Source organism: Cyanistes caeruleus, chromosome 4, assembly GCF_971803275.1.
Source record: "Cyanistes caeruleus chromosome 4, bCyaCae1.hap1.1, whole genome shotgun sequence".
Taxonomy (NCBI): Eukaryota; Metazoa; Chordata; class Aves; order Passeriformes; family Paridae; genus Cyanistes; species Cyanistes caeruleus.
The window spans coordinates 55538765-55682943 of NC_141704.1; the positions used below are offsets into that span (position 1 = coordinate 55538765).

A 144179-nucleotide genomic window follows, 5' to 3' on the forward strand; every position below is an offset into this window, starting at 1 on the left:
CCCCAAACATCCCCGCACACACCGCCCCCAAACATCCCCGCACACACCGCCCATCCCGCACACACCGCCCCCAAACATCCCCGCACACACCGCCCATCCCGCACACACCGCCCCCAAACATCCCCGCACACACCGCCCATCCCGCACACACCGCCCCCAAACATCCCCGCACACACAGTCCCCAAACATCCCCGCACACACAGTCCCCAAACATCCCCGCACACACCGCCCCAAACATCCCCGCACACACCGCCCATCCCGCACACACCGCCCATCCCGCACACACCGCCCCCAAACATCCCCGCACACACCGCCCATCCCGCACACACCGCCCCCAAACATCCCCGCACACACAGCCCCCCAGACATCCCCGCAAACACAGCCCCGAAACACAGCACAGCCCCGCAACATCACCGGGAACACGGCCGCGAGACATCGCCGCAGCGCAGCCCCGCAACACGTGGCCGCCACCCCCGGTGACCCGCCGGGACACGCTGTCCCCCGCCACGGGCGCGCCCCGTCCCCGCCGCTTGTGGCCACCGCTTGTGGCCGCCGCTCCGCACCGAGCCCCGCGGCTGGAGCGTCACGGCGCCCCAGAGGAAAAGGGAAAGTGGGGGTTTTTTTCCGCTCCGGGTTAATTTTAAAGTTCGTTTTCTAAAGCGCCTTAAAAGTCATCAGTGGCTTATGTAATTTTTCCTGCAGCGTCACAATGAGTGAATTAAATAGTCGCGTCATCGCAACCTTTGGGTTCACGCTCTTTTGTGCAAGTTTGGAAGGGCTGCCTCGCGAGGCGGCTGGCAGGTTGTGTTGAAATAGATTTCCTTTGAAAACTGTGTCAGACGGATTAGCATGTGATACACAAGGTAAGACCTAAGGAGTTATGACTTAGCACCATTACAGCCTGTGACTGCAGTAAAGCTGTGAGCTACTCCTTCCCGGGCTGGCGCTCAAACTGAGTCCAAATATGGATTCCTTTCTTCTGAATTACTTAAAACCTTAAAAGTTTCCCACTGAATCAACTGCAGCTCAGGCACCACACAAAGGTGTTGTTGCATACTCTAAACCACTGAAATAATGCCAACGAATATTTCTGTGACAATTTTTTCTTTTTCCTGACAGTGACCTTTACATTCTAATCCTGATTTAGGCACAGAATTAACAATTTACCAAGAACTTTTGCTGAAATGATCCTTTTGCTTCCATCAACAGCACTAGCTAAGCTCTGGGAAATTTCAGAGAGCTACTCTACCTTAGTCCGAGGATCTTACATTGTCTCTACCTGCTTGTAAATCCATGGTAATTCTACTGAATCTCCTTCTTCAGTGCAGCCGAACAAGTTTGGGCACAAAACACAGGAGAATGCCTCCCAAGGAACCCTCCAGGTTATCATTTGAGTTTTGGGGGTTCCTTTTAAATGATCTTAGAGAGCTGCCTTTGGTACCAGGGCTTCCTTCCAGACACAGCTGAACCAAATCACATTCAACTTGTGAGCCACAGGTGTACCAAACGCTGAATAATTTCTCAAAATGTTTCTAAAATTTTACTGCTTTTAACTGGTCTAGGGACCTCTATCAGCACTTTTGGCAACTTCTGTTTAGATATTATGTGTCTGATTTCATCTGCCTCTTTTTTTTTTGATTAGAGGGAGTGGTTGTCCTGGATTTTCTCCCATTATCTCCCCATTTCTTTATTCCAGCACACTTCTCAAGGCCCCTTGGTGACATTCCTTTCAGTCCAGCACCACCTAGTATAGCGTTTAAATCCCTAAGTGACAATGAAATGACATTTCCAAGGAGAATTCCCTTAGCTACCAAGCAGAACCCAACAGAACAAAATGGATCTCTTGGCGCCACTCAAATGCTGCCCTCACCACCATACTGAACGTTCACAGAACATCTCAGGATAGGCTTTGATTGCAAACAATCCAGGCTCAGGACAATTTCTCTGGTATTTATTTCACAGCTTTGTGCCTTTCCACTCCAAATCTCACGAGGACAGGTGTTGCTGTAACCTGGGGAGGATTTGAGTTTCCAAATTTGGTGCTGCTCCAGCCTGCAAACAGCTCAGTCGTTCCTGTCCTCTCAGAGGAAAAAAACAAAACAAACTTTCTATGCACAGAATTCCAAATGGCAACACAGAAATTAAAAACACAGTCAAACCTTCAACCTTCATTTCTGAAACATCTCTGGTTCCCTTGAAGTGTTCACTGACGACATGTCAAGGCTATGCTGTAACTTGACAGCGGCTTGAGTTTTCATTTTTGGCTGATAGCCAGCTTGCAAATAAATAAATAAAAGGCACTCAAATACCTAGTGAGCTTTCATCAAGGTTCCTCTAGCCCCTTGCCCTTGAGCAAGCCATGTGTGCTCTCCACAGCATCAGCCTTGCCTGACCTCACTGTTTGGAAAGAGGACGGTGAAAAATAGCCTCCAGCTTGGGACAAACCTGGGGAGTTTAATTTGGAAAATGCAGATATCTGAAAAATTGCATGTATCTTTACACTACAGGTAAAGTCTCATTTCACAGGGTTCTGTTTTAAAAAATTAAGCATCCTCCTTTCCTCTCGGAGCTTGGTATAAAGGAGGAATATGGAATTTCACGGAGATCCCAGGTGACTTGGAATATGAGCTTTGGACCAGAGGACTTATCCTCATCCATATCAGTTCTAAAAAAACATTTACTTTAAGAATGTGTGTGGAAAACTAATTGGGCTGTTGCTGGGTTCCAGTTAAACTGGTACCTTCCCTGCCTGGACACTTAATTCTTTTATCTGGGAAGCTAAATAACCTCAGTGGTGTAATAATGAAATGAACCATGAGGCCTTTTTTAAGCATAAAACATACATGAATCATCAATGCTGAGGTAGAGGTGCTAACATAGAGGAAAAGTAGGGCATTTGCCAGCCAAGACATCTGATCCTATTGTGTTATTTTTCAATATTAATGAATAAGTAAACACAAATAGGCTACTTGTTTTTAGGTGAAGAGCAGCTGTCAAGACAAAACCCAGGCAGCAGTTCCTGCTTTGAGACTTCACTGTAAAATGCTTTTCTTGTAACTTGAGTAATTTGAAAATTGACTTCCTTGGCTTAATGCTTGGACGAAAGATTTTGAAAAAAATTACCAGGAGTTCTTCAAGGGGAAACAAAAAAAAAGTGTTGATTGACAAAGAACTGTAAATAAGGTTTTGCCAAGGAGTACAATTTCAGAGCGAGATGCCATCAACAAATCAGCTCTTTAGCTTCTGCTTGCACCAGTTGCCCGTGTAAGTGGCAGCATGTTAACTTTTTGAAGGTGGAAATGCTCTGAAAACTGGTAGTTATGAGCAAGCAGGTTAATAAAGATATGGGATTTTCACCATTTTATGTTTTAGGCCAAATAACAGATGGCTACAAAAAAATGACAGCAAAGTTTGATGATAATCCAAATTGATATTATTATATTCATGCTTCCAGAATGAAGTACTCAAGCTATGAGGCTCAGAGAGACAGGATCCTGAACTGGTTTACTCCTAGGAACAAGGCAGATCATTTATAGCCCAGCCTAAGAAATCCATTAGGTCTTAACAGAGAATAATAATCTTCCTGAAGGTTTTTTAATTGACATTTCAAATTCCTTAAGAGGAAGATAATTCTCTTAAATTCTTAAGGATCCCTCAAATTGTATAGCAAAATGACCATTTTCTGTTGCTGGTTAAACACCTTTAATGCAGCTTCTCAAGTGCTGCTGGTTTCTTTGCAGCACTATTGCTTTCATACCTATTAAAGCCAGTAAGACTATTCTGTGGGGATTTATAGTAAGGCGATTTGAAGACGCCATTAAGGAGATCAGCCCTCCCTGCCTGCCAGGCTGTTTCCTGTCAATAAAGTTATCCCTCCTCATCCTGTCATTTGGGGCAGTTCTGAAAATGGAGACTCGTTTTGGAAACCCAAAAGACATTTCTCCTCTGAACTGAGACCCCCACCTTTCCCAACAGCGTGGGGAGCAGTTCCAGATTTCATACTGATGATTTCAGAGTAATATTTAGGGAAGAGGAAGTTGATAACACCTTTGGAGAGTGTTGTGTAGGCTTGGTCTCAGGTGGGATCACTTAGGGGACAGAATTTGCTCTTTGAAGTTTCTTACTGAACCTAAGACTCCTGAGCAGGTACATCCATCTGCTCAATCCCATTTTCTGCATGGCCCTGAACACAGAAACAGGCTCAGCTGGCTGAGAGAAAATGAAAAGCAAGGCTAGGTAGATGGGAGAGCATGCATGGTGTCTTGGAAGCAATGCTTCAGTGAGACAGGCTTTTTATCTTGGCCTCTTTCTCAACAGGAATCGAGAAGGTAAATAGGAATGCTTGGAAATGGAAACACCTAGGGAAGCAAATTGGTTTTTGTCTAAAATGTCTGAGGCCTGAAATCCTCTGCTGGGAGCAGCCAGCATGGGGGCAACAGGACCTGCCAGGAAGGGTTTTCATACAGGTGTACTCTCCTAAATAAAAATGAGAAACTTGAGGCAGTTTTTTTCCAGGTTAAAGCATCACCCATTCTTTCTTCAGAAAGGTTTGTTCTCAGTGACGCTACTTAATCTACAGTACCAGCAGGCAGAATGAAAGCAATTCGAGGAGGTGACAGAATTTCAGATTTCAGACTTTGACTGCAGAAAGGCAAAGAAATGATGGAAAAAATATGTCTCTGTGTGCATTTTTCACTCAGCCAAAGCAAGGCAGAGGATGGTGATAGGAGGCTCAGGTACAAGTGACAAGTCTCACAAGAAGATAAAGTATTGCTGACCTTCTTGCCAAGCTGTCGAAGGCAGACACAGTAATTGCAAGTCTTCTGGTGAGGAAGAAGAGCTGTGGGCAGACTTGGCTAACCAAGGAAAGGAGGCAGCTGGAGGAGTTGGTCCTTGCAGGAAATCTGCAGAATCTGCAGTCTGGGTCACAAGCTTTGATCAAGCAGCCAAGAACCAAGTGGAAATCTACCGCCAAAATCTGGAGGGAGGAGGTGGAGGCAAAAATTTTTGCAAGGGTAGGAGGGAATGGAGTTGACTAACGAAGCCACCACATTACAGAGATAACTTCAGATAGCTTAATTGGATTGAATCAGTTAATTGGACTGCAACAAATCAACCAAATTTGACACTCAACATCCTCTGAAAAACAAGCCAAGGGCAAGTGGAGGAAAAGGGCAGGCAGGGAGAATGCAGCACAAATGGGAGGAGACAGCAGGATACATCCCCCTTCCTCAGGGCAGAGGCATCCCATTCTGAAAGTTAAAAGAAGATAAGAAAAGGTAAATAGGTTTCCAGGAGGAAGTATTCACAAAGCTACGGAGATAAGAGGAGGGCAGAAGCAGGATGGGCAAGCTTTGAGAAAATTTGAGCAAAAATTGATCACAGGGATCCCCAAAAGCAAGTCAGGTCCCATAACGGATGTTTGTAGTCAGGAGTGAACTCTACAGGGTGATGAAAGGGAAATAAACCCAAACCAGGACACACACATGACCTCAGTGACGTCCCTCAGGTCTGACAGCCTGTTCATATTGCAAATTACAGCATGCAGTGAAGTCAAGGGAGCCAGATGTTGCCTCCAGGGCAGAGGTGGCAGAGCCTGAGCCACAGAGGCTGTGTGCAGCATGACCCCTGTGCTCCACAGGCACAGAGTGATCTGACAGGCGTCTCAGGGCCAGCGGGAAAGTTCCTCTGTCTTCACTGTCCCCGTGATGCTGAGAGCACCAAGGACACGAGGACCAGCGCCATGTGCCTGCAGGAAAGAAGGGATGCAAGAGGGTACTGCCCTGAAGGGACAGAGAGAGCATTTTGCAACTTATTTCCATCCCCAGGAAAAATGTAAGAGGCCTCTCAGAAAGGAGAGGGTGGGTTTTGAATCAGGAGAGTTGAGGACTTCTATACTTCATACCTTTTACCTCGCAGGGAAGTTTCTTTGGTTAAAGCCACAGCTGGAATTTTCTGTCTCTTTCTCAGTCAGTAGGATGTGCCTATCTGTGAAGGTTATGGCTGATTAGGAGCTGTGGGAGAGGGAGCACTCCAGCTCGTTCTGAGCTCACCAGGGCATGCAGGGGGCTTGGGAAGCAGTGCCCTGAGGCACGTGAGGCTGGCTCCTTGAGCAATGGCATCCTCAGGACTGGCTGAATAAGAGCAGCCTGCAGGCATGACCAGGCTGTGAGGAGGAGCCCTGGGATCCTGTCTTGGGATAGCATTGTCCTCCAGGCATGGGCATTTTTTGAAAAAAACAGCTAAACAAAGTGATTGCTGTTTACAAAGTACCAAGCTGGCTGGTCAGAAACATTTAAAAAAACAGGCGTTTCTAAAACCACCTAGCAGTGTGGTTTCTGAGATGCTATTTTCAGCATGCTGTCAAAACAAATCTCTATCCATAGCTGAACTGACTGACTCTTCTTGTCAGGATGACTACCCTTAGCAGTAGTTGAACCAGTCCTAACTCAAGGTTTCAAAAGCAAGAGTAATATTTACTGGTTGATTTGCATTATCTGTAGGAGGAAAGTGGGAAAACTGGATAGCTCTGGAAGTGACCTCTTGTGCTGATCCTTCTTGGCCCTGCATATGTCAGGGCTCAGCACTCAGAGTGGGCTGAGGAATCACAAACATTCAATTCACACCGTGTAGTAAAAAAAAAAAGTTTGAACAGGGGTTAAATCCCTCCTGCTTGGAGTAACAGCTTCGTGGTGGGCAAATCATTTTGAAGTCCCAGGTAATTCCCTCTGTGCCATCTTGTACCAGCGGTAGTCCCAGACAGACCCCAGACTGCAGGTCTGGCCAGCGGGTGTTCCCTCTACTTCTGCACCCTCAAGCCGTACCAGAACAGAGAGAGCTGACAATTCAGCCACACAAATAAGGCAAGGAGGGACTCAGCTGCCACCCTCAGGAGCGAGGGTGTCGGTGCCCATCCAGCAGATGTGTGTGAGGTGGGAATGTCCAGACCTTTCCCACTTGTGCCTGTAAGTGTTCAAATGCTTCTCACTTACACACTCGGGCCAAACTTACCCTCATCCTGAGGTAAATTAGAATAAGTAACCATTCATAGAAGGTCTGCAAAACAGGAGGAGTTTTGTTTGTGTCATTCTTTAAGGCAGCAGCCCTTTAAAGCCTCTTTTATAAGCTATGGTAAATGGGTTCCCAGCATGCTCCTTACACAGAATCAGCATGTAAATACTGACTGGAGCACTGGAAACAACATTTTTAGGGAGTCCTGGGAAACCTGGGGGACAGATACCGATGGCTAGACTCAGAAGTCAACTTCAAATCAGTGTCCCCTATTTATCTATCCCTATACAGACTAGAATGTCAGGATGTGAACCTGGTGCAGACAGTGTGCCAGACCCAGCTTCTTGGGGACTGAGAGAAACAGGTCAGTGCCACGGTCCCCTTCCCTTCAAACCCTCTGCACAGGTGCCCCGTCCATAGCAACAGACCTCTGAGCTCTGGTAAGACTGTGTGGGTTTGCAGTCTCTGTGCTGTAACAGCTCTCTCCATGCCCACAGTCCCAGACTCCCCCTTAAGGCTGGGATGCTCCTGTGCTGGCTTCTACACCCATCCCACCTTCTGGGGGACAGCAGGGCTCAGTGATGCCTGCACAACTCTTTCCTCCCAAGTACTTTGGTGTGTCTTCATGCTGGCCAGCTTCTGCTCTGCAACAGCACCCTTCCCTGCTAGGTTTACATAATCCACCATCATCACTGCTTCCCACTCCACTGTTTGTAATGCTTTAAATGCACAGAGGAAGACTCAGACTCTTCTCCAACAGGTATGTGATCATGCTTCAGGCAAGTCATTCTCTAAATGATGCAGGACCATTTAGAGGCAGCAGTTATGATAGCAGTTATTAATTTTCCATTTACCAAGTCTGCAATGGTTGGTGGATCATTTGCCTGTGTGAAATTCACATGTAGCCCTTGCAAAAACACTGAGAGTAGCATCTTAACTACATTCCTAAGAGAAATTTAGGCTGAGTTGCTGGAGTGCTGTCTTGGTTTGAAATGACAGGTGTCTGCTAAGGAGGTCAATGGAAAATGTAAACCCCCCTCCCTTTGAATTATTATAATTTTGAAATTAAAGGGCTCTCAGGCAAAGATATGGGAGTAGGAATAACAGCTCTTTACTAGTATGTATTAAAAAAACCAAACACCAAAAACTACAACTTAATAGGAAAATTAAAATAAAATGCAGTTGTCCAAAAACCACTGACAGAGTCAGAGTACAGCCTGACACCCTGTTGGTCAGGGTGTTGATAACAGTCCCATTAAATGGTGGCTGCAGTCCTCCTGCAGTGACAGACATGGTTCTGTTGAAGCAGTGATCCTGTAGGAGGGTGTAGTTTTCCTCTGCAGCTCTGGTGGTGTAGATGGGTCCAGTCTCTCTGCTGGGAATCCAGTGGAGAAAGGCTGCCTGTGCTGTTCTGAGTCTCAGATTATATCCAGGTAGGAATGCTCGGCGCCTCCCCCAGGGTGGAGCATCTCCCAGTGGGATGATGTAATTTTATCAGTCATGCCCTGAGACTCCATGGCCCATGAACAGCAGATATCCCCCTGGAGGGAGGATGAGTGGTGGAAGAGACAAAGAACACTGCCACACCTGCTTTTAACAGCTGGTAATAGAACACATACTCCTGGTTACATCTTGCACTGCAGCCCAAGGCAAGTGCAATCTGCTGCCATCAATGGGGGAAGCTCTGCTAAGGAATTAATCTGATGAGGTGGGATGACAGCTGCTTTAGACTTGAGAACATCCAAAAACCTCTTGAAGAAGCATGACACGTTCCCTTAAGGGCTAGTTCTCTGCTGGCACTAAGGGCTTATAACACTCACCTGCTCTATGTATGGAGCTGGCACTTCCCTCTCCTAAAACAGGAAATGAGAATTAAAAATAGGAAATAGGAAATTAAATAGGAAACTAATTTCTTGGAGGTAGTCAATAACCTGTTGCTGGAAAACTCGTGTTTCTCTCAAGCAGGATCAATAATGCCCTAACTGCAGTCACAGGGAATTAGAAATAGTACTCAGCATTAACCAGTTGCACGGTACATGTAGCATAGAATGATCTTAAAACAAAGGACTGTCCAAAGTGGTCATCAAACCACAGCATCCATTCCACACAGTTGTCTCAAGAGAGACACGGGGCCACACATGGTTGTGTGAAGCAGAGTGGAGTCTTCTGTCCTGGGAAAATAAACTGCATCATTGTGGGTCCAGCTAAGTTAATCTAGTCTCTTACCAGAAAGCTGGGGCTGGCACAGAGACCATCCCTTGTTCTCAGGTTGTGAGGTGTCTCTGACCATCATGACCACATCTAGGGGGCTAAAGGCAGCAGGGATTAGCTTTTGGAAGGCAGAAGGAAGCAGTACCTGGATGTGTGGTCTGGTTCTAGTGCAGAGCCAGGCAAGCATACTCCAGTTATTCTCTGTTCAGGAATTGGAGACTGCTCTGACTGGATAAAAACCACCTGATCTAGATTGCATCAGATGAACTTTAGTAAGAAGGTCATAAAAAACTTGTCAGCTTTCATGTCTCATACTGTTCATCAACGGAGGATGCCCAGGGTGGGACAGAAAGTGAGAGTGGTAGAAAGAATAAATCAAATTGGTAACTCTTACCTGATAATTTCTTCAGACTGTGCAGTTTGTAGGCTCGAGAGCACCTTGCTCTGTATGGACCCACATTAGTTGTACAAATTCTGGGTACTAAACAAGGTTGGATTCTGACATAAAGCAACATCTTGGAACAAAGTTTTTCACTAGACATAGAGACAGAATCTTCTCCCAAAACTAAAACAAGAGAGGAACAACGATTTTTTTAATTTGACCAAAGCATGCAACGATGTTTTGCTTGCAAGATGGCAAACATTGACTCAGTGGGATATTTGTGCCTGTGGATCTGATTCTTTGGGACAAGTAACTTAAACTGAGATTATAGAATGAGATGAACTCCTAGACAATGCAAAGAAAATACGTTTCAAAACATCTGTTCTCATCTGGAACTTTTACAAACCATTTATGAATTGCTTCCAAAGCCTTTCCAACTGTACTATAACAGTGGTGGCAAGCACTTTTCCAAATATTTCAAGAAACAGGTATTTAGGATGGCTCATGCTGTCTGCTTCACAAGGCTAGAATATGCACTTGGCCTTAGGTGCTCTTGTAATCCTGGAGTTCTTCATTTAGTTATCTTTAGAGGTTTTATATATTCAGATTGGAGTGCTCAAAAGTTGGATCAAATTCTTTCAAGCTAGTCTGGCATTGCCACAAGTGGAGAATTAAATCAGGCCTGTTCCGTAGCATCTTTATCAGGTGCAAGGAACAAGCAAGGAGTTTCACTCACTCGCTTTTGCATCAAGGACTCATTCCAGTTCATTCTGTGGATGAAACATGCTTGGATTCTGATATAAATGTGAATATACAGGAGCTGTGTCCTAATGTTGAACTTGACTTTATTCCTGGCTTCATATTCATGGTTTTTTTTAATATTACATTCCCTTTATTTTACATTACAGCAGATCTTCTGTTGAACAAGCGTGCATTTAGCCAGAGATTCAAGAACACTCTCTTGTCTCATCAAAACTTTTTTCTCCTGCTTTGATGTGTTTTGTCTTCCTATTACCTTGCTATTTGTGCTAAGAACACAATGCCCTTGGATAAATCTTGTTTCACTGCATATTCCACACCCTGTGTATCTGTGCTAACTCCAGAGATGGGCAAAGCACAGTGCAAAGGTGTTCAGAGTGCTTTGGCCCCTGCCAGCTGTTTGCCCTCTGCATTTCATGCATTTTTAATTGTACACACTTCTGCTTGTCTCCACCTTAATACTTCCATGAAGAAAGCTCAGTATTCACTTGATTTGCAGCCATCCATTTCTTCACAAGCAAAGTCCTGTTTCATAACAGCCTTTCTGTAACTTGGGTGCTGGTTATACCACAGAACAATGTTTTAATACATGTCATTTACATTTTTCAGGGTAGCTAGAAGGGTTTTGGTTTTAATTAGCTGAGTCAGAGAGTCATGAGGTATTATACAGACACAAAGAGAGCTGCTACCATCATCTCCTTACCCCATGGCTCCTGTGCAAACATAGGGAAAAGTAGTACAGGTCCTTGCAGGCAGATATTTTTTGGAAAGAGGGGGAAGGGGAAATTGATTAAGATGTTACAGTGTGTATTGTGCCTGGAGTCCTCAGTAGTTTTTCCTTACCTGATTAATTGCCTAAGCCAGAGGTAGAAAGTCACTTCAACATTTGGGAGGAGCAAAGGGAGTGCCTCCTGCCATCCTCCCCCAAGCAGTGCTTTGCTGGGGGGAAGTCAGAGAGGTGCTTGCACGGAAACACCTCTGGCTGAGAACCACTTCAAATGAATTATGGACTCCCTCCTGCCCCCTCTTGCTGCTGCTTCCTTCTCCTTCCCTTCCTAACCCTTATCCTCCGTACAAAAGTCTCTCAGAATCCCCCTGCTTATGAAACATGGAAGGCCCACGGCACAGAGGGGCATCCCAGGAAGCTCTCTGAGGAGGACCTTGCTCAGTAGCTCAGCAAATGTCTCCAGGAACATGGCCAGCTTGGGTGATGAGCCAGCCAAGGCATGAGGCTTGCAGTGCTTGGGAGAATGCACTGGTAACCCTGCACCAACTTTTTCATGAAAACTTCCCAACAGTTTGGATGCTCACAGGAGCTGGCCCTATTGCAAACAGATTTAACTTCCAGTGTCAAAGGAAAACTTAATTTGGTTACAGGCCAAGTGCAAGTGCAAGACGGATGTGTGTATCCTGCTGAAAAATGCTTCAGATACCGAGAGCCTGGAGCGGCTGTGGAGGGGACAAAAGGGACATGCCTGTACTGCTGTCCTCTAGTGCCAGGTCCTGCTCTGCCATGGGGAACGAGGGCTCAGATTTGCCCCCACTTGCTGAGGGGGGTCTATCCAGAACATCTTGCACTTTGTGATAAGACAAACATGCTGCTCACAGCTCTACCCAGAGACAACACCGGCAGCCTTCACAGTCAGTGTCCTGCTCGTCACACCCTGTATGTGCCACTTCTCTCTCCAGGCTATCTTAACTGAAGAGATTAACAGGAGGCTGTACAATATCTTCCCTAGCACAAGCCTGGCCCTTCACAGAGATAACTATTTGTACCTAAAATGCTGAGATCATCCAGAAGCCAACCCTTATGTGGAAGAGTGGGACTGTCCTAATAAACATTGTGTGTTGAAAGCAGCACCAACAACAACTTTACTATTTTCCCAAAAGAGGGAATGCTTCTGTGCACAAACTAATAGGTTTTGCAGACTAGATTGTTCATGAATGCCTGTCTAAACTCACCAGTTTTAGGAACTTCCTCTGACTTCAGCAAGCCATGGTGGATCAACTTCTATTTGCACTTCCCAGGACATACATTTGAATTGAAGATCAGCTAGTTCATTCCTCACTTTTTAGCATTGTGCCAGTTAAACACAAATGACTAAGCCCAGAGCAGCTATCCTATTTCTCACTGAACACAGCTACCCACACTGCCCCTGTCTAGCACAAATTCCTGCTGACATCTGAAATTCTCTTCTAACAAAATCCATGCTGAGAATGAATGAAACAGCTTCTCTGGTCTGCAGGTTTTTCCTAGTTCTCCTGTGTTCCTGTTACCATGAATGGAAAGTTTTTCCTTTAGGAAAAAGCTCTAGGAACATGAAAGCTGGGCAGAGCCATAGCATGATGTTTCCACTTACATTCCCTGAATGCAGTTTTTCTTTAAGTCATTTTATGAGTTGGGGGAGAATATCCTGTGCACCACACCCACTTCTAGCCAGTTTCACACTATTTATACAGTGAGGAACCACAAACCATCTGTGAGAAGTTCAGATCCCAGACAAGCCAGTAGCCACACTGATTCTGAGCTGGAGGGTTCATATTGCATGGTCCAACTTAGAGCACATTCTGTTTATGGGGCTCATGGGGTAATGGCAGTTCAAAAGCTGCAGGTGTGCAAGCAGGTGAACTCAGGTGAGAGCACTGAGCAGAAGAAACAGGCTAAGGAGACCTCATGGAAGAGCTCACACTATCTCAAGTACAGAAGCACTTTGGGCTGACTTCCCACTTCACTTGAAATCAAAGCCATGCCTTAAAGAAAACCCAACCAAAGAACAGCACCACAGAGATGGTTCTCAGTTGTACTGAGTACTTCTGATTACTATTGGAAATCTCTTGCTAGCACTTCACAGTATGTACCATGCATTTTCTGATACGGGTGTGGTGGATCTGGTATGATCTATTTGGGCTTGCAGTGAGCAGGGACAGGCTGTGGGGCAGAGAGAGGATAAGATTCACTTGATGTTAATGAATGTCTGTACCTCCTAGAAGGGCTATGGACTCAAGATGAAAAGCCACAGAATGAAAGGTGCTTTTGCAAAATATCTGTTTTCTCTCCTTCCCTTTTGGGAATCACTGCCAACCTCACACAACAGCCAAGCAAGGATTTTTATGCATTTCTGCAGTGCTTAATCACCTTGCTAATAGTAACCATAATTCCTGTATTGTAGCTAAGTAAGAAGAGAGACTGTTGTTCTGTCTGGACAATTACAAAACTCTCCAACCACACACAGCTTGACTGACTTGCAAGCCCAGAACACCACAAATCAACAGGTTTCACCCATGCCTTTAAACTGGATTTAACCACAGATGAGACCTCAGGGCACTTCTGTCACAGCAGCACTGAAAAGCAGCTCTCAGTCACACACCCGTGGATGCTGGAAGGGTAATTGCTGACCCCAAAGCTGAACAATCTTCCTTGGTGAGGCAGAACTGGCTGCAGCAAATTCCCCCCACTCTGCACATCAGCTCTCTACCTGCAAGATGGGATACGACACAAGCAAATTGCTTAAAGCTCTTGGGGGAAGCCAGGGAGACTTAGAAATTGAAGGCACATTTTCTGGTCTCTATTGCATGCCTCTGTACAAAAAATAAGGAATTTGTCTTCATATCCTAATTATCAATATACTGTAAAAAAATAACCACCTACCAGCTCTATATTTTACTCTTGTGAACTGCTTATTTTTTTGATGTGTACATGTATCATCACCATGTATCACCAGGATGCCTTTGAAGGAACGAACTCTGTATGGGAGGACAGTGCTGGTGGGAATATTCATAAAGATTAATGCTTGCTTTGCCTCCAAGGGTAAGCTGCCTCTGTTGGTCTTCTTTAGGCCTAATTGAAAGCAGCCAAGTGAGGTTTCTCCCTGCAATGAAGGAGCCACTGGCTGCAGGGGCAGGTTAAGAGAAATGGCTTTCCTAGGCTAACACCAGCCTTTGTGGAAACTTCTTGTTGAAAGTGGGAGAATGCAAGGATTGCAGTGCACAAAACACAACATCTGGCTGCTATTGAATTTAATTCCATTTTAGTTTAGACTTGTATAAGCTGGCCATGGGAGCAGGGGCAAATCTGCCACTGAATGTCCTGTGTGAAGATGGCGACATCTCTTACAGGTTATTCTGTTACTCAGTGACTGGTGTGAACACCTGAGTCTGTCTTATGCAAACCACAACTATTTTACATTTATGGACCCCACTGAATCCATTACTGAATGGTAACAAGGCAGTCATTAGATCACCTAGCACTGAGCTCCTTTTCAGCACGAAAAATATGCTGCGAGTAAGGATCAGGGGGGTTGGCTGTGTTTCCTATGGCTTTTCCCTCCTTCCCCAAGACAAAGGTGGGCTTGGTTCAAGGTGAAAATAATTTGCCTGGTCACTTTCTGACAGAGGAAGTTCATTCAAAGGATCTCAGATGCCCTGTGAGGTTTGCAGGGAATACAGATGTGAAATGTCAAGCCTTCCTGCAGAACCACAGCTCCCCACTGACAAATCAGCTCTGCAGTGGCTTTGGCAGAGAGTTTACCATAACCAGCCACCAGATAGCAGACCCGTACAGGAATTTTCCCATTCACTTCACACCCTGTGCTGGGCTCAAAGCAGCTTATGATAGATGGCTGATGGAACAGCAGGAGAGAAATTAGGTTTCAGCAATGAAACGCTCCCTGACAGCACCGACAGCAGCCTCAGCCTCTGAGCTGATGGGGTGACAGCCCGGGAAGCAGTTTCACTCACCATTCCACTGAACACAATTTATTGTTTTTTTATTGAACAGGCTTACCTGAAATGCTGGAAAGGGACAAACTAGATTGATGAGCTATTTCAACTCCTACCCATGCCAGTTTTCTCAGACAGTTTTCTGCTATTCTTCCTTTGCAGAAAACACTGCAGTGCTCCCAGACTGCACCAACCACAGCACAGTGGAGAGGAAGTTGTTTGCCCTTGCTCATCTGGACAAGCTTAGTTCCGCCCTTCTTCAAGTACTGACTGCCTTTAGGATGTCAGACCTCACCATCTCTAATTTACACACATTTAGTAAGGAGGTGTAAAGGTACGGCCACTCCACCCACTGACATTTGACAATAAGCAGCTCTATGAATTTTATTCACATCTATAATGTTGATGAGCACCAGTATCCTCACCAGGATTCCCACATATATGGTCCCAAGCTCTGAGACTTTCAGTCCTGTCCTGAGATTCTCTGCCTTTTCAAAACAGTTAAAATGAATGAACAGACATGTCATTCACACGCACCATGCACACACACAAGCAGGGCTCTGCATTTCAAACTGTCAAAGTTTCCAAGAATTCTCCTATTCCTGCCAATTCCAGCATATCTGAAGCTGGGAGGGACATGGGGAAAATTTCTGAAAATCCAGTCCAACTTAGAAAAGAAGGCATTTCACTATCTTTTTTTTCTTTGCACCTTTTTTTTTTGCAGGAATCCATCTCTCTCTTGTCTATCAACCCTCCTTCTTCCACATGTTACCTGACAGACTGGAGAGCATGAGCTTCATTCCAGTGTTTTAACCCTGAGTTCAAATCTGAGAGCAACTCAAAGAGAGGAAAGAGACACTTTGCTACAAGTTAATCCCATCCTCCTTCTCCCCACTCCTCCAGGTACTAAGGGCAAAGCAATCCTGGTTGCCTAGCGAATGCCACCCTGGTAAGAGCTCAGCTTCACTGTGATCCCATTTCCTCCCTGTAATCAGCCACGTTTTCCACCCAAGCCTTGGAATAATGAGGTGCTCAGGCTCAGCACGGTCTCTGCCTCCCCTTTGTGTCAGGGGAGGCAGAAGATCTGGTTTTGGGAACAGTCCCTCACGCTTCCTTCTCCCCAGCTTTGCTCCAGCAACTTCCCAGTAGCAGAGCCACCACCAGCTGGATCATTCTGTTCAGTTTGTTCCCTCCAGGCTCAGATCAGCTCCTCACCTTCAGACCCGAATCGCTTGGCTCCTCTGCAAGGAGAAAGTGACACCAGCCATTATTCTCACAGTTTTATTTGTAAAGGACATAGCATGAAAAGCTGTATTTCAATGTACTTCAAAACCTGAAAAACCCATGTCGGTTTGTGGTGTGTATGTTAAAGTGCTTGATATAACAATACTTTTACTAATGTTGTCTTGAAAATAATCCAGTTCTTATTCCATTAGTAATAATGTAAAGACAAAATATACTTAATGGAGACATTTAGGGATCATTTTAAGCTATACAGGGCACATTTGTACATTTCAAGTGTAACACACAATATTTCCCCTCACGACGCGCACCTTCATTTGATTGAAAGAAGGAATTTTCTCAAATACGCTGCCGCGCAACTACCCTAAAAACCACATTTCTGAACAAGGATAGCTAATTACACAAACCAACTTGAAATAAACATGAGAAGATTCTTCACTAAACAGTACCATTTCATTTATTTCAGAGAATTATAAATACACATTTTGTACATAGTGAGGCATTTGATTCTCTGACTCCCTCAAGTCACCATGCTGGCTGTTAGTACAACTGGACTATGCAAAATCAGACATCTGCACATGGGCATTGGTTAGGAATTTTTTTGTTTTTTTTTAAAAAGCAGATACCAGAGAGCTTTGGTTTTTTCCCAAGATTCCCTTTCTCAACCAAAGAAGGTGCTTTAACACTGAAGTAAAAACTGTGTTAGCTTAGAAGATTCCTGATAGGTTTCTCACCATTCTAGTAGGTAGAATGATTTCTGTAAACCTCACAGAAAAAAAAAAAAACCCTCACAGTTTCCAATCAACAAAAGTAGTCCACTAAAAAAAAAATAAAAAATCATACATGGTAGAATAAAAATTCACAATGAAGAACTGTTTTCCCAAGGTTGTCAAATAACTACTCTAGGCATCCAAGGCATTCAGCTGTGCCCTTTTCAACGAATCTTGGGGTGGTTTATTGCCTACAAGGAAACATAATTTTTATTGTATTATTATTAATATGATGTGAAACCTGACAAAACCACACAAGTCAACACTTGCTGAAAAAGCTGAGGTGAAGTTAAGTGCTAAAGGTTTCTTAATGTAGTCTGAAATGGGGAAAGGCCCTGATTTGAATCTTAAAAATCATCAGGTTTTGACTTCTTTTAACTTAAGACAGACTTAATGTAGTTATTGCCTTTTTTCTCTGTGTGTGGTTTATTCATTTAAACGAATGACCTTTAGAGGTGCCTACATTTCTCCCTTATCCTGCTTGCACTTAACCCTTGTCATGTCAGATGAAAGCTCCAGTCACACGTAGCCTTTAGAGAAGTCTGCAGCAGTGTACTTTGGGAAGCATCCAGCACACAAATGCAGATGATGCTGTGAAGAAATCCAAGGACTAAAGAGGTGGTTATATATATAATGAAAGTCACTTAGACTGGGTTGGGCATGAAAAAACCCTGTATAGCAGTTATTAGACATGAAAGGCCTGAGTTGTCACAGAAATCAAAACATCCTAAGCAGTCATTACCAAATAATGCTGCCACATGGTTTCTGGTGCTAAATGTATAATTCATTGATAGAGTTAAGTACAGGGACTCATTTTCAATTGCTGCTGAAGGGTTGTCATGCATCATCTGCTGACTTTAGGCAGACATGCCTGGCCACACAAAAAATCCTAACACTCCAAATTTCACATTTCTGGAAATGTAAGAGAGATGTCACACAGCTGTGGGCTCTGGCTACAACTCGAGACACCATTCACAGCCTTTACATTAGTTACTCACACCCACAGCAGTGACATGGCATTGCTGCCTGCAGTACTTGGGATGAGTTCAGTCAGTTTAAGGAAGCGCAAGCTCAGGAGGAAAGAGCTGTTATTGAAAGCTGGAACCCTCATTAAAATGGAAGGGTCCTTGACAGTGTTATTTTATTTCTTTCTTAGAAACAAAATGACTTCTATAAGGTAAAGCTCTCCAATGAAACAAAGTTACACAAAAAGTTTTCTTCTGCTTGGGAGTCTGAGGTGAAACTTCCACACCGAAGTGAGCGCTGTTCTAAGAATCAGGCAGCAGAAGGACTACAGAAAAGTAGAATAGATTGACACACGGCAGATGAGCAAGCAAACCCTAATTTTCATCCTCTTTCTTTCTCCTTATCTCCCATCCCTCCTTCCACCATGTGCACACTATGCCGAGACCTGCCACTGTCCACCACTGCCAAGCCCCTGCTAACGCCACTGGAGAGCACAGTGCAAGACAACACTTACAGTACCAGTCAGGGGCATTTCCCAAGCCTCAGCTGACAGTGAGACATCCAAAGATGACACTGACCTAATGCCCAAGATTGTAGGGAATGAAGGAGTGAAAACAAAAACCTATACTTAAACTAACTTCCAAAAATTAAAACCAGGTGAAGCTGTGTCCTCAGACCCTTCCAACTCCCATCCACAAGGATGGGAAATACACTCTGTATCTGCTGCATGGTACTCACAAGGTGATTTTGATATAATCTCTTATTCAATTTGTATCATACAGTTGCTCCCAGTTCCTGATCAAGAGCTGTATCTCTATATATGCACTGTATCAGTAACACATTAACTGGAAAGAGTGTAGGGAAAGAAGCCTCAAAATACCGTGAGAGAATTTTTTCCCCCCCTTTTGCTTAATTCCTTTTATTTTTGTAGCCGGATAATTAAAGAAAACAAAAAGTCATCCAAGATCCTGTACTCCCCTAGGAACACTGATTCTGCAGAAAAAAGGAAGACTCATAACCTGTCAGCATTTCAAAGCCAGCTGATACAGTTCGGTAGCACAGCAATAGCAGTGTTTGTGGCTCTACAGCAATGGTTCTTCTCAAGTACAGCAAGAATTTGGTATAAACCAAATTCCTCATCATGGGGGAAAATAAAAAAAAAGGTCATCCACAACACAAGCTGGCTGAGGGTGAATCATGAGAACATCCAGACAGGCAGGGGACACACTGAGCGAGCCAAGCAAGCCCCTGTTCCCCATCTCGGGCTGCAGCAGCAAGGCTTCAACAGGCGTCTCATCCTCTCAGGCTCTGAGGCTGACAGCAGTCCCTCTCTCCAGTGATAAGCATTCCAACACTTGTTTCCCCTTCTGGAGATCAACAGGAGTGACACTAAAGACCTTACAGAAAAAAAAAAAGACGACTCACTCCTTCCAGGAACGGGAAGATGAGTCTTTGAACAAACAACAAACTAAGAGAGACCATGTACAGTAGGGTAAACCAGCATATGCTTACAGCATTTCCAAGAGTGACACGATCACAATGGCTACACATAAGGTATTTGCTGTATTAGTTTGCAATACCTGAAAAGGGCCCTGCTGAGTTTGCACCTTTATTTACACGTTGATTGGCTTCTTCCTCGCAAACAAGTAGCGGCATCCCTTCCCATCTTGGTCCTTCCCTCCCTCCCCCGAGTCCTTCCCCTGGGTTTAAGCTACTCATAGTCAGAACAAGAACATTCAGTCTAAGAAAAATTTCTTAGAGTAATATAATTTCTCAAAGAAGATAGCATATTTACACACACCTAACACATGAAAATACTCTATTTTTTTGTACTAAATTTCTGTTTCAAATAAACTACAATACTGCATCTTAGCTCTGTGCAGCTTTAGAGGGCAGTCCCCATCGGGCACAAACTGGGCTTCCCAATCCTGCTTCCACCAGCAGCTTGGTCTTACAGTGGTGCACTACCATGGCATTCAAGTCCTGACAGGTCTCCAATTGCGGTTTGCTTGTTTGGGAAAGGAGTAATGAAGTTCTCAGCAGAGCCATGCTAAACATCCACTCCTTTAATGAGTGATCCTTCTAGGATGATGTTGAAGTCTTGCAATGTCTGTAGGACTCGGATAAGGGAGTTGACAGTCATGCGGTCCCGAAGGAGAGCGTTCTCCTCGTACATCCTCGTGATGGGCGGGCACTCTGCCAGCAGCGGGATCCACTGGGACAGAAAGTGGTCCCTAAAAAGGGCAGGACAGGAATTGTTTTAGCACCAAGTACAACAGATCTCACACTGGAATTCCTCTCCAAGAACACAACCCAAAACAAGCAGCCCCTTTTGGGTGAGCGGTGGGTGTTGTTTGCATGAACAAGTTTGCTATATTATTGCAACCCTTGATTTGGTTAGTAAAATACTACCTACTGTAGGAATGAAAATTGAAAGGTATTACCAGAATTGGACATTTGTAAGAATTCAGGAATATTTTCAGATCAGGAATAGGGAAATTAAAACTTGAGGAAAATCTGACAAACTGTTTGCCAACTGGTTTTCCAAGTATCCAGACAGATAAGACAAAAATGGTACTTACTGCTAGACATACCAACTTCTACCCCCCAAAATGCAACCAAGTCCCACCCTCCTGCCCCTCCCCAAGTGCAGGACAGAAAGCACCCTATTAGGAAAGAAAGGTTCATCTAGAATAGTTCTGTCAAAATTCTAACAGGTATCCCATTTTCACAAGAAATTGAATGAGGATTTAGAAATTCACCAGCTCCTGAAAAGGAACTCTGCATTCCCAAAGTCAGTAATTCATCAAAAAATAGCATTGCAAGACAGATTTCAAACACATGACTGTCAAGCTAACAGTTACAAAAAAGCTCAAAATGTTTTTAGCAGTTTAGACACTAGCCATGTATTATTAGTGCCTCTTTGCTCCAATTTTTGACGTAGTACTAAAGCTGCCTAAAATAGGCACTGGATAATAGATAGGTGTGAGGTGTCTTAAAATGGAAAATTAAAAGTAAGGAAAATGGTGGAAAAACATTCTTCTTGTCTAATACCAGAGGACACACATAATGAAGAGCAGTTCAGTACCTTGTCCCCAGGCAAACCAGGATTTGGAATTTGCCATCCTTTCCAATGTTCCTTGGAGCTGTATTGATGGCATTGACATAATGACAGAAGGTTTTGCATGAAGATCTCTGAAGCAAAAGGGCCTCCTCATTGTCTCCAATCTGATCACTGGTTTCAAAATAAGCAACAGCTTTCTCTGTGGTAGGGAGAACATCAGAAGCCAGTGAGAAGAAGCACTTCACTGTGACACAGAATCACACAAGGGAATCCTTAAAAAAATAACCTGCTGAGAGAGCTATGAATTCCTGACTCTGAAGACCATAGGTAGGTGGTCACCTCCACCTTTGCCATGGCACAGCACTGGTCAGTCTGGCTGATGTCTAACACAGGTAACAGCAAGGAGCAGCACCAAAGCACCCATCAATGGTTTCACTGTGATACTATCACTGATTTTTCACTTTTTCTGGGTAAGCACTTACCCTCAGGCTGAGCATCTCTGCCTGCATGCCCGTTCTAAATTACCCCTACACAGGCCTACAGGTAAGGATCACCAGTGCAATAATTAGGAGAGCTCATAAACCAGGAATCCAAACCTTTCACTCCCTCCTCTTTCCCAGCTCTCCTCCTAACACTGCCCCTCTACCCCAGCCTCCAGCCTACCTTCTTTCTCTCAGAAAAGCAGCTGTTTGAACTAGGAACTCTCAAGTTTCTGCACAGACTCTCACTTTTTCTTACACAGAGTTTAGTATTTTTCATCTACCATCAGGTTTCTCATTGACTTTAAGCAACCTGGAGCAGGTGCTTGGCAGGAGAAATGGCACCCTAGCTGATGATAATCCAAGGTTTGTGTGTGAGGAGTCATTTTGCCCTAAACCTTCTCCTCCAAACCATATACCAGCTTACCTATGAAATCCCAGATGAAGACATTCTTATGAAAAATGCGAGCTGATTTGAATCCATGGTGGAAGACCTGCTCCAGTGCTGCAACCAGACCATTTTCTCCACACAACAGAATGGTAAGGCTCCCTCTCTGTGGAAAAGGGAGAGTAGGTAAGTACAACTCACCTTGTTTGAATGCCAGAAACTTCAGATCTAAAGGTAGTACATCTACTGGTAGTTCAGTGCCATTTCTGTTTATAAAAATGTGCAGACAAGTAATAAAAAGTAAGAATTACCTCTTTCTCTGGCTTGTGGAAGTGTTTCACAATATTGTTCACGGCTTCCCCGATTCCCTCCTGGATCTGCCCCGCATTAGGCTCTGTGAAATGGTGGAGAGCAGACTAGCTGAAGGTTAAATCTTTCCTTGCTTGACATTTCAGCACTCATGTCCTCTAATTTTACAGGAGCCAGACAGATGTGTGAACAGGATCTACACTGTCCCATCTCTGTGCTTTAGCAGAGAACGCCTCGTGTGACCCTCACAGCCCCGTGTCCTGTTGCAGCCAAGTGCAGTTACTCATAAAAGCTAATTTTAGGGATGTGAGGTTGATGTGCCCTAGGGTCCCTGCAGAGATAAGCTCTGCCAGAAGGCAGTTCACAGCAGCCACATCAAGCTCTGAGCTGCACTCTGAGAGGCCTGTCTTCCCACAGACAGCAAAGTGAGCTGGGAGGCTGAGCAGTATCAGCTACTGCAAATTCTGCCGCCTCCTCCTCCCTCATCTCATATCTCCACGCTCCAAAGAAAGATTATTATCTCTCAGCAGTCAAAAGGGGGCACTGAAAGAGGCAACATGTACATCACAGAGCAAACACCAAGCAGGGAAGGCAGGAAAAGCTCATCAGCTTGCAGATGACCCTGGGGAGAAAGGCAAAGACTTACTGGTGTTCCTCCCTGTGAGGGAAGTGATGCTCAGCCGCCGAGTCACAGTGGGGGATTTCTGCTGGGGCGGGGTGCGGCACTGCTTTCCCAGCTCTTCGTCAGACGTGGAGGACACCAGCTCTCCAATGAGGATCCGCTCCAGACTGCCATCATCGACGCCTTTTCCCAGCCACCGCCCACAGGGGAACCTGCAGCGCGCCCAGGACAAGCACAGGTCAGCCCCACAGACACTGCAGCCTCATCTCCAGGCTGGGGGACAGCTGGCACCCAATAAACTCTGCTAACAGGCAGGGAGTACTTTGCTCCCAGAAAATTCTCACAAAGCACAGCTCTGCAGGAGCAGCCCCTGCACCACAGCTCTTGGAGGGAAATATGCAAAGCTTGGGTCATGGACATATTTTATGGTCCACATCTTGTTTTCTGACGGGTTATTTTGCACTTGCAACCACAACCAATACGCAGCCTTTAACAGTGTTGCAATGATTAACAACCAAATCCCCACAGAATTTCCACCCAGCTGAGGCTGCAATATCTCCTCATTCTCAGACCTCACCCCACATTTTACTGCTGTACCTCTGGATCCCATACACAGCCCTAAAGAAATCCATGCACACGTCATTTTATCCCATGTTCTCCTACTTTCCCCTGTACACTGTGGCCAACTCTGAGATCTGGAGCTCATCTCTCTGGATTGCAGTTTTCCAAGTTCACATTTTTATAAAAATTGAGTCTGCTTAGCCATGTTTTGTAAAACCAATGATGAATTAGGACACCATTTTGACACAGAGGTATGTGCTTGATGTAAGATTAAGAAATCATCAAAACCTTTTCTTTTCTTAAATATTCCCCTGGGAGTGAAATTTCAGCTCTTGGGGTTTAAAAGAGTTAATTTGTGCACAATTTTACCACACTACTTTAAATCAAGAGATGATTAGACACAAACCTATGAATCACTTCAAAAGTATCCATTCTGTCTGTCCTGTCTCAGAAAAATGCAAAGAAAATCCTGCACTCAAATCTCATTTAATATTTATCAGATTATCTGACTTCAACCAGGGCTTCTGAAATGAGACAACCAGGGGCGGGGGAGACCAACCCAACCCTATCAGGGACCTAAATTAGCCCAAATCAGAGTTAGGGAGAAGGTGAATGCCTTCTTGCTTCCTCTAAATTCAACAAGAATTTCAGACAAGGAAAATTACAACTTGTTGCTTACTTGTACGTGTGTCCTGTTATTTCATTCCTGACCATGACACAATCAACCAGCCACTTGGCCAGTAGCCCTGAGTTGTCATGACCAATCTGAACGGTCGTCAGCTTCCCCAAGTTCTGGCACTGAAATGAGTAACAGTTTTTGCTTCATTTAAAAAAGAACAGACAACACACACCCCCACCACATGCATGCATATGGTCTCAAATATAGGCTTTTATTCAGTTTCTTAGCTTTCTTTAAATTATAGAACAAGTATTTTCGACCAAAGACACAGAGCGTATTCAAAAGCAGCATAATTATTTTAAGACAAGAGAGAAGAAATAAAACTGTTAGAAGCTTGAGGAGAGATTACATTCTTTGTTGGGAGCACTCTGAATATTTCTGAGAAGTATTAATTACACATTTCTGAGTAAGGTGATAAAAAGGTGTGCTTTTGCAGAAGAAACAGATCTTCAATACAAATAGCTTTTCAAAAATCCATTTGGCACATACTGACCTTCAGCTGACTCACTCCACACTACTAGATCCTTTATTATTTTAAAAGATTGATTTGCTTATTGTCAGGCCCAACAAAAATCACTAACATGAGACTCAGCATCACAAAGACACAGAAGAAGGAAAACAAAGCACTGTGAATTTCATTGCAATAAATAATTGTATCTGGGCTGGCAACAACATCTGTTAATGTCACTTAAACACTTCCCTTGAAAGACCTGGTTTTCACTGCTTCTGATGCTGCCAAACAAGCAGCTTGGGCTGACATTTTCTTTAAGTGGGTGGCTACCCCAAGCTGATATTTTAGGAAAGTTTCAGCCAAAGGAATAATCCAGAACAGCATCAATACAGTCCTTTGAAGCATCTAAATATGTCATTTTGCCTGTTAGAAGCCTGGAGATATTTTCTACAGAACAGTAATATCTGAATGAGATGTGGGCATTTATCTCAAAAATATCCTCTCTTTGTCAAAATCGACCTATATTCAGCAAGAGGCTTTTTTTCTGCTATTGTTGTTGAACATCAGTCTGCATATGCTCAGTGGATGCAACCTCAATTTCAGTAGCAGATTTTCCTACAAAATCACTCCTTAATGGATATGGTACAGCCCAGAGCTAGAGGAGCTTGATGGGGCTTTCCCTGCAATTCCCGCTACCAGCTGCTTTGGCATGGCACTGAGCCAACCTGTAATTGCTGGGTGGGAAAGCAGAGGGGAAAGCAAAGAGAAAACCCCAGCAGGCCTAGGGGAGACAGCCCAGTGGGGGTGGCAGCTCCCAGAGTGCCACAGACAGCACCTGAGGCTGTGATGTTGAAGAGCGATGACGGACAATGGGCTGAGAAGAAATCTGGGACTGGCCAGAGATCAAAAGGGACCTGGGTGGTGGTTAGTGGAAGGACAGAATGAAAGAAGGGAAAAGAAACTTGGAAGGGAGATGAGGGGTTGGAAATGAGCACTGAAAATTAGGCAAGGAGGTATGGAAGGGAATGAGATGTGGAAATAGATAGGCAAAGTGAGGAATTCTGGGCTGGACAGGAACAGCAGCAAGGCCTGTGGTTAAAAGTGGTGTGTGTTCACAGGAAACCTCCATCTTACACAAGAGGGCAGGCTATTTTCCTGTATATATTTGAACCTACAGTGATGTTAAAAATCAGGACAGAATCTGAAATGCTGTTAAAAAACCCTTAACAAATTAATACTTATCTGGGAGCATGTTTCAAATTGAAAGGAAAACGTGAAGAGCACGTACTCACCTCAAACGTCATTTCTAGGTGGTTTTTAGGAATCTGCATGACACCACTATCTCCCAGTTCTCCTGACACACATATCCACGGATTTGATGTGGTTATTGCATTGCTTAACTTTTTGATGGGAATTATCACTGACCTGTAAGGAATCACTGAGAACAGGCAGAGAGGGAAGTACGTTAGCCTTCATTTTTTTTCCCTCCTTACACCAAACACAATTTCTGGGCAAACCACGCCTTTCCCTTGAAGGCAAGCCCTGGTAGCCTGTCTGGGAAGCAGAGCAGGTCCGTGCCGCTGGCGGGCTGCAGGGCAGCGGTGCCGCACGGTGGAGCTGCAGCCCCGCGGCACAGCGGGGACAGCGCACCGGGAAGGCTCCGGAGCCGCCTGCGGGAGGATGGGGCAGCTCACGGGGAAAGGAGAGGCACAGTCATTGAGCAGCCTGCTTTGGAAGAGACCCTTAGAAGCCATCTAGTCCAACCCCCTGCAGTGAGCAGGGCCATCTTCAACCAGACCAGACCGCTCACAGCCCCTTCCAACCTGACCTTGAACATTCCCAGGGATGGGGCATCCACAGCTTCTTTGCGCAACCTATGGCAGGGTCTCGCTACCCAAAATGTAAAACAGTTCCTCCTTATATCTAACCTAAATTGACCCCCTTTTAGTTTAAAACCATCACCCCTTGTCCTACTGCAACAGGTAAACGATAAAACATTTGTACCCATGTTTTGTACAGGCCCCCTTCAAGTACTGTAAGGCTGCAACAGAAAGTGCTGGCATGGCTGCTAACACCACAGACTCTCAGGTCTGCTTTGTCCCTGTGGACAACCCCCTCTTTATTCTTATTCCTGTTCTTATTCTCTTACTCTTCTGCTTTTAAAACCACCCATACATGCTTAAGACAAGGACTGCCACCCACTCCAATTTGGATTTGAATCTGACACTGCAGCTCTAGCACTGTGAGACTTAGCTCTCTCCCCTTATGTTTCACAAGCTGCCTTTTTGACTGGGGAAGTTAAGCCAGCTTCTTTTACTTTTGTGTGCCAGCCAATCATACTGCACTCAAAAAAATACCCTCAAATCCAAGCACTTGTCCTACAGGAGAAAACTGTTAAGCTGGATGCCACACAGAAACAAGGTAATCAAGGATGAATAAATCTCTGCACTGTGCTAGTTCTGAGGGGATTTATTGCTTTAAGAGGAGAAAAAGTAAAATGAGTGCCTGTTTTGACAGCCACGTAAAAATTGCTTCACTTCACTCTGAACAGGCAGGAAAATTAAAAATAATGGCTGCCCAGGTGAATCCAAATAATTAGGTCATCTAATGGGATCTTGATTTTTCTGCATTGTCCAGTACTGGAGAGACAAAGATTCATTTCCAGATGTCAATCCAATCTCTGCTCTCCTCCTTACAAGAAAGATAATCTTTCTGGCATTTAAGAGACAAAAAGAGATTTAAAATACACAGAGGAGTACACATTTCATCTCAAATCTTCCATCTCCTCAGTCTGAGGAGAGCAGACTGCTAGGATGCACACTTAATGAAGGCCAGAAAGAAGCATTCGGAGGTAGAGGACTTGTCTGGGAGGGAAGGTGAAAGAACTATACAGAGAGCAGCACTCTGCTGATTACTCTGCTTTGTGCAATGCTCTTATCCAGAGCACTCCCACACAACCTTGGCTCTCCAGCTGGTTTCCCAGAGCAACACCCAGCACCCAGGAGCCCCCGCAGCAGCAACCAAGGCTTCCAGATAAGGGCTCAGCTACTCAGGCACCAGCAACATCATCTCTTACAAACTATGACAGCAACTAATTTTTAGTCAGGGGGAAAAGAATTGATTCTCCAACTCACTGATTGTAGTGAAGACGCTTGTGAAGCAGAAGTAATCCACAGCATTGAGTGAGAGCAGGTGATACAGAAACTGTTCCCGTTCTTCTTCACAGCGCAGGAAAGCGTAACGCTTGTAAAGTTTCCTGGGAGAAACAAGCACAGGGCATTTTTGTTGTTACTGTTGAAAAAGCACCATGTATCTTAAAAGGTGTTTGAATCTCAAAACACCAGAAGGAGAGTGGCTCTTAATGGGAGGTATGAGTCCCCAACCACAGAAGCAGCTAGAAACCCGTAGAGGGTATGTAAATGTACGTGTGTTTTACAGAGCACTCTTGGCTCCACGCTCCCACAGCAAGGCTACTGAATTCATCTCAGTTTGGGGTTTGCTGCAAAGCACAGGTGAAAACTAACACTATTCACGGCAGCAGATCTGAACCAACATACAGCAACCTCATTTCTTCGCCATACCTTCCCACCGTGGAATGGTCTCATCTAATAACATCATCTACCTTCTGCTCCCTACTGTGACAGAAAACTCAGCAGAATGCACCAAGCAGCAGCTGGGGCCCTCCCACCACTCTGTCCATTCAGAGATCTGTAGGGCTGCAGTGTGGCTTGGATCACTGCAGGGATCTGACCAAGGACTAGTGCCTCCTTCCTGAAATCTGTAACATGTTTTCCATGCAGATGAGCAGACTTCTGCCCTGCTGGGTGAGCAGCACCACCTCTCCCAGCTCCCCCCTGCCCTTCAATCACTTCTAGCTGGAAACCACAGTACCCAAAACAGGTGCCTGGCTGTACCCCAAGCAGCAGCACTTTGAGACACCACTTTCACAATGTGAAAGTGAAGGTTTGAAGAGAAGAGCTGGCTTACTTTGCAAGTGCCTGGTTGGAAAGCAGCTGCTTCAGGTGCTGAGACAAAAGCTTCTTCTCCAGAGAAAGTCTTATCCAAGCTCGGGCTCGCCCCACATCAGTCTTTATCTCACTCATGTTCTGAACGTGCCTGAAAGGTGTGGGGAAGAAAATAAATAGATGAATCAAAAATTCTGTATGCTTCAAATGGCAACATCCCGTCTGATGATGCAGCAGGTGAACTGGAAAATGTCTTCTGACATAATTTCTGGAGAGATCCCCAGCAGGGCCCCCAGAACCCTGCACTGTGGCAATGAGATCTCTGGCAGCCCTGGGCTGGCACGAGGCAGCTTTTCCTGGGCATGGCAGCCCATAGGAGCTGCTCTGTGGTTGCCTGGCCAAGGTGAGGAAGGGTGAACCTGCATTGCCCCAGGCAGATGTTCTCATGGACACTGCTAACACTTAAAAAGAGCAGGCACCTCGTGAGACCCAGTCATATCTCAGCTGCCACCTCAAGCTGCTGACCTGAACGGGTGTGTCTGGGAGGGCAGAGGACAAACACATGTTCTGAGAGTTTCTCCAAACCACAGTGGCCCTGAAGGTCCTAACAAACACCCTGAGGGCAGCAGCAATGGCACATCTGAGAAAAGGAGGACTTCTGAGGCAAAAACAGCAATGGGAAGCTGCAAGCAGAATTACATTTTTAGGGATATAAGAGGCCTTCCTGTAAGTGATAATTTGAACAGCCCTCCATATGTTTCATCTGTAGGAAAGCAGAAGTGTTCCACAGGGGCTTTCTTGTACGGCTTTGCTTTTCTTTCTTCTTTTTAAACTTCTCACATTTCAGTCTGGAGAATGCCAGAAATTCTAGTTTTAGAGCACAGGGAGTTTTAGAAGAGGAAGAGAACTGCCATGGCAGGACAAAGTTGCTTCCAAAAACTCTTGGAACTCTTAACCCACTTGGTTAAATAAAAACCAAGAAAAATGAATAACAGTTTTCAGCAGGGGAAAGAAAAGGCTGCAATTTCTTAATTTTCCTGCAGTCTGCATGTTAAGTACACAAGCAATTCATCCCTCCAAACCTCCATGGCAGGCTCCAAGTACCATCAGCTGAAATCTGAACTAATCCCAGTTGCAATTTACTGTCCAACTCCTGCAACTTCCTTGACAGCCCTCCACGCATTGCTGAGTGTTGGGGAATGTGGCAATATTTACTCCAAAGGAAATCCAACGAAGCCGTGCTGTGACTGATGCTTTCCACATTGACTGCTATAGTCTCACCGTCTCGTGCTTCCCCCATCTGTTACACCCAAGTGTGTGCTTTGTGTTATATTTAGTCCCTGCATTATTTGAGAGAACTACTCTCTTGTTTGTAGAGCCTCTAACGGAGCAGGCCCAGGACCTTGAGGGCAAATTTGCAAAAACAACTTGGAGCTGCCTAAAAATAGGGAGTTTTCTCTGCACAAATGAAGAGGATGCAGTGCCCAGCAGCACTGCTCTGTGCCAGGCTGACCTGCAAGGCTGCAGCCTTGCTCCTGGCACAGGAAAGCCCTTCCTGGCTTAGAGCATGGGAGCCAGCATTAAACCTTCCAGCAGAGAGCTGGACACGTGACCCGTAGTCCTTGAGAAACAGGATGCACGCTACAGTCAACTACATCATGTTGAGACACTCTCCTCAGACGTTTCAAGCCTTTTGAGATGGGAAGATCAAAGCACAGACTATCATCTCCCACCCCTTCCCCTGAGTGCTCAGCTTGAATTACATCTAATATGAAACCCTGAGCAGAATATGTTATTTCACTGTGAGAAGATTCAAGTACAGATGGACTCAACCTTATTCCATGCACGGTCTGTGCCTCTTCATTACCTGTGTCTGGTTCAGACTAGATTAACATTAATTGTGCATTTGGGAAAAATAAATATCTGCAAGCATGCAGCTTGCCAGAGATTTAAAAAAGATTCAGTAATCAGTCTTGGTGTCAGCAAAAGCAGAGTGTAACAGAACAGAGCATGCAGGAACCCAAATTTATTTCACTGTTAGTTGTGAGAGTCAGAATAGCTCTATTTTTATCTGTGACCTAAGTGTAAGCACCGTATGCTCACCACTGCACAGCAAATTCCTCTTGTCAGAGCACAGAACAGCCATTTCAATGCAACTCTCCTGGTTTGGACTTGCTTTTAATCCCATTAGTAATAAAGAAAAATCTATTTGCCCTGTCAGATGTAAGCCTGGGGTATGGTGAGACAAACCCTGTGCAAACAGCTGTGCTGACAGCAGAGGTTACAGCTGCTCAGCACCGCCGTGCCCCGGGGATGCTGTGCACTCTCCTGTGCCAGCAGAGTCAGGAAGGAGCCTATGGCTCACCCCAGGTAGGCAGCAGGTCTTTGTTCAGCCTTCCTTTTGAGCACAGCAGGTTAAGCATCACTGCTGTGGGCCCAGCTCACATCCTCTAGCGCAAGCTCCCCACAGGAGGGAGGCACAACATGGACATGAGAGCAAGTGCTGAGAGCGAGGAAGAGCTTGCCCAAAGGGGAAGGATCAGAAACTGGAATTCAGCTGGACCAAAGGCCTTGATGTTGTCTGGTTGGGTTGGATGTTCAGCAATGTCTGAAGGGTGAGGCCATGCTGGAAACAGGCTGTAGCTGGAAGAGGGGTGGGAGAGATGATGCAGATTTGTGCCAGGGAAAAGGCTGGAGGGAGTACCCCCAGGCTGGCTTGTGCCACTGAGATTCCATGCAGAGAACCAAAATAAACACCCTGAGCATCTTTCTGACCACATCTGTGATGCCTGGCTTTTATAGGGGGCAGAGGACACACCACAGTACCTGTAGCACACGGCACAATCAGAGCATGACTGTGACTCAGCCCTGCTTTTAAGTTGTTTACATAACTTTGCATGAGCCATCAGAAACAAGCCCTGCTTAAGGCAATGCTTAATCCTCCAGCCATTAGTTTAGTCAGCACCACAAGCCCTGCAATTTAACAATTACCCATCCTTCAACTTCAGCCTGGGTCTGTGTGTGCAAACAAATATTAGGCAGCATTCCTTCCAAGCAGGAGAAAGTATGCCTTGAGATTACAGATGACAAATTCAACTCACCATCTGCCCAGTCTTTTCTATGACCAGACATGTTCATGGACAATCACAAATACCCATGATATTACAAAAGGTAGTGTTCTGCTTCTGTGCTTTTTGTCTGAAGAGCAGTAAGAAAGACTTTTGTGATTCAAACGAGAGCTCAGATCCGTGCTGGGCTTTCATTACTCCAGTGGAAGCTCGTGGAAGACAGAACCCATGCACGCAGCAGTGAGCACACACAGCCTCCTGTCAGCAAAACCTCCCAGCACAGGAGTTTCCGCTCCAGATCCTCCTTCATCCTTCCCTCAGACTGACCCTCTTCATGCCTGTCAGTCTCCCAGGACTGAATTAAGGAGAGAGCTGCCACATCCCATGAGGGGGATGCTAAAATGGCAGACATGTGTTCAAAATGACCTCTTGGCACTACATCCCTAATTACACTGTATGTATTCTCTCTTTTACACGTTGTTTTAGCTGCACGTGGCATGTCATGCTCTTTGAAATCAGAACAAAAGACTCAAACTACAAAGCATCAAACGAAAAGGTTGCACACTGCAGGTGGGGAGCACAGTGATTTTTGTTCCCAGAAAAATCTGACTAATCTATCAACATACACAGTAAAAATCACATCACTGTAATCAGTGTTCTGTGAACTAACTACAATAAATCATATTTTTACCCTAAGGTTCTTTTGCCATATTTTTATAAGAAACAGTACTCACGTTGTCTTACACATTAAATTGCAAGCAATTGCTCTCAGCTCTTTACAGATGCGCATTATTGCATTACTCCTCTCTTTTCATGGCATGTTTATCCCACTGCAATCCTTAGCCCTGGCAAGACAAGTGTCAAAACAGTGGCCTGTCCTGGCAATGGCTTAATCAAGGAGATGCCCTGAAGAACTTCTGCCTGCTGCTGTCACACCAGCCTCCACCTCTTCTGGCTCTCTAATCCTCCTGGTTCCAAACAAACACTGTTTGAAAAGGTCTCCAGAGTCAGGCTGTGGTCTACTGCAGAGAACCTGCCCTAACTTCACATCCCAACTTTAAATCATCCAAATTCGGATTGAATCAGACAAAGGTCTGATTCAATTTCTAAACTTGTACATTTATTACTATCTGCCATGAATTCTGCTAGCTGAAAAGAAAGAATATTGCTCAGGCATTGTGAACATGTGTTTATGTCCCTTTGCTTTGTCTAACAACTGTACTTGCTGGGTCAGTAATTAAAAAATGAATGAATGAAAAGAAACAAACTGAAAATACCTAGGAATTTAACATATCTGCTGTTATATGTAGAAGCTGGCTTTATTACTGGAAGAAATCCCCTGGGAAAACAGAAATTACAGTAACACGCGTGGTTTTCACTGTTCACTAAAATAGATCAAGTGAATGCACAAAAATGTTTTTCAAAACAGAAAGGCAACATGTTGTAGATTTGAATGTGAGCTGAGAGTTTAAATCTCATTATCCTCTGTAGACCCAATCCAGTGAGGTCTAAGTGTTTACCTTATGCTACACAATTAAACCCACAATTAATGCTTTAGGAACAAAATTGCATACCTCATATCTTGTATCAGGGAAACCCTCAATGTAGGCAGAGTGATTCCTGTATCAGACTTTCGTCTTTCTGTTCCACCACCAACTAGAGTGGAGAAAATACACAGTTAACACTACAGTAATAGTCTGCAATGCATTTGTCTCTACATACAGCTGAAAACAATATTAAGCAGCTGGTAAATGCACTGTTTCTGTGCATTGTCATTAATTCTGTCCTGGAAATGTAGAAATAGACAAAATGAAAATTCTGAATATATTACCTATTCCTTCCTTAACCCAGCACTGAACTTGGGAGATCTAGCTTCCTTTTTTTATTTTGTATGTGAAATACCTTAACTTAAATCTGTATAGCAGTGAGTTTTATTAGCAAGAAGTTTCTATGGATAGCTCACAACCAAGAACAATTCAAATAAAATTAAGCTACAGTAACATATTCAATGCAAAGAATGCTGTGCATTTCTGTGCTCTGATCAAACCACTTTGTGGTGACACATTTTGCTCTCAGGAATTTGTGCCTGCCAGCCAGATTGTTCAGTGCATTACTCATTGAAGCTTATTAAAAAGTCCTTTCATGGGAGAGACTAGTTTGTCCATAAATGCCTCTTTGAGGACAGATCACACAAGTTCCCATCTGCAGGATCTGAACTGAAGAATCCTTGCAAGATGATCCACTGAAGTTCAGAAACTTACTACAATACCCCAGCCACTGGGCAGGGACACCTCAAGGTTATCAGAAAACCTCTCTTAAAGCACACAAGTAATTTAGTGATTGTAAGGGGCCAAGGCAAAGCATAAACTGAGCACATAGACGGCTGGACAGAGATTAATCACACAATTTCTGAACTGCACCACCCACCAGTATAAAGATTTACTGAACATGGAGTTACTTATACTGGGATTTGAGAGACAGATCGTGCTCACTAAAAGAAAAATGCCAGCTGTCTTATTCCCAGCTCCACACTTTCAGCTTCTTCAGAAATTATCTCTTGTGGAGACACTGCTTCTCATGCCTCACTCAATGATCACTAAAAGGGAATGAAGGTAGTGCACATACATCAAGTGATTTTCCAGACAAGGATGGAAACTATGTCCCTTTGCCTCCAATGATTTCAATCCATTTTGTCCAGACATCAAGACATCCCCACAATGATTATGAGAAGTCTCAAAATCTAAGTGTGGCATTAGCAAGCAAACACACTGAAAATCCTGCATGTGGTTTCATGTGGTTGCACTGTTCCTCCCATGGCTGAGTTCATTTGCTGTGATGGACTTCTCATGGAGTCACCTGCCAAGTACTCACCTGGAGACTCTGCACTGTGCTCTTGCTTCTCTTCTCTCTCCTGGTACTGAAGTAAATGGGACCACAGTGCAGATTTCCCCTGAAAATGGAACAGGTAGTAGGTTGCTTTAAATAAATCAGGCAAAAAATATAACCAATAATGGCCAATAAACTTGGCAGAATAATGGAATGGCATTTGAATGGGTAAAATGTTCAGTAATGAAAACCAATCCTTCTCTCTTGAGCCTCTCAGGGAGAGAACCATCCCATCGATCCAGCAGTCACACCACCCACTTTGTTTCTTTGTCCTCCCTCTGGGTTTCCTTTGTGAAGGTTGAAAGGGAATAAACCAAACATGTACTTGACAACATCACCAAAATTTCCAGTGGGGAAAACCCCAAAAAAATCCCCCCGCCACCCCAAAGAAAACCCAAACACCCAAAACTCCTCAAACCTTTGCAAAATATGAACCAGAGACACTGATCTCAAAGATACTTCCTGCTTTATCTTGGAGTTGTACCCATGAGTAGCAGCTTAAAAAGCAGAGATGACATACAGTATTTACCAACCTGCTTGACCTGCAGACCATGGCTCCAGATTCTTTCTAGAAGATCACAGAGACTGGCAATCAGTGTATTTTCCTCCAGACCTGTTATGTTGGCTTCTCCATGCCCCAGCTCAACTGCTTCATGGCCCATTTTCTCTACCAACATGCGTTTAGTCTATTAAAAGAAAAAATCCCAACAGTTTCTAAGAATATTATCCAACAAGGGACAGAATTTACAGATGGGTTTGCTTACACATGCTTAATCTAGAGACCATTGCTAAGAGAGAGAAACATCAAATCTATTTGCAGAGATTGTAAATAACAACAACAACAACAACAAAAAAAATTGCTTGATTACTTTGAATCACAGAATACCCTGAGTTGGAAGGGATCCATAAAGATCAAATCCAGCTCCTGTGACTGCACAGGACAGCCCCAAGAGTCACACCATGTGTCTGAGAGCATTGTTCAAACACTTCTGGAACTCTGGCAGACTTGGTGCTGTGACCACTTCCCTGGGGAGGTTATTCCAGCTGTCCTATTTCTATACCCTTTATCTGTTGTCCTATTTCTATGCTGGTGATTTATTACCAAGCAGAGTACAGAATATATCATCAGTCTTACTTAGCTTCTGTTTTAACTCTTGTTACAGCCAATGAAGTTTAGCACTTAGGTAAGGAAGAATACTACTAACTGCAACAGACACAAAGAAGCTGTATATCTGTGGCTATAAAAGCTTTTTTCTTACTAGGAATTGTTAAACTTCATCTGCTCTGCATAAACAACATGCACAAGCCACTCCTGCTGAATCTTCCCTTTTGACCATGGGTCTCCAGGCCATTCTGTTTAGGCTACATGTCAATATGAACAATTAAAGGAAATCCTCCAGAAGATGTCTGGTCATGCCGGTTCTCCTTCCTGTCTCTTCTACTTCTTCCATCAACTTCAACTGATCATAAACAGAAGAGCGAAAACACGTTCCCTTCTCTTCTAGCTGGGGAAAAACACTACAGGGATATCCACCCTGCAATAACCAGCTATTCCAACAGAACAATGCCATTCCAGCTGTCAACCAGAAGAACATCTGCAGGTGCTATTTGAGCTCTCTGCAATCCAGAGGAGAGCACAAAGGGAATGACCTACCTTCATGCGACATTCCTTCAGCAACCCTTCCACAAATTTCCAGTTGGTCTGTGCAATCACAGCTGGAGAGAGGTCTGACAGTTTGGGCTGCCTTAAATTTTTACCCAAACTTCTTGCCTCCTGCATGTATTTCTAAAAATAAAGAGAATGCTTTTAGATATTAAAGGTCAGAGTAACTCTCCTCATCCTAGGCAAGCAAGGTGGTAAATTAAGTTTGTGTTAATCTAGAAACACAATCTTGATTTGTCTGATGTTTAGGTGTCAAGCTGGAGAAGTGGCATGATCCCTTTTGACAAGAGAAAAAGCAAGATATTTTCCTGAGTGGTACAGAATCAGTCAGTGAATTGTGCTGTTAGTCACTAGCATGAAGTTAGGCACAACGAGTGCATAAAGTGTAATACCTCCCTCACTCAGCAATAAAGTCAAAATGCCAAGGAAAGTTTATTTCCACTGTTATTCCTCAGTTTAACAAAAAAAATCAGAATTGTCTAATTATATATTAACTATATAGGAATTAACTATACATGAATAGAAAAAAAACCCTTGAAAATAAATTTTAAGAAGCAGAAATACACTTAGTTAATGAGAAAGATTTCATCCAGTACTTTTCATCTAGATACTTTATGCAGGAAAAATGGGACTTGATCTTATTCTCAATTAACTTCTTGATTACAAGTGAAGCTCATTTTAAACTGAACTGACACTTGGGATCATTCATGTTCTTACAATGGTAATTGTTAAGTATGGACAAAAATCAGCATACTCTTTAAAAAAAGATCCAAGCTATAATTTAAGACTTTCAAACTTTCCTGCTCCACTGCCTTGTCTTTAGGAATAGGGTATTTTTTTGTTTTGGTCTGTTTCTTTGGGGTTTTTTTTTTTTTTTTTTTTTTTTTTTTGTTAAGCCAAAATCCACAAACCAACCAGCAAATGACCTCTAACCCCATCATCAGTGAGAGAGCTGCATGCTGAGCAAGGCTCAGAAGTTGGCAACAACTATCAAAATGTTGTTCAAACATTATTAGTGATTTTTATTCTTTAAAAGAATGAGAAGATAATAGAATGTTGCCAAATAAAAGTCAAAAAACAGTGCTCATAGCCTGGTGTGGGGATGCTCTGTTTCCATAGTGGGTTTTTATCCAGTTAATGATGCCACTCTGGGGGATGGTATTTGACAATGACCAGTCTTTCCTGGAAGGAGCAGATCATGTCCCTCCAGGGAATTCTTGCTGCTGCTGGCTGGGGTTTCTGGGGAACTGAGAGATCATTATGGCTGCTGCATCCTTGGAGCTTTCTGTCTGGGTAGAAAATTTATTCCATAGAATCACAGAATGCTTTGGGTTGGAAGGGACCTTAAAGATCACATAGCTCCAAACTTTCTGCAGTGGGCATGGACACCTTCCAGTAGATCAGGAAAAGAAAACAATGAAGTTAATTAAGTTAATTGAAATAGCACCTTTTTTTTTTTTTTTTAAAATGGGAATACAGTTTTTCTGATGCAATCAGATTTTCTCAACACAGAAATATGGACCAGAACCACTTAGCATCACCCCAACAGATCAGACAACAATGAAGGGTTCTGCCATGAGAAAGCTGTGTTCCACTGAAGTTCTCAGGCAACTACAGTTTCACCAATATTGTAAGGATTTTAAAATAGTTCAAAAACTACATGTAAGAATAAAAGAAAAAAGCTACCGAGGATGAAAGTTCAGCAAGCAACCTCACAAGTGACTTCCATCTCAGTGCAAAAATTAACAGCAAAACCAGTGAAAAAATAACACAGGGAATATATAACTAGAAAAACTAATATTTCTTTTTAAATGTGAAGGGATAAAAAGTGTGGTTATAGTCTGAAGAGTACAAAACACAGATAGCCTCACTTTATTCATTATATATCTTCTTACTATATTAAAATTTAAAAAAAACAAAACAAAACTCTAAGGTTCTAGAGAAGAATAAGGGTGGGCTGAGACTCAGTTGATTGCCCTTTGCCTGTCCATCAGCATCCATGCACCACCACCCTCTTGCACACTGGGACACAACGATCAGCAGCCAGAAAGCGATGCGTTTGGGATCTGACATCCTAAACTGAATTGCCAGGTGAGCAACATGCGCAAAAAAACCCCAAAGCGAAACACAATTGTTGTCTTTTAGCTTTGGAGCCACTGTGTTTTCCAGGGAGCTGGTGTGGAAGCTCCTTTCCAGCTACTCTTCCGATTATAACCACACCTCCAAGCGCTACAGGGACGTGCTCATACTCTACAAGAAAGGGGCATGTTTGAGACGCAGCAAAGACAGAGGTTCCTCATGCTAACAACATCTCAAAAGCAGCTTTCAACGAGAAAAACTAAAACATACCAGGCAGCATTCAGAGAAGGACTTTTTAGGAGGCCGTGCAGGAGGGGGTGGTCCCTGATCCCACTCCCAGAAGGCCATTGAGTTCTGATGAAGCAAAAGCTCCTCCGATGGCTAAGAGGAGGCAGATGCCCCAATGGCAGAACAGCCAGAAAGAAAGAGGAGACAAAGCAAAAGAAGCATGCATATGATCCACAGCCAAAAAAAGAAGAAAGTAAATACATGACAAAATACTGAACAGGCTCTGCTGCGATATACACGCACAAGGCACCATTTAAAATATATTTGCAAAGCCATGTTAGCAAAAATAGCAACAAACAGGTACAAGTGCTGTTTTGCTGTGTTTCCATGAAACATCATTCAAAGCTATGGCTGAAGAGTCCTCTCATCCACTCAGGTTCTTTTGGAGGGCAAACTCCAATACTGACCCACATTATTCACTGAGTTTTACCACAAAACAGCATGAATGTTACATTTTTGCTAGTGACATACATCAGAAGCATACGGACATCAATGGAAAAATGTGGCAGAAAACATTTAATGAAGGATGAGGAACTGAAAAGATGGGAAAGAAACACATGTATGTGACTGACATTTACAAGATGCATGGGAGCTTCCAAGCTTTAGGCACAAAAAGGCCTCAAAGTCTTAACCTTTCAAATAGGCATGCTCGTGTCAGAAATCTATGTAAGAGAAACAAAAAAAAAGTTCCTTTAAAAAACAAGGAATCCTGCCTCATTCACTTCTACAGTGCTGACATTTATTCAAGGACTTAACTTTTCCAGAGACTTCCATCCTGGCCAGAGTTTGACAGCTGCACTGCCAGGGCTCTGCTGTCTGTGTGCAGTAAAATGGCCAGGGTCTAAATCAGCAAATAAGCCATTTTCCTGATGACAATGGGGGCTGTTTTGTTCCAAAATAATAAAAGCACTTTATTTATGTTGTGTGCTTCACAGTTGTACAGCATCTGTGACAAGCAGCGCAGCATCCAAATGCCTACAGAGGCCCAACCAAACCATACGGCAGCCACAAAACTGCCCCACCTAATAGGCACATTTCTGTCCAAATCTCCACCTCCTGGATCACAGCTTGTGCTGCCCTCAGATGAGGCCACCCACCTCCCTCATGTCATTGTCCAGCCCGATGTGCTCCGAGTGCTGTCGCAGGCGGTCCTTCCTCCGCTGCGTGGTGGTGCTGCGGCTGGCCCAGCGGCTGGGAAATCAGAGAGAGAGAGGGGACACGTGTGAGCAGGAGAAAATCAGGAGCTGAAGGACATCCAATGGGTCTGCAGCAAAAGAAGGGAAAGCCCAAGGACCTTGCAGTAAACGCGGGTGAGAGCTGGTGCCTGACTTCCCCATGGGAAACCATCTGTGAGGTGACAGACCAGCACTAACCCAAGGGACAAAAATCCTGATGGAAACGTGGCCAGCTGCCTGCCAGGGTCTCCAGTGAGAGCTCCTGGTACCTGAAATGCAGGTCATGCCACAGCATCATGCCATCACCAGGTAAGTCACTGTACTTGGTTACCCAACACCACTGCTGCGTTTGACAAGAACGGTGTCTTCAGCAAAAACTAAAATACAATGATTTAGTTTGAGTAGCAACTTCTACAGTTTCGATCTTTTGTGAGAAGTGCTACTTCTTTCTCCACATTCTGTGGTACTTCCAAGAATTATTTGGACAAACTTCTCATTGCCATTTTAACAACTGTTACTGGGTGCATCTAAAGGTTATAAACCTATCTAAAGGTTATAAACAATACTGATGCTCCTGGGATTAGTTATGTTGCTATTTTCACTTTTTTTTTTTTTTTTTAAATTTGGTTTCTAAGTACAACAGAAAGCCTGGGATCTTTTCCAACTCCTCATGTATGTCCAGTTGAATCTTTTGTCTCTCCACACAGGTGGTATTGGTGAGGACAGCAGTCTCCAGATACCAAACCCATGTGTTTCTGTGTGCACCCCAAACAGAAGCACAGACAAATAAAACTTGGGATCTAACTGTTTGGGCAAGGAGTTTCAGCTGGTGACACAGGCAGATGAATGCCTGGGGAGGAAACTCTTGCAGAGAGCTGGACTTGGGTTCTGACATCTTGGGCAAAACACCGGGGATGTGTAGGGAGGGGAATCTGACCCAAGAGTAATGCAGGGATGTGGCCCCTGGTGGCCAAGAAAAGCCTTCTGCTTCCAGAGAGAAGGACTTTGCAAATGTGTACATAACTATCTTCATCAGTTCCTTCAGAGAGTCAACCAAAGACTGAATGTTGGCTCACCACACAGATACAAAGGGAAAAAAGGCCACAGGAATTGTTGTTTTGAAAGTCAAACTGAAGTCCCATCGTACCTCACAAATGACATAAGAAAACAAGTACAAAGGAATAAATCTGGGTCTGCATGTAATTATGGTTCATCACCTCAGTATCCCATATGACAACACATTTATTTTTAAAGCAATTTTACTTTTTTGTGGCCTCAAGTCTCTGCTAACACAATGAAACAGCCCAATAGGTGTCTGCACAGCAAATGCTGATACCTTCTCAGAGGAACACATCACTGACATAAGTGTCTTTGCACCTCCACAAAAGTCTCAAAAATGTACAGCCCCTGAGTTTAATAAGTCACCATTTTAATTTTTTTTTTTCAGAAGCAACAGCCAAAGCCTCATTAGATGATTAAGAGAGGGGGAAAATAAACCCCTACATTTTAATAATTGCAACCAACAGAAATCCCACAGAAAAACACTCTGTGGAACCAAGGATAGAAGGTATTAATGTGACTTTAGCCACTTGGCTCTGGAGACCTTCCATTAATTGCAAGCCAGGACCGTGTTTATGTTTCACACAACATAACACACTGGAAATTTAAGTTTTAAATCAAATATTACCCCATATCATAATTTTTCTGTTCCAATTTATATGCTTATTTTCTGAATTCTAGACAGAGCTTGGATCCATCTCCACCCTGCATTTCTGCATTTGCTGGAAGATGAAAGAATTACTTTAAGTGTCCTTTGAGGGAAAACATCTCACCAAAGGTGAAAGCAGAATGAAAGCCACAGAATAATTACAGAATAATGCACCACCATTAAAGCATTTTCAGTTCATTCCAGAGCTGTACCTCATCTGGGAGACAGAACAGACCATTTTCCACATTATTAATCTGAACTATTTGAATGTTTTAATCATACAAAAGTGAAGATTATTGGATGTTTATGAAAAAAAGACAGCTGCTTATTAGCTGGAGCAATTACACACAGTGAGCTCCCTCTTTTCCAAACTCTAAGTTAAGGAAGACGAGCTGTTGAGTCACTGGGTGAGGTCTCTGTGTTCGGATGCTGCCCTGAATCTCTCTGGGAGGTTGGTGAAGATCTAACAGCAGATAAACAGGATTAAGCAGCTAAATCTTTTAAAGCCTTTTCTTTACTGGGCCACATAGAATTTTCCCAAAACAGTGCTTCAGTATTACAATAACCATTCCTTCTCCTCAGCAGTGACTGCATTTTAAATTGTTCTTCCTCTCCCTGTGATCACTTGAAGTGATTTTAAGGGGATAAAAGCCCCAGTGCTCGCACCCTCTCCTCATGGCTGCTGAAATCCCACGTGGGTACCTCTGCTGGCCCTGTCAGCAGCTGCTGCTCTATTCATACCTCAGCCCAGGTGCTGCCAAATCAGCAAGGAAAGCTGTTCTCCCACCAGCTTGCTGTCAGCCCTTAGACTTGGGCTTTTCAGATAACCACTGCTGCCTGTATCCCTCCTCTCCTTGTCCTGAGGAGATGAAGCCCTGATGTGCTGGATCCCAGCCTGGATGCTGCCCAGGGACTCTCTGCCCCCAAAAAAGCCTTCCCCCTTTAGTTTTTTGCTGGCAGGGCCATGAGCATGGACTACTGGCACATTTTGTTTCCTCCCTGCAGTGCAGGCATTGCTACAAGCAGCAGGTCTCTGGGGATGGAGCAGATCAGCTCGGGTGCGGCGCTGCACGGAGCCCAGGGACAAGCTGCCCCCGTGGAGAAGTGAGGAAAGGCTCATTTCAGTGAGCCTGTCTGCATCTAACTCCCATGTCCACAGATGAATGCTTCTCACCCCCAGGGACTGCAGAAAAGCAGTGATATTTCAGAGGAGGGACCAGGGAAGACTGTGCTTAGTTCAGCATATGGAAATGAAGTAAGGCACCTCCAACTAAGACCTTTGTAACAGGAATGCAGTCAAGTCAGTATCGTTTAGTATCAAATTAGACCCAACAAGCACAGGAATAGGTTTGCAGAGGTTGGAGGGAACGTAATGGTGACATTTGAAACATCCCATGTTAAATATCATCTTTTACATTTCTATAATAAAAGAGGTGAGGCAGTCAGCAGCAAAGCTGCACTGTCAGAAACAATCTAGCAAAACAGCACCTCACACCAGGGACTGGCCATGCTGTACTGAGACCATGTGTACATATCTCTTTCTTCCCCTACCTTCTACCTGGCTCCCCTTTTTAAAGCTCCCTGGAGAAATGAAGAAACTGTGTCTTCCCAAATCAGACATGGGTGGAGCAGGCAAAACATGAATGTGCTGCTAGAGAACTTCTTTCTCAGATGGATTTAACCACTATTGCTGTCACCATGAAAATCACTACTGGAATTTACAATCCATTTACAGTGACAATGGAGAGAAGGAAGGAGACAAATGCACAGGATAGAACCTAAATCTCCTCATATACACCATCTGGTGAGGCAGGCTGCTATTGAGGTCTACAAACCACGACAATACCCATTCTACCTATATATGTCCATCAAAGGAGTTATCTGAGTTTCTGCACTCACAAATTAGCACATAGCTGCCCTACAGCCTCCACCAAACCCCTCTAGAGCATGTTAAACACACACAGGCTGCACATCAAATTCCTTGGGCTCAGATGTAGTTTGTGTGGGACTACACAGAGATTCCAAGTCAAACACATGTCAGACCAAACAAGAAAAGGAATGTTGAAACTGAGCTCCACCTGATCATGGATGGGCTGACAGGGGAGGGGATCCACAGCGTAAATCTGCTCCACAAACACTGCTCCATGGTAAGGAGAACGAAGGCTTAGGTGCAGACTTAGGCACCTTTTCCATCTCTGCCATCGGGTGGAATAGGAAAGCTTTGAAACTGCTCATAGGGTGGACAAAAATTAGTAAAAAGCCTTTAAGAGAGTGGCACTGCACTGACAGAAAATAAGTGATTTTAAAGGGTGGCACACACAGCTGTCATCCTCTGCAAGGAAGAGCTGGAGTGAATTGCCAGCATCACCTCTTAAGCCCTGAGGAACCACTGTCCTATGAGGTATTTAATTTGCAAGTCCCTTGAGACACTAGTACTGCTCAGGAGACAGCAAATGGAATAGCAGATGCAAGGATCCAATACCCATTTTCCCCTGTCAGATTTAATTCTGCATAGCTATGTTAAAATGAGATATTAACTCAAAGAAGTTAATTGCACCTCTCCTGCCTTGTATCAGTTGAGCAGAGGATCAGTAGCTCAGGAGACTCACCCATCAGGTTCCAAATCCACAACATGTATTTCCTTTACAACCTTTAACTACAGATTGTCAGTCACACTTCATTCTTGAAAATGAATGTATTTGAGTACAAGTGGCTCATATTTTCATTGCACCCATCAGTGGTTTGCTACATTAGGTTACCCTAAGTATAGTAACTGCTTGTTTCAGATTTCCTTATGTAAAAGGTGAGCTTTTACTACTCACAAAATGTAAATAATTTCGGTGCTGTGTGTGGATGGCTCACTGCTGACTCATTCCATGCTCACCTAGATGCACTGCAGAGATACCACTCTGTATTAGTTGCAATTCTTTGGCTTGATTAAAAAAGAAGATAACTTCATTTAACACAGCCTTAAAACAGCACCCAACAGACATGGGGGTAGTAAAGGCCATAAAATATGAAGAACTCATTAAAAGAGAAAGACCATTTGGCATACAAAAAATAATTTAGTTAAAACCAGAATAAATTCTGCCATCACACAGAGATACATCAACCCCTTTGCATTATATATACATCATATTTCCTTGAAAATCATTATCTGATGTTAGATGCTAGCAACAAGCAAACAAGAATCTTGTTTAAAAATGAGAACCACAGCCCCAGGCAGACAAACCCTTCACAGTTCCCAGCTTGAAGGAGGAAGCCGAAGATGAAAGCCACAGGATAGTGCCCACACAAGTCATGTCACAAAATGGAGCACAAAATTGAACCAATTCCATACACTCCTAGTGCATGGGTTTTGTAAATAAATACTGACACAGTAGTCAGATCAGCAAAATGCAGCTCAGGAGCAAATAAATACCTGGAGAAAGCAAACAAATAACTTCTGAAATCTGCTTCATGGGTAAGAGCAACACATCACTCAGCAAAAGTGTGAGGTTAGAGGCCAAGTACAGTGGGATCTGTGCTTGAAGACTGGGACTGTGCCCTCCCTTGGGGACTGCTGCAGGAAAGGTAGGACAGACAAAATCACAAGGCTCACAGGAAGCTGGGATGCAAGAGAGAGGGCTCAGGTAAGAAGTGGCCAGGGCAAGAAAGAGGAAACAGTCTGCTCAGGAAAGTAAGCAGGGAGGAAAGCAGGGTTCCAAATAAATAAGTAGGGGGGTGGAAAGCAGGCCTAAACAGAGAGGAAGGCAAAAAAAGGGTAATTACAGCCATTTTTAAAATGTGTAACAAAGCAAACCCTTCATTTGAAAACCAAAAGAAACAAGAAAAAAAATCCATTCAGTTGTTCTTTGAAGGCATTGAATACAAATTGCCAGAATGCAAATATATTCCCATGCTTGGGAATCACTGTTTTCCTCTGCAATATTTAATCTCATTTATCAAGCTTCTTAGTACAAATTAAGTTACAAGGTAATCAATTAGATTGAAAACACAGCTTGTTTCATTGTTTTAATTTTGCACTGTAAGCATATTCCCCCTAATTTCACAATTAGCTAATCAAAAACCATGAAGTGTTTATGTAGCTTGGCTTTTTGTCATTCAAATTCCACTCCTGCAAATGCACCAGCCAGTGGAGTCCCAGCTACAATTTTAAAGCCTGGCAGAAAATGCACACAAGGAAGAAGGGAACACATTGAAACCACAGTGTGGTGCTGGGGTTTGAGAAAGAAAATGAGGGCTCTGGAAACCACAGCTCCTGTCCAGAATAATAGAGAAATAGCCTGTTTTCTCCTGGGATATTTTCTAGGAGGACTTCTGCAGAAACCATCGCTTTACAGGGTCAGAGCAGAGTGGAGGGGATGCTTTTGTACCCAGAGGAAGCCTGCAGCTGCTCTCTGTAGATGCAGAAGGTTTTCCCATGATGTGGGGGATGTATCAAAGGCAAGGAGCACAGCAAGTCCCTCAAGTGGGGACACTGCTGTCTGATGGGAAGGAGAACAGATCTGGGTGGGGTGTTTCAGTTTGGGTTTAGTTTAAATCTCACAAAGGATCTAGATCTGAAACGAGAAGTGCTTGCTGTCTGACATTATATTTGTGATTTAGATACAACATATTACACATGCAACAGCCCAGTAACTTTCAGAGGTATCTCCAGTGCCCCTCCTGCTTACAGGAAGCTAGATAACATTATCAGCTCTGGTTATATATTTGTTTGTTTATCAGCCCAGAAAGGGAAGCAATAAATCCCTGATTGCTGGCCACTGGGGACATGTTTTCATTAAAACAGCTTTGAATTGGTTTATTTGCTACTGTCCAGCAACAATTGACTGCAACATGGGAATTATTCCCCATTTCCCAAAAATACACTTCCATACAAAATTCAGGACAAAATTTGCTATGTAAAACCGAAGCCTGAAAAAATGATTCTCATCTACACAGCAATATCCTTTGCATTAATTTTATAATATAAACACACAATAGCTACACCTGAAGAGTCTGGAAATGTAGCTGGAATGTTCTCCTACCCCATACCCCCAAGCAACACTCCAGTCCTGTGAGTAAAATGTATCTCTAAGAATCATACACCGGGAAATTCAAGTTAATGGAAGGCTATACTTCAGTTGATTTTGTGGTCAGAAAAATCATGCTGTATTTGCAGAAAGAATGGAAAAGCTGTTCTATACATGGGTGTAAAATCAGTGAGAGAAAGAGTCTTCTCAGTTGCTCACATGAAAACCAGGAAGAAGAAAGATATAAACAGATGGTTTTGAGATTTTCCAATTACAAGCCTTTTTTGGCAACATACAACTGGAGGAATTCCAAACATTTGTCACTTGGACATTGCTTTGTAGTAAGTAATAGGGTTTTGGTACTTACAAATTCTGAAACATGCTGCAATCTAAATCAAAATTATCACTCAAGGAGTTAAAGTCATTTTATAACAGGTACCAATCTAACAGAAGCAAACCTCAAAAGGCATAAGCAAAACAACTTTTAAGTGATGCTTATTCACAGATTCACTAAGAGTTGCAATAGAGAGAGAAGTTTTAAGCAACTTTAAGCAGGCTGGGCACACTCACACTATTGCTGACACTGTAAAACTGAAACCCACCCATAAGGGTAAGAGGCAGACTGCTAAATACAGCATGTCACAAGATGAAGAAATCCTCCATTCTTCAAGGGACCATTACCCATACAATTCTGTCTCCATTTGCAGGAAGACTGGAAGCAAAAGAACTTTAAAATATGTGTTCCTCCTTTTTTGGTTGATCCTGGGTTTTTTTAGATTTCTGTTAAAGAACTCCATTTCTTTAAACATTCAGTACTTAAGGATATCTTATCTTTTGCAACTCTTATTAATAACTTGCAATTCTAGCAGGTTATTAAAAAGCTATTTTATTTTATTATTTATTTTATTAAAATGCTTAGCTAGCATTGGTATGCACAAAAGGTGTATAAATAGAACAGAGTGGGCACCTCACACAGAAGCTCAGAGCAGCATGTGTGCATGCACATGTTTAAAACAAGAGGTAGTTTTAATATTTGGACAATTGCAGTCTTTGAAGCTTTTGGATTTACCTGTGCTCCCACATTTTGGCTTCCAGAAACTGAGGGCTTCAGCTGATAATTTAACGAGCTTGTAATCAACGATGCACAAATATTTCACTTTTGAAGAGGGAGAAACCCCTCATTCATGGGTTTTGAAGGAAAAAAGATTAAAAATAAAGGAATTCACAGCACTTACTTTGTATCATAACTGCACAGATGTAAAGTGTATCAGTGCTCCGGGCTGCCATTTCACATTAAGTAAATGAACCATGTAATGGCATGCTCAATTCCACAGCTATAGGTACCCCTACCCTCTTTATCAAAGTGCACCACAGAACCTTATAAGACTCAAAAAAGAAACCCAGGTACAGAACCACATACTTTCCACCCTCACCAAGTTATTCTTCCAGGGTATTCCAATGTGGCAACCGAAAGAGAGCTACAAAAATCTCCGGGTCACGTAGTAACTGCTAAAGAAAAGAAAGGACCAGAATGGACACTAATTTCATTCCACATGATGGTGTCAAGGTTTCAACACCAAAATTTCTTTCAGAATCTGAATTTTGACTTGAGATCCCAAATTACTGTATTCAGTGCAAAACAGCCAAATAATTCATTTGAAACTCATGAGACCAATTACAAAGCAAAAACTATGCATAAGAAGACAGAGTAGTTAGCACTCAACAGAAAACAGCAGTGAGGAATCTTCCCCAAAACGGAGCTAACGCTTCCTGACATAACCCAAACTATGGGGATATTTTCAAAAGTCGCAGCCCATTCAAACCAGAAATGGAAACATTTGTGTTTCCATTGGGAAATTGGGTTCATTAGACTGGGAACATGCCATCTAAAGTTAGGACTTCTCTCCAATGATGTGAATCGTTTGTATGAGAAACCTGCTTTTAAATCCAGAAAATAAAAACTGCCCTTACTTGTTATTGGTGGGTCCTGTTGCCAAGACATCCGACTGCAGCTTTGGGAAAAATCCTTGCTCGTATTTCCCTTGGCCAATCTTCATATCGAGCAGGTGAGGGTGGATGGCCGTGTGGTCAATCTTCATCAGCCGCTGCTCGATGGACTGGGCTGCAGGTGACAGTCACAGGTGAACAACTGTGTCACGGCGCACCCGAGGGCACGCGCTGCCGCAACAGCGGCCGTCATGCTCAGACCCCTGAAAACCCACTAGAAAGTTAAATAGTGACCTCAGACACAGAAATCTGCCACTCACAGAGGTGAGGAGACACTTGTGCTGGAGGTTTTTTTAATTTTGCTTTTAGTTTCTTTACCCAACACAATGAGCACTGGTGCAAGCAAGTTAGCTGTTAAGCAAGCAGGTATTTACAGGAGCCTACAAGTTCCATTAGGAATTGGCAAGAGCAGTGCAAGCTTTCCCTGAAATTCCTTCTTTGATTTTAAGGCTTTCTCAGGAATGTGTGTTAACACAGACATCCAAGGCCAGCTGCAACCCCTGTAGGAATGGGCACCTTGCTTAGCTCCAGACACTTTCCCTGAGTAGATACATGGAGGGGGACACCTGAGTTTTGCAATTATCTGGGACTATAGTGATCCTCCTCCTGAAACTCGATCTGCCTTCACTGGATGACAGGCCTTCAAAAAAGCATAGCTAACTGCAGCAAGACATGAACAGCATCAATAGGATGAGCAGACCCTTGGAAACAGGGAAAGCTATGGTAAGATGAGAGAGGGCTCCCTGGGAATCTCAGCTGCACTGAGACCAGAGCAGTTCAAACCTTTGCCTCAAGGACTTGAGGGTTTCAATCTCAAACCTTGAGCAGAATGAAAATAAAACCTGTCACCCTCTTAACTCGTATGTGTGAGGTGTATGGGCGAATTCAGCGTTTAATTAGCAACTTTAATATTCAACTCCTTCTAGCCCATCTATTAACAGGCAGGCCTGCTCCTTCAGCCTATCACAGCTAGTGAATACAGATGCAAAATGTGGAAGCTAAAACTGTTTTCCATTTGTTAAGAACAATGCAGAACTAATTTCCTATTTTATAAAACTGTGATGGGAAAGAAGCTGTCACAAGATTTACATACATTATCATTAGAAACTCAGCAAGTATTTTTTTTCCCCTCTTAAAAAAAAAATATCACTTTGTATGGTTTCATTTTGGAGAAAAGGAGTGGGTAGTGTGGGGTCAGAGGATTTGAAGGGTTCTGAAAACAGTTAAACAAACAGGTGCTGGATCAGTGCTGGGGTCACATATACTGTGAATAGTAAATATGAAGGAAAATTCATATTACTATCAGTCTGCTGCTTTTCACAGGACAGAAAATGAGGTTCTGGTGCCACAATATCTGCCAAAACTAGACGCTGAATAGACAGCTGACCTGCAAATTAGAATTGGGTTTAGACAGAAAAAAACAGACACAGATTTCTATTTCTGACATGTTTATAATAAGTAAAACAATGAGGGAGTTAAAAAAAAAAAACAACAACCATGAGAAATGTGTTTGCCCTAGCTTACTAATACGTGTTCCAACACATTTAGGAGTATAATTTCCCTGTATTACCTAGAAATTAAATAAATACTTGCACAAGCATTAAGTAAGAAATTCAAGTATAATTTGAAAAGGCATCCTGTGACAGTAATGGAAAAAAATTCCAAGCCTTCAGTGCAGCGTATTGTTCATTAACACTGAACATCTATTGCTGGAGGTACTAAATATGCCACACAGGATTACGTCCCCTGCTGCTCTAACCAAATGGTGCAAGGCAAAACAATTTCTTTTTATGGGAAGGGGGAGACAAGGCCAGTGGAGCAGACACTGGGGCTCGACTCCTCAGTGTGGCTGGCACTGGTCCCACCACCAGGGTGAAGGAAAGCTCTCCTGGCAATGGAACAAGAGCTGCCTGAAATGAGAAACTGTGAGCCAGTTCCATTTGGGTTTGGCTTGATTTTATTAAAGGCACCAGCCTTGGAGAGCTAAAAGGGAAGGTAAAGGCTCCTGACATTTCTGGTGTTTAACAGCACGCTCAAGTTTTTGCTTAGATGAGACAAGACACTGCTGAGTCCTCCTCAGGTAGCTCTAGGACTTCCTCATCAACTGCAACGTTCAGATGACTGAGGACCTCTATTTCTTGGTGGCTGACATTGTACTTTTGAATATTTTACCAGCCCATCTGAACATACCTGCTTCTTTCAAAGTGCTGCATTTCTGGTAGTTGGATGTCCGCAGTGCAGGGGCCCTGACATTGTATAGCCTTATTTTCTCAATTCGGGAGTCAAAAACTCGTAGAAAAGGGTCCTTCTCTTCCCATTGGGACATTATCTTATTGTCTATGAAGGTTGCAAACATCTGTGTTTCGATGAAGTGTGAAAGGAATGGGAGGTAAGGCTCGGGTTGGTCCGAAAGGAAGGAAGCCTGAAATACAGAACAGCTCATTAGTGCCATGGTCCCACCTAGAACTGATGTGCCCAGCCATCCTTCGGCACAGAACTGATCCAGCAGCCAGCAGGAAGGCTTGGACAAGGCTTCCCCCACCATAAAAACACCTCTCAGAGAGCTGTGAATCCATCTGCAAAGGGGTTTGGTTCACAACTGTAAGAATTAAGCAGTCAGGGATGTTTTGTGATAGCTGCAACAGAGGGAATATGGAGTTACTGAAGTAGTGCTCGTTCTGCCTGCTTTTTCAAAGCAAGCTAGCAGCTATCACCCCCAGGAATGAACCCTGTGAAAGGCATGGCAGACCATCACATGTGCCCCCTTGGGACCTCTGGTCTGGGCATCGTTGCCTGGGACCATATCACTTATTAAGGTGTCACACATATCAAGAGTGGTACAGTGCTCCTCAGCTGATGCTCTTCTGCGATGTTACACAGGGCAGTTAATCACAAATTTCCAATTAGAACTGACTGTGTGTCTAAGTCTCTCACTGAGCTTTGAAAACCCGAAAATTAACAGCCCATTTTATTGCAGAAGCACTAGCAGAGATGGCCTAAACAGCCCCATCCTTTTGAATGCTGCACTGCTTGATGCCTGAAAACAAACAAACCAAGAAAAGGCATTGCAGCAATTTTTTTAAATAAAAAACTTACTCAGATCAGTATTTAGTCTGTTCCTCACTGTTCATCCTTTTAACCCTTTCCTTAGAGAAGGACTTATATCTAAGAGATAATGGCTAAGAACACTGTCCTCTTCACAGGGCCACTCAGCAGCTGTGTAAGCTTCCCAACATTTCCTGTTCCTTCTGCTATCCTCCCATCTCTTCATATCCCCATTTCCAGCCTCAAGGGATTCCTTTTCCCTCTTGTGCATACACTACAATGGAGTCATGACAATACTCTTTAAGTGATAACCTTCTTCAGAACATTACCCATTACAAAAAACCTCTACTGTAACATTAGGGAATATGGAAGACTAGATTTGTTTTTTGTCTCAAGTGTGCACCTCTCCTCTCAAAGGAAGAAAGCAAGACAGAAAAAGAAGTCACTTTGAATTGCTACCCTTCCACCAAGGCCACAGGAGCAGCCCCATGAGCAAAGCAGAAGCCTGCCAGCTTGGTTTGTACAAGCCAGGATGGCTCTGAACAGCTCAGTGGATGTGCTCCAATTTACTCTGGCAGGAGATCTGGCCTTGTGTAATGGAAATGGACAAATCTCTCAGTGAGGCAGATGAGGAACGGCAGATTAAAGAGTACCTAGGCTATATATACAAATACAGCTATCCTCCCTCCCCCTTTTAGATGGAGACATGAATACATGGCTATCTTTACTTTGTCAAAGTTTTGCATTTGTTCCCTGTTTGTCAGCCACGACTCCATGTCGGGGGCAGCCTGGATGACGAAAGCCTCATAGTCTGCGAACATCTGCGTGAAGCGGTTGGCAAAAACCTCGCGTAGCTGCACGTTCAGTTTGTAGTCCCTCAGCTCCAGCTCCTCACATGACAGCTTCCCATCCTTCTCCTCTGTGAGGGGGGCGGTGATGGTCATCTTCTCCATGGTCACGCCCGTTCTCTTGGCCAGGGCCTGCAGGCGGGCGATCGTCTCGTTGCCTTTCAGCAGCTCGTACATGTTGAGGGCATTGCTGGGGATGTTCCCATTCTTCTTGTCGTTCACCAGGTCACTAAGAACCAAGTTCTTGAGCTTGGTGGCGCTGTCACTGCAATGCAGGTTGCCTTCTGGAGGGATCCCGAACTGCAGGAGAACCTCGGAGATTTCCTGGATAAACTCCAGCTTGTTGGGGAACTGCGGGAATTCCTCTGGCAGTTCGATGAAGTGGTTATCGATGTCGACAAAGCACAAGTTTGCCTGAAATACAAACAACAGTTTCAAAATGGATGCTCAGCACTGAAGTGGTTCCTCTGTGATGCAGCCTTTTCTCCCAGGGTGCTTCCAGAGAGAAGGGTAAGTGCACACGTATGCAGGACACTTTAGCAATGCTGTCTAGCCCGTGACATTTCAGACTCCAGTAAAGCTGAGGGTCAACTGGATGACAAATAAAGGCTCCTGGCCATCTCCTGTTAACCCAGGACATGCAGACCCCAAACTTCCCAGGACAAAGATTTCATATGCCCTCTGAGAGCAGCCAAGGACACACCAAGCAGGAAGCGCAGCACCACTTCTCAGCCCACGTAAACACCCTTTGTGTGAATTACTGCATCTCACAGGCATGTTTATTTTACCAGGATCCAACTGCAAGAACCCTCTGCAACTGTGCTACCAAGAAATGAGACATTCAGAAATGAGAAAGATGATGCTGCTTCAAGCAAAACTACAAAAGAGGGTCCCATGGAAATCCTTTGGGATTATGTCTGAGTACAGCTTTGTCCAGTCAAGGCCAAGTCTTATTTCCCCACTCCCTGACCCCCTGTTTCCATGGAGGGTTTTAATATTGGCAGTTCCTCTGCCTGAGATTTAAAGAGAGTGCTCTTAGCTTTGCTATGAGTGGAGATGGATCTCAGCCCATAAGATTAAAGCTAAGTGAAGACATTAATCTAGCAGAGCAGATACTTTTACTAGGAAAGTGTCAATGGATAGAAGAACCCCACATAAAAATTAATTACATTGCAAATGCACCCTCAGGAATAATAGCAGAATGAAAAACAGTAATTGATCTTCTGAACAGCAGCTTACATCTGAAATTCACTGTCTGAGTGCACTGAGTAAAATCTTAAACCAGGTCAGATTCCCAAGGTGCTGAGCTCTGATGCTTTTTATCCTGGCATAAAACTGCAGTACAGGAGATGCAGAAAACCCATAGGGCAGCAGCAGGTCTTTGTTACCCTGACTTGGCCATTAGCACAGCTCCTCCGCCTTCTCCCAGGCACTTTTAGTGCTCTTTACCTCTTACCAAACACCCCAGACTAACCTTCAGATTATGTGACGATAAATGATTTATTTTCCTTCATTTTTGAAAAGGTTAATTTCAGCAGGACAATACATTCCACAGCAAAGATGTTCATAATATATTGGCTATTTCAGGGACATGTTTATTAACATTAATCACCTTTCACATAGATACTTTAAAGTTTATTAGGATTCACCTGGTAAAGCAGAAGTGTCCCTTCAGCTTTTTTTGTATTAAATTTAGTCTGTACAGAGAAAAGCATTTTTTCATACAAAATGATTTGCTTTATTTAACTGTGCAGCTATTACACAGTTGGGGTATGCGTCAGTACAGTTCTTCAGCTCAGGGACTGCCTTCCTATCTATCAATATTTCATTTCAAAGACTTTTTAATTTCAGCTCTGCATATCATTTACAAAATTTGAAAAATGAGATTTGGATTCAGAAAACCCTTGGGGAATTGGTCTCACTTCTCTCTTCAGAAACATCTGATGATTAAAGTTAATGCAGGGAGATTAGTAACCTTAAGACAGCATGATGGCCAGTTGTTAGAATTTTTATCTCTAACAAACAAATGGTTTATATTTAGAGCAAGAGCTTGAAAAGCTAGCCCCTAGCTTGAACAATAAAAGAATGCTGATGTGAACAGCGCTTCATCACTGCTCGCATGCTGAGGGATTTTTTATTTTTTATTGTCTAGAGAATTTGAGATTCAAGATCTTCCCTGTTCAATGTCTTCTTTCTCTCCCTCTACCACAATTACTGGACATTTAGTATTCATAAATGCTGGTATTTTTCACTCATTTGTTAAATATCATGGAGGGGGCAGATTCCACCCCACTCTTACTCTTCCCTCCCTGGTGATATTTGTTATTCCAATGATAGTGCAATATTAAATACTGTCACATTAAGATTTTAATTTATGGAAAATGACAGCTTAATCTGCTAACCAAAAGCATGTGACTAATAATTTTAAAAATCGTGGTAATTATGTAATAAAAACACAGTTTTACTGAGGAACATAGCTAGATAGCAGCTTTGCTTCCACACCAGTAGAGATTTCATGTGCTTCAGTCACTGTATCCATGAGGTAAAACTTGATTTGCAGTTCCATGCCACTAAGGCTGACCCAGTCACCTTCATGCAATATGTAAAATAGACCTTCATCAAAAATTGTATTACCCTGCCCTGTTTGTCCCTCCACTTCCACACAAAACCTTCCACTCCTGCATATTCTCCTCTGCTGCTGCTCCCATCTGTCTTCTCAGTCCGACCAGGTACTTGGAAGCCTTAAGGACTCTGCTCCCCAGGAGAGCCACTGTCAGGAGATGTTCCTGCTGTATGAGCAGATACTCTTGGGGTTCACACTAATTTTAAGAAGAAACCTAAGTTTAAAAGCACATGGCATGCTCTGGTTCCAGTCACCATCTGGAATGCAGACAGGTGAGCCATATCCCAAAGATTTTGCCATATGGCCAGGTTAAAACGTGAAGCATTTTTAATCACCTTCAGCAAATTTTGAGGGGAAAAATCTCCATTTCACTCTCCACCACCACCACCAAAGATTTAACCCTGAGGTTAAAAGGAGGATGACTCCTCCTTTCTTTTTTTTTTCCTCTCTAAGTGTTTCATAGGCACAGTATTAATGCAAACCTGGCCCAGTGATGGAACACATGGGCTCAGCCACGGATGGGATGGGGCTGGCAGGACAAGGCACGCTCCTCAGCAGCAGGAGAACAAGGACATGTTTACACCATCTAGCAACTGCACCTGAGATCCAGATCCATCAAGATCCCCCCCAAATGAAATGCTCTTTAGCCCCCTATCATCAGTAGGACTGCGACGCTGATGGGGTAACAGAACCTGGTGAAGTGTGTGATGTAGGGAAAGCCAACAAGCTTTGTCACAACAAACAGCAGAAAGAGAAACTTTTGGAAATCAAAACAGTGAGTGGTACTAAATTAAGAAATGGACAAAGAAGGGCTATGGAGACTTCCCTGCTATCTCACTCCACACTTTCCACAGAGCCAGAGAAGCCTCCTAACACCAGGCACTATTTTCCAGCAGTAAATCACACAGTATAAGGCATTTCAGGACAGCAACCCCAAAGGTGGACACTGACCTCCTGAGGCAGCTCCAGCTTGGAGCGGTCGGTTCCCTCCTTAGACTGCAGCCCCATCAGGTAGGGAACAGGAGCATCCAGAAAATGCAGGAGAGACGCAGGAAGGATGGGGACATACACATGCTGCCACTGAAACGGGAACAGCAGTGTTGTGATTCCCTCTGCCACCGTCATCAGGCGCTGATAATCTAGACATGGGAGAGAGAAAGATACAAATTGAATTATCTCCCTGTGTTCTGCTTTTGAGATCTGTTTGGCAAGGACATCAGTGAGAAAACAAGACAGTAACCGTGCTTGTATGATAAGATGTTGTTTGGAAAAAATGCAGTACTTAAAAACCTTCAATATTATTTAATCCATTAACACTCATTCTTTCTTCCCATAAAGAAGCTTTTGAGCATAGATATTCGTACCTTATCTAGATCCATTCTGTCATTAATTTATTAAAAAGATACCAAAAGTTCTGTCTCTAGTACAGGATAATAATACTCTAATTCCATAATAAGCCTGTGTTTTTACATGGGAAGAAGAGGAGAAAGAAGTGAACTTCAAGGAAACATTGAGGTTTCTTGCTTGCTCCTGCCTGCCTGCTTCTGCTCCACTTGCTACTCTTTCTAAAGCTGAGTGTCCTTGCCAGCTGACTCATCTTGGCCACATACCAGCAGAAGTTTACAGTCCCTAAGTATATAAAAGCAGTGTTTTTAAGTTAAATCTAAACAGAAGCCTAATATAAATTTAGTTCTCAAATATATTTTGTGTAGCTAGTATATTTATATTACATTACTTTCCCAAATTTGTATTTCACCCACTAGTTAATTTGATTTTAATAGGACACTGTGTATTATTTTTTCAGTTAAAAGTTATTTTGGTTCAGCTGAGCTGGATGCTTCAGAATTTGGGTAAGAACAAATTATTTATCAAATATTCAGCTGGCATAATGCAATAACACAAGCTATTTATTAATATAAATGCGTGGATAAATTGAGAACAAATTTTTAAAAACAGGAAATAAATCACATAGCAGTCTTAAAGAGATGGTCATCTTTACAGCAAATCTCAAATTGCAGACAATCCATCTGGAACCAGGTAAAGATCCCTGGGTTTGTAAGCTCCATGGCTGTGTCCAAACCCAAGCCTCATCTGTGCCAGGTGAGTCTCACAAGCTCTGGCTTGAGCAACCAGAAGATTTTCTCTCACACAGAGGCCACACCCAGATCCTGGGTAACACTTGGGTTGTTGCCCATCTCTCCTAATCCTCTCTGCCCCACTCCAGGAAATGGAAGATGCATGTATGAACACTCTGGTTCCCAGTCAGGTGAGAAGGCTTTTTCCTGCAGCCCCATTGCTTTTGCCTGGAGAGGAGCCCAGCTTGACCTTTATTTCCTCAACATCCCAGCCTGAGACCTTGGCAGACACCAACAACAGTAAAAGCGCTGCCATCTGACACTGCTCAGCTATTAGGAGGTCACTGGGAAGATGTTCTTGAATAAATATGCAAATCACAACAACAAATTGCATAACCCATTCTCCTTGCTAGCACCTCTCTGTAGAAAACCAGACACAATCTGCAGAAGGTCAGCTGGCAGGGCAAAAACATTTTTCATCTTGTCTTACTAATAGCTATTCAGTCAGTCTTCAAAATTATTTTCATGCATACAAGTCAGTCTCAAGGTTACACCTCCAAAACACTCCCAGCTGCAGATCAGTGGCTTATGAATCCCTGCCCATGCAATGCTCTATAATGATATGTGTGCATTCCTTGCCTTGTTAAGGAGAACTTACACAAACTCGAGTCATAATACTTACTGGTGAATCTTGGGAGTCTCAACATTTCATAACTCTGAAAGCTTTAAAGACTAAAAAAAAAAAAAAATCAAATAGAGTGAAACACCTTCAAAGTCTGTTCTGATCTGCGCAGCCACATGAAGAAACAGGTCTTGGCAGAAAAGTTGCAAAGATCTTTTTGTATAAGGGCATTCAACTCTGGAAGTGCATGCTGCCTTTTCTCTGGTGCGACTGATAATATTTAACATGGCCACTAACATTTTGTAATTTTGTAAATTTTGTAACTAATTTACTATAAAAATGCTGTTAAAAAAAAAAAAACCAACAAAAAACTAGTGATGACTAAATTATTAGGTTGTTACCATCTAGCCATGCTTGTCAGTGATTAATAAATAAAATATATTTATGTACCCAGCAGTTTTGACTGAAAAGGGGGAAGTTCCAGTTTCCTCCAGAAAAATAACATTCAAAAAATCTGTAAATATTTTTTTTTGTTATCTGTTCAAAGAAGTCAGAAACTGTAGTTACTTTTTATGTACTTTTGAGGTTTATGTACTGTGTGTACTTGCTATGCTCTGTACAAGGTTAGCCACCTCTCGCATAAAGCCTGAAATAATTTTTGATCGAGAAATTCTTGTACCTACAATTTGAGAGAAGCCTACATGGTTACTGAGGACAACCTGGAAACAGAAGATTGAGGAAATGTGCCTGGGGAGGTTTAGACTGGATACTGAAAGGGTTGCTGAGCATTGCAACAGGCTGTCCAGGGTAGGGGTTGAGTCACCATCCCTGGAGGCATCTAAAAGACATGTAAATATGGCAATTAGAGACATGACTTAGTGGTGGGTTTGGCAGTGGTAGGTTTACAGCTGGAGCTGATCTTCAAGGTCTTTTTCAACCAAAATTATTCTATGACTCTTCACGGTTCAAAGCTCCATCTCTAATTTGTTCACAGAACTCTTTCCAAAAGAAACCACTCAGGGAAGATAACCCCAGGGGCAAAGTGGTCCCTGGGGCTCCTTACTGCAACCACGGCCTCCTAAGAGCCTAGATGGATGTCTCTGACACAACCTGTTCACTAAGGGAAGGAGAAGGCACCAGAGCAAAGCTCAAAGACTCTGGATCCACCCCTCTTTTCTGGCACCATCTGCCGGGGTTTCTCGGCCAAGCATCTCAACTCCCCGTGCAGGACATGCAGTGGCTGCAGGGACCTGCTCCACTGCAGGAGCACCATGGCCAGCCACAGTGTGCCCAGCCTGGTAACATTCACATGGCTCACAAGATACAGTGCTTAAAATGCACACCCTGAGACAGTCCTGTAGAATTACCAATCACTGTCTTCTGCAGGAGATTGAAACGGTTCCAGCACTTGAACATCAATTCCCTACAAATGTTCTTCTGAAAGAGTTCAAAATTTGACAATTTTTTGTCTTGATGTTGATTCTCCGTAACACAATAACAAGACAATAATCAGTAAGAAATATCTATGCCAAAGACCTTGAAGTTTAAACACAGGTAGTGATTGAAACAAAACAAAACAAAATCTTCTTTTCATTATACATACTGGGAAAAGAAGCACTGAGATGTTAAGCAGTTCACAAAGCTCAACATGAAAATTACTTTTCCTGCCACAAAAGAGTCTGATATCTCAAAATCCTTCCCATGCCTCAGCAGAGCAAAACCAAGATCCTTTGAGAAGGCAGAAAGACATCAGTGTTATCCCTGCCCCAAACAGCTAAGACCACATTCAGGAAAAATAGATCCAAATCTTTGATCATAATCAAACTGAAGAGAATTTCACCTGGGACCTTCTCAGCAAATTCCCAGTCCCAGGAATTCTGTGTATAAGGCATGTGCACACACGCTCATTCTCCCCAGTAACAGCATTCCTGCTGGGAACAGTGTAGAGTTATTCCACTTTCAACACCCCCAGCCTTCCCGCTGAAAGCACAATTTGGCCATTTTCCAGGTCTCTGTTCCAGTAACCCACCAAAGGTAGGGCAGAAAGGCTACCACAGAGCTGGAGTCACAGCCTGGAACCGCTAAATCCAGTCCAAGGCTTTAAAAATAGACCGTGCTTCTTTATTTTCCTTTTGAAGTCTCACTTTACATGTAATTGGAAAGCACTTGAAAGCATTCAAAAAGATTAGTTACCTGGACACCACTTCCTTTCCTCTACTGCTTTTAGAACTCACATGAAGTATAAATGCAGCTTTGAAAAGCCAAATATTTAAAAATGCATCCCGGAAGATGATAATCAGATGGTATTCTCAAAGAGTACCTTATCAATATGCACAAAACAATTGTCTTTAAACAAAATAAACCAAAACAACAACAGAGAAAAAAAAACAACATCAATGAACCTGAATGAATAGAAGCTGATTCTTTAGAGGGAAACACTTGAACAGGCTTTAAAACATTCTTGTGACCAATAGTTTTTCTACATGCTACCTCTTCAGTCCAAGTATTATAAGCAATTGTTATTTAATTGCCTTTTCTTTATTTTTGGTAACAAAATATGATTTAGATGAGACAGGCATATTGGAAAAACTGGAAAATAAATCTATTTTGCTTTGAGCTCTGAGTATGAGTCAAGAACAGCTCATAACAAGACCTGTTTTGGGTCTGGGTACCTTCAGATCTGTAATGTTTATATATAGCACACTGCAGATGAAACATGAAATCAGAAATCCACATTGGAGACAAAAATTGTTTTTGAAAGCAAAGGTTTTAAAATCAGATCTCAACAGCTCCACAGAAGCAGCACACAGAAGTGCTTCAGACATCAAAGTGCCCTGGAAGCTTCCACCTTTCATCTGGTTTGCGTGCTGGCAGCTGACAAGCCAGTCCCGGTGACTTTCAAGGGATGTTCAGACAAAACACACAAAAATGGTGCAGGAAATGTTTATTCACTACAGAAATCACCTTGCAGCAGTGCTGCATTCAGGGAGCCTGGGCAGGTGCCATGACATGGGGCTGTAACCAGCAGACTGTCCCAAGGAAATGACCCCTCAGTGCCCTTCCACCCCCGCAGGAAGGGCACATTCACCAGTGAGTGACGCAGCACTCGGGTATGTGATAAAAGCAGAGTGGCAATTTATGCAAATATGAAAATACATATTTTCTTGAACAGAAGGGTCAAGACAAGCCTGCAGCTAATTGCCTGAAGAATTAGTCTCTCAAACTGGGGGTCAGCTCTGCCCCAAGAGAAACATCCAAAGGCCAATATTCACCGAGGCCAATTCTTACCTGTTTTCCTTGTTGGCCAACGTGTCATATAAAAAGCTTCTGCTTCAACACATTTCCATTTATATAATTTAACCATGTCCCAGCCTGCCATCAGCAGTTCAGCATACATTAATTTATTATTAGTTCCCATTACCAGCACAGTTAAGTCTCTGAGAAGAGGGCAAAAGTCTGTGACAAGGCTGACAAGGCACCAGCAGGACACATAAAGGTGCTCCTGAAGACACAAGGGAGCCCCTTGCTCTCCTGTGGCTGCTGGGGCAGAACAGGCTCCCCAGGCAGCAGAAGATGATGGGAAGAACACAAGAGCCCAGCAGGGTACACAACTTTGCTCAAGACCACTTTAGACTGCCAGGTTATTTACCTGGCATTTGCCACAACTGCAGTGTAAAAGCCTAATTTAACTTTTTTCTCCCCTCACTCTGAAAAGATAAAGATGTTTCATCATGGAAAAAAAATGAGATCCAAATTAAAAAAAAAAAAAAAAAAAAAAAAAGGTGGAGAGGTCATGGTGTGTGTATGCAGAGTGTTAAAAGCAGTGGCCCTATCTCCCTTTACAGCTCACTGTGAACACAAACAGGAGTGAGGCTGTGGCACAGACCTGAACCAGCTCCTCCTCTTTTTTTCCAGATGCTTTAAAACCTTCACTTTTCAGGTCATACTGTCTTTGGCTAACAAAATTGAGCAATTTCTAATTAAAAATCAATTTTGTCACTTCACCTAACTTAAAGAAGAAGACTGTATGTCATTCTCTGATTTTTCTACCCAATTACTTGTCTTTTTTCCAGGGAAACATGCACTGCAGCCTCTGAGTGTAGTTCTACTGAGGCCCTAAACCCAGGTGTCTTCCACAGCACACACAGATTTTGTCTCCATATCATTTGTTCTCTGCAATAACTTCCCAGTGATGTAGATGAATATTAGTGTGGAGGGTAACTATTTAAATAACGAGTAGAAGAGCAAAGGTTTTCTATGTAACTATTTGGTGTACAAATGCTTTAAAAGGCAAACATATTATGCATGCATTAGTTTTTAAAAATCTACCCCAAAACAGACTTCATAAGAAAGATCTTTCAGACACACCACTTTCTAGGCAATGACTTTATATATGCATAGTCATTTGTATTATAATTTCTAAGATGAAAAAAAAATAATGCAAAGAATATTTCAATCGTGGAGGAGCAATTACTCAAGCCCTTGAAAAAACAATTTGGAAAACACTCAAAATTATAATGAGTAGAAACAGCCTAAGCTCTAAGAACTTTATCTGTGCCTCCTGCATACGTTCCCTCTCACACTTAAATCCCTCGACAGGCAGACATACAAAATGGATTGCTGAGGTTTCCACAGAGCTCACAGTTTAATTCATCTCTCTCCAGCAGGAATCTCACACCAGCGGTGTTTTGTTAACTTATCCTTTGGAAATGTAGCAGCTATTGAAGAGTGGACATAAACAAGCCCTTGCATTTGCACAGTTGCATGGGAGAGCTGTGCTCTGAATAAAGGGCACTTACAAGAGCACTGCAGAGATTGCACCCTGAAGAATTGCAGGGGAAACATATCTAATCCCTCCCCTTAGTTTTCAAAGCCCAAATGTTGGAAAGTTGCCCTATTTATTATTAAAAATATTCTCTGTATGCAGGAAGGATGTAACCTGAAGCTGCAGGAATTAATGTACAGTGAAAGTGATTTCAGGTACAGGTTTCCGTATCACCTTTGCTGACCAAAGTTGGCACTTCCCACCAGCACTGATTGTGATTAATTTTCTGGAAGACCACACAGTCCCCAGGAACAGTAAGGGCTGACCTTACCAGTCTTGCCACTGAGGTACAAGCACAGGTCTCTGCCAGTTACCCAGCTATGCACTCCAAAATATATAGGAACAAAGCAGCTTAAAAAATGAGCTCATCATTCTTTGCTGCCAGCCTCTCTTCCGCCCTCTGCTTGACCACCACAGCTGTAAAGTGAAGTTACAATGCACTACATTCCCTGCATTTTCCCAAGTGATGGGGTACCAGCCACCCCTGAGACACCACCAGCAGTGCAACTGCATAGCCAAAGATGACTGCAGCAGCCATGGTACAAACAGCCACTCATTGGTCCTGTCCCCAAGGCAGAGCTGTGCCAGACATGCTCGTATCATGCTGGGAACACATCCAGGGTAAGCTGGGTAAAGTCATCCAACACCCTCACCTCTTCATTGACTTAGATGCCTTTGTTCTGGCTGCTGGAAATATTATGCCCCAGCTACAGGGTTAAAAATAAACGTTTTCATCCTCAACTCCTTGTTCCCTTGAGGAAAACCACTCCAGAAAAGTCAGTACAGTCTCTGTGCAACCTTCCTGCCAGCCTTTCACTGCTATTATTACCAGCTAAGCTTCTTGTATGATCGGGTTGTGCAATAATTTATATTTTCACCACACTTCCCAAAAGAAGCCTTCTATAGAAGAAGAATTAAATTTTTGACAAGCTTAAATTAAAAGCTTCCTTCCAACAGGTGTAGGAGAACCACAAAAAAGTCAGCTTACATTTCCCATACATGTTAACAGCAGCTCTCACTGAAATAGGTTAGTGAACTGAAGCAGGTTTTGGTCCAGCTCCGATTTCTTAAGTATTCCAGGATTATGCCAGTGAATTGTGTTTTTGTGTAAGTAATGCTGTCTTGCTTGAATTTGCAACCAGAGGATCTTCTCCTAATCTCTTGTTGAGTTTGGGGAGGCTGCTGCAAGGCCAGGCCTCTGGAAACAGTCCAATGAGTCCACCCTCTTTAAAGCAGGAAGGAAAAGATGGGCAAACTTGCAAAATCTCTCCCCCATTTGTTATTTTGGAACAAGAGATATGTCAGCCAAAGCCTTTTCATCTTTTGCCTTGAAAGAACTTCGGAGCTAAAAACTGTTCCTCCCTGCTGGATCTCAAAGCTGAAGACAGCAGATTTCAGCACTTTCTAGGCTGGTTATATCTCAAATTGGAAAATAGCTGCTGTTTTCTTTTTCAGGAATTGCAAGACTGACATTTAAAAGAAGCCTCAGTGCACAATTAGTCAAGCACTCAGCTATCAGGGTATGCCAAAATTAAGGCTTTGCACTTGCCCTCCAATCCACATCCCTCACCTCTGGGAGCCAGCATTACGCTGCTATTTACATAATCACAGAATTTCCCTAATACAGCTATATACTTTCCCCCATGCACCATCAAATTGTTTCTATGTTAGACAGGCAAGTAAAAGTCATGTCAAGGACATCCCTAGATTCACAAATAGAAGGGAAGAGAGGGGGAGGAAAAAATTCTGAAATTTGAAGGATGGAATGGATTACTTCTCTATTCTCACTTTTCTTTAAAAAAAACCCCACACAATGAAACCAAACAAACCAAGTAAACCCTTAAATTATAACCAGTAATTGGAAAAATAACATTTATCTAACTTCTGGTGGACATGATGGCTGAGTCAAAATTATTTAGTAGATATTTTGTATATCCGTCTGTATATACAGGTTGCTCTCCACATGCACAAAATATTACTAAAATTAACCTGTAACCTGACAAGCATATTTTTCCTAATGCTATCTTTCTGTGTGAAAGAAAACAGAAAAAAAAAAATTCTCAGTTCTCAGTGAGTCCATAAGCAGGGTGGGACTGATGAGCAGTGAGAGGCATTTCAGTGGTGCTGCTGTTTAATACCAAACCCCAGGGCAAAGTGGCAAAGGCAGCACGATTCAAACCGAGGAAGAAAGGGGCTAAGTGCACACACACACACACACAAGCAGGAGGGAGGGGAAAAGCAGCCTAATCAAAACTAACAGCAGGATTTCTGCTCACACTTCAAACTGAGAGAAGATAAAACCTTTCATTTTTCAGTTCTTGAAAGCAAACCCCTGGAGTCCATGTGGAGAAGAGCTCTGCAAAGAACTATCAATCCTTTGAATTCAGTCATTTGCAGAAGAACTACCCTTTTTCCACCTCCCTGAACATTTTCCCACATTCTCAGTCATTTAGTTATTAGCACTACCATTACACACTTCCTGACCTTTCCTTTTACGTGACAAACCCAAGCGACCCCTTCTGGAGCCTGAAGGTTCATTATCCATACTCATTTTAGATGATTTCCCATCCTCTCTCCCTGCTCCAATTTCAAGCTGGCTGTTGCTTGAACCACTTCTCTCGAAAAGCCTAGGTATTCAGCATCTTTTCCTCTTTTCACTGAAAGGCATGGGTACCTCCTGGCTTTAGGTTTTTTATTCTCCTCTGATGAAACCACTCCCCCCACTCCCAAAAATTTTTCCCTGATGCACATTTTCCTAATTTAGGGTCAGAATCACAGATGCCATTTAGGAACCTGAATTACACAGACAGGCTTCCAGTGAGACTTAGAGGAACACCCAAAAAGTCTGAAACATCCCTTTGAAAGTCAGCAGGAAAACTTAAACTTGACCTGTTGGCATACCACCAGGGCTGGACCAACATCCTAGAGGATACAGTAACAAGGGTGTAAAATCCCAAAGCAAGCCCAGTACTAAGTCAGGATTCCCCAAACCTGCAGCAGAGCATTGCATTATTACAGAAAGACACAACCATAAGAAAAAGGTTTTCAAAAGCAGATTTTCCAAAGCTTGCTGGCACACTTCAACATGAAACACGGACAGGGTCTGTGTAAGCAACTTCTGCCAATGTTTGGCCAACTGCAATCTTCATGTCTCAAAAAGAATCGTTGTCAGCAGCATTCCCAAATACCCCAAGCAGGGGTTCCCTAAATAGGAATGACCTTTAGCTCCACTCACTTTCAACCCACCATTAAATCTTTAGCCTCTAAAACACTCTCAGTGTTTTAACAAGAACATATCCATCATAAGGGGGGCAGGAAATTACACCAGACTTCCATACACTGCTGAAATTTGAAAATCAAAGTAGGAGCAAGAGCGTCTTCTGCAAGATGTATTACTTTCTGTGGGTATTTTTGAAGAAGATAGGATTAATTTCATGCTGTCTTGCATGATCAAGGGCAATGTGAGGATAATAATCAAATGTATTCTATTGCTAGCTGCCACAAGTGATAAATACAATGCATAATTAAACAAGCAGCACCTAGACTGCCTGGAGGAAACAATTATTTAGTGCTCTCATTAGGACACACTCATTTCTCTTGTTTTTTTATGCATTCTCACATTTCAAAAAAATCAACCTTAGCTCTGTATAACATGAAATTCTATGAGCTCCTGTGGCTGCAGCTGCCCAGGAACTGCCCGCTGGAAACAGACATTGCTGGATGAGTGCCCACCTTGTGAGTACAGGAGGATCTGCATCTCCAGAAGAACACAAGTGAAGACCTGGACCAGGTTCTCCAGGCCCAGCAGCTCAAAGACCTCCCTCAGAGGGTAGTCAGAGAGTGGCAGCTCATTGGGCCCAGGTCTCTGGCAAATGATGGGCTCATAAACCCCGTAAAACTTGAGCGACCTCCCCGGGGGTGGCAGGGGCACCTCGTAGAGGATGTTGTGGATGTAGCTCTCCAGGGGCAGAGGTGGTGGCTGCTGGGAGGTCACTGCCTTGTAGAGCTGGATCAGGAACTTCTTGCAGGCTTGCATGAAGGGCAGAGGGGTGATGAGGCAGATGCACTTGGAGACGTAGAGCGTGTCCCTGCTGATGTCGTAGGAGTTGTAGCGCTGGAGCTTGGCGAGGGACGTGGCGTCGCCCTCGTCGATGCTGCTGGCCAGGGAGTCCATGCTGCAGGAGGAGGAGGCACAGACACTGCTGTACTGCTCTGCATTGTGCATCTGGTACAGCGTCTGCATGGCTGTGCAGATCTGCTTGCTCGTGACCTCCTCGTAGAAGGTGAGCACAAAGCCATACGTGCGGGAGCCATCCTCCCTGGTGATGATGAACGAGTGCAGCTGCGGGTCTCTGTTGTCCGCCTGCGTCCTGAAAGACAGCCCCTTGGGCATACACAGCTAAGAAAGGAGAAAAGAAACAGACAGAGTTACCTAAGACACAATTTTGTTTTGCTGTCTTTGCTGTACAGGCACATTGTTTTTATCGGCTGCATCACAAGAAGCCATTTCCCTTTAGACATAAAAAAGGTATCCAAGAACAAACAACCTAAAACTGACGCTACTTCAGAGGGAGATATGACTGAAGAAAGGAAAGCACCCTCCAAAATAGTCCATCTATTAAGTCATTATGGCTCATTTTCATTACTTGCTGAAACTGTTTTCACTCCTGAAGAGTCTTTGTGACATTTACTTAAGCATCATATAAAAATATCCAGTTTTGCTCTCATTTGCATATATAATGCCCACAGTACTCTAAAATCAGAAAGCCAAGGAAGCATCTTATACCACTGAATTTAAATTACATAGACTTCTTGGAATTCTTTGATCTTCTCTAATTTTCTGGGGGAAAAAAACAACAAACAAACCAAACCCCAACTGGCTGGCAGCTATTACATTTACTTTCTTCTCTAAGTGCTACCAAATAGCTTAGACTGGAAAAAAGGAGGGGCACAGAGGGAAACAAACAACCAAAATCTATGAAAGCCTCATTTTTGATTTACCACTCAGCAAAATCTCTTGCAGTGATTCTACTACACTGGGTGTTTCTCCAAAGCATGGACCTAGTGATAAATCCAGGCATTTTTCCGGACATTCTTTGGGAATGCTATCAACCATCTAATACAAAGTAACAAACATCCAGCAAAACCTGTTTGAAACTTGCACACCAGCAGGAAATCACTCATGTTCAAGCTTAAATAAGTATGTTTATAAACGAAGAACTACAGTTTTATTTGTACCACCTGAAGAAATAAAAGGAAAGAAGAGAAGGAAAACCTTCAAAGTGTTCCTTTTCAAAAAATGCAACAGTAGAAGCCAATTTTACCACAGTATGAGAACCTAGACACAGCTGAGTGCATCCCCTAATGCCTTGACCAGGAGTAAACTCCTCTGATGCTGGAAGAGGCCAGGAGAAATATAATTATATATTTTCAGGCACTGCTAACCTGAACTTAGCAGTGCACCTTGCAGAGACCATTCAACAGCCTGTAAAGCTGGGAATTAGGCAAGTGGTCCAGACTCCATAACTATCAGGCTATCAGGCCCCTAAATTATCTAGGACAGCTCTTAAGTATTGCTCAAAAGGTAATGTGTAGGGAAATAAGTAGCCTGGAGTTGGCAGAAGAATTTAATTCAATTGATGGCCTTTGCTGACACAAACCATGAAACTGCAGCTTGAACTATTTCTGAAGAGCAGCCACATTTTTATTCAAGAGCTTTATAGATTTTATTGAGGCATTAACAGCAGTGCCATGGTTAAGGCTTCTCCAGTAAAGAAGTAGTAAAAAATCCTTGTTTCACACTTTATTTAAATTTAATCTCCACAATAAATATCTCTCTTAACGTCATTTTTGGCAAGCTTGCTTAATAAAAATTTATTTCTAGAATGTGGGCTTTCAATGGTGTCTCTAAGCCTTATCAAAGCCAACCAGGCTGAAATCATAGGCTTAAATCTCAATGCTATCAGAGATTAATTTTTTTTCACTTGACAGAAAAATACCTGGACAGGCAAATTAGATATACTATTACAATCAGACACAGATAGGCATCAGGGAAATTCAGATCAGCTGAGACAGTTTCAGAAAGCTGCTTAAATAAATTTTCTCCAAGCCTTTATTGTTCCCTTGTCCTTTATATACTGGGTGAACACACAAAGGGGTGCCTGTCTATTAAGTTTCAGCCACAACTTGACACATGCAGAATATTGACTTTTCAAGACCCTGGCTGCAAACCTTGGCCCAGAGACTCCTGTTGTTGTCAGACCTACAAGAGGACAGAGGAAAAAGCAGAAGGGAAAACAAGAAGATGGAAAGAACCAAGGCAGGAGGAATGACCAGGAGACACTTAAGAAGCTAAGATCAAAAGGAAGAGCCTGTAATCATTTTCCAGCAATACAGAAAGCTTTGAATTTGCCATTAATGCACAAAAACTTTCATCTTGGGGCCTCGGACATCAATCACTTCCCATCTCATCTGTGTCACACATGCCACAGGAGAGTGTTGGAGAGCAGCTTGGGATGTGCTAAGGCGGGGGGGTGAAATTTTAGTCTGCTGGCATGACTCTGGCCCACTAAAGCTGAGAACACAGTCAGTCACCTGCATTGCATCTTTGTACAAACACTGAAAACTCTCCAAGATTACTGATCAAAGGATAGGATTTTGGTTTTCCAAGCACTTTACTGTTTATATTTAAACTTATCCATCAGCAGAAAACCATGGAATTACACCATATTTGCAATAAGGCTTATAACCAAGATGGTTTGTAAAAACAAAAGGAAGCTGCACCAGGATAGATAAAAAGGTGTCACCTAATCCACAACCAATCTCTGGAAGTCCTGGGAAGGAGATAGCCCTTCCCCAAGCACAGAGGCAGAACACACACACCCCATAATCCCTCCCTCCTTCTTCTCCCAGCCATCATCATTTTCAGGCATTTCTGAACCAAAGATCCCCTCTGGAGCACTGCACACTAGCCCTGGTTCACCTCTTCTCCACTAGATCTCTCATTTCACTTTTTAAGCCTCTATGTATTTCTCATGTTCACAACATGCCGTGGCAGCAAGCTCCATACCCAAACTGCAACGTGGGCGAGGGGGTGGAGAGAAAGATGCTTTTGTTTGTGTTAAAGCCTGCTTCTTCAAATTCCACTAAGGAACCTTTGATTCTTTTATTTCAGTACATGAGACATTAAACAGATAATGCTCCCCTGAGCTTCAGAAATACAGGCAAAGATTTATATACCATGATGAATCAGAGGGCTAAAATAGGAACCTCATATTCTAAAAATTTCTGTATCTCTCCACTCAGAGCTTCATTTTGGTACAGAACTTACTTGCAGAACGGCCATAGAAGACAGTACGTGGGGTTAGGCAGGGATAATGACAAAAAACAGCAGGAGGAAAGACACAATTCCCTATTAAAGAGAACTCTGACACATACTTTGAAACAGACAGAAAACATGACTCTTTGGCAGCTTGATTGCTTGGGACTTCAGGGGGCTATTTTTAAAGCAACAGGATGGTTCCAGAAGGCAATTGAAATTCCTTAGGCATCCAGCAAAGCCAGAGTTCTCACAAGTTAACCTTCAAGGATTTATGCATTTTCTTCTCTGAGGAAAATTGCTTCTGGAAGCTCACATAAAGCAAACACATAGGCAGAATTAATGCAGCAAGGCAAGATCAGAAAGGCCAATAATTGCCTCAAGGGATTCTGTGGAGGTGGATATTACTTTAAATAATGTTTCAGATCAAAACAATAAAGAAGTTTTCCAAAAGATCATTTAAAAGATCATAAAATACTGCTGCTGTTAGTAAATGCTTTTTTTTTTCTCCAAGACACATTGCAAATGAAAGATGTGTTCAATGCAGCTCAGTTCAATTATTTTAATAGGTCTCTTGCTGGTTTTAGCATTCCATTTTTGTCCGATACTGTGATCACACTTCATGAATATTAGACATTCTCCACTGTAACGTGAGAGACAAATAACACAGCAATTCCAGCTGCTTTATTCCTGCTGCACACCCCTCATCACTCCATACTGGAACACCCCAATGCAAAGGCAGAACTAAAAGGCACAAACAGCCTTGGCAGTTGAGCTATTACCATCTGAACTGCTGACAAAGCATTGCTAGGAGTCTTTCATGCCTTCTGTATAAGCAAAGTGATGCAGACCAGCCCAAGTACCACCCCAACTCCAGAAGTGCACATTTGGAAGCAGAAGACAGAAATCCCCAGCTGTCAGCAGGCAGAGGGGGTGACTGGGCTCATCTCTGCCTTTCTAGGCAAGTGCAGTGCCACAGTATCAGCTCTCTGTGTCACTGCTACTTCCAACTTCTGCACTTTCATGTTAAATATCTGGCACGATGCTAAAAATAAAACTTGTTGGAAATGGAGATGAACTCTAAATTTCTACATCTTCATGACTGCAAGGAAGCTCCAAATGCATTTCTGCATTTGTAAAAGCCAACTTAATGTGGGTTTTATGTATTTCTCCCCTCTCTATCTGCTGGGTGAGCACCAGGAGATTCTCCTGACTTCCCACTTGCACAATACAATGAGGTCAGCTCTCTTTTGAAGCAGGTGATGTGCTGTCCTGACTTCCTCAAATGCAAAGCTCCTCTAACCTAGATTGGGGGAAGTTCCTCCCTAATTTTCCAATATTGAGTTAGACTAGTTTTTGAAAACAGCCAGAAGCAGAATATTGTGCAATGTTACTGTTACAACAATTGATTACTTTTAAATTAAGAAACAAATGGCATTTTTTGTTCTGGGAAGCTCAAATACCAATAATCTGTTGTCTTTGTCAAGTTATGCTCTCAACAAGTACTTGGGTGATTTTGGAATCATCCTTTAATTACCAGCTCATCAGAAAAATTCCAGTCAATCACCAGTCTTTCAGTTGTCACTGCCCCCACTCCAAGAATTGTTTTTTCCTCCCTTCCCAGTCCATGGGACTCAGCCACACAGATGCTCACATCAAATGTAACTGAGCGAAAAGAGATGTACAGGAGATGTATTGGTGCAGAGGTGCCATTAGAAGTGATGACCCAGGAAAAGCTGTGGTTTAGGTAAGTTACAGCTTCTGCATAAAGATTCCTCTTTCCCTTGTCTGCAGAAGCGAGGTGTTGTGTACTGAAAAACCTCACATGGACATCAGAATCTTAAAAATTCCTTGGTTTGCCTCTTTCCTACCTAGGTGACCACACCCCTTCTCACCCAGTCCCTGGGATGGGTTTCATCATGCAACACACTTAGACTTCTAACGAGGGAAACAGGGAAATGCAGCACTTTACTTCTGTTGTGCCTGGAAGTATTCTGTGTTTTCACAGTACCTCTTCCTCTACAGCTTTTCATGCAGCATGCCCAGAGAGCGCTCTTAGTCCCAGCAGAAGCACCACAACCACAAGATCACAAGAGCATCACAAGGGCTGGCTGTAAACAACCCAGGAACATCGCAAGAGCTGACACTGTCAGGTAACAACTTGAGAAGAGAGTTTCTCTCTACCTACCATGTTGACAGCATCCTGGTCAAAGGGGTTCCACTCTATGTTCTGAGGATAATGGGCCAAAACTTTGGACTTGAAGGTTCTTCTTAGGGGACTCTGGTCGAAATTCTCTCCTGCAACAAATGAAGAAATCATGACTCGAAACAGCAGTGAGGCTTCAGAGAGAGCTGGCTTGGGTTTTCTTTCTCTTCTGTTTTTGGTGAAATCTGATACACATTTTGACTCTCAACAGAGGTACTACTTTTAAAAGAGAAACAGAAAAGATTCCCATTCTGTATGACCTTACCCTCCTTTCCACTAAATCTGACTGCAGTTGCAATACAGCTGCCAGTTTAGTATTTACAGAATGGAAATATACTGTCAAGAGAAAAGTCACTGCTGAAATTTTACAGAAAATGACTTTGCAATCAACTGGATTCTTGGCCTTCCCCCACAGCTTGAGTATCTGGAAATGACTTAGTCTCTGAAAGACCACCTTCCCTCAAGTTTGTTAGAAGCTGCCTTTAAAATCAATAAAAAATATGAGCACCTCTTGGCTATTATGAATTATTAAAGCATTTGTTATAGATTACCTTTTTTATATTACAAATCCTGTGTGAAAATTAAACATTTATTTTTTTCTACATCAAATTTCAAGGACAGACTCTTTCCACACAAAGAATCCAGCAAGTGCAAAGAGGATGATTGAAATTAGACTTCAAGCAGAAATGCCTCCAGTTATCAGCATACAAATACTGTATTTCACAGTGATATTGTTAATGGAGTTCCCAGTAATATTGTTAATGGACTGGATTGTCTACAGCATGCAAAACAGTAATCAAAACAGGGAGTTCTTAACATCTATTAATTAAATGACCATCTATTACACTAGGACACTAAAGCAGCTCTTCCAACAGCACTCACATGCAAGTGAATTCTGAGAAGGGGTTTAAAATCTTTTCCTTTCCAAGTGGTCTCTAAGATTTTATGGTATTGTTATTTTTATACAATACTTATTTTGAACACAGGATTTAGACATATTGCAGCATCATGGTGGTGGAATCACAAGACTTGGAAGTGTTCAAAAAGCACGTGGATGTGGCATCTGGGGATATGTTTTAGTAGTAAAAAAAGGCAGTGTCAGGTTCAGTGGTTGGATTTGATTTTGAATCTATGAAGATTCTCCTCATGCTCAGTTACAAGCTCAGACAAGTGCACCAAGAACAGAGACCATTTCTCTATTTCAGAACTTAGCAGTAGAATAACCTCATCTTTTGGTCCAAAAGTTCTTTGCAGAGCCATTAAAGGCACAGCGTCATTCACCAGTTCCCAAAATTTCACAAAATAAAGATCCCACACCAAGCAAAGCCACCAAAAATTTTCTTTCCAGGTATGTAATTAGACATACTCAGCAACATTTTTAGCTCTTAGAATGAAACAGTAATTAACATGCTCGCATAATCAAACAATTATGCATGAGGTTATTTCCCAATTAGATCTTCAATCATTCTCACATCTGACAGAGTTTACCTTACAACTGTGACTTGGCACAAAGGCAGGTATTTGATACTAAATTTATTTGGTTGCTTCTACTAAAAGTTAGAAGAGAATATCTGGATGACTTCATGAAGTTCTCCACCGCTAACAGTAAGTGACTGCTGAAGTTTAGATTTCTTTAAAAGTTTCCTTTCTCATGACAAAAAAATAGAAAAAGTTTTGGTTGTCAAGGTGCTTTAAGAAATCCAGCTGCCCAAAACCAGCAGTTACAATGTCCCTGTAGGCTGACAACATGGATTCAATTTATCCAGGAAAGTAAATGGCACAAACAACTTACCTTTGTAGAGTCTCTGCAGTGTTTGCATTTTACCACTCCAGTGGTTTAAGAAAAATATAAACTTAAGGTAAAACACACATGGAGAAAATACAATTCTCTCAATCAGTGATTGTGAGGGAAAAGAGAAGAGCCAAGACACCACACTGGAGTAAATCAACCTGTCATTTGCTTGAAAGGACATGACATTGCACCCTCCATACAAAGCTGCCTCGTGGAAAGACAAGCCTAGTGAGCTTTTAGAAGAAATACACAAATTAGGAAAAAACCAGTAAAAGGATGTGACAGGAGCAGCCTGTGTATGAAGGTGAAAGGTCATCATTTGCCCAAACTAGCAGGAAACACCCCAACCCTCACCAAAACCAGATGGGAGGCATGGACCATGCCAGCTCTGCACTGACAAGCAGCTGGAAGAGAAGCACAGGGAGCAGAATCCTCTTGGCAAACATGAGGGAAGGGATCTGGACTGAAGGGTACCTGGTACTATCAGCTCTCAGCCTTGGTAGTTCTGAACTGCTGAGTCACACGTGGCAGAGAGAATTTACTCAGCTGTTTTTCTGGATGAACAGTGGATTTTCATTAAAACACCCACGTGCTTTTAAGTGTTTCTTTGCTAACTTTCCAAACAGAATTAGCAAGGCACATTTAAAGTGAACAGGGTATTAAATGCAAATTGAATCCATTTGCTAAAATACTAATGGCCAGATAACAGTACTATGAATACGGACAAGAACATTGTATTTGATGTGTGCTGCCCATGCAAACAGCACAACTTAGTGAGACAGCTGCCTCTCAGAGGCAAAGTAAAAAACTGGGTTTGAATTGAATCCCTTTGCTTTCAGGATATTAAAAAAAAAATCAAGTACTTTTAAAAACTGTGTGAAACATGTCAGATTCAGCTTCCATTTCATTTGGATATTACGTCCTGCTAATGGTACTCTTAAACAACTTGTGCCTTCCTTTAAGGGACTGGCTTTTAAAGGGACATTTCGTTTCAAATTAAAAGCAAATGGTGAAGTGATGGATGCTAGATCAAGAAAAAACTGTGCTGATTTCATTTCAAAACAAAAAGATTGCTTAAAATTAGAAAACAAGCCTGATACATGTTTTGGATGAAGGATACAATTATTAGGGAAATGCAGCTACAGTCATGAAGTTGTTAATCATGATGACTTTCATAAGAGTGGTCCTATGTAAAAATTTAGCCATCTTCAGGTTTAAATAGATCTGTTCCAATTAATTGTCACAAGTGACAGAGGAATCCTCAGCTTTGTACCAAATAGGCAGAGGCATCCTCCACCCACACCCTCTGGTCCAGGGAATGCAAGTTATCTGTCACTCCTTCCAAGCTCTGGAACGTAGACAGGAATGCTTGTGACTACAGAAACAAAAATATCTTTTATTCCTTTAGAGGAACGTACAGGGAGCACAACTATGCACAGTGCTAGTGGTGACCACCTCTGTGATAGCTTCCTCTAATTAAAAGTGCTCAGCACACCCAGCTATGTCCTCTCCCTGCAGATGGAATTTTGTTAAGCATATTCAATAACAGGATGACCCTGCACGAGAAGCAAATAATACACAATGTGTGAATGAGAAAACAATGTGGGCACAGGAATAACAGTGCTTGGCTGGGCAGCAAGCAAGCTGTTAATTGTCAGGCTCAGGAACTGGTTAGTCAGTGCAGAAACTGCTCTGCTGCTTTTCTTCCATGCCTCCCCAGGATGCCAAGGCGGCAGTGGGAGGCTGATCAGAGTTCAAGGACATCAACTCCAAGTTCTTATTTCTGAGCTCACATTCTCATAATCTCACAGCAGAGAATAGAGATGATATGAAAGGGACAAGGCAGGCAAAACAGTTTTCATTCCAAAGTTTTAAAATCTGAGTTGTCTGTGAGATGGTAGAGGATTTTAGGGGGCTGGGGAGGAGGGCAGTGTCTAACCTGCCTTTTGTTTGCCAATATGTAAAGGAATTAATGGATCATATTTAAGCAGGAAGCACTAGGGGGATGTGTACCCTATCAATACATCTAAATTATTTGGAATTTTTGGGGGAGTATGTGTCTATGTGAACCTCACCAGTACTGCTATTTAAATCTAGCCTGCAAAATAAGCTTCCTTGAGGCATCAGGAAACTTTGTGTTTCTGTAGCAGAAATTGGTGGAGCTGAACTTTCCAGACCCCTCTATTCACAAATCCACATAACTAAGCCTCGTTAGATTTCTGGATAAGTATCCTCTAAAATGGCCTCATTTGGCAAGATATTGTTTAGTCTATTAAGCACAGAAACCTAGCACAGTCTCCTCTCCATCAATATACCAACATCAATAGTGGGATTTTGCTGGAGAACCACATCTGCCAAGAGAGCTTCAAGAAATAGAACAAAATTTTCCAAATATTGATTTAAATTAGGCAAAAGAATGAAAAAGTCCCAGAGTTTTGGTTCTGATTTGGATCTTTGATCTTTAATTTGATTCAAGAGGAGTTAGAAGACCGAAAATAAAGAGAGAGGTCCTGATGACTGTTTTATCCTTAACCCCTCTTTACCTGAGGTTTTGTCTGCAGTGTCTGAGCTCTTGCCATGGAGATCTGCTTGCAGATATTGGTACAAGACTACACAACATAACAAACAGAAATAAAAAAAAAAAAAAGCAAATATGAACAAAATGAAAAGATATACAATGTACTGGGGAAGGGAAAAAATATGAAGCAGACATTAAATATTCCCCCTCGCAATCTCTCTTCCCCCCACTACCGCCAAAGGGTAAATCCACACGATAAATAAAACCTTCCAGGACTGGATTACTGGAGGTGTTGAATGCAATGACAGACATGGTAGAAATACTTGTCAAAATTAGTAACAAGATTAAATTCTCAAGTACTTCAAACAACACACTGCTTTACAGCTTCCCTATTATGAAAGACATCTTTGTTCACATATCGAGCCCTTCCAGAGCCTGAGAAACTCAGGGGAAAAAACACATCAGCTAGTGTTGAAGGGAAAAAACCCTTCAGCAAGTGTTGAACTAAACCCAAGGAGTTTTATTTAGAAGAATACTGTTAGCTACGTTGTTACACCTTCAATCCTGTGCCACATGCCATTTTCAGGACTTACTGAAGTTACCTAATAGCTCTATTCATCATTTCTGTCTCATAACTGGGTGTTTTTAGACTAAAATTTGAATAAATAAGCTATGTTTAGAACTTGGATGAACAATTTTAATGTCTTCCAGCAACAGCTACCACTTCTAAAGGAAGAGCTTCCTGCTAGAATGTCTAACTGAGGCTTCCTCCAACTGGTCTGCTCATCTCCTACAGACAAACAAAAATGTTTCCACAGATGCCTTGGTATTTCTTTGTCAAAAAAAGTCACATTCTCACACTACACAAAGGCATTACACAATCCTCCTCTAGTTAAACCTCTTTTTATAGAGCTGGCACCTATGCTTAAGCTGCAATACCAGTGACCTCTCTGGTGATTCACTCTAGGTGTAAAGTCAGAGTAGTTCTGCTACAGCCTCCTACTTGAGCTGCTAATCCAGACATCAGCTCAGAGGACACAGACAGCTCTGCCAAGGCCAGATTTTTTGGGAAGGCAACCCTCAGCAGTGGGCACAGGAGATCTTTCAACCAAGATTTTCAGATGTGAATTTGTATTTTAGGATAATTTTCTCTTTTCTTTAGGAGGCACCCGAAGATAGCCCACATTCAAACCTTCAGGATGATGTTTTTCCACCCAATGTGTCTTAAGTTATTTCACTCTACTTTTGAGCTGCTTGAACTAAAGAGTTGCATAAGTATTAAACTAAAGGAAACAAAACAATCATCAAAACTAGAGATGCCTCTTGCTAATGACCCATATCCACACTACCTTTACAAGTCTCTCTGCTAGGCTGTCCTTTCAGCTCTCCCCTAAAGATCGTATTTTAATTCAAAGGGAATTTGGCACTGAGCTTCCACAGAGGTAGCCACCACCTCTGCAATAGGAAGAGTGAAAAGGAGCAACCCATTGAATAATGCATAACCAGATGCTGCAGGACAGGTGCTGGTTTGATGCCCATTTCAGTACTTTGACCATTTATCATCATCAATCACACAGCTAAACAGTCACAGAAGTTACATAAAAACTCCTGCACAGGAAGTCAAATTGACAACAGTGATACAAATACAGAGCTATGGACACTCCCCTGTGTTGTGCATCTTAATTCTTGACACACACACAATGTAATGAAACACTATTATTGCCACAAACTACACTTGGAAAAGGTGCAGTACTTAAAATTCTATTAAAAAGGAGATTTGCTGCCCCAAGTCCCAGCTGCTATGAGAGCACAGACACGTGACTACATTAGTAAGTATGAATTACACCCTCCCTTTTACATCAAAATGGCATTATAATCTTTTCAAATACAAAAAATTAAATTATGTCAGTTTGGGTGATTTTTTTTTGCAGTGGAGCAGGTGGAGTTTAAGAAACAGGTACCCAAGGCATAGTGCTCCTACACAATTACCTCAGAGTCTGTCTACAAAGGCTGAAGGCACTAGCAGGTAACAGTGGAACAGGTACAAAACCAGACCTGCACTTATAAAGACAGGGAATCATTTATACTCTGAGCCTTGATTTTCTCTAGAAATCAAAGTGTGGAATTCACTCATACTATTCATACTGCCTTTACAAGTATGGACTCCCAAACTAGGGAAAAGATGCCCCAGAAATCCTTGGCCTATCCTGTTCACATGCAAGTAGCATATTTTCTTTTCAGTTGCACGTTTATATTCAAACCTGCCGTATTTTTTGAACACTTGATATGGAATGAATGAGCACATTTACTAATAGAGAAAACAATCTGAGCGACAATTAAAAGTTCATTTAAATTGAAGGTTCATACATAATTGTTCTTAAACAGCTTGCTAAGTCTTTGTTTAGTTACACAGGCCATGAGCAAGGTATTTAACCATATGAAATTGAAGAGCTTGAAATGCAGCTCTCAGCTCCCAAAAAGAACATTAATGATGGCAAAGTGACAAAAGTTCAAGCAGGAGCAAGATACCAGCTCGGGTCCTTAAACACAGCAGGATACTAAAGCCTGTCCAGCAAGGGGATCCCTTGGCTTTGGAGCCACAGGCACCTGACTATTGCAGTCTTGGGCTTAACTGCAAAGAAAACGAAGGCATTTTAGATGCCACCACATTCCCTGTGAAGTTTGAACAGCTTCCTACCCACTGCAATGCCAGTTTCCCAATCCTGTCTCGTGCTCACCTCCCTCCACGGACAGAACATAGGATGAGGTACCCTGTGTTACTCAGGCCTTTTGCACAGCACATCTTTCATGCTTGTGCTTTCTCCTTCTTTACAGGGGAAGGTTCAAGTTCAAATGCATCTACTTTCTGTGCTAGAATATGATGTTGCATTCCCAGACTGGTTTTGGAACTAGTCTCACCACTATGATTTCTGACTCGGATCTTCAGGTTTTGTTCTCTACACTCCACTGCAACAGAGGTAGTACCAGAGTTTTACCTCAAGATCTGCTTTGTTACAGTTGTCATTTCTGGAGAAAAGGAAAGAATAAAAAACCCACCAAAACCCACAAACAAGTAGAACCTGTCATCCTAAAAATCCCTGTACTACTACTGTTACGGTTTGTGTGCAACAATGCAGGAAGGAAAGGGAAGTTTTTCAGTAAGTTTTGCTTTGGGGCTTTTTTTAAGACAGGAACAAACAGCTTTATTTTTATAATTCCAGTCCATTCAGTTACATTTAAACTAGGCTGTATTAAGTTAGGACTTTTTTTAAACGACTCTGCAATGCACATACTATCATGCACCTGTATGAATCTCCACTCATCAGGATGGCAAGTTTCAGGTGTTTATTTTTTACTTTAAGTCAGAAGCAATTTCACCAAAGCTGCATTCATATAACATCTCCTGCCATTTTAATTAAGCTCAGTTTGCAAATCAGTACAAGAAAAGAAAGAAGTTTAATTTGACCTGGACCATTGTCAGCACTAAACAACTTTGACATCATCAGAGCATGAAGATGTCCACACTGCAGCTCGAATACCCAGCTAAACCCAGGGGTTTAGCTTTCTTTTTACCCACCTCCCACATGTTTGAGGCATCAGTACCCTGATCTCAGCAATGTCACACTGTGATTTCTCCCGGTTAAAGGAAGCCCTTCCTTGCTGATGTTGCCAAGAGCTATCCCTTGATGTGCTGAGCCATCAGAAGATGCAAGGGAGTCGTGGTTGGTTTTTACTCAGTTGGCACCAGAAGGAAGCTATTCCCAGTTTCTGAGGAAGATTCTCCTTCCAACAAGCACAGTCCATAACCCAAACACTGGCACTCAAGATGGATACTTCAAACACCCTGAGAAAGGACAGCCTCTTGGCAGCCCTTTGAAGAGCTGGCCCACACCTGTGAGGTTCACACAGTTGGTTTTCTCTGTGGGGCAAAAGGAGGATTTAGAAAGATGGGCCCAGAAGTGGCTCCCCACTGCAGTGAGTTATTCTTTAGCACACACATTACAAGCACAGGGTTACAAGAAGGCAACTGTCACCTGCCAAAGGCTGCAGCTGCTAAGCTTTATGAAAACTTAGTTAATATGTGGTCTTGATGAGAAAAGGGTCAAGCAAAGAAAGAACTTTGCTTCTTGCAGCCAACAAAGCTCTTTCATTGGCGTAAAGTAGAAGCACTCCCTTGTGTAGCACAAACTTTGTTTAGGGAGTTTTGAGCAACTGCTGCGTAAGTTGCTGCCAATAAGGAATTGTCCCTATGACAGTCTCCAAGAGCCAGTCTTCTGCCAGTTTTCAACAAATGAATCCTTTTAGAAAAAAGGACAAAAAAACCCCTTCTGCACACTGGAAAGTCACAAGAGCCCTCAGGCAAGGCTTGAAATTACCAGAGCTTCGGGATGGAGCAGGGTGGTAAGCAGGAATGGAGCTGCAGAGAGACAAAAATGTGCTACCCACACAGCCATATTCCTCCTTAAAAGCTGATACTTCCACTTAAGAGCTACCTGAAAACCATTTCAATTTGCAGATTGCTCTCAGCTGCTTCAACCCAGCTGTACCACAGTAACTGGAGATCAGCATATTGCTGCAAATGCTTCAGAAGTGGGCAAAGCTGTCACCAAAGGACTGAGGAATTTATACACCATGCTGGATGATGCAGTTATTATTAGCTTTGGGGAGGTGGAAAAATGGAGTTTTGTCAACTGTAAGTGTCAGAACATTGTGAAAAGGGAAAAGTATCGCCTTGAAAGAAAGATCAGTTGTAACTACTCCATGAACATCTATACAGGTGTTGGACAGCACCAGCTTCATTTACAATCTGAAGGATGCCAGTGAGTTTACAGAAGGGATCATTAAGTGCATCAGTGCACAGTAATTGTGCATGTAAGCCACGTGAAGAATATTCTTTATGCTTGTGTAAACCTTAAGTAAATCATTACTAGTTAGATTAGTAAGATACAGCTTTAGGTTTTATTCATTGAAGCAGAGCTCTATTTCAGACCAGGCATAAATCCCCAGATTTATGCTTTATCACTCCTGCCAGTTTTGTGGCCAGTTTCCAAGTTTACTGAAAATACCTAAAGCTGACACCAGGACCCAATCACCAGGCTGCTGTAAAGTTTCAGGATTCAAATCTAAAGGCTTAGGCAAACATTAATTTCTGGATCCAAACTAGATTCCAGGTGGGAAACTCAAAGCACAGCATCATTTCTACCATGCCTCTAGATTTAGTTCAGATCCCTACAAAGGTTGCCAGAAACAAAATCCTTTGGCTTTCCTTAATGCCTTGAGGAGTGCTAAAGCATCTGTGGAAAGAAGGCTCTCACTTGAAAAAGACAAAAAAGTAGTTGTCCTGGGTACAGTTCACAAATGCCCATGCACCTCAGATCCTTTCTTCCCTTGTCCCACTTGTCCTCACAGACATCTGGAAATGAAGGCAATTCTGCAAGTGCAGTCCTGACCCTTGTGCCTCAAAAGCACTGTTTCAAGGCTTCTACCAGATTTCCTCTCAGGTGTCTTTTGAAGTTGCTTGCTCTCCCAACAATCCAGCTTTAAATCCCAGGGCACACCTTCCACTGCCATCAAGAAGATCTCTTAGAGAGCACAGAAAAGTGCAAAAGGCTCTAAATCTTACAAGTCTCCCCTTTGCCAAAGCCCAGCAATGAAAACCAGTGTCTCATCCGCTCTCTCCTCTCATTTCTACAGCCACTCCAATGTAAAACTCCTCTATCAGTAGATATCCATTTAAGAATGGCATGCTTCAGGAATGTTTTTAGACCCTGAAGGCAAAAAGACTCACGAGAGCCACTAAAGGGACCAGGGAGCAATTCCTGGCCTCGAACTGGGATGAAGAGAGCCAGTGGGACTCTGAAAGAGGAGAGATGCAAAGGAAGGAGAGTAAGAAACTAAAGTCCACTTTCAACCAAAGTGCATGTCTTACCTATTATTCAGTGTCCTGTTAGTGGAGATGAAAGCAGCAGAGAACAGAGATCTAAATAAACCTGAAATTACTTGGCATTTAAGCAAATGTTTCCTCTTCACCACTAATCCACTAATCTTTTGGTGCCTGGATCCCAGGTTGATTGGCATGCTAAAAATACATAGGTAGAAGGCACGTAATTGCTGCTCTAATTTTTACATAAGCATGAGCTGTCACCAACTGCAGATCTACTTGAAAACCAGGGCTTTTAGAGCCACCTCAAACAGACACCAGAACCCTCCTGGCCACTGCACACAACTCCTGTTATTTCTACATGACATATGTTATAGTATTTTACACCTTCTGTTGGCATAAAGTGGAATTTTATGGAGTTAAATAAAATGCTTCACCTAATGAGGCAAACCATACCACGCTGTTTTGGAGCCTCGGTAGCTGTAACAACATTTCACATTAGAAACGGAGCATTTCACACTGAGCAGATCGAGGCTGGATTAGGAACAGACCATAGCTGAACACACTTTAGTACCTCTGGTCTCTGTGAGTGTACAAACATCTGGAAGGTCTAATAAATGCAGGGACATATATATGCAAGAGGAGAGAGAATTAACACAATGTACAGGTGTAGCAACACAACTGAAAACAGTGGTGTCTTGGTGTGACAATGTAGGACAGCTAAATCATCCTCTTGTGAAAGAACAAGAGCATTGTCATTTTGCTTGGGAAAAGTTGTCATTCCTTCCAACTAGGGCAGAAGAGAGTAATTTTGGGTGCTTAAGGGTGGGTTTTGATAGTCCCCACTCAACATTCCCTATAAAACATAAGCCCACCAACTCAAGATCATCATTCTGTGTAAGAAAGAGTACACATGCAGTGTATTATTCAAAGCTATACACATGTGCACACTCCCTCTCCCACAATGAGAGGGGACTGTCAGGAACACTCTGCTCCAGGATAAAAGCTGCCCCCTGCACCTGGGGCTCTTCCACAAAATGGCCTGAGCAACAATAGGGACACTTCTCAAACCTGGACACCAGCTGGCTCCTAATTCCCCACAGCGATGCAGCAGCATCAGGAATCCCTGCATTGCTCCTGTGGGATTCAAATTCCCATCTCCAATCAGGCAGGATACACACATGTCAGATTAAAGAGACACAGGCATTTGCATACCTCTTCTGGGTTTGACAGGTTTGTGGTGATTTATTCTGCAACCTGCAGAATACAACAGGAGCATCCCTGATGGATGCATCCCCAATGCAAAGGTTAACAGGTCTGTGTGCATTGCATTAAATATTTACATTAAAGAAGCCTTTTATATATATATATTTAAATTGGAAGCACACACAAGAAGAAAGACCCTAACTAAAAAGTATTTGTGACAACAAATGATACAGATCTCAGCAGTTACACAGACACTAGCAATAAGCTAAGCAGGGGATACTTTAGCAAAAGTATTACTGGATATTTGCTAAAATAAACGCTGTAGTTTTATTATCAGGATGAAAAAATACTTTCTTGTTGAGGACTGTAAGATGATTTTCACTAATATTAGATTACCAGAGACTATAATGAATATTTTAAGGGCTTCACATGTATACAGGCCACCAGTCCAACGGGGCTGCTCTCCAAGTGGTCACAAGACCAAGCAGTGCATGTGGGGAACAGAATTCCCCTTTGAAATCAAAACCACTATGCATGCATGAGATTAAAGGAATCTGAGCACTCACACACATCCTACAGCTGCAAATTCAAGGGTCATGAAAGAATTTAAAAACATTCAAACTTCTAGCTAAACTTATTTATGAGCCAAAACAACAAAGCTTCCAAAGCATGCTTCTTTTGCCTCTGAAATAGGCTGCTTGCTAAAGTAGGACTTCACCCCAGGCTTTGAATTCAGCAAGGTTTATTCTCTGTTTATACAGATATGACAGCCTGAATGTGACTTTTTTTAATGCAGAAATATGAAACTTCAACCTGAATCTGTATTTTGTAGCAGCAGAGTATCCATTTATAAACAGCCTGAGGAACTGTGGGTTCTGGTGGTGCTTCTGGTTAACCCCTTCCCAAATTATTGCTTCCCTAAAGAAAAATTCTTCTGCCACTCATCCCAGAGATCTAAACTATTTGGTGTGTTTATCCAGAGATTTTCCTCACCTTTGCTGCTTCCTTTCTTACACTGGTGCTTCCCAACAGAGCTGCTTTAAGCTGCAAGTTAAGCTGTTTCACTCAGGTCAGGAACACTTTGATTTTACAGTGAAGGGGGAAGGTGTAACAATCCTGCACTAAAGGCACTAATCCATATCACCTTCCCACCCCTCCACTGCTTTCTCCCTGCCTGAAGAGTTGATGGATTTTGATGCAGCCCACAGAAGGAGATCTTGAACAGGTGAGTTAATGGCAGCAAAACCTGAGCCCCACACAGGTACAGCTCCCTCTCCAGGTTAGATCAAATACCATTGACTTACCCAAATGATAACACACAGACTCACATGGCCTCACATTAGTCATCCAGGTGGACTCTCTGACAGAGGTTTGTACTTTCTGAGACAAACAACAACAGTGCTCCATCTCCCTGAACTGTCAGGGTATGTCAAAGAAGCCACAAAATCAATATCATCAATTATCTAAAATACCTGATGTTTCCTAAGTCCTTCTTTTCTGCTTTGAAAAGGCATTTTATTGAAACCTTGTGTTAACCTGTAGAAGCAAAAGCACTGACTTCTATTCTGACCCAAAGTCAGTTTTTCCCTTTCCCTGATCTTTATTTTATTTAATATTTTGGAAATTGTGCTCCTTAGGAAAGATCATAGTTCAGTAAGGAAACTACAGTAGTGTGTATTCCAAACAAAAAGTAACACAAAGCTTTGCAAAGATCCTCAACAGAAAGCAAAACTCCGAAGTCAGATTGTGAACTTGGAAGTTGCTGCACCTCCAGACATTTCAAGCCCAAGCTGTTCCTTTCTTCAAATCCCTGGGCTATGCAAGCTGGGCACATACAAAACTTGAAACCACACGTGGTCCTTGAGATGGAGAAAGGAGCTGCACCAGCTCAAGTTTACTGTGAGGGTGGTGAGACACTGGCACAGGCTGCCCAGAGAAGCTGTGTCTGCCCCATCCCTGGAAGTGTTCAAGGCCAGGTCGGATGGAGCTCTGACCTACCTGGTCTAGTGGTAGGTGTCCCTGGCCATGGCAAGGGGTTGGAATTAGATGATCTTTAAGATCCCTTCCAAACCATTCTACCATTCTGTGAATTTTCCTGAAGGGCCCTTCTACTTGAAGAATTAATTCCCTGACAAGAAGAACAGCTCTGCACTTCTCACAGGATGCCCTGAGGCAGAAGAGGCAGAAAGCACAACACTGAAATCTGGAGATGAGGGGAGCTCTGGGCATAATGATCAATCAGGAGTGTCAGTAAGCAAGCAGGACCTCTGACCTCAGCACTGGCCATCACAGGAAGCATCAAATCCCTTCCACATTTGTCAGAGACACAGGATATGTTCAAACAGATTTGCAGAGTCTTGCCACTCTCTCCTGAAACCCAGTTTGTCATCACCAAGGTAGGAGTGAAATTGTTCCAGCATCCCTTTAGCTGCCATCTGTGCTCCCACAGGGAGGGGGCCCAAACTTGTCAAATGCCCTGAATTAAAAAAAAACACAAAACACCTCTTCCATTAGAAATGGCAAGAGGTGGCAATTTCAGGATAACAGCCTGAAGCCACTGGCCATCAGCAGAGCACACTGCCTATAATTAAGCATGAAAAATAGGACCCTGCAGAATCCAAGCATAACAACTGCATTGGGGAAAGCAATTTTTGAATATCCACAGAGAGACTCTGAAACTCAAAGTTTTAAGTTGCTTAGGAAAAATACCAAAATACCACTCTTGAAGGACAGAAGATAAAAGGGGCTTTGGGTTACAGCAGATCCAGTTTCTGTTACTGGCCCTCAAAACAGCCCAGCCCTCTTGCAAGTCAGGACATTCTCAGCCAGGACTAGCAAAAACAAACAAACAAAAAACCAACCAAATAAACAAACCTCAAAAAACCCAAACAACACAACCAGAAGTAGAGGGGTTCATACATATTTTCCAACCATTTCAGTGACTATTTGAGGATGTGCATTGGAGGCTCCTCTCAAACCCCATCCAGTTCTGTTAGTACCCAGCTGCATGGCAGGCTTTCAGAAAATTTGTGGTCTTTTTTATTTAGTTGGGGGTTTTTTTTAACCTTTTACTCCCACTTAAGAGTATGGCCCAAACCATTTCACCTTCCTCTAGGAAAATGGTGCTCCAGAAGGCACTGCTGGTAGCTAACACTCCTCTGCCTAATGAATAATCTCACACCCAGTAAACATTCCAGGCCATCAGACACTGCCAAGGGAGACCATATCACATGTCAATAAACACAAGGCAAGCTTGGGCCTTTGGTCCTTTTTTCTTCACCAAGACCTGAAGGAGTTTTCTAGTGATGAAAGCATTCAGAAAAAGCTGCTCTGTTCCTGTTCTCAGTTCACTCCTCTCAGACAGGTTTGACACGGAAGATTTTTCCCTAAGAAGGAGGATTTCTTACGTTGCTAGCTTATAATTAATTGGGGCACCCCAGACCAGAAGGTCTGCTTGCTCCCCCTAAATGAGCTACCAAAACAACAAAAACACGCTTAGCATGTGGCAGGGATGTGGTTCAAGAGTTCATTTGAGCTTAGCTTTGTACAAGAAAACAGTTTTGACATATGAATTTAGGCAGACTCATATTTAGCAGAGGTTTAGGAGGCCTAGAAGGCATTCAGAGCATGGCTGCGCCTGCTGTGGATAACACACAAACCCATTTCAGGTTGTTCCCAGGGAACTCTCATAGCTGCAGTCAGAGAAGGGATAACTAATGCTGAGCACATACAGAAACAGATAGAGCCCTGACAGAATCACAGAGGAAGCTGAAGTATTTCAGCTATAGAATAATCTAAAATATGTACCTGTAAAAGCAGAGGGATGAGGATTGAGTGGATCAGAATAACCAGGTCAGAAAGGACCTCTGGAGGTTATCTGGTCCACGCCCCTTTTTAAAGCAGGGCTGACTTCAAAGTGCTCAGGAGCAAGATAAAAATAATTTTTGAGATGAAAAAACTGCAAGGACAACTCAATAGCTGTAAGGAGGGGAGAGCAAAATTAGACATCAATATTTCAGCACCTTTGGAGCAAACAGTGTAAGGCAGGTTCTCTGACTTAATGCTGACAGTGCAAACCAGGAGGCACTTGTAAACCTGCAAGGGAAATGCCATGCATGAAAACAGAGTCTGTGAGGCACTTGAGCTATGAATCAGCCCTTGCCAAGCCTCTGGTCTTCTCTTAAAAATATTTCCACCTCCTAGTCTTCGTGTTGTTCAGTACTAACACATCCATTATGGTGTAACACAACAATAGCAGCAGCATCACTAACATCCTCTCTTGGCTGGAGACCACACACTGAACTCATTTCATTGTCTGCCTCCTTGCCTCTCCAGGAGGGGAAAGCCCTGCACGGTCAAAGGCATCATTTGTATCTCCTGGATATCACAGCTCCATGGACACTGCACCTCCTCCTGGCTTTTTTATCTGTGGTCACATACAGTAAATCATGCTGATTTTTCCCTGGGAAGCCACTTTTTTTGGCAGTCCGCAGCTTGTTGTGAAACCCCAAGAAAAATACTCTGCACAGATTCAGTGGCTTTCCTAGCACAGCTGCATCCCAAGCAGGACTTAGGCTAATCCCTCCCAAACAGCCCTGTTGCTCTTGCCTTGCCACAGAGCAGCCTGCTGCAGCCCCTCTGACATTGGTTTAATGCTGATTAGTCCCGACACAATTCTGGTTCAGGCTTCCTGCCAGGCGAGGGAATGAACAAAATTGGTTTGTGCACAGACCAGACGACAGCTGCAGTCACTCCAGCTCAAATCTGTTGAATAAGGACCCTTTTCTTGTTTACCAAGATGAGACTAAATTAGCCCAGCATGAGACAGAAGGACAGAGCAAATCCTAAAAGCCAGTGATGCCAACCTGGCTCTGAAGGTGTGAGATGAAACTTGGTCGGTCCCATCACTTTGCTTCAAGGAAGTCACAGGGGAAGAGTACGCTTTGTGTTAAGCAAACCCCCCACCCAGGAAGAGCTGGAGTTTTAAAAAGAAAGTATTTTGTGGGTAAGATTACAAACAGAACGTCCCCAGATTTTTTTCCAAGCCAGAGAGACAGTCGGTGCATGCTCTCTTGGAGCATGTTTTTCCTCATCTCTTTTTCCTCCAGCCCTAAGAGAAAAGCCTCCAGCCTTCATAAACCCCGCTATCCTCACACTGCCCTTGTTTCTAAAATGCAGAGTGGTATCCTGTTAGGAAGGTTTCCTGCTCAGGAGTGATCTACTGATGTGATCTGGAGTATCACCTGTTTGCAGAACTACATACACATCTCCTGACATGAATTAAAGAATCCAAAATCTTTTCGGAGGCAGCATGTGCACAGAGGCAAAAGCTGCATGTGAACTGCCTGCACAAACTTATTGTCAGCAAGGCTGGTATTACTCAGGCTTTTAAAAAATTGATTAAATGGAAAAGTAACACTGCTGAGCTTTCTGGTCTTCGAGAAGTCTTTAAACCCATATCCAAAACTGGACACAGCACCATAGGATTTTCCTTCTATATTTAAGAAAAGCCTGGCTTTTGGCACTTGCAGGGTTGGCTGCTCACTGATTGGGGGTTTATGGACTGGTTAAGCAACTCCTCCTTTGGCCTGGGCACCTCAGCTCTGCATGATGCTCCTTGCCATCACATTTCCTCCCTCAGCCACCAGAAACAAGGCTCCTGCCCATGTCAGCTACAGCTGAGGCACCCCTCTCCCTGGTTTCCAGTCCCTGCGTAACCTGACCCAGCAAGCAAAAAAGCATCAAGTGTTTTACAAACATTCTCACAAAATGCAGCCACAGCTTTGTGATGGTTTTGGCTGGGGTAGAGTTAATTTTCCTCACAGTAGTGAGCTATGGCTTGGATCTGCCTTCCCAAGTCACCGTTACGTGTGCTGGAGCCCTGCTGTCCTGGGCATGGCTGAACACCTGCCTGCCCGTGGGAAGCAGCCAATGAATTCTTCTTTTTTGGCTTTGCTTGCACAGGCTGCTTTTAGTTTACCCATTAAACTGCCTATCTCAACCCTCATTTTCTCATTTCTACTCTTCCAATTCTCTCCCCTGTCCCACCAGGGGAAAGTGAGCGAGCAGCTGTGTGGGGCTGAGTTGCTGGCTGGGGCTAAAGCATGACAAACTTCTTTTGAAAGGGCTGCTGTAACACCGAATAAGAGGTAGAACACATGCCTTCAGGCATGAAAAATGTGTTCAATATTTTGCTTGCTGGAGTGAGGAGAGATTGCATCTGAATTTCTCTCTCTTGCTTCCCAAAAGAGACGATATCAACAAAAAATGGCTTGCTGCGCAGCAGAAGAAATGCACTATTAGTACATTGAAAGAAGACATGCAAGAAGATTTCCAGCCATTAACCAACTATAGTCAGTCCATGGATATATTTGGGGTCTGCTCCCTGCCCAGCTTCACATGGACTGGGATCCTCCTAACCTGCCCTCATTTAACAGAAGGCTCTGTGTGGTATGTCTCAAGTGGTGTGTCTAGCCATCAAAGGAGATCCCAGCAACTAAAGGCATTTAAAGAATGATATTCCTCATTTTAGGTTTACTTCCTATGTCACCTACAACTCCAAAAAAGCAATACACAATCTTTTCTTAAAAAAAAAAACAACAAACAAAACAACACAAAATAACAAGAAATGTGGTGGAGACCAAAGGAACTTTGCATTTAAAGCCATCTGGGGAGCTGTGCAGAACGACCTGGCCATGCAGAAAGCAGCCTCAGATGACAATCTAAATACCTTTCTTTCCTTGTCAGCTGATCAATAGCTTTTGCACAGAGGGAAAAGCAAAAGCCAGTCTCACTGACAACACTGAAAAGAAAAAAAGAGGAAACTTTCTTAAAAGACAAAAATGGACATAGAAGGGGAGGGGAGGTACAAAGCGAACTTTCATAAGTCTATTATTGACAAGACAGAAGCGTTACTAATTTTAAATTCAGCATTTATTCATGCAGTTAACGACTTCAGTCTTTCTGAAGTTCCCTATTTTACCTCCAAGACTTGCTGTGTCTGCATAACTGTATCAAAGACTGAAGAAGATTTTGAGCATCTGAAGATGAGCACCAATAAACCACCAGTTTCTGGAGCAGTAGTTTCACTTCCCTGAAAGCAGCAGACAGGGCAGAAAGGTCCCTAAGCAGTCAGCAACCGTCAATTAACAGTTCAGTAAATTTACCATGGCAGAGTTATTTACTGCACTGCTGCTGGGAAGTCACTTCTGCTAAAACATTATTATAGATGAAGCTTAGCAGAAATCTCAGATCCAGCACAGGACAAGCAGTGCATTCATCGACCCACCATCCCTCAGAGAACAGGCACTTGAGTGAGTTTGTGGTAATCCCTTTGCTACACTATTCCCTGTGACCAAGTTGCACACATTACCTTTAAATGGAGCATCACCTTGAGTGACTGATTAGAGCCTTTGCTGGTCTTGAGTGAAACCTCAAAGCATGCAAGGTGCATTGATTGCTGCTACACCTTACACAGGTTTAGAAGATTTGATATGGAAAAGTCCAGTGATTTGCCATCAGCCTCTTTGGACATAAGGCTTAGCTAGGTACCAGAGCAGCACACAACTGGCTGGTTCTTGGGGACATGGGTTAGAGGGATACAAGGATCTCCAAAGCAGGGAGAACAGTCAGCTGTTTGGCTAAGCAGAAGGTGTCCAAGAGAGCTCAGCTCTGGTTTTCCTTTCAACCCTATTCACCTGCTTTTCTCGACTTTGCAACTGTATTGTCTGCATTTCAACCTCGTGATTTATTTAACATAACAAATTTAAAACAAAATGTCTTTTCTGTTGACCTCGAGCTGTTTCCCATTAGAAAAGGTTTCAGGTCAAGCGCTGGACATAAGATACTGTCTTTCTTTGGGGTGCCTATCCCAGAAATGACAGCACCAGAGCACCATCACTACATGAAACCCTCTATCCTCTGGATATTAGTGAGAAAGCAGCACAGCCCTGAGGTGGCTGTCCCCAGGCTGTGCAAGGACACAGCCAGGCTGGCTCCCTGGCAGGGGAGGGGGTGAGAGAACCCCAACCCTGGTGCCAGAGCCAAGCAGCTGACTCAGAGAGCAGAGTCCACAACCAAAATCAATTAATGCATCACAAAGCTTGACTGACAGATAGCTGTATATTGCTACAGTCTGTTGCTTTGCTGCATTCCCTCCCAATACCCCAACAGCTTGTTGCTGGTCCTAGCCCCACGGCCACAGGTGTTCCTGACACATTTCCATCGATACAAAAGCATGGATTGCCTCAGTGGGCACCACATGATACGGCTTGAAATCATTCAGAAAAGGAAGCGGAGCCCCAGTTCCCAATTTGTAGTCCTGCTGCTTTTCCTTCAGTCCCTCCTAAACAATCTCCATATTTCTTTACTCACACATGACCCGAGTCAAAAACAGCATTAAAGAGAACAGGAAAGCTTGCGCTATGTGATTATAATCAGATTTTTTTGTTCCTTGTTTGCTATGATCTTTTGTCCACTCTTTACAATAATGTAAAAAGCAAGACAAACTCAAACAAAAGGTGTCCAGAGAGAAGCTGGAATAAATATTGTTCTGGTTTAATGTGTCCTCAACTGCTATTTATATGAATGTCATATTACCCTGGGTTTTCTGCAATGCAAAAGCTGACTTGGCCTGCCCGCATGCCACAGGCTTGGGGGTGTTTTCACAAGGGCAAAGCTTTTGAAAAGAAGGTGAAACTGGGGAGACCACTCTGCCCAAAGATGGGTGCAGGGTGGGAATAAGAGAGGGAGGAGGATACCATAGCTCCCACCAGCAGTGCCGTGTGCGCCTTCCCCCAGGAGATGCGACACAAGGGAAACCCCACAAAATGCCCCAGCTGCGAGGAAATGCTTGTGCTCGTTCTCAGATGGCAAAAATCAATCATGCACAAGGCAAATCCACAGGAGACCTAGGTTCCATTTGTTCCAGCTCTCAAGGAACTGATGGTTGTTTGCTTTAAATATGTATTATTTCCACACAATAGCAGTTAACATACCATTTATTACTCCCAGCATCTGATGGGAAGGCGTACATGGATGCTGGCTCACTGCTCCCATGCAAGTCACCTACCAATAACACAGGATCTGTCTCTTAGAACCACACACAAAGAGTGCTTTGCAATTTAAGGTAAAGGGGGAAAATGTAAACCCTCTTGCAAGCAGAACAAAAACCTGCTTCCAGGGGGTGTGTCTCCATAATCTTCTGGCTGTTTTCCAACACTACCAGTCATTAATCCTCAAAAAGATATGCTTCCACTAGAAAAGAAAATACTGCACAGAAAATGAAGTTGGAAATTACAAACTTGCAATAATGACAGCAACTGCTACTAGATTTTTTTTTTTTCTGCCCTTCTGGCTCCTATTTAGCAGGTTTCTGTTTCAGTGTAACCATAGGAACAGCAGTGAAGAGCCTCACTTGAAAGCCTTCACTTCAGCAGCTAGGTTAAGTTATGGGGCTGCAGTGGGCTTGAATATTAAAAACATTGAAACAGCTGTAAAAAAAGCTCAATTTCTATTGCAGGAGACAGGCATCTGTGTCATAAACAGATGCAGTGCCCCACCAATAAACAGAACAAACCAACCCTGCTGATGGAGGTTACTAAAAATCAGGCTCAATAAACAGGTTAAGAATACAAATCATTAATTAACACACTAAACTGACACCATATGTTTCCTGTAGCTGTTTTTTTATGTAACAGACCTTAGTAAGACAACTGGATGAACAATGACAGTCCGCAGTAACATGACAACTTCACTGCAATATTCACCCAAATATTTGAATTTAATATTCTAAATTTTACTTACTCTTTCAAAGTAAAAAATGACACAGTTCTGGCACATCATCTTTCCTTTGGTAAACATGAAAAAACACAAGTCAGCTATCTAAAAAGAAAGCCACAGGAACCATGCCAGTCAAATGCATAGCCTAAGGACATAGGGATGTTAAATGGAACACAAATACGGGAACACAGGTGAAATAAATAAATTATGAACCAAAAAGGTCTTCCTTGGTGCCTGATATCTATGCACTTACACCTTTTTCCTAAAGAACTTTAGATAGCCACTACCCTGAAGCATCTGTTACTTTTCACACATTAGCAGTAAGACTCATCTGAAAACAGAGTTGGAAACGCATTCAATTATTCAGCAACAGCTGTTTAAAACACTGTATCACAATAAACAAGTGAACAAAAAACCAGATGGGAACATGTTCATGTTGTATTCACTACAAGGGACAGGTCTGTACATTATGTGAAAGCATAATGTCCATTTTCCATAGATTAGTGAATATAATAACTTATAAATTATTATGTCCATATCTAAAAAAGTAACTAATCTTTTGGTACTTATCTGTTTAATCTGCTGCCTCAATTCAGAAAGAGTATTGACATTTTTCAAGCAGTTACAAAAATTACAGGATCTCTGCAAGACCACATGAGAGACGAAGCAGAATATAAAATATATGTAGATGGTTACTGAAGCTTCATTTGAAGCAACAGGATTTGCTGTTCTTAAAGTGGCTGAAATCTGCTTAATTTCTTATCCCTGCTCCTGCTCCACAGGCTCTGGCTGGAGAAGAGGCAAGAAGAGATGAATATTCTGTACTCAGGGCTGTCTTAGCATCTCTTGTCAAGTATTCAGCAAGGATCAGACAGATGATTTTTCTTATAACTTTATTAATTACCATTTCACTGGCCCATTTACAATTTTCTGTCTATTGCTGCTGCTCAAACACACTCTTCAGTCTATCTTACAGTTTAGCAAATGCTGAGACTTTGTTCCCACAGGCCACTCTCTGCTTTGCTTGTAGCAATCAAATTTTCAGGAGTGTTCAGGATCCCATGGATCCCTCCAAAAGTACAGCTGATGTGGTAAATGATGTGGAAAACTTCCAGTATTTTTACAGTCTCTTGTATAATACTGGACATCTCTTATGAGAACTTAAGAACTATGACTTTTGTAGCATTAGAGAAACCAAATAAAACATAGGCTTATGTCACTGGGAGCTCTTCACATGGAACCCAGAGCCAGCAGCCTTTACTGGCTGGACTGCTGTCAGAAGACTCCAGGTGTTCTATCAAGAAGGTTTGTGCTGGCTATAAATAGGAATAGGCACCACAAGCTGTGCTTGTAGCTCATTTTGGCTTTATTTTAAGAGAGAAATCAAAGTTTTCTATTTCCTGTGTCCTTACTCTGAACACCTGTAAAGCTGAGTCAATTCACTTAGTTACAAGTGCCATAAAAAGATCTCAGAACCCTGCTCCAGGTTTTCTTTTTTTTTTTTTATTAACAAGTCTCACTGTTATTGCAAAGCCCTGTCCCTGCTTTGTTTACAGGTGGTAAATTATGCTATGTTCAGATCCACAGATAAAATTTTCATGTTAAACACCTGAACATTAATCACAATATTAAAATCTCCACAAGCTCCAGTGGGTTCCATGGGAGAATGTGATGCCTCAGAGGTGTTTTCAGCCTCTTCTGTTAAAAAGACACCTGCAGGATGGGGAGGATATGAAGAAAAGAAAGAAAGAAACACCAGCTTTAAACAGTTCAGGGAAATTGTCCCTGGCTTCATACACAAAAAAACCCTTTAAATTTCTCAAGCATGTAAATTTTATTTAAAGGAAAAAGGATTTCAGTGAGCACTGGTTCAAAAAATGGAAACAAAAGGCAGACACACTGTCTAGAACTTGAGACCCCAAACTTGCAAAAGAAAACTGCTAGGACACATAAGAAAGGAAGGTGAGTAAGAAATAAGTGAAAACCAACCTGAAATGTGGAATGATGAAAAATACTTAGTTACCTCTTTTTGAAAGAAAGTTCCCATAGCTACCTTACAAAAAGCTGGCTTAGGAAGGAGTAATTGTGAGGTTTTCCAAATGTATATCCAGCAACTCTCTCTCAGGAAGATACTGCTCATTTCTGGCCTCCCTCCCACTGCCCCGCATACTGCAGGGCAGTCCAGTCATATGCTGTAATTGGGAATAATTGCTTTTATAATTTATACCAAGGCAACTGCTACAGTGAGAGAAACCTGCACCTGAAGAGCCTGAGGCTCTGCACTGCTTTAGAACAGCCATCCCTGTGACAAGCTAGGGACATTTTCTTGTTCTATAAAAAGTTTATTCATTATTGAGTAATTGCTGCAACCAAGAACAAAACATCCTCTTGGAGATGTATGAACAGTGCTTGAGTTCCCTGTATGGATCACCCAGCTGCAAATGGGGTGCTCCAAAGCATTGCCAAGACGATCACCACTCACAGGCCTTCATCAGGGATTAAGGAGTGCTTCAAACCATGCTATGCCTTTGACAGCACTTTAGTAAAGGAAAACCATCATGCCTGGCTAAGCCACAAAGCTTGTAAAACGGCCACAGACAAGACATGTATGGGGACTGTATCTCCACAGTCCCCTGGTGACACCACTCATCTCACTGGGATGAGCTCAACATTGCCAGGTGAAATACCTGCCCCAATCCTCAGCTGGATAAAAATGGGACAAATCCTGGGAGTGTAGACAGGGACTTCAATCTCATGTTGAACCTCTAACTGCATTGCACAGTTAAGGTTTCTCTTGAGCTCTGCAGCTTTCCTTAGGTCACACAGATTTATGGGCCCATTAAGAAGGTGATGAACAATTGTTTTTACTTCCTGGGGGCAAGCTCCTTTTTTGATATGAACCCTGTGAATTAAATCCACACATGTTGCTGTAACTGGCACTGCTGATGTCACACTTTACTTTCTGATGCTTCCTCCCTACTGTTCAGAAGAGAAAGGGCAGGGGAAATCCTGTTCACATGTATATTTCAGGATGATCTTTGCCTGCTTGAACTCACACACTGACACATCAAATTCTAACACTTTAATGCGGTGGCTCAGCCGTGTTTGTTGTAATTAAAGTTTAACAAGTTTTTAAAGCAAGATTTTAAGTTCTACTTTAATATTTCACAACGTGCTCCATTACCTTGTGCTGTGCCCTACCAAATACTTTGTACAACCTGCAAAAGCCTTGTATTCATCCAAAGACTGCAGTTCTCCAAGACACAGCAAAGCAGTGACCTGTCTCCTGCCCTTAGGAGAAGGCACTCCTTCACACAGCCCTTTAGAGCCCCTACTGGCCTTACATTACAACCAAAAGGTTTGTCCTTGTAAACTGAAGCCTTGGAAAACAAACTATCTGACATTGAAAAGACACATCAACTTACGTTTTACACCCTAAGGATATTTAATCTTTTAATCAGTGATGCCTGGGCCAGGAGCTGCTACTCAGAAATGATATACAGCATCCAGACCCAGCCATGCCTTGTGCTCATACAACTTCCAAAGAGATTTCCCACCCACCTTCTTTTCCTCCACAAGAAACTTGCTGTAGGCAACCATCACAGAGAGTGAGACCTTAAACTTTCCATAAATAGCTAAATTAATTCATATTCCCTTTGTGAGTAGAGTTTTGGCATGAGGATTTCCTCTTGCTCAATCTCACAGATACTGCACACCAATTCTGATGTGTTTTAGTATCACTACTCCTCTTGAGGAGCAGCTCAGGAATACTGCCTAGAAAGCAGAAGGGAAGGGCACAGAAGAGCACACAGGCTGAGAGCAGGACTCTGGAGGGGAGCCCTGCCAAACCTTGGTCAACCTGTGCCACTCTTCCCAGGTGCTTAGAGGTGAAGATCTGCTGAACCCTCAGCCAACCACTACACAAAACCTCCAATTAAAATGAGACCTAGAGGCTTTTTTTTGCTCCTCCGAGAAGGATTCTGAGGAGCCTATAAGGAACTCTCTATAAGTAAACCCAAACTGGAGTTCTCAAAACATCCACATGCATACTTCATTGGCAGACCTGCAAAAAAACACTGACAAAAACGAAGCTTTGCCAATACCAAGTCACTTCCTGTAAAACACTGAGACTCTCTGGTGAGAAAAGCTGCGTAACAAATGAACTGGATAAAATTAATACATCAAAAATCAACGTATTGATGGAATCATTTGGAAATGAATTAAATCCATACTGATGAGTCCATTACTTTGTTTCAGCCGGTTTTGTGGAAGAGGGCAGTTTTGATTAACGCAATGATTGCACTGAACTTCAGTCTGCTTAGTATTTTATTTCTTCATAATCTTGCCTCTGTTGGAAGGACCATGGCTTGTTAAGCATGAGTAATCATGCACTGAGAGACTGCTGAACCACTTGAGACAGGTTTCCAAGAGGGCAAGACCAACTCCCTTTTGGGGCAATGCACACACTGCTGCTGCAGTTTGTTAAACTATTGAAGAGGTCCAGCATCTTCCTGAGCTGGAACACTTTTCTAATATTTATTTCATATAATTAATTTAATATAATTAATTTAATATTGTGTAAAAGAGCAGTAAGCATATTCTTAAAAAATGCCAAATCTGCCTGCCTTGGGAGTCTTCAGAAAGTCAATCTGGCAGCCTCATGGAAGCAACCCAAATAACTACATTCTCCTCTCTCTCGTTTCTAAAAATATCATCATAAGCTCTGTTGTTTCCCTCCCCCTCTAAACTGACTAAACCACTTTCTAAAATATGGTTACAAGTTGCAATAGAGAGATGATACAGTGATGGGGATAAATCCCATCCATCAAACAAACTGAACAAAGTTATACAGCCATCAGCTGAATTATTTCACATGCTGGGGATGATCCCGAAGAGAAGAACTCTGAGTGCACAGCAAAGGACAGCAAAACAAAACCTCGCTTTGGTATCAGTAGAGAACACAAAGCCACTGCCCAGTCTGCCTTCACAGCATATTGAGCTCAGCAGAAGGATGCACGTGCACACACACACACACACACTACTATTCCAGTATGGAAATCAACCTTTCCAAAGGGTCACCATGAAGATGTGTTCCCTGCAGGGGAGTTATTCCATAACAGTGTCCATGAATCACACTTCACAGCTGCTAGACAAGATGGACAGTTCATCTGACCAGGACAGGAATTCCCACATAAAAGTTAACCACCATCAGGGGATAACAGAAAGCACTCTGAACAATCTCTGGAATTGGGCAGACTCTTTGGCAATCTACACAGACATTGATGCGCAGCACAGAACAGCATCCGTAGCTCAAGCTACTTAACACACACATGGAATTGCTTGAGTGAGACATCTTAGTTTTTAATTCAGCCTTCCAACAGAATTTAACCCAGTAATACAACATATGGCCATAACTGTGATAAGTTGTCTTGCATCAAATTGCTGTGTTTCAAAAAGGAACCCCCTTTTCTTCAGAGATGTAGCAAGGTAAAAGAGAAGGCAAGGGGAGTGGTAAGACCTCTCTCAGTTAAGTATTGTGAAGATGAATTTCACACAGAAAGTCTTTTCTGAAAGGTATCTGCTGTCAGAGCAAGCCCTTGGAAGCCTCTTCCACCACACCTCTCCCTGTAAAACAGGCTTAGATGGCCCAAGATAAACCCCTCCTTTTTGTTAATACTCTTTTGAAATTTTGAAAATTCTGTTGAAAATTGTTTTTGAAGGAAAGAATTTCTGACACCAGTGAATGGACATAAAGATTTTGAAAACTGTCAAAATCTGTTCCAAGCTCCCCCATGAGATTTTCAGCATGATAGTTTGGCTAAGTCTTTTAGTGCAGTTAAGTGCCACCAGACAGGACAGTCACAATCAAGTCACACATCTCCCTAGAACTTGTTATGAACAGTTTCAACTCTCCTGTTCCTGCAGCCAGTGTTTGTCAGTGCTGCAGTAACCATCACCACTGCCCCAAAATGGCCAACTCGATCCTTGCTCACTGCTCCAACAGCAGGACAGCTTCTGCAGCCTGTTTCAGAAGGCATCCATCACCTTGCAGAACGTTTTACTGAAGCTGGATGTAACTGAGCTCATGCTTCCATAGCTTTCTGAATAAGCTTGGGGAAATGACGCCACATTTGAGCCATATCACATGAAAATGTAAATCCTGTACCCACTTAAGAAATACTGTGATTTTGTCTGTCAGAGGTTTAACATTAGTTCCTCTTTTAGCACAAATATGCATATATATGTATGGGGTAATCCCTATGTCATGTGGACAGCCACAGCTGAAGCTGCACAGATAAATTTGGCCATAACAGAACCCCAATTTGACTAGCCTAGTTCTTTAAAGAGTAGAAGTAAACAACTCCTTGGGTAAGAAAATGATAGGTTGGATTCCATCTCAAACAGGGGACCCCATTCAATCCTGAACGCAGACATGGAACTGGCCAGTGCTGAGACTCCAAACATTTGGGTGTTCAAGTGTGGGAATTTTGCACCCCCTATAAAAGGGGATGTCTATCAATGAACTCTGGCTGTGTCACATGACTTTCAGTGTGTTCTGTCATGTGTCTGCCTCCAAAACTGTGACCCACTGTTATAGGTCAGCTATCTCAACAAATCCTCTTTGAACAGTCATCAAAAGCACTTCCCATTTATGTCTTTTTACTTCTTACCTCATAGATTTTGAAATACGGATTTTATATTCAGAGCCTTAAGAAAGTTAAGAACTCTATCCTGACTTTTCATGAACGGATACGAACACACACAGACGGACTGCTTTCTTGTTTCACATTTCCACAACTTTCTCTTAGTGAACTGAGGGGAAGAGTGAAGGAACAAGATGTCAAAATTGCTCCTGTTAGCATAATTGAAAACTTTGGAGGGATCTAGAGGATCACTCCTGGTGGAACATTAGGACCTGTGGAATAATGAGGGTCTTCAACAAGCATTAGAATTGGTTATTATCTAGCACAAAATAAATAAATAAATAACAAAAAAACAAACAAAGAAAATCAAATAAACCAAAAAAAAAAAACCAAAAAACCAAAGGTGCCACGGCACATTCTTCACCTGCAAAAGCCCTGGCACCAAATGAAGGGGGGTCCTTCATTCAGATCATTGACTGGACACCTTATGAAAAAGATTACTACAGTTCTTCGATCTGGTACAGAAAAAATGCACATCAGGCTTCCAGAATTCTTCTTGAAGCTGTCCCTGTTGGCCATTGAGGTCATTGTCTTTCATTTAGGACAGTCAGAAATATCCAGTGAATTACCATCTAGTGAGTGGAAAAGGGTCTCAGACAGCTCTGAGCCTGCAGAAACTCCCTTTTCTAACAGACCAGGTTACCTGGGGTTCTTCTGTGATAGGAAATAGTAACTTGATCTCCTCATGCATCTCTACACACACACAGAGTTCCCCACTGATCTGGAGAAAGAACAGGCACCATTGCCCTCAGCTTCCCAGGCACTGTGCATCTTTGCTTTGACTATCAGCATCCCTAACTCATCATTTCCGTTTGATAATCTTTCTTGCCTTATAAACTAAAAAATCTATCAGTTCTCTTACTGGTTCTGCTTATTTCTTAGGCTGTGGACTTCCTGTTCTCTACAAATTCCTGCAACTTAGCTTTTCCAAAGAGTAGTCTGTGTTCAGCTTTAATGTGCATTTTAACTTCAAGCTTTGTATCTGGGCTATTTTAGTGCAGTGCATCAAATAAAAGTGAAACTTACCTTAAATTAGAAAAATACTTCTGCTTATTGCCTTTTATTCTTCTCACACACACACACCCACCCAACTCTATTCAATGCACTTGAAAGTCATTTCCTCTGGGTCCAACAGAAGCACACGCTGTCGCCCTTAATCCAGGGCAGGAATCTCACACACCCACAGGGGCACACCCACGACCACAGATAAACTACATCACATCAGTCTTACTGCATTAAATGCCTCCTTTTTGTCAGGACATCGTAATAATCAGCATTTTGGATAGCACAAACAGAAAGCTCTCATTCCAGGACTGGGTAAACAAACCCGGCAGAGTCTGCCTGTTTTCTCAAGGAAGTGACACAGTCTTCTGTCTTGCTAGGTTGGTTGAAACTGGGCTTGCTTTTCAGAGGCATCTCAAATGTATTCAAATATTATATTCAAATATACCTGAAAAACTGAGGTCTCTGCCTTTTTTACCTTAAGAACTTTGAAGAATTGGCATTTACCCTGAACCATAGCAACATGCATTTGACAAGGTTATTAAAACAACCTTCCTGCTCAGGCTTGAGCCTGTGCCCTCCAATTTCCTTCTCCACCTCAATTTATCTTCCTCCAATTGAAATCACTGTTACAGCAGATGAGGTTTATCAAGTTTATCAAACAAAAACAGCAGCTCCTACATCCAAATGAACTCAAATGGAAGGCATTCATTTGCACACCACTTCTCTCCTTCCTGATTGAAGTAACAACTCATTTGGTGGGATGTTAGCTTCCCCAGTATCTCACTAGGCAGGCTACTCCTCACTGAACTGGTTCAGAACCATCCATCTGTATGTGCAAACGACTGCAGCTTTCATAGCCAATGCTTTCATTGCCTGTACAAATGACACATTTTTTTTCCAGGAGACTGCAAGAATAACAGAACATAAAGCTCCTCAGGACCTACAGTCAATGCCACATCAGGACTCAAATTTAGAATTTATGCTCCTCCACTATAACCCTTATGCTTCCAGACAAAAGTAATGCTCCTGTGTAATGGTATGTAAAAACTCCTGCTTTCATTTTGCAGCTCCCAACTAATCTGAGTTTTCTTCCTTCACAGAAGCTTGATCAGATCAGATGCATTCTCCAGAGCACAGCTTGTGCAGGCACCTGCCCGGAGGGCGTTGAGTGCGCACACAAACCTCTGCAGGGAAGAGAATCCCTGTGGAACACAATTCATTTTTGTGTGTTGGACACGTGCCAAATGTCCCAAATTGACTCAGAAGGAGGAAACGACCATCACCACCAGGTCAAGAAGGCATTTCACTGCTGACTTTCCAGTTCACACAGCATTTGCTCAGCGTTTTTCATCACTTCTCTGCAGCTCTGAATGCTGCTGACTAGCAAAGGCAGGGGTTGAAACTGCTCTGCCAGGGCTTGTTCCAGCTTGGCAAATTCAATTAAGTACAGCAGAAAAAGTTCTTCTCTGATTAGAGCCAAAGATTCTTTGGCTAAACTGAGTAAATCAACACTGCTGTTTCTACAAATGACAATCCCACTTTAATTTAAGGTGTAGAAAATACAAAGACTACACCAAAAAGATACTGAGGGTCATATACCTACCACTTCAATAAATTTGATAGCTCCAAAACTGCAGTATATACACATTGCCAAAAACCTGGAGTCCACAAATGGACCATAAAGAACATGCTGGATTCTCAAACTCAGTACTCATTTTAGATGCAATGATAACACAGCTACCTAAGAAGTACTTGATGCAAATTTTTCTTAAACAAAACCCTTTCAATTTTTATCTGATCCTCTTTAGCCAATGACTGCACTTCTGTGAAGCTTGTGTCACCCTGTATTTTCGTGAGAGTCTCAGCTTTGGAAATTTAAAATTAACTGCAAGCAAGTTATGGGCTTCCTCAAGCCTGTTTCCAAGGGTTCCATGTAGGTGTTAGGACTTGACACCACAGCACTGCTGCCACTACCTAAAAGGAGACAGAAGTTTTTCTGCTGCTTGAATGGAGTTTAGAGGTAGCTGGAAGGGCTCACTCCTGGGACATATATTTGATGATTGAGCCATCATCATGTCTCTAAAGAAAACCATCAGCATCAGCTATCCAAAGCTGTCTAGATTACATGGCCAGACCTGACGAGCCCTTTCTTGGCAAGCTATTTAAATTCAACAAAACATCCAGGTAGAGGACCTTGGAGTCTGAATAAGTAGAAGCAGCCTGTGTTTAGATTGCCCACTATGGATCAGCTCTCATCTTCATATAAGAGCTGTGTTCCCCTTCATTTAAATTAATCATATTGACCAGGAATGCCACTTTTCTGGGCCTCAGGTCTTTGTCAGTAGTGTTTTCCACCCTTCAGAGGAAAATCTGGCAGAGGGACAGGCTATCAACTCTTGCTGCAGAAAGCTCAGTACGGAACCAGGCCACCACATCAAAGACAGTCATTTTATTCCTTTAATTCCCTCAAAAAAAAAAAAAAAAAATCCTCTTTTCACTACTGCCTGCACAGTGCTGGCTCAGGCACAGTGCTGTGAGGAAAGCCAGGGCAGGGAACCAGTGCTACTTGCCAGCTGATGACTGTGTTTCCTTCTGCCCAGCCGGGCAGGGAAGCCAGCAAGCCCCCTGTCCCATGCTAGCCCCCAGCATCAAGACACTTGCCAGGGTTGGGAGCAAGTTTGGTGAACAGGTTAATTCCAGGAACTGCCAGAAACACAGCACAGTGAGAGCACCAGCCCCAGTACAGCCTGACAGCTTTCTGCCAGTGGCTGGCAAACACTGGTTTGCAGGAGAGTGACAAGATGCCAGGGATGTCTGCAGAGGCACACCTTGGGCTGCTGAGTTTGGGGGCCAAGGGAAGGTGCCAGTTTCCTTTGGCTGCCACCACAGTCTTAGCATTTATCAGCAGCGTATTAACTCATAACAACATGGCACTTGAAGCCCCATTTTCAGTGATGCTGCTATGCACCTGCACAGCTACAGCAGCCACACCAGTCACTCCCCTTAATAAAAAAGAAAAATGCACTGTCAGAGTGTTAGGAAGGACTGCACCAGGAGAGTAATGGGCTAAATAAATGGGAAGGACCCATTATAGTGCTGGAGGTCCTGTGCATCTCCAGCTGTAAACAAGAAAACTGCAGAGGCTTTACTTGTTACATTTGCTAAGTGCTGCAGCAGGATGCCTTCCTGCCCTCCAAACCTGCATTGTGCAGCTCTGCGCTTCCTCCAGTAGTTATACATAGAAACAATCCATTAGCAGTCAGGTTAACGCACAGCACATAAATAGACCATGTTTGTCAGCATGTCTAAGCCCTACAGGTCAGCTGGCCACTTTATTTAAGAGACTCTGCAGCAAACTCACTGCAGGAAAGCAGGAACTTTACTCTGGATTATAGGGGCATAATGCAATCAACTGTTTTTCTGGTTTTTTTAAGAGAGCACAAGACAAAACTTCAGCTCGAAAGAAAAAGCAAATGAAAGCTGAACATTATTTCCTCTCCAATCTGTGCCTTCTATGCTTATGCAGCAGAATAAAGGCAAATAACCTGAATGCAGCCAGATGTTGCATTTCAGAGTTTGGGTGGGGGATAAAGAGAAGAATAGAACCCACTCTAGGGATCAGTGCATGCCTTCTAAAACACAAACATTTTAGAAGACGTCAACACATCACAAATGTTATTTGGATGTTCGGCTTGCCCGAGGGAGGGCAAAAGGGAGGCCTGCTATTAATAATCTGTGGTTAGTTTTGAAATTAAAAGCTCAAATATAAGAGCAGTTCTCAAGAAAAAGATCTCAACTTTTTCAGCATGCAAGCTGCATCACTTCTTCACAAAAACTTGCTTTTAGAAACAGATGGCAGCCTGCAAGACCTACAAATCCTTTGTCTGGAGTGGCAAACTAGGCCCTATTGCCCATCAAAGTCAACCGTCACATTGTGAAGCACTGACCCTAACAAATCCATTATGTTTCTTTCTACCACAACGCTAAACCAGACAAAATGAGTCAGACTTAATACGAATGGGTGAGGGGTTTTAAATCCCTTTCCCCACCATCTCCACAAAAAATAAAGACAAAAGGGAGATTCTGCATTGACCCTCCACTGACGAGCCCTGCCGTGAGGGCTGCCCCCTTGGGCCAGGCTGCCCGAAGGAGGATGGATTTGGGATGGGAGCATTTATATGGCACAGTGCGATGGCTTTGGGATCAGCACGCTCTGTCAGTCAAACTACCCACACAGGCAAAAGTGAATATCCCAAGCAGGAAAGAAAGGCCCTTACGCTGGCTGAATAATTAGGTCTGATGTGCTTTGTAGTTTCTCAGCCCTCCCTTTACAGCTCTGCTGAAGTGCTGTGCAGATACATAGCACAGAGATGGGGAAAGCTCCTCACAGGTACAGCAGGGAAGAGAATATAATGTTTTTTCTTGTCTGCCAGCTGAATCAAGGCAATGTGAAGAAATAGGAGCTCATATCAAAGAACTGCTGCCTTCACTCAAGGGAGAAAACAACAGAGAAGCCTGCTGAGGCGGTGATGGATGAGGCGATGATGTGGAAAGGATCCAAAAGCCTTTTCCCTGCTATGGCTATTTGGTGCATCTTGACACACAAAAGGAAACGCCCATCACTGGTACTCTCAGCAGACACCTCCCAGCAAGGAATACTTTTATCAAAGAAAAGATCTCTCTCAATAGCAGTAAGTCCAGTTTATGAACAATTCAAATCACTTTCATCTCACATATCTAAAAGCAAGAGACAACAAGAAAGTCAGCATCCTCAGAGCAACAGTTTGGTTGGATTCTTCACACCCTCATAAAAATTGCTCCCCATCCCCCTCCTTTACTCGTTTTCTTCAGCATAAAACAATCTCTCAAGGACATGGCAACAACGACACTGAAATTCAAAGCACTGAGATCAAACACATGAAACTGACGCTCATTACGGCTAAATTATGTCACCTATCCAAAGGCTCAAGCTTATTATTTAAGACAATACAACAGTCATTAATCACAGCCATTGTGTCCTGCTTTAAAGGCGTCTAGAAAGCTAGAGAATACAAGGGAGATTTATTATACTACAGTGCCAGATTTAATTACATGGTTTTCTCCTCAGCATCTCGCCACTTGTAGTTCACCACCTGTTTGCACCAGAGGACCTGAAATAAAGACGCGCCGGCCCTTGAGGCCGGGCACGCAAGAGAGGCTTGTGCTGTGCTCTTCTGTGGCTGCTGTAGCAGGACAGACCATTTTGGGGGATGCTGGAAGCCAAATCGCTTGTGGAGAGTTATTGTTTTCCTTTCAAAGTTTTAAACTTCCAGTTTCTTTTCATACATGTTCACATAGAGAAAAAGCACATCCTTGAGCCCATGAGCAAAGAGAAACAGGTCTCTGTCTTCTTCCTAAAGCTGCAGCGCAAAGATTCGTGCCCTCGCCACCACAACAATGTATTTAAGCAGCATGTCTGTCTGCTGGCAGCCCTCTGAGTTTGCATTTTCTTCTATAAATATTTAATGTAGAAGAACTGTTCATGTTACCCACTTTGACCGAAGTGTTTTGACAGCCATGCTCACCACATGACAATGATGCTCTATTTAACACTGCAGCTGCATACAGGAGGATTTGGTTTCAGTTTTATACAATATTGTGAAACTGATGACCTCCTACAAATAAACCAGTTAATACATTTTTAAGGAGCAGAATTTAAATGCATTAGCAAGACAATTGTCAGAAAGCCACAACAAGAAAGAAAACCAGAAATTTAATTCCTAAATTCAAAAGCCTGCTTAAATTTAACTGCAATTCCTTGTTATTAAACCTATTCAGATGGTGAAAATTGAAGATAATCAAGCCTGGAAAAGCTAAGTAGCCTCCTGATATTGTTTCTCTTCAAGCTAGAATAATTTCCAAACTTTCCAGACCACATGTTGTGATCAGCCCTCAGAGGTCTCTACACACTTTTACCAGCCAGTTAATTGAATACACACAAAAGATGACGATGGCTCAGTGGATCACTTGGCTGGCCCCAAGGGAGGTTTGATCCCAGTCTGTCTCTAACATACAAAGACTCAGCATGGTCTATCAGCAACTAACCAAGAGTCAGTCTTTCAAATCTGAAGATCACAACATTTTTTCAGGTAAAGAAAGGTCAGGGAAACAAAAAGGCCTAAGTAACCCAGCCAGTCAAACCCACACAAATAGCTCTGCTACTGTTAGTGATGGAGAAAGTCACTTTAATACTCTCACTGTAACATGGAATCACTTAAGCACAGTTTGGAAAAAATACGTAATATAAGAAAGAGAAACTGAGTCAGCAATGTTTATCCTTCTCCACATCTCCTGGCCCCTGAGCATCGTCTCGGTTACCCAGGGGCTCATTAATGCATTCATCTATTACGAGCTTGCTGGAAGCATGGAGCGATGCCACTTCGGTATGAGCAGATTAATCAAGCAGGGATTGCCAGCCTTCCACTGCAAGGCAATGCCATCTCCTTCTAGGCTATTTCAGCAGGCAGATTCAGCTGGATATTGTCATTTACTTCCAAGACAACTCATAAATGCGAAGTGATTAGCCATCTCTTGCAGCGCCTTTTACTGGAGTTACTCAAAAATTAATGCACTTAATACAGTTTTATGACTCCTAATGCATCATTAGCACTTTAATATATCAGACTACAGATTTTCGTTCTTAACAATCATCAGAAAGGTCAGGATAGCATTTTAGAACAATAAAACATGAGGTTGAGCTGGTTTGTTCTTGATTGTAGGAAGGGGGATGATAAGGAAACGAAAAGATAGTAAAGAAATCTCTTCTCCAGCATATTCTGCTTCTGTACCTCCCACTCAGTGCATTTTGAAAAAATACAGAAGTGTTTTTCCACAGACACATCTCTGGATGCAATAGTACCACCATAGTCAAGCTCCTGCATGCTTCCACTAAGCTTGAGGAAGGACTTGGACCCCGCCAACAACCCTCTGAGAACTGTTATTTATTGCCAAACATAGCTTTGTTCCCACTGCCTGTTATCACACTGTGGGAGCTGAGACTGAGCAAGAAAGACTAAGAATGATGGCTTTAGCACAGCTGTAGGGTTTCACAGGTATGGGTGAATAGCACTCGGAATTATGCAACAGGATGCCATGACAGAAATCATCGTCCTCTCATCTGCAGCTCCTTTTGCTCACACAGGCCTGCTAGCTCCCATATTCCTTCCTTCCCTCTCAGTACCAGGAGTTACCCTCACTCCCCACCCCACCAGATGGGCAGGAGGCAACGCATGCTCTGCTCAGATCTCTGCTCGGATCCCAGCTCTGGGGCTGCCGATTAGCCTGCCAGGATACCCACATGGAGGGCCCCCCCCTGCTTTAGAAAGTGCTCTTGCTTTTCCTGCAGCCTTTGTACTACTGGAAGGTTAATTAGGATCTCTGCTTTAGCTGCAGGGACTTCACAAAAGAAATCCCTTTTTTTCCATTCCACCTCTGACAAAATTAAATTGACCTGTGTGCTCAGAAGTGGGTAGATAGGATAAGGCTGGGGGGAGGGCAAGACTGGTTTGGGGGGTTGGTATTTTGACTTTTTTATTTTAATAAAGAGGAAACAAGCCTTGTGTGATCATGTTATCAACCACTCATGCTAAGTTTTGAGTGTGATAACACTGCACTATTAAGAACACAGATGGTCTCCTGCTTAGTTAGCATCAGCTTCCCTTTTGAGTTATTCAGCATCACAAGCAATACTGGGTCAGAAGTCATCATCGCAAAGTGCTGACAAAATATTAACCAATAACTGAAACCCAATACCGATTTTGAATTGCAAATAGCTTTCAGATCATTATCACCATCATATATGATCCGCATCTTGGACACACCACTGCAGCGGCTGCTCTGGGCAATTCACTCTCAGCTCTGGCACAGACCTAAATCTGTGCCTTTTCTCCCTGGTTCCCGGACAAATGGCTCTTCCAGCGCTAGCACGGACCTGAAGGCGAGGAGCATGAATATACCCAGGCCCCCGGACAAGATGTTTTGTCATTCTTCTTCCCGCCGAAAGCACAAGAGCTGAACTAATCGGGGCCCCGAGCGCCTGGGTCACAGCCAGGGCACCCGCGCCAGGGACCTCGGCTCTTTCTCACCTGCTGACAGGGACAAAGCAGGCCTGAGGGGCCTGAGCTCATTAAGGCAGAGTTTTCATGGGAAGTTCGGCCCACATTAGGCTGGAGGGATTTTTAAAAAATTTTGTTGTTGTTGCTTTTTTTTTTTTAAACAGTGTGTTAGGCCGAACAAATTTCAACAGGGCTCTTTCTTTCCCCGCTGAACTCACCACCCCATGGGCAGCTCCAAGCAGAGAGAAAACAAAGACATGGGCATAGAAATGCCAGTAAGTTATTACCCAGAACTGCTATTGTGAAAGTTAATATCTCCCATCACTATTCCCCTTTTGCTAAGTGCAACAGCAGACCACGGCTACAGCTGCCTCACCCTATGCAGATGTTCATATTTATACAGGAAAAAAATTATTACTTAATAGCATTCCCTACACCAGGATTCTTTAATTCTTAGTCATTCCCCAGTTTGAGACACAAACACTAGACAACACATCCCTGCTTGAATTAAGAGAGTCAAACAACATCTGCTATCACACTCACTAAAGCCAGAAAGAGACAACATATTTGCAAATACAACAGTAAGAGAAACCTATCTTGAACAGCATCATCTTGGAAAAGGCTAAACACCTAATCCATCCATGCTGAACAGCTACTATTTTGATTTCCAGAGACAAATGTTCTCCCTTAATAGATTCATGGCAATAGTAGAGACAGAGGCTGACAGCCCCAAAAGGGGTACATTAAAGACGCTGTAATACCATTCTTCCTGGCCTTGATATTCCTGCAGTGCTAACAAAGGCATCATGTACAGCAAAATACACCCTTCACAGCTCTGCACATATCTACCATCAGTCATTTTATAAAGCACCTGGCAGTTCTCAAGCAATGTGAGTCATGACCAACATTTCATCTTCATAGCCTCACAAAATTTTAGGGGGTTGGGTGTTTTCAGCACTTCTGTTGGTTTTGTTTGGATTCTTTGGTTTGGGGTTTTTTTTTTAAACAAAAAGTGTGAATTTTTCCTCATATACTTGGTGCTGTGTATTTTCATATAGTTATACTGGAAGAATAAACAAAGTGAGAAAGCACAAAATCTGCATTACAAAAAAGTCCCATTCTAGAAACAGTGTAGCAACCCTTTATCTCTTCCACACCAGCCAGTATCACAGCTGAAAGTCTGTGTTCACAGAGCTGGTGTTTTAAGCATAAAATTGTTTTCATTTTAAATTTATGTCAGAGTATTGCACAGCATAAAACAAACAAGAATACCAAGTGGGAATGCTGACGGAAAAATAGTATTGTGTGAATAACTAACTCATCAGCAAATCTTCCCCTCCCTCAACAATGAAAAGCCAAATATTTATTCAATTGCATATTGCATTCTTTACTCAAATACTTCATAATTTGAATTTAAAACAACAAATCTCAATTCCCTTTCCTGAGCACCTCAGGGGAGACCAGGGGGCCCAGCAGAAGGTATTTACACCATCTGACTGAGTTCATCTCAGCAGCAATCTGGAGAAAAAGCAGGAGAGGTGGGCTCTTAAGTGATTTGGACCCTCCAGGCAAGCTCCAGGTCAGTGAGAACAGGGATTGTAGAACCTGTCAGACACCGGAAGGCAGTGTAAGCATTTGGACCTATTTGGACCACAACAGCAGCATCCTCTCCCAGAAGTCTCCAGCTGCATTCCAAACGCTGGTCAGTCCAAAGCAGACTGCTTGGTCCATCTGATCAATATTTCATTGAGGAATTACCAGAGAAGCGAGTTCTGGGTTTCATCATCTCATTACTAAGAGCTCAGCCCTCTTGTGTTTCAGTCACAAGGGACCCAAAGCACCTCTGACACCTGGGCAGCCTGGTGTAAGGAACAAACATGGTGATACTTGATTTTCCCTTGTCACTCTAGTTCCTGCTCCCACAGGTGACATGGCATCACACCGCGTGCCACCGCACGCCAATCCACTTGTACGTGGAAATAGCTCTGCATGGAAATGAGCCGAGGTTTATAGAGATGCTGAGGGGAAAATGCAAATTTATACAAATAATTTCAGTCATCCGTGAAAAGCAGCAGCCACTACACACCCATGACAGTTGAGCTTGGCTTTTTTTTTTTGTTTAATCCTGTCATTGTTTACACAGAATGGTGTTTCAGATTAAGCCCCCTTACCCTTCCACATGTTAGTCTTTAACATGACAAGAGAATATGAAGAAGGGGGTGGATGGAGGATACTTCTGGCTTTCATGCTGTGCAACTTTCCACTCACACAGATTCAAAGCATGATTTGACTCCATACCAAGCTTGATATTAAGCTTGCTAGGTTTGTTGTTTTTTTTTTTTTAAGTGCTACTAGATCCCAGAATTATTATTGCAATTTTATGATTAAAATGACTGTAAAGCAAAGTCAAATTTATGCTCCAAGGTAAGGGGGGGATGCTCACTCTACAAGACTGACATATTTAAACATTGTCTCTGAATACAAACCAAGAACAGCTGACACGTTTGTATGAAATTGTGAAGGTTGTTCTCCAGTGAGAGAACCAGTTTTCTTTACAGATCCACCAAAAACAGACCCCTCACTCCAATACTATATTTACTAAGAGTTAACTTTTATACTATCACTTGAAGCAGGTCACTGAGATTTGGCAAAGTCCTTCAAACCACAGAGTATATATTAGCATGGGAATACTCCCCCCATTTCACTCTTTAAGCATCTGCTTGGATGTTTTGATGTTATTTTCATGGCTTGGGTATGTATGGAGGTAGAAGCAAAACCTCAGACCTCAAAGGAGAATGGCTGCATGTTTTCAGCCATTCAGGCACCTCCACCAAGCCTAGGACACCCTAATGAGAGAACCTTCAGTTGAGATACAATGATCAGACAGCTGATTAAAAATTATCTTTGACTCCAAGCAAGAAGCACAAATGGAGTTGTTTATATGTTCATACTGGTAGTGTAACAGAAGTTTCTTCCAGCCGTGCCTGTATCTGACACCTTAGCAGTCTGTCACACATGAGTCATCTCCCCAGTATGTTTCTTTTACTATGATGACCCATCACCACTTCTTCCCTAATTACTTTTGGGATTATCAATATGGCTAATGTGATCAAAACACCACAGCAAATGCTTACTGTTTTCTGACCAAATTTGTTTTTCATCGATGCAATTTTTCCTACTGCACCTACTTTTGCTATTTGCTGGTTAAGAGGTAGATAATGGGGAAAAAAAAAAAAAAGAAAAAGAAAAAAAATCATAGGCTATTTACACTCATGAACTATATAGAGATTCACATATTCCACAGAATTCCTCTCCATGCACACCAGAGGTGGCTGAACAAGCTACTTGTAATGTTCTTCCCACATAGGTAAGCGGTCCTCCATGACCTCAAACAGCACCAGCCAAAGACCACAGCATTAACTGCATCAAAGTGCACGCACTGTTTGTTTTCTTCCCCTTCATTCACATTTCTCCTTGACTCCAGCCCTCACTGCAACAGACCAGAACTGCAGCAGGAGCAGTGTGCCAGCCACGTATCCAGCCCACGCAGGAGCTTTGCAGGCTGTACACTTGCCAGCATGTTTTAGGGACGAGCTGGCATTAAGGACAACTTGATTAGTCCATGACAAGAGGGTGAAAAAAGGCAGGCAAGAGGGCCCTGACACCCTTGCTCTGCTGGCTTACGTGCAGCTCAGCCTCTCCTGAAGCAGCTCATTTTGGAGTTATTCCTATGTGGAGCTCTGCATTGGCACAGGCGAGGTGTGGGAAGGGTGTCAGGGCACTGGCACAGCTCCTGCAGCACTGGGAAATGGCTCTGGCGAGGACACAGGAAAACAGCTGAGCAGAGAAATCAATACTACAGTCACGCACTGCCCTGAGCGATTCTGACATATTTATGGCTACTGCTCCTCTGTTTGCAGAGCGGTGGGCATCGCCTTCCCCCAGATGCCACCATCCTGCAGCACCCTGAGGACCAGGACGAAGGTGGACACCAACTCGAGAGCCTCTCCCCTGGCAGCGGGGACCTTGACCTCCGGCTCACACCCTCCATGTCCATACCCTCCCCGGCACTGCCGCGCTCCCTGGGATGTGCCACGCTTATCTTTCACAGCTCTGTGCCCAGGCTGCGACCCCCGTGTCCCTGCACAGCCACTGCACCACTAAGCCACCAGGATGGGGCCAGCAGTGACTTCGGGCTGATGCGCAGGAACAAGATTAGGGCTGGATTTAGGTCGTTCTTATAAAGGACAGCAGCTCAGCCATTCCGCCTGGCACTGCTTTGATTACCACTGCATTTAGAGCGTGTGAAGGAAAAGGGCTCCCTCCTGCAATTCCTGGGATTGTGGCTGGAAAAGCCCCCTCACGTACGCTGTCACACCTTCCTCTGCTCTGCTACTGCAGCAGCCACTGGCAGCCAAGCAGCCTCCGAGCGTGCGAGAGCCTTTAGTCTTCCTAAGTGGAAATCAAAACAGCGGCTTATCTGGCAAGCAGAGTACAAGAAATTCTCTTTGGTTTAGCATTAGTGAGTCAGTGCTATTGATAGGAATAATAATGTCTTTCCAATCCAATCACTACCTTATTTTCAAAGGAATACAGTATAAAAAATTCAGATGAAGGCAAATGTGTAACAATGATCACACCAGGGCTGGGTGAGCATTTAAATCCAGCATTTCTCTGGCATACGTACAGACAGAGAATGAAAGTGCTATTGCTAAAACACAGCAATATGTCACAGCCATCAGCAATTCCACAAATGGTCTGTTATCCAAACAAGCAAGAGAGTTACTCCTTATTAAAGGTTATTGTAACTGGAGACCATACTTGTCAATAATAATGACAGTTCTTTATAAAATCACTCCTCCCTTTGGCTGCAGAACTCCTCCTATAGGAACTAAGTCTTTAATGCATAATTTGGATTTTTTTTTAATAAAATTAAAATCTTTGTGGTATTACAATGGAATTCTGGTTTCCTCCAATAGCAAAAAATAAGTGAAGAATGAACAATTACAGCAACTATCCATGCCAACACCTTTAAAGATGTGGAAGAGAGTAGAAGTATTATTTCTGTTTCGGCATCCAATTTTGGTTTCCCAAAAGCAGGGATTATCTCCATACTTTTTTAACTAGAAAAGCAACATTTTATCTATGCAAAATAAGATTTGGTTTCACATGAACAAAATATTAACCCAGCTTAGATTTTTATCAAACAGCTTTCCTAAATGAATACACAGTATTTCCCTCTTATTATGACAGTTCACAAAAAATGACAGTTACTTCAATAAGCCGGCTAGTCCATCCAATCCCTAATCCATGAGACTTGGTTTTTTCCAGCTATAATGTCAGAAGATTTAGTGCTGCATTTGAGCATCACTTCTTAAGGGGGGCTGGAGAAACGCTTGAATTCCATCCCTCCCACAAGCCCTGCAAAGATGAGAAATCCTAAGCAACCGACCCCAACTGCTTCTGAGGAGCAAGTTAAGTTTTGTTAACTAGAACAGCATAAGCCATCTCTGCCTCTACTTGCACCATTCTCATCCACATCCAGGTTACTTAATCTGGACAATCCCTCCAAAAATGCTCTGCGCAAATCTGGACCGTACTTAAAAATGGAAAGCAAAACTTCTGTAGCCTGCTTTTCATTTGCGTCAATTGCGTAAACCGGGAACAGGAATCACAGCTCATCAGATATTCCTCGGTAAAGGGAAACTTAGTCTATTTCCAGCAAACCAGGAAAAAATTCAATTGCCTATTTTCAGAGAAGCCATGCACACAAGAAGTTGTATCACTGTAGTAATGCCACCAAGTTTTCTGGCAGCGTGCTTTGCGCACAGACTTGGCACGGAGGAAGCACGAAGGAGAACGGTGCAGGCGGTGGGGAGGCTCTGCAAGGCGTGAGCATGCAGGTGCCAAGCACACACAAGGACGAAAAAGTCTTTTAGCTTTCTAAAAATAAGAGCCTACAAGATACGAAGCAGAGTTAGCCAGACTGCAGCATGCCCTGTTTGGATTTCAACATCTCATTGAAGGGAAATTAATTACCAATATGTGGATATTTGTAGGGAAACAGCATGAGAAGAAATGTGCATTTTTCCCAAGACATTCAGCGTTTTCAGTGAGTGTGAACAGTATCCAGTCTCTGCTTTGCTGGCCATTAAAATAAAGAATTTGATCTTAAAAGTAGAGTAATGAAGCTCTCTGCAGTTTTCAACTATATACTGAATGGGACAGTAGCACATTGAATCTTTACACAATGGCCCAAACTACACAGCTTAAGGTAACATTTACCGTTCATGTGTGGAAAAAAACCCTAGAAAAATCTTATCAATCTTTTCACACAGCAAGCAGGCTACCATAACTCCATCAATAAGGCACCATCCAACATGGTCCTTCAAATCCCAGTTCCCAAGCCAGCTTACTGCACCTTCTCTTCCTCCAAACTGCACCTTCAGTGGAAACCAGTCCTTCCACTTTAAAACAAAACACCCATCCTTAACTCTCTCCCTGCTTTCCTCCACAGCACTAAATTACTTACCCAGTAAAGTATATTTCATTTTCTTTTTAATTGAGTCATGTGTATTCTGGATTTTTCTAAACTGTAGTCTGTGACACTTGGACAAGATACTACAAAATTTAACATGTTCCCCAAGCAAATGATAAAAGCTGCTACAGCCAGAAAACCTTGTGCCCTGCACACATGGTTCACTATATATGAACATAAAGTTCATACAGTATGACGAAACACATGATAGAAACAATACAATGAACAATTAGGTCTTTTTGTTAAATGCAATGTTAAATATTTACTATAACAAATTCATTTGAGCACATGCAATTCCAAGGCCCATAGTCTCAAAATGGCTTTACCTGAAAGAAGCAGGCATGAAGAGGAAAGTGAACTAAAATTTATTTTCCATCAGCCCTAAACATGACAGAAAAGCTCCCTTCACCCTATTTCAGTGGGGTTCAACAGGGCACTGAAACCAATACTGAAATTTTCATGCTTTTCAAGATATTGCACATCAAATACCCTACTTTTCTTCTATGACCTCTCCAACTGCTAAATGCCAAGAAATTTTTAGATAGTTTCCTTTCCTCCCTCGAGTCCCTGGAAAGAGCCTGGAAAAAAGAAGAGTTTTTTCTCTCCATCCTTGAGTGAGAGCTTTGTGATAAGGGCCACGAGTGTTTTGACAACATCATAATCTACACACAACTTTGTTGTGTGCCTGGATATGCTACCAAGTTGAGCAATAGGTAAACAGCTTTTAGATGTTCGAAATTAGCTCACTTAAAAACCCCAAATCAGCCATCTGAAGAGCCAGCTGTGAAGCAACTCACTACCAAAAAAAAATCTGTACCAGAAAACATCGTACATTCAAAAGACAAATGAATAATCTAAGCAAAATGAACCATTTCCTTGGTGGAAAATTCTCATCTATCAAGCTTATTTTAAGCCCTAAGCATCCATTCAGTGGAACAAGAACTATAAAACAGGACACACTTCCCTAAAAGCATGTCAGAATGTTATACAACCATAAATGTTGATTTTATTTCATTTTCTGAACAGACCTATCAGCACCACAAGAATTAGAAAAGCAGTTCTTCACCCTGCTTTCACAGGTAACACTGAAACATTTCACGCCTGAAGCTGTAGATGAGGATTTTTGGTCCTTTGTTTTTAATTGAAGAGAGTTTTTGTGGAAAGAAATTTTGGGCTTGAGGCAAGAAAAGCTTTCACACAGGGGAGAGTCCCAGGCTGTCCCAGCAAAGGCAGGGCACAGGTCAGGGAGCTCCAGATGACGCCAGAGCTGACTCACAGGCAGCTCCTTGGCACACCATGTACCACGGTGAGCTGCCTGGATCCCAGCAGATCCCCACCGAGTCCATCTCAAATCATCAAGGATTTTCTAACTCCTGCTTCTCTCTTCACAGGAGAGGCCCTGGGGCCTCCAGAGCAGCAGCAGAGCTCCTCTTGTCCCTTCTCCAGCTCCTGTGCTCAGCCCCAAGGCAGCTCCATCAGTCAGACCTGGGGTGAGCTTTGTGAACAGTGGCTGCCAAGGGATTCCCAGGTTTGGGGATAAGCAGGTTCTTGATTACTTTTTTTGCTAAACTGGGGATGATCTGTGCAGCAGCTTAAGTCACAGCAACTTTTCATTGATGCCTTGTGACTTGCTTCAACAAGCTCTTTAAGCACAAGGACAGCAAGATGTAGCTATCACAGCTACATAATACTGAAAGAACAGGGTCATTTACTTCTACAAATAATTTTAAGAACATTTTTAGAATTAACTATTTGTGGGTTTCCTGTGATAGATAGAACAGACTTTCTGTTTGTTCCCTCAAGTATCTTTCTCCCCACCCATTGCAGCAGTAAATTCAATCATAGTAGCTTGGTTTCTGAAACCTGCAACACAGATTTCCACATGGGCTCTCACTACTGCCTGCCTAGAGCAGCATTAGTACCCCCCAAGCTTTAACAGAAATGTTTTCTCAGCTACATCTCAATCCAGAGTTAATTTTTCCACGGCTGCATTATATTTGTGACTTACAGCACTCCCTGTTCCTCCCTAGCATTTCCCACTGCTGAGCTCCCAGCTGATAGCAGAAAGCTCCTGTCACGAGTCCCTAAAAATATAACATTGCTCAGTGGCAATATTAAGTCCCATCATATTTCTGTTACTCCAGTTCTTCCACATCCTAGCCCTCCTAAGGTATTAAGAATGCCTCCTGAACTGGCATTACCAAAAATGTTTGTATGTCCAAACCACGTTGCTGGCCTTGCCTAGTTTAAACCAGTTACAAAGACATTGCTTCAAAAATTACTACTTTTGTTAATTTCTCTTGGAAATTATTCACAGCTGCACTGTATTTTTAAATGGGAATATCCTAGATGAGCCAAAATTACTTTCTTTCACTAAAAAATGCAGAGGGAAGTTGCTTTAGCTTTGAAATCTGCAGTTCAGCCAAACCTACTGAATGACCACAGAAGAGGAGCCCTGTAGTGGAGGCACTACATTTGCACAAACCCACCACACTCAGGCTGTCCTTGAGCAGTGCTCCCCAAGAACATACCTGTGTACCTCCCTGGGAAATGGTGCAAAAATCAGCAGAAGCAGACTTGGAGAGTCTGGGTACATCAGGGAAGGCACAGCCTACCAGCCAGCATAGCTTTAAAAATAGTTTCTTTTCAGATAGATGACTCAAAGTTTAGGTAGCTGAAACCCCAATAGGTCATATCATGCAAATCAAACCCTGTACACTATCAGCTGGGAAGTGGCTCACGAGTCAGGAGTTTTCTACTAAAAGCAGCAAAACTGAAAACACACAAATGTGGTCACATGGGAAAAAACAAAGAGATGAAAGTACATTTAGCTAATGCTTCAACTTGGAGACCCCAGGGCTACCTCCAGTGCATGCTCACCGCCAAGGGTAGAGACTTGGTTAGCCTGCTTTAAGATAAGGTTCCTTGGAAACATACGAGCACCCACCCCTTTCACAGGTGACAAAAACATGAACTTCAACCAGCGTACATTGATCAGTGATACAGATCATCACGTCTCTTACACAACCAGAAGGCAAGGTACTTCCTGATGCAATAGGTGCAGAGACCTCATTAGGATCCCATCCTCAGGATGCCATTGCCAGGCAGAAGTGCTCACTGTGACAGCTACGGCTGCCTTCAACTTCGGCCACCCACAGCCCCTGCAGTGTGAACGCACGGGAGTGGGCAAACATTGGCACTTAAACACTTCCAAACTCATATCTCCACGAGGAAACGCTTGGCTTCCATGCAATTAAGCCCTGTTATTAAGCCTGAAGTTGATCAAATTTTGTATGTAAAAACCTGACTTAAATAGTTCCTTTTGCATAAACAAAAGTGACATTGAGGAAGAACTGCTGCCTTATGCCAATGTAATCAGCTCGTATCCAGTCATGAGCCCACCAAAAATAAACATTTTAAAAAATGCTTTAGAGCCTACCAATAGTTTTGTTCCTTTTTTTCTGTAACATTATCGGAGTGGAGGGGAAAAGAAGGATGCAGGAAGACTATTTCTGAATAGACATAAGATGTGAATAAATGTAACGAGGATGCGATTCCATTAATTTATTCAGTTCTTCCCCAGATCCCTCCCCCTCCTCTCCAGTGCAGATACTGAAGAAAAATGCATCTGCCCCGGCAGAAAGCTCGGTCGTTCGGCTCCCTCCAATTCCGTAACCCCGGGTTCCCTTCTCCCGCCGGTGGCACCCCGCTGGCCGCGGCCGGGCCACCGCCTTCCATCATTCCCCCCGCCACCATCAGGGACCCGGGCCGGCGGAGCCCGGCCCGCGGGGGACGGCGCATCCCGGCGGCCAAACGCTCCCCGCCGCCCGGCCGGAGCTGCCCTCGGGGGGATGCTCCGCCAGCCCCTCGGGAGGATGCCTTATCCTCCTCAGTCGCTCCCTCCCTGCGGCTCCCACCGGCGCGACCCCTCCTCGGGGGGAGCAGACATTTTGAGGCAGCGCATCCCAAACGCCCGGCGAGCCGCAGCGGTGCGGGCGAGGCCTCCCGGCGGCGCCGCTCACCTGCCAGCTCGTCGGGCTCCAGCCCGCTCTCCGCGTCGATGCCGCACAGCACGAAGTAGTGGGCGAAGCGGCAGGGCGCCGCGCCGGGCCCGGGGTTGCCGCTCCCGCTCATGCCGGCGGCGGCTCGGTGCGGCTCGGGCGCGCCCGCGGGCGGCTCACGGCGCGCCGCCCCCAGCCCCGGCGGGGCCGCGCAGGCGGGCACCGAGCGGCGGCTCCGGCGGGCGGCCCCGCTGTCAGCTGAGCGGGGCGGGGACGGCAGCGCCGCGCCGCCCCCGCGGGGCTTTTAAACCCGGCACGGCCGCTCCCGGCGCGTCGGGAGAGCCGCGGGCGGCACCGGCACCCTTTGTGTCCGCGGTCCTTGCGACACGCGCTTACAGCTCAAAGCTTCCCTCGCGTGTCAGCGGGAGAGGTTGGCTTTATTCAAATAAAGCAGGAGACGGTGCCACCTCCTACGGGGAATGTCTCTTCCCCCCGGCCCGGCAGGGAGCTCCCGGAGGCCCGCTGCCGGAACGGGCCGGGCCCCGCCCGGCGCCCGGGCTGCGCTGAGCGCTTCCTGCGGGAATCCTGCCGCGGGAAACGGCTTCTCCTCCTCCCCAGCCCAACGTGGAAGCAGCAGCCACCACCCGCGGCGCATGGCTTTTGTGCGGTCTCCATCCCCGCTCCGTGATGGATGGCACCCGTACCGCGTTAACGGGAGAGCTATTTTTTGGCTACCCGCGCTCCCTTTCAAAGCAAAAATCTAAAATGTTGCTTCGTTCCTAGTTCGTTTAAGATTTACTAGCCATTCTGCCGGGTGCAGAAAGAAATCAGCGTCGTTTTACCCCCGCTGCTAGAATTATTCTCGTTAGGATCACCCGATGCCAAAATACCGGCAGCTCCGTCCGGGAGCTGCACCTACTTTTAAAGGGGCAGAGATAATTCTTTCGAAGCTCTTACTTTTTTTTTTTCTCCAAAGTGATGAGATTCCCCCATATCTCGATAATTCTGACATCTGGATATCATAAGGAGGTTGTTGGCAGAATTCAGTATTTTCACTTTTATCCTTTTGTGTTTCATCTGTTTATTAGTCCTGGTCCATGCCGTCTGTAATAATTGCAGTCTCACCTCTTTCTTACTGTGGACTCCTACGACCCCTTTATTTTATCTCTTATCAGTATGAATCACATCTTTGCTTTTTATTGTTTACATTTGTCCTTGTTCAACAAGTGCCTTTGATAAGAAACTGCTTACAAGGAAACTGATATTTCATCCAGCATGTCTCATTTTATGGAGGTACATGGAGTAACTCTCTGACCTGGAAGCCACCTAGGTCAGCATCTCTCTCTCCTCTCTCTTCATCCCATGAAATTAACAAATTTTATGCCGTTTTATTTCTTAGCTTCCTATCCTGCAGACAAGAGCTAAACTAATATTTTCCCTTCCCAATAACCCCAATCTCCAATAAAAAAAAAAAAAAATAAAAAGAGGATGGATCCTCTCTCCCAATCCTCAATTCTTGTAGCTGCAGCACTCAGTAACAACCTGAACCTTGCTGAAGCTGCAGAGAAATTTTCCGTGAGACCAGTCATCTTGTCGACTTTGCACCAGAGCTAGGTTTTTTTATTTAGTTTGGTTTGTTTATTAACTCATATGTATTTGCTTATTCAGCCTCAGGTCAGATGGTAAGAGCTTGACAAGTCAATCTCTGACTCTCATTCAAAACCAGGTGCTCATATTGTAGGTATGTCTGGTTTTTGAGGCTCAGTGGCATGGATGTCTCCAGGAAGTCCAAGACAGAGGCTTCATCAGCCTCTCTAAAGGATCTATGCATTAAGACTGCTTCTAAAAATAACCCAAAAATTAACACAATGGTTCTGACCTTTTTACTTTAAGTAAAAAACAGCTGCTAGCTGGTTCTAGATTGCTTTGGTTTAACTGTCTTCTATACAAGGCAACATTTTTTGCTTGAATAAAATTCAGTGCACAGACACCTCCATCTCAATAAAATCAGTAGTGCATTAAACAAGAGGGAAAAGCACAACACATGGGATTGGAGGTGTAAAATTAATAAACTCATTCCTCCTGGGTTAGCTGTGAGATTGAGCTCAAACTTCTATATGCCCAGCTCCCATGGACAACTTTTTTGTGGGGGCACTGATTTCTTCTCCTAAGACAACTGATCTTCTGGGCACAGAAGTCATCCTAATGAGGTCACAGATCTTTTGCCAAGCAATACCCAGCTTGCCTGAGCTCTGGAATGCCATGTTACCTCCCTGGGCCTGGATTTTCTCACCTAAACCCCTCCATCTAAGTTGTTCTGGTCTCTCCCTCCTAGGGATCCTAGCTGATCTAGCTTTAGTTACAGCACACTGCCTTTGGATAACCCTTCATCACTCTCATGGGCTTTTTTCCCCCTTCATCCTGGCTCTCATCCCAAAGCATCTGCGACTTTTATGACATTTTATCAGAATCTAGGCATTTTGGTTGTCTTTTCACCATCCAAACCCACTCTTCACTGATCACCAGTGCCTCCTTAAAAAGGCTGCCCTGCTTTCAATAATTCTGCTCTACTTGCAACATCGAGTGCTTAAATTTTACAGAAGTCACAGCAGGTCCACAAAGGTGCTGTGAGCTTCTTGCAAGAGTGAGAGAAAAACAAAGATGAGGCCTAAAAGCATCACAAATTGCTGCACATACTAATTAATCAGCCAAATGCCATGAAAAAACATTTGTATAGCCTGGGAAGCAGCAGTGTCTGATAAGAATGTGCAATGAGACACATCTAGGATGATCAGAGATAACTGGGTGGGATTATGAGTATTTTTTCCTTTCACCAACAAGAAGGGTTAAGGTTCCACAAGGGATTTGAATACAATGGGTGCCCTCTATTCAAATAATATTATTAACCCCAGGGAGATAAGGTTTGCCCCTGGCACAGCAGAGCACAAAGCAGTGTCAGAATTTCGTACATGTTCCTCCAAGGAGTAGGGATAAGATAAGACTGAGAATTTCAGACTGGGACAAGCACAAAAAACTTAGTGGCATAGACCAGATCTGCCTGTGACCTTTCGCTTTGATCTGCTCTCCTGTGGCAGTAGCTTTGTTCCTTCACCAGCTGGATTGCCACTGGTTCAACAAAGCAAGGGAAGGTTTTTGGCTTGGCAGATTTGTTCTTCTTCCTTAGGTACTTATATCTCCAGTTGCCATGAATATTTCTCTCCATGTCAATTTGGTTCAGGTTTCCCTCTCCATAACCTCTCAGTGAGTCCTTGTTCCTCAGAACCTGTTAGTTTAAACTGGGTCAAATGCTAACAAGCGTGTCAGCTCTCCCTGCCCTTAGGATCTGCCATAAAAGATCAGACCATCAAGCTCTTTGTCCTACTTCTGCAAGAAGCCAATGCTCAATGCTTCAGAGAGGTGGAAAAACCTGCTATTTAAAGGTTATGTCCCTTCTCCTCGCTGTAACACCGTTGCTTCACTTTCTATTTTCTTCATCTTTCTTCCATGAATTGGAAATCATGCCGCTATGATGGATTGCTCGCTCCTCCACACAGCTCTACAGTTCCCCCTCTAAGATCTTTCACAAGCTGCCAAACCACATTGATTTTCCATTGAAAGCCTCTCCTGTTCTGCTCTAGTATCTGTGGGTCATGAGATCCTGTAGGGTGGAAGGAAGAAAAACCACTAAGATGCAATACGAACGTTTGTAATGCTCAGGACATTTCAACCCTTGGCTGACTTTCAGTTGAGCAGTGTTGTCAGCTCCTTCATGAGGAGCTGGATGTGAATAGTCACCTGAAAGAAATGGGATAAGGATGGCTTAAGGATGGACTGTAAGACCAAAATACAAGTCATTCTGGCAGAAAGTGTGGAAGAGTCTATAGCAGAAGTTGGAAAAACAACAACAGCAGAATATTTTATAGAGAGGTTCATAAAGAATGTAATTTTCATTCTCTGAGCTTATGCAAGAAGACTGCTTAGAGCATGAGAAAGGTGTTGGCTGCCTTAGGGTCTAAACCCAAATAAACCAGCTCACTTACCATAAGGCTTAAAGCAAAGAACACTTCCTCCAGCTCAATCCGTCCTTGCTTAGAAAGCAGATACTGCAGGCACATATTCTAATATCTAATCAAATTATAATACCATTAAAGCAAGTGGTTCACCTTCTATACCTGCCTCATATCTGTAAAGATTGAACTTGAATAAGAGCACATGGCTTTCTTCTGACACATTGTATAATTATTATTCATGCAGCAGTCTTAAAGTAAAGGATGATTACTTTCCAGAATCTCTGCCACAGGACCTCTGAAGCTCTGGTGCTTTAAAATCAGAAGGATTTAAATCTCTAATTCCCTGTCGTAGCCCATTGCATTTTATTAATTTTATGTACATTCATCATACACATGTCCTTGCATTGCAAACAGATACATTCCACTCTTATCTGCTTTCTGAGAGGATCCTTGAGGGAGAGGTTTCATGAGGCAACTGAAATTATGCAATATTGCATCTTCTTCCCCCCTCCTTCCTGGGACTGGCTCTGTGTTCCCACTGCTTCCATCACAAACAAATCTGTAGCCTTGTCTGCCTCTCCTGAGTGCATCCAGTTCACCATCAGCAAATAGATCCCAAAATATAGGCAGGGATGGAACTGTTGTCCGTTTTCGTTTGCATCATCATCATGCTGCAAGCCAGGCTTCTCAGCATGCAGCTCATCCCTCTGCTGAGGAGGCAGCTCTGCTTCAGGGCTGGCCTCTTCTCTGGCCTTTCAAACCTCCCCCAGCGTGAATCAGCCTCCTCAAGGGTTTAGTCTTGGAGGGGGAAGTGACAGTAACCCCCCAGGGCACACAGACTTCAGACTTCACACACTGCCTCAGAAATCACTCCTAGGCGAGTCCTGCGGTTGCCACACCTGCTCTCTGGAAGTTTGTGTCCTTCACCACCCCACTCTTTCCTCTCCCCATGTTCAGTGGCACAGCATGGCAAAAGTCTATGGTGATTCCTGCCATTTTGCTCTGCTTCTGCCTGTGATTCTATACTGAGCTTGTGAGATGCACCTCCTCCTGCCAAGCAATCCATTTGGTGAGGATTTCCTCCAGTCCCTCACTCCGTGAAGTCAGGAGAAAGATCATGTGCAACCATTAGCTTTTGTTTGGTTCGGTGCCAAGATCAGTGGGTCAAAGACCGTATTTTGCTCAGAGTAAGGTACACTTTCTGCTCTTTGGATGTAGAAGACACACAGACTGTTCCCACTTGCTACTGAGATAAAAACTAATGAGCAAAGTACTGCTTGAATAAATCTAGCATGTCATGCACTAATGGAGGTGGTGTGCTGGGACCATCAAGCTAAAGCATCCCCACAGAGATTTCCATCTATTTCTGACAGCATCGCTCGCTTCGTGACCTTGGCCAAATTGCTTGTAACGTGACTTGCAGAAGCACCAGACACCCTTTTGCAAATCAGGTCAGTGCACTCCCTGTGTTTCAACTGCCCTCAGGAAAAGAAAGCAAACGCTGCCTGAACATCTGCCAGGCATAAAGCTCTATTGTTCCCCAGGCCAGCCCGATGGCGTTGCACCAGGAGGCAGATGCACCTCTACACGGGCGACGCCGAGTCCCTCCAGCCCACGCGTCCCAACACCATCATCTGCTGACAGGATGAGCAGATCATGCCAGAGATGAGATGAGATGAGGCAGGCATTCAGTGAGGACAGCAAACCTGTTTTTCATTTCGAACTGATCTCTGCTCTCTGCTCAAGGTGTTTGTTTCCCTGCCTTCAAACTCCTTTGGTTTCCATGCTCCAGGACCCCAGTCCCTTACAAACTGTCTGTTTCGGAAAAGCCTGAGAAGGTAGAAGAGTCTTGCAACAGAATACAGCTGTCCACATAAAGCATGAGGAAAAGGCTGTGGGCTTTTTTTTAAAGCACTAGAGCTTCAAAGGCACATACTGTGGCAAGGAGAAAGGCATGAGGGGATCCTGGCAAGCTGCTTGGACCACATGCCCACAGCAATATTGTCTGCAGTGGCAGGGGTTCAGGCACAGCTGTGTCAGTGGTCTGTGCTTCCAGATAGATGATCTCTGGGAAAAGCTTCCAGAGATGATGCATTCAAGCTGTCACATCTACCTAAGTAATGCCATTGTGTTCAAAACCTAGTCACAAATATTGTCTGCCCTCATCTCAGTTACCAAAAATCAGGTAATCCCCTGCCTGCCAATACCAGTGGAAGCATGAACCACTCTAGCCGTTTCAAGCGCTCTGGACAAAATCTGTCCATGAACAGCAGGTAATCTCTTTGTCAAAATGCCTTTGGCCTTATTACAAATGTAATTAGAGTCTGATTCCTACTTCCCTTTGAAGCCTCATTCAGTAAGAAGTGCCAGACACCCTGCATCTACATTACAATGCATCCTAGCACACTTGAAAGCCCAAGGGCATGCTAAAGAAATCCAAAGCCATCGAATCCATAGCCAATATACAACATGCAATCAAGGACAGATGAAAAGTATTTCCTGCAATGAATATGCATTGTGAACTGTTATGTCATTTAGCAAGGATTGCCTTTGCTCTGTCCTCTGGGTTATGTTCTGAATCAAGAAGCAGTTCATACTAACCAAGGGTCCATTTCAATTTTCCCACTAGTGCTTTTAGCAAAAATCTAATCCACAGGTTTGGCCATACCTCTCTACCACTTATCCCTCATGCCCAAAAACAGCACATCTCCTTGCGGGAGATGCTTAGGAGAGTTGCTGCTTAGGAGAGTTACTACTGACAGCAGCTTCACTGCAGCTTTTCTGTGCTGGCTGACTGTGCTCGTGCTTTACTGGAAATCAGCTCTGAGCTCATGCAGAGGAGCTCAACCAGAAGGACACAGAACAAAGCAGTTTGCTTCTCCTTGAAGATCATATTTCTTAGTGACTTCCTTGCAGAGCAATAGTCACAATTTATTTAAGCCAGGATCCATGCTGAGCAGTTCCAGCACTTCCCATCAAGCACATCCTTTGGGGGTGGGCACATTTGACACTGTTTAATGTGGCAATGAGCTAGCTCAGTACCTCCCTCCAGGCTAAAATTCAGCTGTTACTGGGAAAACCCAGTAGAAAGTATTTTCCCAGATAAATCAGACCCGTTGGCTTCCTGGTGCCCAAGACTACCCAGCAGGGATGAAGGCAAGAGATGATGGGTAACCTTTGGTGCCAGGCACTGTCAGAGCATCTGGCAGCTCCAACTCTGATGTCAGCCCATGGGTGACATTGAAGGGAGCCAGCCTGGAAACACAACCTTGGGATGCCAGAGGGAAGGGAATGGCTTGCTGGGAGTCTATGAACAGACTGAGCAGGACTGTGGGGAGCTAGAGACCTGCAGTGACATTGCTTGGGCACAGACTGACAGTCTTGGAGGTGCTGAAATAGGGTTCTGGGCTGTGGGCAGGGTGTGTGGAGAGCCAGGGCCAGAAAGACCCATTAGTGCCTTCAAAGCCCTGGCACTCAGCACATGCGGCTGAGATGCACTGACTTCAGCGGGGGAAGTGCTTACCTTCTTGTCTGGAAGATAACAGCCTGTATGCTTCATTAGTCTTGGGCCATTTATCCATATTGAGGATTAGTTCACCTGCAGGTGCTCCTGCCTGGGCTCCCCCAGCACCAGTTCATGGTGCCACAGCTGAAGAGGGTCACAGTGACAGAGCTTTTGGGGTCACGGTGACACTGCTGCTTCCACTCGATGCAGCTGCTTGCATTGAAACTTCACACCTCAGCTGATAAACCCCAAATGTGAGATCACACAGCACAAGGCTGGGGGCTCTCAGGCTCCCTTTGCTCTTTGGAGCCCTGGGAGCTGTGACAAGGAGGTGTCCAAGCAGGTCCCTGTGCAACCTGCCCAGCCTTGCAGGTAACAGGTCCAGGTGGAAGCAAGCTGGCTCCCAACAAACCATTTGGGTGTCACTGCACCCAGTGTCCTCTGCTGCAGGGAAGAAATTGCAGTGTACTGCCAACACAATGAACTTGCAGAAGCTTGAAATACACAAAGCCATTACATATGGGCTAATGTCAGCTTGAGTTGTTTTGTAAACCAACCCTACAGAATCACTTAGATTAGAAAAGACCTTTGAAATCCTCTATCCCAACTATATTAATCTATTGACAAGTGTGTTTGAAATCTATTGATACAGGAGTGACACAGTTGCCTGTATCCTAAAGGAAAGGTATGCCAAACACCCCATTTTAGAGGATATGCTGCTGAAGTATGGATGGGAAAGCCAGTGGACCTAACATGTTGTAGGATACCAGTGAAAATTGAGAGGAGTTTCAAAGACTAAATTTTTTCAGCCCATTATGACCTTTCTATGCCTCCACATGCATAAACAGTAGCTATTCTACCCTTCTTCACCCAACTTCAGTTTCACCCTGTTCGTCACGTGAGGAAGGTGTTGCAGGGGAGTTTTGTGTCCATTCCTTTCCTTGCAGTGGTATCACATGATTTCCATGTCCTCTGGCTATTAATGCAAAATAATGAAGAGTAGGTCCTGACCCTGACTCACAGCTAAGTTGCTTGAGGACCCTGACACCCTCCCAAGACACAACAGCAGACATCAGCCAAAAGAGGAGGCATATTGTGTCAGGTCCTTAGCAGAGAGCTTCTTCTAGATGCTCAAGAGAGTAAACATCACCTGTCTATCTTGTCTGTCTCAGATCTCCATTGTTTCCTCTGTCCCTGGGTCCAAATTTCTGGCAGACTACCATGTGGAAGGTGAAAGGAAAAGTTCTGCTGGTGCCAGGATCTGAGCACCAGTAGAAAACTAGAAAATTTGAATTGCAAAAGGAAACCAGCTGCTGCAAGCTGATGTAGCTCCTTGAAACCTTGATTTGCTTTCCTTGCCCCTTGGCACCAGCTGCTGTCAGCATGATCCTTATAATCAGATGACCAAAGGTACTATGGTTTCAGGATTTGTTTCTGGAACAAGATGGAGCAGTTAATCTACCTGGAGAAAAGAGAAGAAATCAGTCAGAAGAGGAATTGTCAAAGACAAACTAGAGGTTTAAACACAGAAATTAATCCAGCCTGCCTGACAACACAGAGCGCCAAGTCTGGGAAGCATCACTTGCATTAGGGCCCCAGCTGGTGGTCATGATTTCATTCTCCAGACTAAGTGTCGGCTGAGCTCTAGTCTTTGAGACTGTTTTTGCTTGTCTGGGAAAAGCTAAGGACTAATATATACACTGAAATAATGAGATTTGCATATCACCCTTGACATATCACACATGGAGAGAATGTGGGACAAAGCCATGGGGAAGACAGATGGTTTGGGTTTTACTGTCCCAGGAAGTCAGGAGGGATGAGGTCATGAAGAATGTCTTTGTGTCATTCAGGAACACTTAGCTACCTGTTGTCTGGGGACCAGAACAGAGACACTCCATGGTGCCTACGCAGCCTTTTTCCCTGGCTCAGCTTCCATCATCTTTCAGGGCTTTGTAGGAACACACGCACACATAAAAATGACTAAAACAATCACAAAATCCCCAAACAAATAAATGTTCTGATGCCAGGCACAACAATTACTCAGCTGATTATCACAAAATATTGCTGGGACCTGAAACTCAGGAGCCCAAGTGTCATTACTGCATGAAATATATGGGAGTCCAAGTCCCACTAGCTCAAGAAGACTTCAATGGTTCAAAAACAGGACTTGAAAATATGAACTCTCTAGTTTTAACAGAAAAAAAAAAAAGTATCCAAAAATACACCAAAGAGAAGCACAAGCCACCTGATTCTATGCATCTTTCCAATCTTCATTCATGCTAAAAACGTACTCTCGTGTCTGACTGCACATGAATAAATCCAGCCAGCTAAGGCTAAGAATACTTCAATCACAGACATGGACAAAAGACAAAATCAAGAATGAGATCAAGTGTAATAGTTTTCAACTTCTCACTCTTAGCAACAAGGCTTTCATAGATGAGAGATTGTCTGTGCCAGAAAACCTGAATCTGTAGCAGCACAAGGGCCAGATTAATACAGTTTCTCCTCACTTCATCACCCCACTCTGAAAAATAGCCTCTGAAAAATTCCCCTTCTTGCCTCCACTGCTAGAAGACACTTGATGCCTTCACCTCTGCTAGCTGCTGCTCCTTCCTGCTCCTAATCTAATGCAGCTGGCAAGGTAGTGGGGAAAGGGAATCCTATGAAAAGGACATGTAATGCTTTCAAGACACATTACAGATAATATGTGATTGTTGTTAAGATGCCTATTCTTCAACTGCAAAAGATGTACTGTTATTCTAAAATTGGACTGTAGCTGAAGGCATGACCAAGTAACTGAATTGCCTCTCCCTTACCTAGCCAGAGCTCTCAGCTTCAGTTTTACCTTAGCTACTTACACCAGCTACCATTCTGATATTGACTTGCTTCCACAGCCTCTGGGCAACCACAAATTGATCCTGATGTGCAAAAATCCTGACTGTTCATACTGATTGCTGGGATGCTTTTCACAAATCAACAGCATACGAAACCCATCCATTTTCCCCTTGGTGAATTTCCACCAAGGAAATTCACTGAGGTCTTTTCACCACAGCAAACTGGGGCAGCTGACCTTGTCACTTCTACCTGGAAGAGGAAGAGACACCTGGGAACATCACCTGGCTTCTGAACCACTGGCCTGCCTTCCTTTGTATCTCTGAAAATTCATGAGTTGTGGGCTTGCTAATGTGAAGGTAGCTCCTCTCTGTCTTGCCCTCCTCTTTGTCCTTGGGCAGCTTCATTTCTTTGTTATTAATTGGCTCGAACAAGATTTCCCCAGACACTTGGGCAGTGGTAGCATCAGCCAGTAATCCCCTAATTCCCTTGGACACCCAGAAGTCCCTTGTGTGCTACTCTACAACTGCATTTTGCAAGTGTTGCACTCCTCCATGATCCACCAAATCGAAGTTTTGTGGTGATCAAAGACGTCCTTGTCCTCAGATCAAATTCTAGCACACTTCTGGTAATTTGAAGATACCAGAAATTGTAGCAGAAATTCTTCAGATGTCCACATCTAAAGCAAAAAGCCTTTGGAAATTAAACTCTTTTTCTCACGGACGACAGGCTTTGATACTTTGCTGAAATCATCAGCACAAAGCTTGCCCTGAAAGGTTAAAGGGTTCACCTAGACTCTCACAAGAGGTATGGCAGCTATCACGGGTATTGGGGCTTTCTTACCTCCTACTAAGAATCTGTACAATCACAACTAATTATTTGTAGTTAAATGAGAAAAAAATTCTGATTCTAACATTCCTGCCACTGTTACTGGGAAACAAAGACTTTACCCCTCCTTTTTCACCTAAGAAAGCTCTCAGCTGGGAGCAGCCAGACAACTTCCTCGAGAGGCTGGAACTAGATTATCTTTAAGGTCCCTTCCAACACAAGTCACTCTGTGATTTTAAGATTCTGTCCTTTTTAACTGTCTTTTTAAGTGTGATGTTGGTCTGTATTAGACAGCAGTGACTGAGGTTCACATAGCTACTAAGAAAAAATCATATATCAGAAGTTCAGAAAAGCTAGATCTGAGAAGATACTTGTTAAAATATCAAGCAAAGAGGCTGGTGATCTAAGTGCAAAAGCTTCCCTGAGAACCATGTCAGGCATAAAATAAAATGTGCAAGGTAGAGCTGTATCACCACCTGTCAGCATCCTGGTACCATATCTTACATGGCATCCTGAGCTGATGTTGATAACATTACCGAGTTCTTTATTCTTAGCATGGTGGTGAGTACCTAGAGGGCACAAACCCCCATGTTTTATTCACAATTTTTATTTCACAAAATATTGCATATTTTATTCACAATTTTGGGTGCTATGAATGTTTTCAATATCTCTCTTCTCGGAGAGGACCAGCAAAAGCTGCTGAAAGATCTTTGAAACTTCACCGTTCCCCTAGGGGCTCCAAGAAATGACGCCCTTCCTCGAGCTTAAACCACAGATTGCTGATACAATTCGAGGGATCGTTTCTAAAAAGACTGAATGGGGGTCCTGCTTCAGAAGAGTAAAAGGCATGCAAGTATTCCTGTAGTTTAACATGTCTGTGGATTCCAGGCTCCTCCGTGTGTCAGGAGGACACCAGCTTCTGTCTGGGTCCTGGTCACTCTGCAGCCCGGCATGCAGGGGTCACCTTCTCTCGGGAGACTGCGGATCACGCGTATTTAAAGAAGAGATCCTGGTTTACAAGCAGCTTTCCGACCCTGGAGAGTACATTTTAATTGTAACGAGCTCACAGATCACTAGATGGCCTCGTAACCCCAGAGATTTGGGCAGACCCAGGCTCGGGCTCAGGAATCGCCGGGTTTAAACCCCTGGCACCCCAAGGGATGCAGAATCATCACCTCGGGCAATGCACAAGAGCCTTTTAAAAAGGCAGCGCTAGAAATTTGGTACACTTTGTCCCACCGGGAAGGTAGAGAACCCCACATTCGTCACTCCTGTTAGAAACTGCTCGTATTCCCTAAATGCCAGCAGACGGGACTGGAGATGGAGCAGAGACTAGGTGGGAGCTGTTGGGCAGTCGCAGAGGTCTCACAGGGAGGTGAATCCATTCGGGGGAATTTCTCTGTGAAGCTCAGAAACTGGGAAATCGGAGGGCATGCAGGTGGGTTTGGTTCCTTGTCCCACACCAAAGAGTCCCAGTCACTGCCACGTGAAAATGTGGCCGCTTCGAGGCCTCGGAGGAAGCCCCAGTGTTTTGATGGTGTGCTTACCTACCACAGAGCTGGGCCCTCCCGGGTGAAGCGAGGGAAGCCCCCTCCCTCCTGCCCACACCGGAGAGGGTCTGGGCAGAGAGAAGGGAAGGGACCATTCGAGCAGCAGAAATAGGAAGGGGAACACGCCGAGGAGAAGGCAGAGTTTAACAAAGTAATTATGTAACGATAAGCTTTTACCTAGCAGCTTGTTCTAACAACAAAATTTTAAGCTTTAAGCTACCTTGTAGTTTAAACTATCCTTTGTATAAAATATAAATTAGTTTAAGAAAAATTTGTAATCACTTAAAAAAGGGAAGTAGGACAAACATGAGCCAAAAAGCTCTACAAAAGCGTTTTGAAACATCTTAGCTTTGAGTTTAGTAATAACTGAGGAAAGAGCCTATGAAGGTATTTTTAGACAGGTTAGCTTTAGGTTGTGAAATGATTGAAAGAAAGCTTTTGCAAACTATATGCTGACTAACAAAATATATGCTTGCTTAAACAAACTGCTAATGGAAAAAGATGTTTTAAGAGAAAGATGGGAGACTAGAGAGACATCAGAAGACCCTCTTGGACCACCTCCCCAGCAGATGTTCAAAAACCACAGCTGCTGATTATTAAGAAAAAGCGAGTAAAAAACAACTGAGGATTTGAAGAAGTGCCTAGAATAATAAGACTAACCTTTGAGACCTGAATTTGTGCTTTGCTTAAGGTAGAGATCCTCAACGCACCCAGCACGCTGTAAAACCTGCTCACCTTTAATCGAAAAAATTAATAAATTAGCTATATTGCTTGACATATTGGCAAGTCTAGAATTTTCATTTATAAGACCTCGATCTGATCTGCATAGGGGAAAACAGCCCCTCATTTGCCCTGCTGTTCAAGTGGGACGCGCATTATCGCTCCTTTTCCCGCGTGGATTTTTATCAGCGTTTTTAAACACAGCGCTAGTTCACATCGACGCGAGTCTTTCAGAAAAGCCTTTCAAACGCATTCGGAGCGGAGCAAGCCCAGGGCACGGAGCAGGGCTCAGCCTCGGAGCGGGGCAGGCGCTGCAGGCCGGGAGAGAGCTCCGGCCCGAGCTGAGGCGAGGCCTCGGCGGCGCTGAGGGCAGGGCCGGCCGCTCGGCGCTGCCGCTTTAAGGGCGGGCGGGAGCGCGGCCCGGCCCCGGCAGCGCGGCGGCGGCAGCAGCAGGTACGTGCGGGCCGGGAGCTCCGGCCGGGCTGGCAGCGGGCCCGGCTGTGCCCCTGCCCCGGCCGGGAGCTGCCCGTGCTCCCGAGGCCTGCGGCTGCTTTGCCGCGGGAGCCCAGCGCCGGGCGGGCGGCGATGGCGGCGGGGCGGCCCCGGCCGCTCGGCCCGGGGCGCGGGAGCGGGCTGGCATCCATCGAGGGGAAGGTGCGGCGGGGTGGTTGGGCTTTGGACGCCTCTTGTCACCTAAAAAAAAAAAAAAAAAAGTTAAATTGCATAGGAATAGAAATTGGCGTTTCGGTTTTGGTTTTTTTTTGTTGTTTTTTTGGGGTGGGGGGGGGAGGTTTTTTTGTGTGTTTTGCTACGTTTTTTTCTTCTTGTCCAAATTTTACTTGCCCACTGATTTATAGTAAGATGGGCAGGCCAGTATTGTCAAATGAAGGGATATCCACCCTGATTTTATTCCCTGTAGGATGGGCAGGCCAGTACTGTCAAACACAGGGATATTGTTATGAATGAAATTAGACAACTAGGTCTATAGAGTTAACAGAAATTTAATTGAAAATAAAAACAATTCAGTGAATTGAATAGCAATTTGGTATAAAATAATACAATTTAGCGAATGTATTCAAGTATATATATGTATATATACATGTATGTAATTTTCCAGTAATTAAACATGATTAAAACATAAGCAAAACTGACCAGGGTACGGAGAGGGCTTCTCACCCTACCTCACGTACAAAACAAAGCAATTCAAATTAAACTTATATACTATGTGCTTATACATATTAATTTATGTTTCCTACAAGTTTCCTCCCACTTTAAATTCTTAAATTCTACGTCACTATACTTCATAGCATATATGCTTCACTTGTTGTTAGGGGTCTTCAGTCTTCTTTTGGTGGTCTTTGGACGAAGGTTTACACTCATCCTCGTTGGCCTCTGGATAGCCTCCCAGGTTGTGTGTGTGTACTAAGTGTTGTGTTATGTAAGTAAGCATTATGTTCCAATAATTAGCCTTGCATTTAATAGATAAAACCATAATTTCAGACCCTATGCTTGAAGTTGTTCCAACTTTGTCCATCTCAAGGTCGATTCTGTCTGGAGACATTACTTATCTTAAAACTACATCCTGTATCCTATTTTTAACATGTAACATCTGCAAAGGAGTCCATCTGCCTTGTAACACTTAATTCCCTTTATTGCTTTCTAATAATAACTTTCCAAATAGTTACAATTTAGTTAGCACGAATCATCTCCATTTATCACAGATATCCATCCTGATTTTATTCTCAGGAAAACAGGCAGGCCAGTAGTGTCAAATGCAGGGATACCCATCCTGATTTTATTCCCTGTAGGATGGACAGGCCAGGAGTGTCAAACACAGGGATATCCATCCTGCTATCCATCCTGATTTTATTTTATCCATCTTTATTTTATTTTAGGAAAATGAGCGGGCCAGGAGTGTCAAACACAGGGATGTCCATCCTGATGCCTTCCCTCACTGAGCACTTAAGCTCAGTTCGGCATCTTGAGCGCTGAGCTCTTGGCAGGTGTTTCTATACTGATGATTAATTTCAGCAGAGTAGCCATCATGACAGGCCATGCAAAATAAATGCTACAGAATCACAGCCCTGCTAATTTGCTGCAATTCATGGAGAAAAGCCAGCATACAGCATTTGCTGACAAGATTTCTCTCTCCAATTGATTGCAGTTAACATCATGCTTCCCTTAGGCAGATGAGGATTATAGAGCTCTGCCTTCAAGAAGGAAGGCATTTCCTAATTGCATTCATTAATTACATGGACTCTGATGAATGGCATTCTCCAGTGTGGAAAAATGTAAAATATTTGATTGTGAGTATTTATGTGTAATAAAAACGTAAAGCCTTTAGCCAATGATTTAAACAAAGATTTAGTGGGACTATCAGCCTGAATAGCAAAGTGTGAAGTTCACAGCTTAACATTTTAGTAAGTGATGAAACTAAAGCCAGTACTTACAGCAGAGGCCAGCACACAACAAAAATACCGCTGAACACATATGATTTTTTTTATCTATTCAGACAAATGTAGAAAAACTGATCTAACGAATTACAAAGCGTTAAGACTTTTTCACTGTTTGCTTCCTGTTGTCCCTTTGTCTAGTTTTAAGGACAACCTGCAATAGCTATTAGATGAAGTTGTCCATGATTCTTCTGCTGTGAAAAATTGTTTGGGCTGGAATGAAAGTTTTATTCATGCATCATTCTGCTGGTTTGTGAAAACCACTGCAGAAGAAAGAAAACAATTGCAAAACAATGAGTTCAGTTTCTTGTTTGTTTGTACTTGCAGTCTTGCTCTTGTGGAAGCACAGGCCTGAAATGCTTCTCTGGTCATCAGTTTCAGGGGAGGCTCAAAAGCTGTGCCCTGAAGCAAGGAAGTCTGAGTTATTGAAAAGAAATTAGAGAGCAAGGTGAGGAAGGAAAAAGGATATGAAAATACTAAAGCATGGGTGAAGGAGATCTAAGCAGGAACACTGGAAAATATTTCCTCTCCCTTCAGACCACTTCCTGATGTGTGTACTCCCAGGATCAGCATAGGAAAGGCCCCAGGAGCAAGAGAAGGCAGGTGAGGAAAGTTTGGTGACTAGGTGCTGAGAGGCTCCTCCTTTGCCTATCAGTGCAGTGCTGTGCCTCTCTACTCTCCAGTCTCTTGATTCTTAAACTAATCTAAACTCTTACATACCTTTCATTCTCCTTCACTGTTTGTGTGAAGCGTACTACACACCTTGAGTGGTGTGACAAGGCTGTCCAGTCTGAATGTATCACCATCTAAAAACTTCATTTAAATGTGTTGGATTCAGTTTCTCTCTTCAGACAGCTTGGAGCATGTTTATACAGTTTATCAGAGTGGGCTATAGAGATGTTTTCTTCTACAGCTGACAGCATCCACATGAGACTATTGCACCACAAGACGAACCAATCCTTTAAAATACAGACTGAAATGCAATGAATTAGGACTACTATGATTAACATCAGTTTTGTTTTGTTTTTTTTCTATTTTTGTCAATTTTTGAGCTGGCAGATTGATAAATTTTAGGGAGAGAGAGGAAATCCTTTAATTGCTTGCCTTTAAAAAGATGCTTTTGTATGAAAGACTCATCACTATTATAAAACCTGTAATTAATGGTGTCTCTTCAAACAACCTACTGATAACCATTGCTATGTCCACAGGCCCTGCAAATGCCAGAGTCTTCCTGCAAAATCTGAAGATTCAGTGGAAGAACCTTAAATGGGAGTAGATTGCTGTGTGTATATCTTCAGGGCAGAGGGTTGTTAAAAGGTTGCACATTTAATTTTTATCTCTATCAGCTGTCCCACTAACTGGTTGTTTCTCAGTGGATAAGTTTACGGTACTCTTCTGTATGGGTCTCTTGCTAGCTTCTTCCTCGAATACCCCTTCTTTCAGACTTAAGGGGCAGGGGCAAGGCACAAGAGCATAGGGACTTCCTCTTCTTAAAGTCCCTGGTGGTACAAAGCCTTGAAGTCACTGAAGAAACATCACTTACGTAGCATTTTTCTCCTTTCAGGAATTGTCATCCATAACTATGAAAAACAACATCCTGTGAGTTTGTTTCAAGCTCTGTGCCTCATCACTTCCTTCAGATAAGCTGTGCTCCAGTCTCTCCTGGGGAAGGCTGGTGTCCTTGGGGAAGCATGGCATTCCGTGGCTGGAAGTGGCTCCTCCTTTTGGGCAGGCAGAACACTCTTGCAAAGGTGTGGAGAAGCAGGAGGGGAGGCCCCTCTCTGTGCTGGAAGCGCTGCTGCCATTGGAGCACAGGCAAGTCTCTGAACCCTGAGGTCAGGGCTTTTTTGGAGGAGAACACCGAGGTCACCAACAGCGGGCACCTCACACCAGAGATCCGGCTGCGCCTCCTCACCCCTCGCTGCAGGTTCTGGAGAGAAAAGCCTGACCTGTGGCCTTATGGGGACCCCTTCTGGGCAATTTACTGGCCAGGAGGCCAAGCCCTCTCCAGGTATGCAGCACAATGCACAACAGCCGATAAGTCCAGGATGTCAGACCTGGCTCTGTTTGTAGCGATTCCTAGTGATGTGTGTTTGCCTATTGTGGGTGCATTATCCATCCTCCTCTCTGCTTACTCTGGAGTGTCCCAATCTCTGCTGCCTGGCAGCGAGTTCCAGCACCTGCTGTGTAAAATAACTCGTGTCTTTGAAGTAGAAATTAGTTATATTCAGTGGCTATGCATGTGCTGACAACAGGGCTGAATTTGGATCCAAGGAAGGGCTGTGAAGTTGCCATCAAAATGTAGTGAGGTGTTTGGAGTGATAGAATTAAACAAGAGGATTGCTCTTTTGTCATAACTTGTGTGGGTTTTTTTGTGGAGACAGACAGGAGTGTGGATGTGCTTCTGGTTTGTTGAGAAAAGTAGTTTAATGCTGATGCACTTGAGCCTGAATAACTCTCCTCATCTAGGATTTCAGCAGCCTTATTTTTGCAACTTACTGTGGCTTTTAGTCACACCAGAAGCCACATTTTGATTTTGTTTGTCAAAATGTCTTTAATGTTCTTGATTCCCAAGAACTACAGTTCTTTTATTTTGTAAAATCTCTCACTTAAACAGCAGGAAAAAAAAAAATCTTAATTTTTACAGCAGAGAACAAGCTGTCAGAGAGTCCCCACGTAGATGAAAGGGAAGAATCTGAATTGGGGCGTTACTGTTTTTCTGCAAGAAAGCATAAATAAGAAGGCAGTTTTGACCAGGTAAAAGATGAGTCTTACTGTTAAATTATGAGTTGATTAGCCTGCCACGTAGATGAACTAGAGTGCTCCTAAACATGGGGTATGTAAAATAGATTAACTAATCTCTTCATTTTGTTATCATATGATTTGTATGCTCAGATATTTGGATAGCAGTAATAATTATCTGGCATTTCATTGCTTTATTGTCTTACTGTTTATGCACTGATTTGATGTATTAAGAAATGTCAGAAATCAGTTGCATAATTTGGAAGAGTAAAAAGGGAGCACAAAAACATATGGTTGCCTCCATAACTGTCCTCCTTTCACAGCTGGTGTTTCCACAGCATCAGGAGTCTCCTGTTTCAAGCTGCTTACTCTTGGTGTAATCCAAGATTCCTCATTACCCCAGGAGGGCAGAGACACTGTGTGCACTGTGCCAGGGGATACAGCAGCATCCAGCTGTTCTGAGTCACCACAATCAGCAACAGTAACTCAGTAACCACTCAGCCGGAAACAAGGGCCACATCATGCCCTACACAAACTACTAATGGAAACCCAAACCCAAGATGAACCCCTAGAAAGGAGAAACACAGCACTTCTATGGAGATTCCATCCCTGTCCTTGGTCCTGGTGGTAAACTAGGGGCTGTCCTTAGGGGAGTGCTGCTAAACATCTGAGCTGCTGAGCCTCAACACAAATGTCCTGCACTTGACAAGCTTACCAGGCCTCTTGGTGCCATTCCAGGCCCAGACATTTCCATCCATTTGTTCCCAATGTATACCAGTCTCCATATTTCTGTTACAGTTATAGACTGGAATCCCCCTGCAAAAGCTGTGCTTACTTGTAGCCCTCTGTGAAGAGTCAGCTATCACTCTCCCTATCAGAAGATAACACAAATGTAGAATCCTTTCTACTTCAAAAGAAGTTATGGAAATTGGCAGTAAAATTATGGCAGTTTGCAGTAATTCATTTCACCCAGGGCTCTTCTCCCTGACACTTGTGGCTTTCCCCTTTGCAGCCAATTGAATTTCAAGGCAGTTGTTTAAGTTCTGAAATCTCTGCAATGGTTATAATATGATTCATAGTATTTAACAATAACTGCTACTTGCCTTCTGTCAGTTCTCCACTTCCAGCCTAAAGGTTTTTCAGGATTTCTCTTGGCAGGTGTCAGCAATTAGATGAAGATACACTTTCTGATCACCACAGCTCTATTCTTTTTCTTGATGCTACTCAGGAGCAACACTAAGCAGTCTCAAAGCATTTGCACCTCTATCTGCATGGCTCAGGAAAAGAAAGAGGAGAAATTCCTCTTCTTTGAAGCAGTTGCATAAGCACTGTTTCAGATTGATGGGTGGGCACCATGTTCACTGTGATTACATCATGTTTGTTCAGTCAGATTGCTCTTAATTTCCACAAATCCTTTACTATTTCTTGTGCATTCTGATGAATTCTAGTTACCTAGAAGTGTCTTTCTTACCAGTTTGTGTCTACTTAACAGAAAAGCTCACCTGTCAGAGAAGGAGCTGAATAACAGAAAATGTTGCTTACTTGGCTGAATTTATTTTTGTTTGTGGGTGGGAGAGGAGTAAGGGAGAAAAATGATGGTTCTTGATTTTTCTATCATCCGAGACAAATAAGGAGTTTCGTGGCAGCTGCACATGTAGAATAGTGTTAAGGTACCACACTTCATTACATGTTTTGTAAGAAACTTATGCAGTGTAATGTAAACCTGAGAAATTTGCATGATCTGGTTCACTGCTTTAACAGCTTTTCTTTTTCAGGTACATTTTAGATAATCCAAGTGTGGTTAAAGGGCGATCAGTTCTGGATCTTGGAAGTGGATGTGGAGCAACAGCAATAGCTGCTGTGATGAGTGGTGCATCCCACGTCCTTGCCAATGACATTGATCCTAGTAAGGCTTTTTTTCATCTCTGTGTAAAGATACTTACTCATTTTTAAAGCACCTTTAACACAGACTTTTCTTCACTCCATTTGGGAGAAATTCAAGTTCCAAACAGAATCCTAAGAATGCTAAAAAGAGGAATGGGTTTTGCCAGTATTGGAAGCTGGGCTGTACCAGCCTTTCTTGGCCCAGGTCTATCTCCATAGCTACTTAGAACAAACAGGAAAGTTTCTGGTTTGGATGAGAGCTCCAAGCACAAGGAGCAAGCTGGCTTCTCTGTAGGACAATGGCATTTTCCTGTACATCAGGGCCTAGATTTTGCCTTTTTCCTCTAGACTTTGTCTTTCCATAATTGACTTATGAATACAGTTTGTTTGTAATTTAATTACTCATTAGTTAGGAAGGAAGTATATCCATAGATTAGGGCAGTTATTATATTCTACTTCAATTCCATGATTGGTTTCTATTGGTATCCATTCTAGGAATACTTCTTCCCTGTGTCATGGTGTAACAAGGATAAAATTTCATCACTTCATGCTAGATTTTGACTCATCATAAAAACCGTAGAAGCCCCCTAGACAGTATCAACAACAACATTTGAGAGATTAAATTGAAAGATGTGTCACAGAAATGTGTAAGGGGGCTGACTCCTAAAATGTAACTTTAATTTTCCTATGACTTTTCTTCAGTTGCAGGAATGGCAATGATCTTGAACTGCGAACTGAACCACTTGAATCCCTTCCCCATCACCATTAAGAACATCATCAATTCAGAGGCTGGCAACTGGGACCTCATAGTTCTAGGAGATATGTTTTATGACGAACAACTTGCTGATGGTCTGCACCACTGGCTGCAGAAGTGCATCAGGATTCACCAGACTGAAGTGCTGATTGGTGACCCTGGCAGGCATCAGTTTCTAAGCCACAGCATTCACAGCCAGCTGCACAAAGTTATAGAATATTCACTGCCTGAGTATACGAGACAAGAAAATTACGGGCTAACATCAAGTATCGTCTGGAGTTATCAGCCCTCAAACGGCTTAGACGACTCTTGAAGCTGCCTTTCTATGGGATTTTGTCTCACTTGGTTGGCTTTTTGCAGTTATATAAAATGAAAATGGAATTAAACAGAGAAATTATCTGTTAAAGTAAAGCAGCTTACTGTACCTCCACTGGACTGATTTCAATCATGCTGAGGCTTTTGCTCAATTTGAGGTAAAAGCTACATGCAAACTGTGTTCAAAGGGGCCTGCACTGAAGTGCAGATCTACAAACAACTTACATGTAGGAGTTTGCATGCTTGATGTTTCCCATGTGTATTTGTGTCTTGCTGACATTCCTGTGAAATGTTTTGGATGTCCAGCATAAGACTGTGGGGAGAGGGCTGTGGCTGAAGGACTACTCCACTGCTTCCACAGGCTTTTGCAGCTTATTTATAGAAAATTTCTAAATATAGAAAATTATTGCTGCCCTCCATAAAATTCTCCACTAGATTATTAGCTCATAATATGCTCAACTTGAAGTGCCTTGTTTTTTTTTTTGGGTATCTCCTCTGAATGTCAAAGTAACTAAATTGAATCCCCCCCCTTTCCCTCTATAATAAAAGTTTGCTCTTCCTTGAAACTGCCACAGTGATTGTGTAGGAGTTGCACCCAAATCTAAACTCTGCTTCTTGACTACCAGCCAGTGTAAAAGCTTTAATAAATGGAAAGTGAATAAATAGTACCAGCTATGGGGTAACTTCATCCCCCTGAGAGTAGGGTCAAGTGATCAACATTCCCTACATTACCCTTTGCAAGGGCAAACCAGGCAATGTCACCTTGGGAAGCTGCTGAGGGATGAAGTCTACTTCTGTGACAAACAGAGGGTAACTAAATAAAAACAGGGAATAAAAGCCTGATATAATTATTTTGCTCTTCTCTTGAGGAGATGCTGGACAAACTCCAGGATCATCCTCAGTTTTATCTGCCAACTAAGAACCAGTTTCATCTGCCAAACATGATAAAAAAAAATCTGATCCTCAGGTAAGATGTTGTAACTGTAGCCATTTGAAGAATAAGCCAGTCTCAGAGCAGTCTTACAGAAGTGTCAACTTTAGCAGTCAATTATTGAACAAGCAGAGAGGGGGAGCTAACAACTGCACCATAGAACACAGTGCACCTACAACTCTCCCAGTACCAGCTGCTGTGGTGGAAGCTTACAAATGTGAAAGAGTGTGTGGCATTCACTCAGAAAATCATGGTATCCATGAAGTAGAAGGTTTAGGAGCACAGTCAGATGTACATGGTTCTATAATCCAACAAGTTTTCAGAACTCTCCAAACAGCCAACTTCTAAACTTTAATCTTCAGAACAATATGTGAATATTCTGCAAGGCTCACAACAATAACAATATCCAAACAATAGAGAACATGAAGTGGTAAGCACATGAGGTTCTCCCACTTCACCCAGTGTCTGTAAACATTTGTTGAAAATTACTATGAACCAAAAAACATTCCAGTAGAGTTAAGCAAATACTAAACACATAAAGGCAGACTCAAGCTCTAATGGTGAAAGATTTAAAATAACTTACATTAAACTTTCAAACCTAAAAATACAGTGTTACCTTGTTGTACAGCTTTTTAAGCACAAGTTGAGGATGTACCACTAAGTTACACATTGACAAGAGGCTGTAGGGGAGGATGGTAAATCTACAGGCACGCTTAAGGACACAGTATAAGCTGCATCTGCCTTCAACATAACAAATCCAAGGTTATATCAGCAAGGAGAAAAAGGATAACTTTGACACTGAGGTTAGCATTAGCATTGCTTCACAGAGCTGCCTAAACAGCTACACAATTCAATATCAAATATAGTGCAACACAGATTTGTCCAAGAGTTCAAAGGCCCTGACTGATGATTCCACAGGGCTTAACAATAAGCTAATCTTTAGAAAAAAAACCAAAAAAAACAAAGGGGAAATAAAACATGGTAATTAGGTTATTAGGTCTCTATCTGGCACAAGGATTTGCTGCAATGACAACTGTCAGATGCTTGTGGCTACTGTAGCAAAATCAACTTCTTGCACCAATGGTTTGTACTGGTGCAGTTACACCCGCAGGGATCATAGGAACACATCACTGAGCTGAGCCATGCAACAAGAATAAGGGATTTATGTGCTGCTCTTGGAAAAATATGCTTTTAGTTACACCTGAACAACTTTTCTAAATAGACTTGCACTTTCATAAACCATATAATCAAGAAGAACAAAGATGGTTGTCAAACATCATAATATTCTTTAATATTGGCAACAAAAAATACGTTCCATGCAATTAGACCTGCACTTTTAATAGATTAATACAAGACTGGTTTATTTCTGCAACACTTAGGTGTGGCTATAACAAGAGTTAAGTGGTAAACATGTTCCTTATGGTTGCCTAAACTCTTAGGGTTTCCAGATGTCATCAAATCCATGTTAGATCACCATAACTAAACCCTTCTACTTCCAGATCTAGAGGATGAACACAGTGTGTTCCATGCCCTTATAAAGCTAAAATGGCTTGCATTAAGGAGCTTAATGCAGAAATCATAGAATTCTCACTAGAGGGTATGCTGGTCCAAGAAAGCCAAGGAACATGACTGGTAATTGTGTTAAGAGCACTGCTCCATCATGTAATAAACTCATTCTACAATTCAAAAATTAATTTTTAATATGACTATACTTGAACAATAATTTTTTTGGTATTTTCACCTTTTGGGGGCCCTTGGATGTATAATGAACTGCATACAGCAGAACACATACTCTACCATCCTGTGATTTATGTCCCCAGACACTACATTTGGTCCTATTTCACTCACAGATACACTTATGAGTACCAATGTTTTGTTCCCTAAAAGGATTTTCCTGTAGAAACACAGGCAAAATACAGAGCAAATGGAATATTTTCCCATATATAAAATCCTTTTGGTCACAGCTACTACTCTGAAATTTGTAAAGTCACCATAACAGTTCCAAAGCAAGTTTATGTTTACACATTCACAGGCTGTAGTTTTGGATATGTAAAAATCCAGCAAGTATTTGATGGTAAATAAGAACAGAAATCTTCAGTATCAGTAAC

At 43.2% G+C, this 144179-nt stretch overlaps 4 protein-coding genes and 1 long non-coding RNA gene across 36 annotated transcripts in view; 2 read left to right on the plus strand and 3 right to left on the minus strand.

Moving 5' to 3' along the window:
* The window catches only part of SINHCAF (SIN3-HDAC complex associated factor), a 19544-nt gene extending 18067 nt beyond the window's left edge, over positions 1 to 1477 (minus strand). The window contains exon 1 of one of the 2 annotated variants that reach the window (XM_086884818.1): positions 1250 to 1477. Coding sequence is in view for 1 of the 2 variants with exons in the window: in XM_086884815.1 (XP_086740941.1) it covers positions 1280 to 1295 (16 nt within the window). In the remaining variant the exon portion in view is untranslated. The remainder of the gene's footprint in view (positions 1 to 1249) is intronic. The other variant, XM_086884815.1, reaches the window with a different exon arrangement.
* Positions 1478 to 13065: 11588 nt separating this feature from the next.
* On the plus strand, positions 13066 to 15029 carry LOC147653652 (uncharacterized). The gene is made up of 3 exons (XR_015285637.1): positions 13066 to 13214; positions 13355 to 13391; positions 13534 to 15029. It is a non-coding gene; the product is annotated as an uncharacterized LOC147653652 (long non-coding RNA).
* A 1320-nt stretch (positions 15030 to 16349) lies between these two features.
* DENND5B (DENN domain containing 5B) lies at positions 16350 to 119745 on the minus strand. Of its 6 annotated transcripts, XM_086884825.1 has the most exons (24): positions 119569 to 119703; positions 76365 to 76430; positions 72012 to 72121; positions 66238 to 66904; positions 55935 to 56122; positions 52241 to 52774; positions 50658 to 50889; positions 49768 to 49854; positions 48432 to 48582; positions 39660 to 39753; positions 38545 to 38655; positions 36187 to 36318; positions 35066 to 35218; positions 34518 to 34596; positions 33221 to 33302; positions 28601 to 28729; positions 27748 to 27869; positions 25906 to 26051; positions 24163 to 24281; positions 22947 to 23134; positions 22303 to 22385; positions 22031 to 22157; positions 21149 to 21323; positions 16362 to 20294 (listed from the first exon to the last, which is right to left on the minus strand). In XM_086884825.1, the coding sequence occupies exons 1-24, from the start codon at positions 119678 to 119680 to the stop codon at positions 20111 to 20113; spliced, it is 4071 nt and encodes a 1356-aa protein (XP_086740951.1). In that variant the 5' UTR covers positions 119681 to 119703; the 3' UTR covers positions 16362 to 20110. The 6 variants fall into 6 exon arrangements, with proteins under 6 accessions (XP_086740946.1, XP_086740947.1, XP_086740948.1 ...); XM_086884820.1 differs by lacking the exon at positions 49768 to 49854 and having other exon boundaries at positions 16350 to 20294; XM_086884821.1 differs by lacking the exons at positions 49768 to 49854; positions 76365 to 76430 and having other exon boundaries at positions 16350 to 20294; positions 119569 to 119742.
* A 13595-nt stretch (positions 119746 to 133340) lies between these two features.
* ETFBKMT (electron transfer flavoprotein subunit beta lysine methyltransferase) lies at positions 133341 to 141808 on the plus strand. Of its 14 annotated transcripts, none has more exons than XM_086884843.1 (8): positions 133341 to 133445; positions 135157 to 135298; positions 135773 to 135893; positions 135983 to 136048; positions 136654 to 136762; positions 137010 to 137456; positions 139963 to 140093; positions 140774 to 141706. In XM_086884843.1, exons 6-8 carry the CDS (start codon positions 137137 to 137139, stop codon positions 141136 to 141138), a joined length of 816 nt encoding a protein of 271 aa, XP_086740969.1. In that variant the 5' UTR covers positions 133341 to 133445; positions 135157 to 135298; positions 135773 to 135893; positions 135983 to 136048; positions 136654 to 136762; positions 137010 to 137136; the 3' UTR covers positions 141139 to 141706. The 14 variants fall into 14 exon arrangements, with proteins under 14 accessions (XP_086740969.1, XP_086740966.1, XP_086740962.1 ...); XM_086884840.1 differs by lacking the exon at positions 135157 to 135298 and adding an exon at positions 134324 to 134430 and having other exon boundaries at positions 133358 to 133445; XM_086884836.1 differs by lacking the exon at positions 135157 to 135298 and adding an exon at positions 134324 to 134430 and having other exon boundaries at positions 133358 to 133445; positions 135773 to 136048.
* Positions 137931 to 144179, minus strand: part of AMN1 (antagonist of mitotic exit network 1 homolog) — an 18976-nt gene continuing 12727 nt past the window's right edge. For 11 of the 13 annotated variants that reach the window (XM_086884853.1, XM_086884852.1, XM_086884859.1 and 8 more), the window contains one exon: positions 142388 to 144179. This exon is cut by the window's right edge. Coding sequence is in view for 1 of the 13 variants with exons in the window: in XM_086884862.1 (XP_086740988.1) it covers positions 143108 to 143168 (61 nt within the window). In the remaining 12 variants the exon portion in view is untranslated. Of the gene's footprint in view, positions 139834 to 142387 lie in introns of those variants that run through there. The other 2 variants (XR_015285638.1, XM_086884862.1) reach the window with 2 other exon arrangements.

What these genes read in the sequence shown, in the direction of transcription:
- DENND5B (XM_086884825.1), bottom strand. Translation starts at nt 119,680, where the DNA reads ATGAGCGGGAGCGGCAACCCCGGGCCCGGCGCGGCGCCCTGCCGCTTC. An exon ending in TGAAAAGCAGCAGACTGATA is followed by an intron (nt 48,583 to 49,767) that starts GTAATATGAATT and finishes TGTCACCTGCAG; the next exon opens with CCCAGTCCATCGAGCAGCGG. An exon ending in CTGGTTTGCCTGGGGACAAG is followed by an intron (nt 20,295 to 21,148) that starts GTACTGAACTGC and finishes TGCCCTTTTTAG; the next exon opens with GGACCACTTTCTGTCCCAGT.
- ETFBKMT (XM_086884843.1), top strand. Translation starts at nt 137,137, where the DNA reads ATGGCATTCCGTGGCTGGAAGTGGCTCCTCCTTTTGGGCAGGCAGAAC. An exon ending in GGAGGCCAAGCCCTCTCCAG is followed by an intron (nt 137,457 to 139,962) that starts GTATGCAGCACA and finishes TTTCTTTTTCAG; the next exon opens with GTACATTTTAGATAATCCAA. An exon ending in TGCCAATGACATTGATCCTA is followed by an intron (nt 140,094 to 140,773) that starts GTAAGGCTTTTT and finishes ACTTTTCTTCAG; the next exon opens with TTGCAGGAATGGCAATGATC.